The 103,905-nt window shown below is 51.3% G+C and overlaps 5 protein-coding genes and 1 long non-coding RNA gene across 8 annotated transcripts; 4 read left to right on the forward strand and 2 right to left on the reverse strand.

Annotated features, from left to right (window-relative positions):
* The first annotated feature begins 18,022 nt into the window (after positions 1–18,022).
* Positions 18,023–34,419, forward strand: ZNF544 (zinc finger protein 544). The gene is made up of 7 exons (XM_010989229.3): positions 18,023–18,135; positions 22,761–22,863; positions 24,396–24,516; positions 25,627–25,715; positions 27,210–27,366; positions 27,617–27,700; positions 31,242–34,419. Exons 2-7 carry the CDS (start codon positions 22,804–22,806, stop codon positions 33,164–33,166), a joined length of 2,436 nt encoding a protein of 811 aa, XP_010987531.3. The 5' UTR covers positions 18,023–18,135; positions 22,761–22,803; the 3' UTR covers positions 33,167–34,419.
* A 6,396-nt stretch (positions 34,420–40,815) lies between these two features.
* On the forward strand, positions 40,816–55,117 carry ZNF8 (zinc finger protein 8). The gene is made up of 4 exons (XM_010989233.3): positions 40,816–41,011; positions 44,415–44,541; positions 44,785–44,880; positions 48,187–55,117. Exons 1-4 carry the CDS (start codon positions 40,946–40,948, stop codon positions 49,569–49,571), a joined length of 1,674 nt encoding a protein of 557 aa, XP_010987535.2. The 5' UTR covers positions 40,816–40,945; the 3' UTR covers positions 49,572–55,117.
* Positions 55,118–63,515: 8,398 nt separating this feature from the next.
* ZSCAN22 (zinc finger and SCAN domain containing 22) lies at positions 63,516–74,439 on the forward strand. The gene is given in 8 exon segments (XM_064489966.1): positions 63,516–67,344; positions 69,878–69,922; positions 69,925–70,053; positions 70,056–70,097; positions 70,100–70,247; positions 70,249–70,290; positions 70,292–70,548; positions 70,551–74,439. Coding segments are annotated over 8 exon segments (1,233 nt in total). The 5' UTR covers positions 63,516–66,962; the 3' UTR covers positions 70,739–74,439.
* A 1,875-nt stretch (positions 74,440–76,314) lies between these two features.
* On the reverse strand, positions 76,315–80,567 carry A1BG (alpha-1-B glycoprotein). 3 transcript variants are annotated; one of them, XM_010989226.3, is made up of 8 exons: positions 80,517–80,567; positions 80,394–80,432; positions 80,032–80,307; positions 79,338–79,610; positions 78,770–79,066; positions 77,854–78,150; positions 76,929–77,044; positions 76,315–76,477 (listed from the first exon to the last, which is right to left on the reverse strand). In XM_010989226.3, the coding sequence occupies exons 1-8, from the start codon at positions 80,548–80,550 to the stop codon at positions 76,424–76,426; spliced, it is 1,386 nt and encodes a 461-aa protein (XP_010987528.2). In that variant the 5' UTR covers positions 80,551–80,567; the 3' UTR covers positions 76,315–76,423. The 3 variants fall into 3 exon arrangements, with proteins under 3 accessions (XP_010987528.2, XP_010987527.2, XP_010987530.2); XM_010989225.3 differs by having other exon boundaries at positions 76,757–77,044; XM_010989228.3 differs by lacking the exon at positions 76,929–77,044.
* Positions 80,568–83,518: 2,951 nt separating this feature from the next.
* Positions 83,519–90,715, reverse strand: ZNF497 (zinc finger protein 497). The gene is made up of 3 exons (XM_031459277.2): positions 90,702–90,715; positions 89,227–89,294; positions 83,519–85,133 (listed from the first exon to the last, which is right to left on the reverse strand). Exons 1-3 carry the CDS (start codon positions 90,713–90,715, stop codon positions 84,052–84,054), a joined length of 1,164 nt encoding a protein of 387 aa, XP_031315137.2. The 3' UTR covers positions 83,519–84,051.
* A 6,059-nt stretch (positions 90,716–96,774) lies between these two features.
* On the forward strand, positions 96,775–102,075 carry LOC105096805 (uncharacterized). Its single transcript, XR_837872.3, has 3 exons — positions 96,775–97,064; positions 101,018–101,187; positions 101,811–102,075. It is a non-coding gene; the product is annotated as an uncharacterized LOC105096805 (long non-coding RNA).
* Positions 102,076–103,905: the final 1,830 nt, after the last annotated feature.

The raw sequence follows: 103,905 nt of genomic DNA on the forward strand, positions 1-103,905 counted from the left end.
CTTTCCCTGCAGGAGGGAGCAGCCCTTGGAGGCCTGGCAGAGCCAGGAGGACAGGGGCCTGGGAAGGGAGGCCCCCCGCAGCCCTACTGCTTTTCTTGGATCAGGCACAGGGCCCCCAGCTGCTCCACCACGTTCAGTCGCTGCCACAGCCAGTTAGTGACTACACGAGATGAGCACGTCGGGGTGAAGAACTCGCCAGGGCTTCTGTTGCCTCCCACTACGCCAGGTGCAGTTCTTTCCAGAGAGTGAGTGGTTTTCCCAGAGAACAAAAGCAGCTCTTCTCCAAGTCCTGGTGGTGTAGAGATGCTTGCTCCCTTGAGCAGTGGCTTCACTTCCCAGAATCCCACTGGGCTTGTGCTGCCTGGCCGCAGAAGTCATGCCGTGTGACTGTGAGATGAGGTCATAAAGGATGCTGAGGGCTGCCGTTCCCTTGTGACGTGAGAAGCAGGCTGATCAGCTGAAACCATGACCAGGCGACAGCAATGCTGCTGGTAAAGAGAGAAGAGGTGAATCCCCCTCAGGGAGGAAGAGAGAGGGGTGGGCTGGCCCAGCAGCTCACCAGGGCCCTCCTGGAAGATGGACTTGGCCTGGCTGTGTGTCTTACCAGTTCAGGTGCCCACGTGCAGGTGAGCAGAGATTAGGGTTTAACTCAGAGCAGAAATTTTTTAAGCTTAATCTCTCTTTTAAAAAATACAATTCAGGGGTTGGGGAGGGAATAGCTCAGTGGTAGAGCACGTGCTTAGCATGCTCGAGATCCTGAGTTCAATCCCCAGGACCTCCGCTAAAAAAATAAACTTAATGACCTCCCTCTCCTCCAAAAAAGAATACAATTCACAGTGGTGTTTTAGTATGTTCACAAGGTTGTGCCACATCACCACAATATAATTCCAGAACATCTTCATTGCTCCCCGAAAAAACTTGGTCCTGTGAACAGTCCGTTTTCTCTTTCCCCGGCCCCAGTAACCACTAATCTTTCTGCCTCTGTGAGTTTCCTTATTCTAGACATTTCATAAAACAGAATCACGTGGCCTTGTTTGCCTGGCTTCTTGCCCTGAGTGTAACGTCTTTAAGGTCATCCATTCTGTAGCCTGCATCAGAACATCATTCCTTTGTACGGCCCCTTTGTATGGATAAAACAGATTTTGTTTGTCACAGTTGCCACCACTTCCAACATCACTCATGATATCTGGGTATGTCAGCACCTACTAATGTCAAGTTTGAAACAATCCCTCAAGGGACACTTTAAAAATTAGCGGTGTTAGGGGTGGATAGCTCAGTGGTATAGCGTGTGCTTAGTGTGCATGAGGTCCTGGGTTCAATCCTCAGTACTTCCAGTAAAAAAATAAAAGTTAAAAAATTATTTTAAATTTTTAAAAAATTAGGAGTGTATGTTTATGTCTAGAATTAGAATTATAGGAATTAAGGCAAAGAAAGCAAGGAAACAGGGCTCAGAGATGGAAGAAGAAAGGGATTTGTGGGGAGGAAAGGGTTCTGCGCTGACTCAGCAGGGACAGAGGCAGTCTATCAAACGGGCCGGTGGCTCAACTTGGGCATGGAGCTGATGGTTCTCTAGGAAGATGCAGATTCGAGGAGTGGTCCTACACGGGGTAGCAAAATACATTTTGTTCCAGTGGAAATGTGACCACAAGGCAAATGACTGGGTACCACCAATAACGGCGAATCTGGGAGAAAACTTCGTCCCAGACGTAGATCTTGTGGTCAGAGCTGTTTTCATCTGACACTGGCAAGGTTCTCCAATGTCCTTGGGTAAGCCCCAGAAGAGGGTGGCTGCCACCCTGCCTGGGGTGGGATTGCAGGCTTCTGCTAGATGTCCTACTTATAGTTTGAAAGTTGGAGCCTCTCACCAACTTAACACCTAAGAGGCACCTTGGAGTTGTGCAGTGTGAACCCAGCAGAGGGCTTCCTGTTGCTGAGGGCTTGATTTCAGAGAACACCACGATCCTATCGGCCTAGTGGAGGCAAGGATCTTTTGGTTCTTTTGGACCTACTAACCGACACCGTGCAGGACATTAAGGCCTCCTCACACCTTCCAATTCAGTCACCTTGGGTGTCCTTGGTGGAAAAGGACAGAAACCGACAGTGGTTGTCTTGAGCAGAAAAGGGCCCTGTTGGCAGGGTTTCAAGTCAGGAAGAGCTGGAGAAGGAGGCATGGAAAAGGGCCATAATCAAGGGAAGAAAGGGCAGAGACCTCTCTGGGATGCCCCTTGGGCTGCCCCGTCCCAGACATGCCTCCAGACTCCGCACCTAGTGTTTCTGGAGCTTTCCGTGGTAAGCAGAATGATACCTCCCGCCTCCCCCAACAAACCTCACGGGGTGCCCACAAGTCAAGGATGCAGGCAGCCTCTAGAAGCTGGAAGTTAAGAGAACAATCCTCTCCAGAGCCTCCAGGAGGAATACAGTCATGTCCACAGCTTGATTTTATCCCCTGCTCTATTTCAACCTCCAGAGCTTTAAAGTAATAAAAACTGTTTTAAAAATTAATAAAATTGTGTTGTTTTAAGCCACAAAGTTCGTGGTAATTTCTTACAGCAGCAAGTATAAAAATGAATACAGGATTTCTGGGCACAGGCCCCAGGATGGGTATTTTTCAAGCTCTCCAGGTAACTCCAATGAGCAGGCAGGGTGGAGTGTTTCTGGAAAAACCCATGAAGAGAGCTGATAATTCATGCTGGTGAAGCCCCAGCATTCTGTTGGAGACCTGCTGCACCCTGCTAACAGTGTTAGACACAGATTAAGATCCTCTGATCTAGGGTGTCAATGGAAATTCAATTAACTATCAAGTTAAGAAGGGAAAAAGAGGGGAATTTTATTCCAGCCAAACTGAGGATTGTAACCTGGGAAGCAGATTCTCAGAAAGCTCTGAGAACTGTTTTGCCTGTTAGAAGTCAAAGGCACAGTTATGTCCATTTTTGAGACAAAGAATCATACATCAAAATGACATACTGATATTTTACATAAAGTTCACCAAGGACATGTAGTCCAGGTGAGCACCTAAGACCATGACCCCTATGAGCCGGAAAAGAACACTATTAAGAAGTTACATCCCTAGCGTTGTCAGAAGAAAGGGGAAAAAATGATCTTCATGGTCAAGCAGACGTTCCCACGTTTGAGGAGTTCTGTTTAACGAGTGGTGCATGTGCATGCTGCACACTAGGGAGGGAGGGAGGAGACCCAAATACAAAGAATTTTATGCTCAATTTTTTCTTGTCCTGTCTTAAAATACAAATTTTATTTCATCAGGGGAACACGGAAAACATGGACGACAAGGAAGACTCCAGCCACCTCATGGAGTGGATTCCACTCTGGTTTCATATCAGACACGCAAGTGGGCTAGACTCAGGGGATGGGCAGTGGGTTGAAGCTGTTCCCTCACGTTTCTCGGTTCCCTGTATCACTGGTCACTGTCCACAGGTAGGATGTGGAAGGAGGGAGGAAGTTCTGAGTACACGGCGCTAGTGTGCGGCGACGTGAGCACACATCCCTTCTGCACTGCCAGGCACTCTCTTCTGGGATGAGATTCTCCAAAGGATCTCACATCCCCTCCTGAGAAACCACTGGGTCCTCAAGGGTGAAGTCCCCAAGGAATCCAAGAATGAGAGAAAATGTGGCTGTCACACTTTTCTAGAGATATTTCCCAGAAGCCAGGTAGCACTTAGCTTCTTAGTTACTTGTCTCTTATCTTCCTGAAATTCTCAGACAAAGGAGGTAAATAGTCTACAGGACCCCAGCTCTTTTCTGGATTGTTTTCATCTGTTATCTAGTAACATCACAGGAACATTTAGTTTAATATTTTTAAATGGGAAAAGTCAAATCAACTATTTATCCATTCCGCTTTCATCCTCACCCAGGTGCAGACATATTTTGCTATGACAGCACAATTGTGCACAGCATTCATTTTCACATAATTAGGCCTTACAGAAAATTTATGAAACACAGTAGAAACCACACAGATGGCCCCAAATGATCAAATAGCTCAGTGAAAAAAATTTGTATTACATTTCCGTCATCTGTTTCGATCTTCGTATCAATAATGTAATCATTCTAGAAAGAACTTTCCCCACATCAGTGTTTATGTTATTCATTTTGTCTTTGTAATGGTTCCTTCTCAGTAAGCCTTGGTTTTATTAAGAACACTGCCTAGTTGATTAACTTTTGTAGGACTGTGTCATAAATGCAGAGATTGACCATAAATCATTAACACAAAAAAATTTTATTTAACAGTTTTCTTCAAGAATGGGTTCTCTGATGTCTGACCAGGGAAGGGTCTGAAAGCCTTTCTGCACTGATTACATGCATAGAATTTCCTTCACGATGAATTCTTTGGTGTTCCATAAGTCAGATAGTCTGCTGAAGGCTATTTCACATTACCTTCATGTGGGGTTTTTGCCCATATGAATTTTTTGATTTACAGTAAGATAAAAGTCCCATCTAAAGATTTCCCTCATTGACCACATCTATAGAGATTCTCTGTAATATGGGTTCTTTGGTGTTCAATAAGATAAGAAAACTGGTTGAAAGATTTTTTACACTTACGACATTCATGAGATTTCTCTCTAGTGTGAGTTCTCTGACGAGTGACAAAGTGAGAACTCCAACTGAAGCATTTCCCACACTGATTACACTCATAAGGCTTCTTTCTCTTCAACGTAAGTTCTTTGATGTGAAATAATGTCAAAGCTTTGAGGGAAAGATTTCGTATTTTAACTACATTCATAAGGCTTCTCCCCATTCTGCTTTCTTTGATACACATTAAAACCAAGGATGTGACTGTAAGACTTCCCACATCAATCACAACAGAAGAGTTTCTCTTCAGGGTGACTTTTCTGATGCCCGGTTAGTTGAGGCCTCTTGCCGAAAGCTCTGCCGCTTCACGACATCGATGGGGTCTCTCCAGAACAAGTTACATAATGTCTGACAAATTGGGAGCATCAGCTGAAAGACGTCCCATGTTGATTACATCCATGCAGTTTTCCTCAGATGTGAGTTCCTTAATGTGCAACCAGGTGAGAACTCTATGCAAAATACTTACCACATTACGTCCACAAGGCTTCTCTCCAGTATGAGTTCTCCCGGTTTGAGAAAGGAAAGAGTTGTGAAGGAAGGTGTTTTTTTTTTCTTTCCATATTTATTACAATTGTACAGATTCCTTTTCAATAGGGATTCTCTGGTGTTCATTAAGGGATATACTGTGGTTAAATTTTTTTCTATTTAAAAGGTTTTTTTCATACTTTTTTGTTTCTTTTCCTGTATGAATTTTGTTCTAATTATTCAAGGGTAAGCCATAGCAGAAAGAATGGTCACTGTCCATGTAGTTATATGGTTTATCTTTTGTTTCTTTCTTATTAGTTGATTAAAGTGGAAGGTGTAGTAGTGTAGTGTTGCACACTCACTTTTGTATATTTCTCACTTCCATGGTTTTCCCAGTAATTGTTGAAAATTGACTTATTTTTCAAACTTTTACCCTGTGAGTCTGGTTTATGGAAATGCTTTGTCCTATGAAGCATCTGGAATGGGAGAAAGTTGGAACTCAGATTACAATGGCCCCATAAGTCATCATTATCACTGCCTCTCTCCTGGATGAGTGTTTTCTTTGGGGGTACATACCACTTCTCTCAAATTTTTGTCTTGGATACCCCAGCAGTTCCTCATCTGGAAGTTACTATCCCAAAATTCTCCAAATGAAAAGCACTAAGGATCACATTACCAAATTTTTCATTTTAATACCAGGGGACAGTCCCTCCTCAAAAATGCCCTGCTTTGAATTCCAGCTTTTTCTGTCATTTGGGTTTTTCCAACCTGAAAGAAAGAAAAACAACTTTGAATGCTTGGTGGAAAAGTGCTAAAGTGGGAATGGTTGGATAAAGCTGAAACTGAGTATGTATTCTTTCTTTCTTTCTTTCTTTCTTTCTTTCTTTCTTTCTTTCTTTCTTTCTTTCTTTCTTTCTTTCTTTCTTTCTTTCTTTCTTTCTTTCTTTTCTTTCTTTCTTTCTTACTTTCTTCCTTCCTTCCTTCCTTCCTTCCTTCCTTCCTTCCTTCCTTTCTTTGTTTTTGGTTGAGGGGAGGCGACTAGGTTTTTATTTACTCTAAAGGAGGTACTGGATACTGAATCCAGGACCTTATGCAGGCTAAGCACGTGCTCTACCATTGAGCTATACCCTTCCCCCTACATGTTTATTTTGTATCAAAGGCCAATAATGTAGGCAATCAATCTTTAGGAGGGGAATTAAGTGGAAAGTGGGGATGGAAGAACTGTCTTTACTGTCCAAAAAGGGAGATAGTTCTCCCAAGAGTCTTGGCACAAAATAGGGAAGGGTTCTGAATTATTTTTTTCTTCCGGTTTTATAGAGAGATCATTGACATACAGCACTGTGTAAGTTTCAGGTGCACAGCATCATGATTTGACAGACATACATCATGGACTGGTGACCACAGTAAATTTAGTGAGCAATCATCATCTTATACAGATATAAAATTAAAGCAATAGAAAAAATTTCCTTGTGATGAGAACTCTTAGTACTTACTCTCTTGACAAGTTTCATATATAACATACAGCAAAGCAGTGTTAATTTTATTTATCATATTGTACTTTACATTACTAGTACCTACTTATAACTGGAAGTTGGTACCTTTTGACCATCTCCATCCAACACCCCTCTCCCCACCCTTCACCTCTGGTAACCACAAATCTGATCCCTTTTTCTACGAGTTTGTTTCTGAAGTGTAATTGACCTACAGCACTATGCTAGTTCCCATTACAGAAGAATTCTGAGTTATTAATGATTGTGTTCCACGCAGAAGAGCAGAGCGAAGACTCTCCTCAGAACACATTTCAGGTGAGGAAGTCCCACCTCCTGGGCCTTTTCCTTGCTGTTTGACAGTATCATTTTTATCTTCTCAAGACACCAAAAACACATTCCAAATCCGAAATTCTTTAGAATCAAGGTCAGGTGAATTGTTCTACATACTCTTGGGAAATGCAATAGGAGGAGTCCTACAGGACAGAGCTCCAGAAACTGGAATTCTGATCATGACTCATCCATTTAAAAGTTCTGTTCTTTGGAGAATCATCTTAATCTCTCAAGAGTCTCATTTCGCTCATCAATAATTCAGGGAGGTCGTTATGAAGATGAAATTTGCAGTTCATTGTTTATGATAGTATTTTACTATTTGTACTATTATTGTCACTAAATACATTTTTACTAATGAAATGAAATGGCTCTTAAACATATTAAAAGATGCCCATAGTTAGAGAAATTCTCAACTTTAGAGAAATGCAAATTAGAACTACACTGGAATACCATTTCTTACATGTCAGATTGGCAAAGATTTGTAAGTTTGATGCCTTACCCAGCTGATGAGATAGTGGGGAATGGGCCCTCCCATATGTTGTTTGTGGGATGCAAAATGATGTGGGCACAGAGCATCCACTGCAGCACTGTTTGTAACAGTAAAACCTTCCATACAGCTTATGTGTCATCAGCAGGGGGCTGGTGGAAGGAGCCGCGGTCCTCTCACACAGCAGTGCCCTGGGCAGCTGCCGGAGAGTGATCGTCAACCAACGGATGAGGTGGACACAGGGAAGTACGTCGCAGCACTACGTGTGGTGTGGGACCTCTTACCTAAGGAAGCGTGTGGGACACACATGCAGGACATATTTTCTTATATGCTTTTTAATGGAAGGATAATTCAAAGGTTATATAAATGATTAGCAGTGGGAGAGGGCAGGAAGAGAGGGAGGAGCGGGCACAGACTAGGCTTCTCGGAGTCTACTTCTGTTTTCTGGTTTTCACTTTGGAACCATGAAAGTGCTTTACATAATTATAAATTCAGTGATTTCTAAGTGATCTCTAGAAATTGAAAAGTATCCCCTGGAAAGCTTATCACGTGGATAATTATTTCCATTAACTTTGTTTTTTCCCTTTTTTTTCCTGAGGTGTAGTTGATTTATAATGTTACTTTTAGGTTTCATGAACTCTATTTTTTCTTCCTTGTCTTTACCTTGTGTGTTTTTGAGAAGGAAAAGCCGGGCTGGGCTAACAAGATAACTCAGAAATCTAAGTGTAACAAGTGTTGGATTACTGATCTGAGTTCTGCTGGGCTAACTCGGAAATCTAAGTTAATAAGTGTCAGTTTGCTGATTCCCTGCTCATGTTTTTTTGCTAGCCAGCTGAATTTTCAAAGAGACATATCTGGCCTTGAAATGTTGTTTTGCTGCCTCCCTGCCTCTACTTTTGTAATAATGATGCTGCTAGAGCTGTTCCATGCCTATTGGCCAAATACCCCAAGCTTGTAATTAACCCTATAAAACCTCATGCACATGTCTTGGAGGTGCTCAGAGCTTTGGAGCAGAAGCCCCTCAGAGCCCACCGGTGTAATAAATCTGAGTACTCCAACCCTCCAAGTGGTGCTTGTTTCTTGGCTGGCCTGTCATTTCTGTAACATTTTCAGTTATCTTTGACTTCTGTTAGAGAATTTATTTCTTTCCTTTTTTTAATGTTTATTTTTTAAATTATTTTTTTAAATGGAGGAACTGGGAATTGAACCCAGGACCTCCCGCATGGTAAGAACATGCTCTACCACTGAGCTGTACCCCTATACCCTAGGTTTCGTTAACTTTAAAACACATCAGTTTCACTGTGGAGATAGATCCTAAGGACAAAAAGAACTACAGATAAATCTTTAACTGGCAGTAATAAGACTGGCAGTAATGTGAAACATAAAGAAACTAAACTGTTCTGCTGATTTTCAACTTAAAAAATTGAAGTGTAAAATATAAATTAAAGCCCTGTCATTCTAAATTCGATTTAGAAAGATCAGGATGAATCCAAAATGTGTTTCTCTTTATATATATCTATATACCTATGTATATATATAGTCTCAAAGTTTAAATGTCCACTGAAGAAGTTTTTAATAATAACTACCCTAGTAGTAATGGTACTACTAGTGCCCAAGCTGTGGTCTCTGAAACACTTTTTCCATTAAAAAGAACCAGGGCTCTTTGGAGAAATGGGCTGGGTTTGGAAATGTACAAAATGAACCTGCAACATCATCTCAGACAGAAAAGCAAAGAAGCTACCAACAGCCTCTGAGGTCATGTCAAAAGGACACAGGAGTCAGATTGAAGGAGCTGATCTTCACCAACGTTTGGGCAATTGAAGCATCAAGTTATTCACTGCGATAGATTAAAACAGGTAATATGTTTAAAATCCGTGTATATAAAACACACTCACTGGTTACCTTTGAAGAATGCTAGCACTTCTCAGTTTTCTCAAAGTAAAGGAAAAGAATGAAGCTTTTATCCTGCCTCTCCTAAACAAACTGTAACTTCGGGTAACCAAAAAATTGGTAAGGGAAAGTTTTTCCTTATGGGAGAATTTCAGCAAATAGATACAGAATGGATGACATAATTAGAAAACCACCATTTTGTAACTCCTAATGAAATAATGGGTGTAAGGCAAGGATCATCAATGATTGCTAAAACCATGCTGTGAAAAATGTTGGAGAATTTTTTAATAGATGGATGATAACACTTGAATTGTGAAGGAAAAGCCCAGATGGGCTAACGAGCTAAGTCACAAATCTAAGTGTGGTAAGTGTCGGTTTACTGATCTAAGTTCTGCTGGGCTAACTCATAAATCTGAAGTTTAGTGTCAGTTTACTGGGCTAACAAGCTAACTCATAAATCCAAGCTCAACAAGTGTCAGTAACGTGATCTGTTCCAAATTGACAAGTTCCAGTGTACTGATTCCTTGCTTTTTGTTGTTTGAACCTTATTGGCTAATAGCCCCATACTTGTAATTAACCCTATAAAACCTCATGTCCACGTCTTGGAGGTGCTCAGAGTTTCGGAGCAGAAGCCCCTCTGAGCCCGCCGGCGTAATAAATCTGAGTACTCCAACCCTCTGAGTGGTGCTTGTTTCTTGGCTGGCCTGTCATTTCCGTAACATTTCTGGAGGCCCCAGCGAGATACAACCACGCCGGCCCCTTGAGCCGCTGGACTGGTGGCTCCGGCCGACCGGGGGGACGGGACTCCGGCAGCGAACGAGGTGGCACCGCCCGACGGTATTCCGGGTTCTCTTTCGTGACGGCAACTCGGCCCCCGGGTGGCTGGGCTACAACCAGAGCCAGACTCCGTGGAGGGACGGACAGACTCACCAGGTGGCCGTCTGGACAAGGTAGGAACCCCCGGGAGGTATCAGGTCCTGTCCCATTGGACAGAAGAGGAGGCTGATCCCCTCCTACAGGCTCTCTATCTGATGGTATTTCAGATGGGGAAATCAGATCAGGTATCAGGTCCTGTCCCAGTGGACAGAAGAGGAGGTGGATCCCCTCCTACAGGAAACAGGATATTGGTATTGGTGGGAGGAATGTTGTTAACCTCTGTGTGTGTGTGTGTGTGTGTGAGTGAATGAGCGGCCTGTGAAGCATGCGATCAGGCTCGAGTTTGTAGCTCCACGGCATTCTGCTATGGAGTTCGAGTGAGTCCCAACCTGCGGTTCCGTGGTGACCTCATACAGCTCAGGGAGGTATCGGTCCCTCAGGGTCCTGATCGGAGTCAGTGGCTTATACTGACCCGCCAAACCTAAGAGGCACCTTCGTCCCCGCAAGGGGAGCGGCTAGGCGGACGCAACGAAAACCCTCCCTTGTCTTGTCTGCGACACCGGCACAGGGTGGCTACACTGGGAGGGAAAAGGACATAGACAGCCAATGAGTCATCGCCCCTGTGCCCTCGGAGGCTAAGATGCTATTTCTATGAGAAAGTCTCCTACCTGATTCTGTCACAGAACACCTGAGACTTATTGTTCCCCTACTGAACTGACCCAAATAGTGCCCCTTTTGCCTAGCCTCAGACCCCCAGGACTCAAATTTAGAAGACGAATTCCTTCAGGACCAGGCTCACCCAGCCTCGGAGGTCCCTTTTCTAGTCCATTTGTTTTACCATCTGTCGTCAGTCCCACGCCCCTGATACGTTAGTTCAGAATATAGAGAGAATTTAATGAAGAAAGTCCCTGGAACTGCTTGAGGCCTTGAGCTCCAGAGACATCAGCTGTGACTGGAACCCAGAGTCCCTGACCAAGTTAGCCTTAAAACAACTCATAGACCCAGCAAGAGAGCAGTCTCTCTGGGAACTCCGGTGTTTTGAAGAGTAAAGAAAAAAAGATATAAAGGCTACCTTCCTAAACATCTAAAGCAACAGATCTATTATCCTTAAACATCTATAAAGAATGGGAGGCTCTAAGTCAAAACCCACCACTCTAGACTGCATGATTAAGAATTTCAAAAAGGGGTTCTCAGGAGACTATGGAATTCGAATAATCCCCGGCAGGGTCCGCACTTTGTGTGAGCTTGAATGGCCGGCATTTGGAGTTGGGTGGCCCTCAGGAGGAACTCTGGACCTAGCAACAGTGCGAGCAGTCTATCAAATAATCACTGGAACCCCAGGCCACCCAGATCAATTCCCTTACATTGACTCCTGGCTAAATATCGCCCAGACTCTACCCCCACGGATTCGGTTTTGCTCAAATGGACCTGGACAATACAAGATATTAGCAGCTCAGCCGGTCCAGGCCAAAAAGACAGTCAAATACTTGGGATTTATTATCTCAGAGGGACACCGAGCCCTAGGACCAGAACGAAAACAAGTTATTTGTGCCATACCCAGACCGGAAACAAAAAGAAAACTGCGAGAGTTCCTGGGCGCAGCTGGGTTTTGCCGGATCTGGATCCCCGGGTTTTCAAAAATAGCCAAGCCCCTCTACGAAGCAACTGCTGGATCAGGAAAAGAAACCCTCATATGGGAAACTAAACGAGAAAATGCCTTTAGGCAATTAAAGGAACTGCTCACCCAAGCCCCAGCACTAGGCTTACCAGATGTAACACGAGAGATTAACCTGTTTGTACATGAAAGAGACCAAACCGCTCTTGGAGTCCTGACTCAGAATGTGGGGCCATGGCAGCGACCTGTGGCCTATTTGTCTAAAAGACTGGGCCCTGTAACATCAGGATGGCCACCCTGTTTACGGGCCCTCGCTGCCACAGCCCTCCTGGTCAACGAGGCAAACAAACTCACACTGGGACAGACTTTAAATGTAAAAGTGCCCCATTCTGTGGTGGCCCTAATAAATGGCCCAGGTTACAAATGGATAACTAACACAAGGATGACCCACTACCAGGGGCTTCTATGTGAAAATCCAAGAGTCCGTCTAGAGACTGTGCAAACCTTAAACCCAGCCACATATTTGCCTGAGGGGGAAGGGCAGCCTGACCACGACTGCGAAAAAATCATCAAAGAGGTGTATGCAAGCAGGCCTGATCTAACCGACAAGCCCCTGCAAAACCCAGACCTGGAACTTTTCACAGACGGCAGCAGTTACATGCAAGATGGACAACGGTGAGCAGGTTACGCTGTAACAACAACCCGAGAGGTAATAAAGATAGAGTCCCTTCCCCCAGGATGGTCTGCTCAGCGAGCAGAGATCTGGACACTGGTCCAGGCACTAAGGGAAGGGAAAAGAAAACAAGTCAATATATACACCGATTCCAAATATGCATTTGCAACCTTGCATGTACATGGAGCCATCTATAAGGAGAGAGGACTTTTAACTGCTGGGAAAAAAAAATCAAAAACAAAAAAATTTTACAGTTACTGGAGACAGTATGGGATCCAAAGAAAGTGGCCGTTATTCACTGTAAGGGACACCAAAGAGAAAATGACCCTGTGAGCCAGGAGAACAGGCTGGCTGATCAAAAGGCAAGAGAAGCAGCCACCTGGGAACACTCAGTAATTAAAGTTATGGCAGCGCCAGAGCTACCCACTGCCCCAGAATATAGCCACGACGAAAACAAGTGGGCACAGGCTGAACGAGGAAAGAAAGAAAAGGACGGATGGTGGATCATGACGGATGGAAGGGTTTTCATCCCCAAACGACTAGCTTATCGTCTAGTCCAACAACAACACGAAGCCACACATTTGGGAAAAACGGCTTTGGAGGCCCTCTTAAAGCAATATTTCCTAATTTCTCGTCTCCCTATTCTGTGTGCATCAGTTTCCCAACGCTGCTTGCTCTGTGCACAAAACAATCCAAAACAAGGGCTCACTGGGCCAATGGGAATACAACAATGCGGACTGGCTCCCTTTAAAGATTTAAAAGTGGACTTTACTAAACTTGGGCCCAGTAAGGGTTATAAGTACCTGCTGGTTTTCGTCTTCACCTTCACAGAGTGGATAGAGGCCTACCCCACCAGGACTGAGAAAGCAAAGAAAATGACAAAGGCTCTCCTCAGGGATGTTATCCCTCGATTTGGAATGCCTACCTCCATCGGGTCTGACAATGGACCTGCCTTTGTGGCAGAAATTGTACAGCAAGTGGCAAAGGCACTGAGCAACCGCTGGAACCTGCACACAGCATACCAGCCTCAAAGCTCAAGGAAGGGTCAAAAGAGCGACTGCACCTCAGACGGAGGGTCTCTGAAAAATTGAGAGTGTCCCGGGAGACCCGCTCAAGATCAAGATCAAGAGGGACCAGAAAAGGATCGACGAGCCCTGCTCTAGCCACACCCGGAAGCTGGCTAGTCAACGCATGGCCGAAGCTTGAGGAAAGCTCAACGCAGCTGTTAAATGTATTTCTTTTGTGCTCCCTTGCCTCTTTCCTTGTTTGCTATACCAGTCTGCGTACTAGCAGTGGGGCTAGCTAGCGCCGCCCCACCTGACTGGAACATAGGCCATAAAATCCTGATAGCTATTTTATACCTTGTTATAATTAGTGCCATCACTGCAGCATCATGTCTAAGATAATCATAAGGCTGATGCTACTGACGCTAATGACCTCACTCCCCTTGGCTGCACGATGCACCTGCATGGAGCCGGGTGACAAGTGGTCCATGTACCAACCTGTATTTTCAGCTTACAGGTAAATTCAGCCACAATCTCCAACAAATAGCAGAAACCCTGGAAACTCTGCAAAATCAGATTGACTCTCTGGCCGAGGTGGTCTTACAAAACAGAACGGGTCTGGACTTACTCACGGCCAAAGAGGGGGGACTATGCCTCTTCCTAAACAAAGAGTGTTGTTTTTATGCCAATTAATCAGGAATTGTCAGAGAAATGGTTCAAGAGTTACAAGACTGAGTGAAAAAGAAAAAAACATATTTTAGATAAGAGCCCATGGACAGGCCCCTGGGGCTGGATCTCCTGGCTGGCACCATTCACAGGTCCCTTACTCCTGATTTTTGCAGTTCTGCTAATTGGGCCCTGTGTCCTAAACTTCCTGACCCACTTTGTCAGTGAGCAAATAGAGGCTATAAAACTTCAGATGTTAGCCTCCAATTATGAGCCCCTGCAACAGGTAAAAGATGACGCTTACTCCAACAAGGGTTGTGAAAGCATCAAGAGGGGGGAATGTGAAGGAAAAGCCCAGATGGGCTAACGAGCTAAGTCACAAATCTAAGTGTGGTAAGTGTCGGTTTACTGATCTAAGTTCTGCTGGGCTAACTCATAAATCTGAAGTTTAGTGTCAGTTTACTGGGCTAACAAGCTAACTCGTAAATCCAAGCTCAACAAGTGTCAGTAACGTGATCTGTTCCAAATTGACAAGCTCCAGTGTACTGATTCCTTGCTTTTTGTTGTTTGAACCTTACTGGCTAATAGCCCCATACTTGTAATTAACCCTATAAAACCTCCTGTGCACGTCTTGGAGGTGCTCAGAGCTTCGGAGCAGAAGCCCCTCTGAGCCCGCCGGCGTAATAAATCTGAGTACTCCAACCCTCCGAGTGGTGCTTGTTTCTTGGCTGGCCTGTCATTTCCGTAACAGAATGATCAAAATAAACATCACAGAAGTGCACCAGATATAATGTACCTTCTGATATGATGCAAAGGGAACACATGTACCACGTATGAAAGATTCTCAAACATACATACAAATTTGAATCTAATTAAGCCTCTACCAGTTTACAGAAAAAACAAGGAAAAAGAGAAATTAAACTACAGAATATCATTACAAAATCCAAACTGTGGTAAACCCTACAGGAAAAATTTACCTGTCTTTAATAAATGGAAATAAAAGGAAAAAGCATATGTGGAGGAAACCCATAAACTACAAGACTCAAGCATACATTAACCACATGCAAGGTGTGAACCTTGTTCTGATCCTAATTGGAAGAAGCAAAATGTAAAAGAACAAGTCACAATTTGGGATAATTAAAACACTGGATATTTGATATTAAGGAATCATTGCTAATATTTTAGGTGTGTTAATGATTTTGTAGTTGTATATTTAAAAGTCATTTTTCCCCATTATCTTTTTTTTCTAATAGGTGTCGGTAACCTTATGTACTATTAACAGCTTTACTGAGACAACTCACATACAATTCACCCACTTACGTTGCAGAATTCAATGTTTTTTAATATACTCAAGAGTTTTACAGTCATCACTACAATCAACTTTAGAACACTTTTGCTGGGAAACAAGCTGCTGGAAAACAAGCCGCTGGAAAATGAACAGCTGGAAAACAAGCTGCACCTAAATTTCCATGAGCTTAAAATGTTATATTCACACTTGCTTGCTTAAAATGCACATGCTTGCTTTGTTTTAATGTTTTATGCAGTAGATGACCTATAGCACGTATTATGCTAAAGAAAATTTGTGGTGAGCAATCCTGAGATTGACCATAAGGGCACAAAGGAGGGCAGATATTTCCTTAGGGTAAAACAATGGAAAGCCAGATCATCCATTAACAGAACTTTGTTTGGGCATGAAAGTATGCGGTTAAGCCCAGGGGGACTATTTGCTATCTCAAGATGTCCCGGAGGCAATAACAGGATAGATTTAGAAATTTTGCATACCCCGAGGAGGGTGATTGTTCCTGGAAGGGAAGGCCTGAAATTAATCAGTTAACCAGCAAGCAGAACTTAGTGCTGATCACATGGAATATCTAAAGCCCCACCTGTTTGAATGCATTTTTTTCTGAGCTGTATACTCCTAATAAATATGATGCTGACCAGGCTTTCGGGACTCTGGGTCCACGAGATCTTGAGTCACCCAGTTCCATTTTACTCTTTACTCTGCCTCTTTATTTCTTAAGTCTTGCTTTGCTCTGTCAGACACGGTCCCGAGCTGCGCTGGATGCAGCACATTTTCATCACCCCAAAAGAAACATTTAGCAGTTATATTTCCCCCAAAACTCCTCCAGCCATAGGTAACCACTAATTTACTTTCTGTACGGATTTGCCTATTCTGGAAAAAGACCATTATTTTTTAGAGACATATTCTTAGGCATTTACATGTGAAATGATGGATCTGGGATTTGCTTCAAAATAAACCAGTGGTGGCTGAGAGTACGTGGGAATAGATTAAATTTAAAAAGCAGAATGCTGACAGTAAATGCAGCTGAGTAAGGCATAGGGGAAGCTTGGGATTTCAACACACTATTCTCTTGACTCTTGTATGTTTGAAATTTTCAATAATAAAACCAAACAGGGTTGTCTATTTTACAGTAGTGAAAAGTCCCAAGGTGGGCACAGACAATACTACTTGATTCAGTGACTCAGGGAGGATCCCATTACTGATTCCGGTTCTTTCCATCTTTCTGCTCTGCTCTGCCATTCTCAGCATGCTGACTTTGCCCCTTGGGCTGGTTTTCTCATGATGCTGGCAAGGCAGGACTGTTCCACATATTACATGCAGACAACACTGTCCAGAAGCAGTACAAAGAGACACACTAGTGTCTTATATCCATTATAAAAGAGAGGGAAGCTGCCCCAGAAGCCCCCAGCCGACTTGCCACTTCTCCTTGGCCAGAATGCCCTTGCCTGATTCACACTCAAGAGGCATGAGGCTATCCAGACTCTTCATCTGGAAGTTAAGTTCTAGACTTTCTGGAAGAATCTGCAAATTGCACGGTCACCTGCGCAAGTATGAAGTAGGCAAATAAGGTGATGACCATAGAGTAAAGCAACCAGGAAGGTCACACCCAGGAGAATCTGCAAGGAAGACTGGTCACTGGAGTATCCCAGATACCAAAACACAATCCAGGAGCTTATCTATGCCTGACGTTCCGTGGAGCCAGAGTGGTTCCCGCCAGAAGGCCGGCCCAGTAAGTTTTCCTGTGGCCTCTCCCTCCTTGAAGAGCCAGGACAGGCGAGCAGGTATGCGGGTCTCAGCCCCACTAGGCAGTAAGACTGAACACACAAACGGTGGCCAGACCACATGTATCAGAGCTCTCTGACCCACAACCTCAGTAGCAACAGGCCCCAAACAGTCGGGACTTGGTCCGTAACTGCCAGCTGCACAGTTTTTTGGCCGCTTGTCCCACCGAGGACCAACCAGAGGAAGCCAAATAGGCTCCCCTGAGCAATCATATAGAATGACCCACTACTAGTTAGCCGGCCAACTTCCACACTCCGCCAAGAGGCCCCAGGACACGGCCGAGGCCTTCCCCATTTGTCGCTGTCACGCTTTCCCCTCTGCCGGCCTCTGGGCTTCTGCCAAACGCTCGGCTGGCGGCGCACTCCCCTCGCAGGCTGGAGCTCTGCGGAAACAGCTGCTGGGGTCCTCATCAGGTGGTCCGCCTTCCCTTCCTCGGCAGGTCTGAGCATGGCCGAGGCTGCGCACCGTTCAGGGGCCCACGTCCGGCCCCCGACCTGCGTCGCAGACGCCCCTGTGGAGAGTCAGAGTCGTCCGTTAAACCGGGCCGAGGGGCAGAGCGGACGGGAGCAACATTCTCAACCACAACACGAGCCGTTGTCGAAGAAAAATAGCTGGGTCTCCGCCGCCCAGACGCCAAAGGCCTCCAAGACGATGCCGCCGCCGCCGCCGCCGCCGCCGCCGCCGCCGCCGCCGCCGCCGCCGCCGCCGCCGCCGCCGCCGCCGCCGCGCGCACACAGCCGCTGGAGCAGCTGGAAAAACTGCCACCGAAGCGGGAGAGACGGCCGCCGGCGCGCGGCCTTCTGGGACTTGTAGTTGGTCGCTCCGAGCGCGCGCACTTCCGCTGCCCACCGGAAGTGCCGCCATTGCCCGCGCTCTCAGGTGAGCCTGACCCCGGGGACCGAGCGCCGAGGCTCCACCGTACCCTAGAGGCCAGCTGAGCCCCAGAACATGGACACGTGTTTTCCCACCGGTACGTGAGCTTTGCACTCAACTTGAAGAGAACGTGCATGTTGTCTAGGTGAAGGAGAATTAGGGGTGGTCTTAGCAGAGCAAAAGTCATCAGCCATGGGGGCCTGTGATGGTTGTGTTTGGTGATGCCCCAGCTTGAGGGCTCTGTGTGAGAAAGGGCTGGACAGGTGAGCAGGGCCGGGGGTGTGGAGGGCAGGGATACAAAGTTGCCCTGTGCTGAGGGCTGGGGTGTGAATTTCACAGCCTCGCTACGTAGAAGCCTCGCGCGATGGAAGAAACTCAGCGCGAGGGGCAGTGCCGAGGGAGTGGAGAGTGAGGACGCTTGAGTTTCCCTTTCTAGTGAGGAGTCGGGGTGGAGGCTGCAGGGCAAGAGATGAGCAATCCGTGGTCACTCAGCTCTGTTGAGTTGAGGAGTCTGTTGATTAAAAAGTTAATCAGTAGCCGATCTAAGAAATGGAACATTTTATTCAAGCCAACCTGAGGATTATAACCCAGGAAGCAGTCTTTCAGAGACCTCTTAGGACTCTCCCACTCTAGAGGTCAAAGTACAGTTATATACAGTTTTGCGACAAAGGGCCATAGGTTACACAATGAGTTGAGAGTTTATATAATCCAGACTTGCAGTACAAAGCAAGTAGTGGGTCATTTGGACCCCTTACAGAGAAGGAAGGTTATCTCCTAATGAGGTCTGGTTCGTGCAGATGCGCAATACACACTAAAGCGGAGGGAGGAGGCCCAAATGGGCAGAGAAAAAGTTCGAGTTTTTTTTTGTCTTGCCATAAAAATCTGAATTTTACTTAATCAAGTTTTTGAGGGTATGGCTGGATGTGGCAGAGGGAATGGCAATGGCAGGGAGCTTGGGCATGAAGCTTGAGTCAGCACTTGAAACCCCACCCCCCAGAAACAGAGAAAAAGGAAACTGGAAAAGGAAGGAGAAAGCGAGACCTCCTCCCCAGTCCTGCAGCCAGAGGGACCCTTGCCAGACCAGCCCCCTTATGGGTCCAGCAGGAGAAACACAAGGGGAGTTTTATGTCCAAATATAATCTATATAATTAAACCTGCTGTGCTCCTACTGTGTGTCAGCACAGTGTTAAGCTCTGTAAACACAACTCATTTAATCCTCACAGCAGCATCACAAGGTGGGGGCTGCTCTTATCCTAGGTGTCTGCAGATGAGGCCCAGAGAGGGTAAAGAGGCCGGTGCAGGGTCCTGCAGAGGCAAGTGGTGGAGCTGGGACTTTCAAGCAGGCAGTCTGGCTGCAGAGGGGAGGAAAGTGTGTTCCCAGCCCTCGCCAAGGAAAGAGAGGCTCAGAGAGTGGACACAGGTAGGAGATTGCCTGTGGATGGGCAGGAATGTCAGAACAAGACGCATCATGCAGAGTCATGAGCAGCCTTCTGAGGTGTGGTGTATATCTGTGTGTGTGTGAGAGAGAGAGGGCACCGTGAGGAGGGGAGTGGGGAGTTAGCCCTTCCGTCTAGGGCTCTGCTGGGCTGAGCAGGTACATGGGGGTAAGGGCAGGGCACTGGGATGCAGGAGTTACCTTGACCAGAAGGAAAACCTCTCCCCTGAGAAGCTGAGGGGAGCACTGGAGGTGAGGGCTTAAGAGTTTGTGTGCCAGGAAGGTAGTCATTGATTGGCATGGGTTAAGAACAGATTTGTCAGCACAGGGAAGATAGATCTTGGTGAGAGGGGCTGAAAGAGGGAGGGAGAGCGCAGCCTTGCTGCTGCGGGGGGAATGGAGATGGAGTGAATGTAATGGCCCTGCTGTCTCCCACCACCAAGGACTCTGAAGTCCGCAGGGGCAGGCCAAGGGGCAGCTAGTGGTAGCATGCACGAATCACCCAAGGTGAGAGGCTGAGAGGTGCCTGTGATGGCCGATGCTGAGAAAGAGGGCAGAGCAGTGGGCCGGGCAGGCAGGTACCAATGGGGGTGCTGAGAACCAGGATGGCAGGGTGCCAGGGCTACGGGCTACTCAGCCTCTAGCCTTCTACCCCAGCCACTAGGCTGCGGGTAAGTTTTACTCAAGCGTTTTCTGCCTCAGTTTCCTCATCCACAGGATGGGGTCAATTCTGTTCATTTTCCCCGGCAATTCAAACATTTCTGTCTGTAGGGCACAGACAGGAGCATGCGGATAAATAACTATGTATATACTTCAGCTTGACTTTATATTTGAAATAATTTAAACTGTATGTTATATAAGTTATATTTTATATTCTAGTTTGTCTGCTTGGTCAGTCAAATTCTAAGATGTGTACTGAAGTTTTCCAAGTGGTTTTTCTCATATCTCCTTTATGTTACTCAGATTTTGCTTTACATCTGTGTCTGGTGTGAAATGAATAATAGAAATTACTATATCTTCCTCCAGGCTAACCTTTGTTTCTAAAACTGTATTTCTCTTACCGCGTTTCACACTAAAGTTTAGGCTACATCCTTTTTTATTATCAGCATCCTTATCCTTAAAACTTGTTCTGTCTCTTCGATGGTGGGGTTTCTGCACCAGAGACTCGATAACTGGGGCTGTCATTACCTACGGCCAGGCTGCTTTCCATCTGTAAGAGATTCCCATACCAGCCATGCTTATCACCACACCCCAGCCTGCATGTTTCTGGTGAGGTCAGGCAGCTTCCTGGGTGTTTGGGTGTTTATTCCCTTGTTTGTGACTTGGCCATTCAGGGCCCTTCACTTTTATCTATTGGTGACTTTTAAAAAGAAAGTCATGAGTTAGAGAATGCTTTTCTAGGAATTTTTTTAGTCTCAGCTCACCCGTTTCTCAGAACAGATTGCAAAGAAATGAAAGCAATAAATTAAAAAGTCTGTCAGCAGAAAAGCTTCTGGCCTCCAGAACTGTTGGGGAAGACATTTCTTTTGTTTGAAGCTGCCGTGCGGGTGGCATTTCGTTACAGCAGCCAAGGCCAGCAGCTTGGTCCTCCCTGGCAACCCTGGTAGGCATGTTCAGCAAGCTGTGGGAAGCTGGGGTCCTGAGGCTCTGGTCTCAGACTGAGGCCTTGACTCTGGTGCAGCCCAGCCTGGAACGGGCCTCCTCCTCTGAGGCTGTAGGGGCCAGACCCCAGCCTCTGCCAGCTTCCTGAGTGTCCCTGAGGCCCATAGCTGGAGGACCCAACCCCCAGCACCACTTTGCTTCCTGATGACCCCTGAAGGTTTCAGTGCTGCTCATTTTCCTTGCTGTGTTCTCTCTGTGTCTTATCTGTGGCTGGAACAGAGCGGGCACCCTGGTGTGTGGACTTCACCAGAAGCCCCGAGTCTCCTTGGAATGGCCCCTGATTGGTGTGGAATCCGGGGCCTGAGGAGTCAGTGGAGTGGCCAGGGTGCTTGTCAGATGATGGCTGGAGGTGGCCCATGTGGGGTCAGGGAACCGAGAGAGGCTCGTGTGACTGAAATGCTCGGTGAGCATCTGTGAGATAATAGAAAACGTGTTTTGGTCTCTGCCCGGGTTTCTGGCACAGCGCTCCTAAAACCCTTGTAAATTCCCAAGTGACAAGAGCACCAGGAGCCTCTCTTGTTCTAATGAGGCAGCTCTGGCTGGGCTCCTGGGTGGGGGCGAGTCACCAGAAAGACTGGAGAGCACAGAGGGACAGGAAATAGAGCTAATATTTGATCACCCTACATGAGGAAGCTTCCATAAAAATCCCGACAGTGTGGGGTTTGGAGCGCTTCCAGGCTGGTGAACACTTCCAGGTACCCAGAGGATGACAACTCCAACTCTGCCCCGGCTGCTCATCTGTATCCTTTATCACATCCTTTAAGAAACTGGTAGATGTGAGTGTTTCCCTGAGTTCTGTGAGCTGCTCTAGCATGTAATCTAATCCAAGGCTGAGGGAGTCATGAGAACCTCTCATTTATAGCCTAGAAGTTGTGGATCATCTGGGGACCTACTCCTTTCAATCAGAGTTGGGGGTTAGTCTCGTGGGACTGAGCCTTAACCTCCAGGTAGATAGTGTCAGAATTGAACTAAATTATAGTACACCCGCTGATGTCACAGAATTGCTTGGTGTGGGCAAGAAAACCACACATAAGGGTCAGAAGTGCTGTGAGTGTGGTGGTGTGAGGGTGGGAAAGATTGGGTTTTTCCCAGCTCAGTGTCTGAACCAGCTCTCCACGGGGGAATTTTAATCTGCATAGGAACTTCCAGGGTCTGTGGAGGACTCTGGAATTGAACCCGAGGGCAGTGGGACGCTGCCACTTAAAGTGATGTGGGAAAGCTGCATCCGACAGGGTTCCCTGTGCTTCCTGGGAGCAAGTGGGAAGCCAGGAGGCAGGACCCATTTGGATCTGCTGGGTAACCGAGGCAGGAGGCAGTAGCTGGGCTGGGCGTTGGGGCCCAGGGGTGTGGAGAGGCATGTGATGTGTGGAAGGAAGAGACCCTGGTCTTTGTGACCGACTGTGTGTGACTGGTGAGTGTGAAGGAGGGCCCAGATGGACTTTCAGTGTCCCAGCTCGGCCTTAGAATTCTCAGTACACATATAAGGACCAGGGGTTAAAACAAACATTGTGGTGGAGAAGCACGGCTGTGCGTGGTCTGCAGCACCCAGGGTCCCCAACTTCTACTTTTGTCCTCACCTCTCCTTCTCTGTCCCCACCCCTCCCTCCTCCCCTCCCCCCATAAAGATCACTGTGATGACATCGGGCACACCCAGAAAATCCAGGATACATGCCTCATCTCAGGATCCTGAACCAAACCACGTTTCCAGAGGCCCTTTTGCTGTGCAAGGTAATGGACTCACTGGTTCTGCCATTAGCACATCTTCTGGGGGCCGTTATTCAGCCAGCCACAGCCATGGTCAGGAAATCTGCAGAACCACGATCAGTGTGCCCAGGTAGGGGTCGGTCGAGACAGGTGGCCTGCACCGTGGGCGGAAGAAAGGGTGGAAGGGACGTGGACACAGGGGTGGTGACATCCTGGTGGGTGAGGGGCATGGATCCTGAGAGTTTGCTGTCACTTCTGTCCCAGGTGGGCTCTAAGTTCTCTGTTTTATCCAGGAAGGGAAGTTGGTGACAATAAAGAGGGCCATAGATTTTCTGCAGGTCTGCTGATCTGTGAGGTCAGCCCCAGGCTGAAGAGTCCTGGTGCCCCCATGACGAGGCCTTGCCCTTTGGCTCCCTCTCCTTGAGCAGCAGGTTTGAGGCCGGCTCATTCTCCGTGGGGGCTGTCCTTTGCGCCGGGAGGCGTTTGGGACTACCTCACACTTCTGCCCACTAGACGGGAGCTGGCAGCTTCCCCATCCACACGTCCCTCTGCTTGTCATGACAACCACATGTGTCTCCAGACGTCGCCAGCCATCCCCTGAGGGCAAAACTGCCCCCGTGGAAGACCACTGCCCCGTGGAAATGGCCAGCTTTCTCACGCTTCCCAGGGATGGTTCTCTTCATGGCTGCCTCTTTTGACTGAACCTGACACTCACTGTGTTGGGGGGGGTCCTTCCCCAAGGAAACCAAGACATTTTATTCAGTAGGACATCCCCTGTGGCTCAGAGGGGGCCTCCCCGCAGCTGGTCAAGGAACACACCTTGGGGATGTGCGGGGCTTGGACAGCCCAGGCCTAGGGAGTCCACCCTTGTGTTCTCACTGTGCTAGTGCTGTGCTTTGGACCGTATGGCCTTGCTAACGTTGTCGTGGGTGGATGGAGTGTTTACCTCTTTTGGGGTATGGGGTTGTGTGTTCTTTTAAGCTCAATGCTGGGGGTCAGGGAGACTTGTGCTCACACTTGTGAGTTGAACGTCTTGTCTAGGACTTCTGTTCTGCCTTAAGTGGTTTCCAGTGAGATGTGAACAGGTCTTCCCCCAGACTTCTTATCTGACAGCAACTCCAGTCATTCTGGCCTTCAGTTTCCTGTATATTAATTGCTGCCTCATCTGGCCCAGCCTCAGCACCAGCGTCAGACCCAGCCCTGCGTTGTGAAGGAGCATCTTGTGTTCTAGCATTGAATTTGCAGCTCAGTCTCCTCACTCTTTTTCTAGTTCTCGGAGGACTTGAGTGCTTGTCTCACCTGACGCATATTAAATTTGTGTGAAAAGAGAAATTGGGGCCCACCCTGAAGATCATGTGCAGAAGGAGAGTGTCTGCAGAATTAAGCCGGGGGAGGGAGTCCTCAGACCCCAGTTTGTTTGGGCAGCAGTAGAGTTAGCAAAAGAGATCATCTCGGGAGCCAGAGAGCTGGTGGGAGCTGCGCCTGAGGGTTTCGTGGTTCCAGCAGCTGCAGGCGTTGAGGCCTGGTCCTGGCCATGGGCACTGTGTTCCTGACAGGGCAGCCCTGCAACCATGCACTCCAGTGAGCTCAAGACCGGAGAGAAACCCCAGCACCTGGAGAGCCACCAAGAGGAGGTGACACTGCTGGAAGCACTTACCCAGGTGATTAAAGGCAAAGGTGAGACTCGCCAGAAACGCGAGGCACAGAGAGAGCACGAGTCCCTGGTGTGCAACTCGATTCTTGACTCTCCAGGGAAACGGGTTTTATAGTGAAATCAGGGCGAGGAAAATGCCAGCTTCCGAGCCCAAGAGGAGGGTGAGTGTCTGCCTCCCAGAAGGAAGGAGTAAGAGTGAGGGGTTTCTCTGGGTCCCCAGCCCAGAGGGCCCTTGCCAAGGGTTCATGGTTCTCTGCAAACCGGGAATTACCATGAAATGAAAGACACCTTCTGGTGAGTGGAGACGCAGGGTGCATTTCTAGAATGGTGGATCACCTTGGGTGAGCTGTGACTGGAGAGGTCGGGGGTGCGTGCATGCACAGCGTGGATGTGCTTTTGGTACTGGTGGGGTGAGCAGGAGTCAGACATGGGGAAGGGTTTGGGGTGGATCCCAGAGGATTTTTGCCTGGCTGACTTCATGGGATGGTCACATGACTACAGCCAGGCTCTGGGGTGAGCAGAGTTTGGGCGCAGTGACAGCGTGGAATAAAGCAGGGGATAACAGGCTTGGCACCCAGGAAGTGGGGCAGCATCCGGTCGCTCCAGAAGGATGAGACCCCCCTCTCAGACTGCCCTTGGATGTCCTCTTGGGGACTCCATCCCCTCTTTTTTCCCAATCTCCCCCTCTGTTTTTAGAAACCAGCAAATGTTTCATTGGGGTATTTTTTAATTGTACAATTAGTTGTTTTGATGCTGCCTCCCCCTACCCATTTCGTATCTTGAGATGACAAGAAAAATCAGCGCTTCCTTTATTTAAGGGGAGTGTTGAGGGACGGCTTTGTATCTGTGGGCTAATGGTTCAGACACCCCAGCACGTGCCTCAAGGCATTTACCTGGGCCCAGCCCCAGGCAGATGGGCCCTTTCCACCCCTGGACAGCTGACGTGGCTGCCTCAGCTGACCTCAGAACCTTGAGCAGGGAGGCCACGTGTGCAGAGCCCTGCTCCCTGCCCCTCACCTTCAAGGGAATGGTCCTCAGCTGGCACTGGCTACACTCTCTTGGGGATGGAGGTGCACTCGGGAACTGGGGGGGCTGAGGTAGGGCTGAACCCCTAATTGTTCTCCTAACTGCAGGCCTGCCTTCTGAGAACCTCTGCCCTCTTCACAACCACTTCTCCAGGTATGAGGAAATGGAGCTGCGTTCTCAACAGATCCCAACCCATGTGAGTCAGGGGCCTTTGCTCTCTTTGCCTCAGTCTCCTCGACTGTGTAATGGGTCCAGGAGTAACACCCACCTCCTCAGGCCAGCACGCATGAGGGCTCTGTAATGCTGCCCCAGGGCCTTGGGGTGAAGTCTGCAGGCTCCTGCAGATAAAGCGCCTTACCTGCGTGTACGAGCCAGGAGCTCCTAGGAGCAGACCCAGCACATGCCTGCTTCCCCAGATGTTCGGTTTGTGGTGGTTGCTCAGCTGACCTTTGAGTACAGGCAGAGCTGAACCTGCATAAACAAGCAGCCACTCTGGACCCACTGACCTTGGCTGAGGCCACTCAAGAGGGCAGCTGTGTGTGTCCCATAAAGTGCTGGGGTCGCCCTGAGACCACTCAGTGCCGTGCACAGTGGGTGAGGGCAGGTCCCCGACCTAATTCAGGGTTCCAGTGCCACACGTGTTGTCTGTGCTTCCTGGGTGCCCGGGGTCAGGTCCACTCACGTCCTGTGAGACTCCCAGGAGTGGGGCGATAGGCGGGAGGCTGTGTTCACAGTCGGATCAGGGCAGCTCGGGCCAGAGAAGTTCAGGAATACATCCAAGTGTCCAGTTAGCAAGTCGTGACGCTAGATGCCCACTTGGCCTGGCGCCTGAGACTAGGGCATGAGGCCTCACCTGCTGGCCCCCCTTGCGAGCACGCTGACCAGCCCTCTCTGAAAGGGGCCCGGTGGGAACTGTTTAGGCCTGCAGGCCTCATGCGGCTTCTGCCTCCTGTTCTTGTCTCACGTGGCCCTTTAAAAACGTAAAATCCATTCTCAGCTGTGCGTCCGCTTTGGCTGCTGTAGCAGAACAGCACCAGCTGGGGGCTTGGACAGCAGGTGTCTGTTTTCTCGCAGTTCTGGAGGCTGGGAGCCTGAGACCATGGCACCAGCAGGCTCGGCTTCTGGTCGGGACTCCCCTGGCTTCCAGATGGCGCTTTCTCTGTGTCCTCGCACGGAGGGGAGAGGCTCTGGTGCTTCCTCCTCCTCCTGTGTGGGCACCAGTCCCATCACAGGGTGTGACCTGTGACCTCCATGACCTTAGCTACTTCTGCAGAGGCCCTGTCTCCAGACAAGTCACTGGGGGGTGACTTCAACGTGTGGATTGGGGGAAAACAGCTCACAGCAGCAGCCTTGTAGAAACACACCACAGCCCTGCCACAGTGTGCTGATCCCTGATCTAGGGCATCCTCTCTGACTGGCTTCCAATCTGTGATTTTATAGGGAAGCTGGAGTGGGATCTCCAAGAGGGTCCCCATTGGTTCCCAAAACTGAAAGTCAGGAAAACTGGTGTGACCAGCGGTAGATGAGATACTCAAGAGAGAGAGAAATGAGAATGCCATGGGCCTGGGCCTGGGCCTGATCTGAACGCGACCCAAAGGTGGGAACCCTTTGGGTGCCCTGGAGGGTCTTCACACGCCGTCTCCCTCCCCTCTGCCGTCCTGTCCCCTTGCCCTCCCTGTTGGGAAAGCAGGGCCTCACAGTAACACCGGTGATGTTTTGGCCACCTGTGAGCTTCAAGGATGTGGCTGTCACCTTCACATGGGAGGAGTGGGGACAGCTGGACCCAGCCCAGAGGACGCTGTACCGTGACGTGACTCTGGAGACCTGCAGCCACCTTGTTTCCCTGGGTAAGGCGGGTGCTGCCCACTGCAGGACCCAGTGCCGTGGCTCACCTCCAGGGCGTGCCAGGAAGTGGGGCCCTTTGAGACGTGCTCATCCCACCCCGCCCACCCTGGCAGGTTGGTGGCTGGTGGTTCCGGGAGTGGGGAGTTTCCTCAGGAGTGTGTCCTCCTAGTCCATGCACATCTGACCCTGGGGCGAGGGCTCGGCCCATCCCCAAGCAGGACACGAAGCCCTCTGTTTCTTCCCCACTGCCAGGGCTTCTGCTCTCCAAACCAGACGTGATCTGCCGCCTGGAGCAAGGAGAAGACCCATGGAGGGTGCAGCGAGGACCTCCCCGAGGTGAGAGAGGCGGGCAGCCCAGCGGTGAACACAGGCAGAGAGCGGTCCATGGAGGCCCCAGGTTCCAGGGCAGCGAGGCCCTTCTTGGGGAGTTTCCTTGGGTGTTCTCTGTCCAGCAGAGTGGCCCTGTTCTCATCCATGCCAGCCTGTCTCCGGGCCCAGCCCACATGGAATGCTTGTTGTTGTGGTCAGGACACATCTCACACGTGGGTCCCCTTCCATCCCCATCCCTTCTGGTCTCACCCCTCGGGACCTCACCCCCCTCTCTCCCAGCCTGTCATCCTGACTGCCCCTAGGGTGGCAGCTCCCCAGGCCTCCCCTCCAGCCTGGTCTATGCTCTGCAATGTTGGACATTCCCACGATGTCAGGGTGACTCCAGTGTGTGGGAGACCTTGTGCATCCACACCTACCAGAAGGGTCCCCACTGAGTCCCGTTCCTGGGCCTGCTTCCCTGCGTCTCCTTATCCCATAGGCCACCCCTACCCAGGTGTCAGCCTCACTGGAATTCTTTTTTCTTTTTCTTTCTCCTTTTTTCTGCTGATGACTCGAGACACAGTCCACATACCCTGCAGTCCACCCACTAAAAGTATGCAGCCAGTGTGGCCATCACCACAGTCAATTTTAGAACATGCTCATCACCCTGACTAACTGGACTGCTTCTGACTTTTTGATGTCTTGTTTTCATACAGAGCAGTTTCATGTCTACAGAGAGCACAGAATTCCTGCACAGCACACCCCAGTTTCTCCTGTTGTTAATGGCTTACATTCTGTGGTACATGTGTTACAGCTGATGAGCCTGCAAGGATAGATGATTATCATCAGAGACCAACAGCTTACACGAGGCTCATTCTGTGGATTTGGACACATGAATGACATTATGTATCCACCATTTCAGTATCACACAGAATAGTTCCGCTGCCCTAAAGCTCCTCTGTCCTTCCCTGTCCATCTCTCCCTCCATGGTAACTCCTGGCACCACTGGTTATTCTACTGTCTCTGTGGTTTTACCTTTTTCACAGCGTCCTGTAGCTGGAATCATGCAGTTTGTGGCATTTCTGACCGGCTGCCTTCACTTAGCGATAAGCTACACGTCCGTCCTTCACACCAACTTCTGACGTCCCCCCAGCCTGGAGGGGTGAATTTATGCTGTGTGTTCCTGCTCCTTCTTACCCTGTAACTCTTGCCTGCAGTCTCGGTTACTTCTTCCTCTGGTCTCGCCTACTTTTACTCACCCTTGGTCCTCAGATGACATCATTCTGAAGTCAGTTTACTGCTCTGTCCTTCTGCTTATCTGTACAGATGTCACTTTCTGGCCGACCTGCACCATCTGTCTTCCTCACTTCATGATCCTGACACAGATGCTGCTGTAGAATGTTTAACCTCCTTTTTCCCAGTTTCCAACAGCCCAGCACAACTTGGACATGTCTCAGCCACCCAAGGATTTCTTTCCTTTCCTCCCCCTCATCCCCAAATAGCCTTTCTCTCCCCATCATGGGCTGTTGTTTCATTTGAGACGTTCTCGACATTAAGGGTTCTAGGGCAACACCCCAAAGGAGCACAGCAGAGTCTTAGGAGGGAGGCCAGTGTTGGTTGTGGGGGCTGGGCATCAATGAAGACCTTCCCCACGAGGGAAGGAAGGTCTTTGACATGAGGGAAGCGTCCTCCAGGAAGTCAAGGGGCTGCCAGAAGGTTTAGTTCCTACTTTACCAAGTGGAGGATCCTGTCTCCTTGGCAGGCATGGAGAGGGTCACATGGAAACCTGATATTTATCGATGGGGGTGGCCACATGACTGAAAAGGACAGAGTGACAGGTGACTGGAGATCTCAAAGAACCCAGGCGAGGGTCCTGAGCTGGGAACCTGTGGCACTCAGTGGTGGAGGCCCAGTGTCTTCACCAGACACGGGAATCCCCTTTAGGACAATGACAAATGTGGCGATGTCAACAGCACTGTGTACAGACAGTGCACCCTGTGCCAGGCGCTGCTTGAGGCTCACATACCGATTTGTTTACATGTTGAAGCAACCTTTGTAAGCTATGCGTTCTTACTCCTGGCTGACCACGAGGGAAGGGAGCCTCAGAAGTCGCCAATCAGTGGCATCCATTTGTGGTCCTCTCTGGCCAAACACACTGCTTTGGGGACCACCACACTTTTGGGGGAGTCTGGCATCCATTCTGGAGTTAAAGAGACTTTCTCTGTGGGCAGCCTGATCAATGGTAGAAATGGTGCTTTAAGAATATAAGACAAGGACCTACTGTAAAGCACAGGGAACTATGTTCAGTATCTTAACAATAACCTGCAGTGGAAAAGAATCTGAAAAAGAATATATATGCACATGCATAACTGAATCACTTTGCTGTACACCTGAAACTAACACAACATTGTAAATCAACTATACTTCAATAAAAAAAAATTAAGTCAGCATTGGTATTTGGGGTCCCATTTCAAGATCCAGCACGAGGAAGTAGATAGACTGAGACTGTGGATCGCAAGGTTGAGGACCAAGTTAGGACCCTGTTTCCTGTGACTGCCATAACAGATTACCAGCTGATGGCCTAAAACAACGCAGATTGATTCTCCAGCAGTTCTGGAGGCTGGAAACCCAAAATCAGTCCCACTAGGCTGAAATCAAGTTGTCAGCAGGGCCGTGCTCCCTCTGGAGGCTTCAGTAGAAACCTGTCCTTGTCTCCTCCAGCTCCTGGTGGCTGTGGTGTTCTTGGCCTGTGCCATCTCACTTCAGTCTTCAAGGCCAACATCCTCAAATCTCTTTGTGTTCAGATTGCCTTCTCTGTGTATATCAAATCTCTGTTTCTCTCTTATAAGGACATTTGTGATAACATTTGGGGCCCACCCAGATCATCTCCCCATCTCAAATCTGTAACACACCTTTTCCCAAATAAGGTACCATGTTGATGGGTCCCAACAAAGTGGGTGTAGGTATCTGTTGTGATCGAGGGCTGTTCAGACCCAATTTTTTTTTATTGACTAATTATTTTTGTTTGTGTAACAATTAACATACAGTATTTGGTATGTTCTAATTTCTATTCTAAGTACTTTATGAATATTAATTTAACCTTCACAGAGACGTATATAGATAAAGTAGATACCATTATTTACATCTTACAGATGTGGTCAAGGTCACATGGTAAGTTCAAGATTTGAAAGTAAACATATTCTCCCTGAAGTCTTTGCTTTTAATCTCTGTGCCATACTGCTTCCCAACTCAATAGCTGAACAAGACCCCAGTCCCAAGTCTTTTTGTGGATTTCTCCTTTGATCTTTACCCTTCCCTACTTACTTTGCTCTTCTGCTCCCTCTGGGCATAGTCCTGAGTTGTCTCTTCTTTGTCTTTGCTTGTTTTTTGTACTTTACCACTGGTTTCCTATTTGCCGATCCAGCCTGCCTTTCACGTCCTGTGTGAAATTACAGTCCACGGATGAGACACAAACCCAGAGATACCACTCATAGTCGGTGGTCTCCTTCAGCCCACCCATCCCTTCCAGTGTACCTCCAATAACTCAGGCGTTTTGGATTTCTTTCAGACTGGAAGATTACACTTGAAAAGAAAGAGGGTGTTGCTGTGGAAGAATGCTCCCACCACATGGAAGTGAAACACTGTGTGCAGACAGAGGGCCCCTGGCTGGTGTCATTTGGAGCTGTGCAGCAGTGGAGGGACCAGCCAGGGCAGCACCAGGAGGACTCCCTGGATCAAGTGCTCACCTCAGAAAGACTGTTTGCTCAAAGAGGGCGTTGTAAGCATGACCTCAGGGGAAGTTGTCTGAGTTTAAGCCTTCTACCTCCTACATTGCCCACAGGAACACATTTCCATAAGCTCAACTCACATGTGAAACAGAACTCGGTTTTCATGAATCATCAGAAAGACTGGGCTGATCTGAAGTCCTGTGAAGATGATCAGAGGGCTAGAACCTTCTTTCAGAGCATTTACTTAAATAAACTTGCAAATGCTGAAACAGGAAATAAAAAACCTTATGAACATACTGTCAGTAGTGACTTGTTCGACTATGGTACCTCCTTGTGTTTTCTTAATAGAATTTTTTCAGCAGAGAACGTGATTGATGGTAAGGACTGTGGAAACAATGTTAATCATAGCATGTCTCTAAATGGACGCAAGTCAGTGCCATTTGGAGAAAGTCAGAATGAGTGTGACAAGTGTCTTGCACAAGCTAAAATAAGAGATCCTGGAGAGGCGCCATTCAGATGCAAGGAGGACTGTGATGCCTTCCACATGGCCTCGTCTTTCACTGGCTGTGACAGCATCCAGACCGGAAAGAAGCCATATGCATGTAATCAGTGTGGAAAGACTTTCCGCTGTTGCTCTAAGCTTGTTGTACACCAGAGAACACATACTGGTGAAAAGCCCTATGAATGTTCTCAGTGTGGCAAGTCTTTCAGCCAGAGCTATGACCTTATCATACACCAGAGAACTCACACTGGCGAAAAGCCCTATGAGTGTAGCCAGTGTGGGAGATCCTTCACCCAGAGTTCCAAACTTCTTAGGCATCAGCGAACTCACACTGGAGAAAAACCATATAAGTGTCATGACTGTGGAAAGTCTTTCAGGTGGAACTCTAACCTTATTGTACATCAAAGAATTCATACCGGAGAGAAGCCTTATGAGTGTGCTCACTGTGGAAGGTCCTTCAGCCAGAGCTCTGACTTTGTCGCACATAAAAGGACTCACACTGGGGAGAAACCCTATGAATGTAACCAGTGTGGGAAATCCTTCATTCGAAGCACTCAGCTTATTAGGCATTTGCGAATTCACACTGGGGAGAAGCCGTATAAATGCAGTCAGTGTGATAAAGCCTTCACTGGGAGCTCTCACCTAATTGAACATCAGAGAACTCATACTGGAGAAAAACCTTTCGAATGTAATCAGTGTGGGAAAGGCTTCACTGGGAGCTCTCACCTGCTTTCACATCGGAGAATTCATTCTGGAGAGAAACCGTATGAGTGTCACAACTGTGGGAAAGCTTTTCGGCAGCGATCCCAGCTTGTTGTGCATGAGCGAACACACACTGGAGAGAAACCTTATGAATGCAGTCATTGTGGGAAGGCTTTCACCCAGAGGTCTCCCCTCACTGTGCATCAGAGAACGCATGTTGGAGAGAAGCCCTATCGGTGTAACGTGTGTGTTAAAGCCTTCAGCCAGAGGTCACGCCTTATTGAACACCAGAGAACACATACTGGAGAGAAGCCCTATGAATGCATTGACTGTGGGAAAGCCTTCGGTGATCGATCGACTCTTACAAAACACGAGAGGACACACACTGGAGAAAAACCCTATGAATGTGATCATTGTGACAAGGCCTTCAGCCAGCGGTGCCAACTTACTCGGCATCAGAGAATTCATACTGGAGAGAAGCCATATGAATGTAATGAATGTGGGAAGGCTTTCAGTTACAGTACATCCCTTATTCAACATGAGAAGACCCATGGAAGATAAGCCCTGTAGATAATCAGGATGGAAAAGGTCACTGCCAAACTTTCTTTACTAGATATCTGATGACCAAGGTACAACTCAGTGTACTGTAATGACCACATGCATCAGAATTGCTTGGAGTGTGTGTGGAAACTGCACGTTGCCAAGCTTACACTGGCCTTCCTTAATCAGGATCTCAAGCATTAAAACCCAGGAGCCTACAGTTTCCAAAAGCAGCGTGAGTGATTTGTATGCACAGTAAAATTTATTCACTTCTGCATTTAGGTAAGAAGCTATGAACATGACCATTGATGAAACACATCCAGTCAGAGCTCTTAGCAGGAGTTAGAAAATTCAGAATGGAGCTGTACCCACCAGATAATCTTTCTAGTGCAGCTAGTCACCCAAACTCAATCAGATATTGTCCCTGTAACACATTCCTGGGAATGGTGGGGGACTGAAAGGTATTCTTGATACAGAGCCCTAAACACTCAACCTAAGGAGACACCAGTGCAGGAGGAAGTTGGTGTTGAGAGGTGAAATTTGAAGCCAGTCATATTCAATGTGAACCAGCAATTAAAAACACAAATTGAAGGAAGGGTAAGGATGGGAAGTCTTCTAAAATGGTTTTATTGAAATTGAAAGACTGAATTTTTCAGGGACTCTGCTGTGCTCTAACTCAACGTTGTTGCTCAGTTGGGTTGGCTGGAAGCAGAACTGGGTCCATAGCAGTAAGAAAACTTATCAAGTGAAGTGAAAACAGGACCCAGAATAGTATATACACAAAATGTTCCAACACATAAACACGTACACAGGTGGTAGTTGAGGTCCGCTCAGCAGCATGTTCAATAAAAGGCCGAAGTGTAAGTAACAGCTGTGGAGCAGGTGGGGGTGCATCGCGTGGAGACACAGAGCAAGAAGGCTGAAGCCGGGAACTTGCAGAGAGAGGACTGCGGCATGGAGGTCGCGGCCCCCTGGCAGAGCTGCGGACCTACCGGCAGGGCAGGGAAGCAGGGTTAATTGAAGGTCTTTCCATGAAATTCCAAAGTTGCCCCTTCTTTTCTTGCATTAAGTATCTGGCTGTGGGTAAGCAAAAAACAAAGTAGGGAAGAAATTATGTGCTTTAAAAAAAAAAAATCTGAGGGTCTAGGGAATATGGTGTTTTATGCTCCAGGAAAGGGGCTGTCTTATTTGGGCATTTCAAGGACCTTCGTCTAACACCCAGTTCTTGCCCTTTTCATCGTAAAGCAAAGTATGCCATTAAACCTGTCTCCCCATCTGTGGAGCTTCCCGTCTGCTTTCTCATAGGATCTTCGGTATGGATGGGAGCCAAGGAGTGAAAGATGAAGAAAGCCTCCAACATGAAAGAAAAAATGTCTAAGATAAAACAAACAAACAAAAAAACCCCAAAGAGAATGAATGTTCAGAGGAATCAAATATTTTAAATATTTTATTCTAGGAGTCTTTCAAGAAATAATTGCTAATGAAAAATAAACCCAAGATGGTCTTTTAAAAGAAAAATTATGGGAAGAATAGACTTTATGAAATTAAAAGTAAGACTGTTGGGAAAAGGGAGGGAGGGAGGGACGGAAGGATGAAGGAAGGGAGGAAGGAAGGAAGGAAAAAGAAAAAGGGAGACTTCTTCTCCAGAGCTGAAAGATCTTCAGAGCATGCCCAGTATTTTCCAGGATTAATAAGATCCATGCAGCATGAGAAATTGAGAACAGCACACACACACAAAAAAGATCAAAAGACACTTCTGGAAAGAATAATTTTGAAACCAAGAAAGGAATATTTCTTCTAACTAAAAAAAAAAAAAAAAAAAACTTAGAGACTTCAAAGTAAACAAATAGAGGAAATGTACAGCTTGTACAAGACAACTGTAGTCCAAAATGAAGCACACTTTAGAAAGAAGTCCTCCTTTGACCCTGATGCTTATAATTCTCCCTGGAAGAAGCAGAGGACTCATGAAGTTGGAATAAAAGAGGGGGGAATACAATCATCCTGTTTTTATTGACCTTTCACTGAAACTGTGTTTTCATAGCTGTGATATAACATTAAATACTAGGTTGTTTGTTTTTTTTTTAACTTTAGGAAGAACCTCAGAGCAGTGACACGAGGTTTCATAATGGCAGTGTAGTGGAGCAGCATTGTCCCCAGTCTTGTCCCAACAGTGACAGCTCAGTCTGCTGTAAAGTAGAGGAGAGGTGAAGAGTATCCCTGTGTCCTCATCTTAGGAAGTGCACTTTCAAATATAACACGTTAGGTCACTTAGGAGACCAAAATTCAAGCTCAAAACAGTAATATGACAAAAATCGGAAACAAATGGAGGAGCAGCAATGTGAGTCAAATCTAAATGCCTTATCAGAGCAGGAAGTCAGTAAAGTCTATGGACCATGAAAGATCAGACTTACCAGGGTGGCCTCAGGAAGAGCTGGAATAGAATTGGTTAAAAGTGGTTGGCAGGGTCTGTGACTGTGGGTAAGGTGGGGCTCTCTATTGTAAACGTCCTGTAGTACCTCCTCCCCTGGTGGCACACTTCTTACTTGGGTAACAAATTATTTCAAGTGTGTATCTGCAGGTGAGCAATGCTACGGCACACAAGGATGCCTGTGGGTGGCTTGTGGGGTTATGTACAGTCTTCCTCTTGGTTCAGTGTTACTGTAGTCGTCACTTGACAATTGAAGGAGCAAGAGATAAAAGAAAAGATGTCAGACTCTTCTATTGACCAGTCAGAGTTAATTCCAGTAGAGCTGGAAGGCTCCTTGGCGTCTTAGCAGTCCCTGGAATTAAAGGGGGTATTTTTGTCCTTGGAGGCTCTAAGACTCCATTTTCCAGAAAACTTCTCTCCAGGAAGTTGGTAGGTCCCAGAGAGTGGGGACTGGGAGAGGTGCTGGTGTCCTGGGACAACTGGGTGCAGTCCCTTCTGAGCGGGCAAGACAGGCTGTGAATTTGCAGAACAGCCGAGTCCTAAAGGCGCTTCCCCAGGCTTGCTGTGGCCATCACTGGTACTTCCCGTAAAGCCCTTGTGTCTCGTGTGAGAGACGCAGGTTGAGACAGGACGTGTCCTAGAGCGGCCAGGGCAGAGCAGATGGGACTCTGCTTCCTGACTGTATAGCTGATTCTGCTGCTGAGAGCTTTCAGAAGGTGCTGGGGCCTGGCAGGAAGGATGTGCCCAACAGCTTGTCGACCAAACATTTGAGAGACGTTTCCGTCCAGCACATCGTGAAAGTAGCCTCGTTCAGCGAAGTCACCATGTACAGACTCAGACATGGAAGATGTGTGCGATGCCGCAGGGCCCTCACGTTCCTTCTTTCAGAACCGTGACTCCTCCCAGGGGCTGAGACCATGTCCAATGGGCGTCACACACCAGAAGGCAGCGTGTGCAGGGATGGGAGGCCTGCAGTGGCTGTGTGTGCAGTCAGCGCCTTAGGGCCTTTCTGAGAGCTGTTCCACCCTTTATAACTCAGAAACCCATGTTCTTAAGGACCTAAGAAGTGGACTCACTTGAATTCGGAACCTAAGACCTTTCCACCCAAATGATTCTCAAACCCAGAGGCCAGTGGTTCTAAACCAAGACACACATAAGACCCACCTGAAAGCATGTGTTAGAATTACAGGTTACTGAACCCATCTTAACATATTGCAAAGAGTAGTCTCAAAGTTCTATATCCATATATCCTTTTCCTCTTTTTGTTTCACTTAAACATGTGGCTTATTTTTTAAAAGACCCTGAACAGATACCACACCTGTGTTAGCTGTGACCCAGGGGCTCCTTTTAACAGATCCATTTCCCCCATTTTAAAGTAGAGATATCAGGTGGGGAATAGCTGGGGATGGAGACATGTTGAGGGGCAGTTTCTGGAAAGGCTCTTGTCTGGGGCACAAAGAGCTTTGCAAGGTTTCATTTGGACCAGTTCACCCAGTAACCTCTGTCCTGCAGAGGAATGTTTATGTTGATGAAAGTTAAAATCTACGAAGATTTTCAATGGTCACGATCCTTTAGAAATTCTCCAACTGAATTACCAGGAAATTGGGTAAGCCTGCAGTCCTTCAAGGAAACTTGTAACATCTCTCTCTGTCAGAAACATGGCTGATGAAGCAGAAAAGTGGTTCACCACGAGAAGACCTCTAAGAAGCTTGATGTAGTCACAGTCTTCACAATACTTATGTTTGCACACTCATTACACACACGCATTCACACACACACAGAGAGTCCTCATTTATTTCTATGCTTTTTCCTTTTTCCTGTTCCTCTTCCCACTGCTCTGTCTCCCGGCTTGCTAGTCTGTTTCTCTGTATCATTTAATCCACTATCCTCTCCTTTTAGGTTTTTTCATCTCAGTTATTATATTCTGGATTTTGTATTTCCTCTTTGTTAAAAAATACTTCTAATTCCTCACTCTGTTCATCCAGTCTTCCCCTGAGTTCTTTGAACGTCTTTACGATCATTACCTTGAACTGTTTATTGTGCAGACTGCCTGTCTCCACCTCACTTAGCTCTGCTTCTGGGGTTTTATATTGTTCCTTTGTTTGGAGCCTATTCCTTTGTGGCCTCATTTTGCCTAATGTGCTGTTTTTATTTCTACATATCTGGTAGGTTTGGTTATGATTCCCGACCCTAGAGAAGTGGCCTTTTCTAGGAGACGTCCTGTGTGTCCCAGCAGTACACTCCCCTCTGGTCAACAGATCCATTTGTTCTAGGCATGTCCCCCACGTGGGATGTGTGGTTCTTTCTGTGGTGGCGGGCTGACTGCTGTGGGCCATCTGGTAGGCGTGGCTGGCCCACAGCCCAGTGGTTCCAAGCCCTGCCTTGTGCTGAGGCTGCTGGGTGCTAGTGGGCAGGGCCCAGCCATAAGGCAGGAGGCTGTGGAGTCCCAGGGTTCCCAGGGCTAGTGCTGCCTCAGTGGCTGGTGGAGCCAGCTTCTGGGGTGATTGTGGGGCCAGGGGTCCCAGACTTAGTGTCAGTTCCTGATGGCAGGCTGTGGGTTTCAGGGATGGGGCCAGCCCCGCTGGTGGCTGGGCTAGGTCCCGACACGGCAGGATGCAGGGCTGCGGTGGTCCTGGGCTGGTATCTGCTCACTGGAGGCCAGAGATGGGTTACAGGGTCTCTGGCCGCAGGTTGCTGGGGGTCCCTGAGTTGGTTTTCCATACTGTTGGGGCACAGGGTTGGGGCACAGAGGGTCCTGGGGCTGCCTTCTCACCGGTTCATGAGGCTGGTCCCAGGGCTAGTGATGGCACACTGGTGTACAGGGCTGAGACCTGGGTTGGCTGTGGGTTCAGAGGGTCTTAAGGCTGTGGGGCTGTCTTTGCCCAGCCAGCTGCTTTGCCTGAAGTGTCCCACACTGATGCCGACAGGCTGGTGGGCGGGGCTGGGTCCTGGCACTAATAAGCTAGAGGGAGGATTCCAAAATCCTCGCCAGCACCAGTGTCCTCATGGTAGATGGCGCTCCCACCAACGCCTGCTGCCAGTGTCCTTGTCCAGCTGTGCTCCAGTCACCTCTTGCCTCTCCAGAGACTCTCCAAGATCAGCAGGTGGGTCTGACCCAGGCTCCTTTCAAATGACTTCCTCTGCCTTGGGTCCTGGAGCTTGTGAGGTTTTGTGCGTGCCCTTTAAGGATGGAGTCTCGAGGGTTGGGGGCAGATTATAGCTCAGCGGTAGAGCACATGCTTAGCATGCACGAGATCCTGGGAACCCTGGTACCTCCATTAAAAAAAGAAATAAATAAATAAGCCTAAATACCTCCCCACCTCAAAAAAAAAAAAAAAAAAAAGGGTGGAGTCTATTTCCCACAGCCCTTTGGCTCTCCCAAAAGTCAGCCCTACTGACCTTCAAAACCAAGCGTTCTAGGGCCTCTTCTTTCTGGTGCAGGACCCATAGCTGGGGAGCTCCTCAGGCTGGATATTATAAACTATCATCCGAAAGCTATTTGAAAAGTCAAAAAAGAAAATAATAAAATAAGTGAATAAAATGTACAAACAGTAATTTGAACTTGTTTTGATAAAAAATTAAAATACTCTGGTAGGGGGGTAATAGCTCAGTGGTAGAGTGCATGCATGAGGTGCTGGGTGCAATCCCCAATACCTTGTTAAAAAAATTTTAAGTAAAAATTTAAAAATGAATAGACCTAATTACTCCCCTGCAAAAAAAGTTTTAAAAAATACTCCACATTAAAACCTTAAGAATATGTACACAATTATTACCAAAGCTTGCTTCTTAAACAAATTTGTGGTACACACAATTGTGTCTCAAGCTTCAGTAATCTCAAGAGCCCTTCCCAGTCTTAAAGATGTATTGAGGACCCCAAAGAGTTTTTGTTGATGTTGGTTCAATATTTGCCATATTAGGAATCAATATTTGAACAATTAGAACCAGGAGGAAAGTTGAGGGACTGATTCACAAATAAATACATGGGCTGTTTGTAAGGAGAAAATAGTAGACCGCATGCTCCTCCAGCCTCTGGGAGGCTCCTGCTAAGGGGAAAGCAGTAGATCCTCCTGGACCTTCTCTGCCTGTAGAGAGAGGGAGGCCACCAGGAAATTTGGTTGGGCTCCCAGTAGAGGCCAGGTTTGGTCTCCTGGACCAAGGTTCCCACAGCCGCCTGCTCTGGTGAGTGAAGATACCTGACTCATGCTCCTCCTGGTACTGTAGACCCTGTCGGGTTGGGCCCTATGTGGGGTGGTGGGGCAGATGTCCAGAAGAGAGCAGAGCAGTCGGCGGACTGGAGCATAGAAAATCAGAGTCAGAAAAGAGAGGGAATAGGAGAGTATGGACATCACAAGCCCCTTGGAAGCCAGCTGCCCTAACCCAGCAGTGACCACGATTATTCACCCCTTTGTCGTGTTTGTGGTTTTTTGCCTGTCCCTCCCCACTACACCAAGAGCTCCGTGGAGAGTATCTGTCTTCTGCCTTGCTGTGCCTGATTCCTAGCACACAGTAAGTGGTCAAATAAATATTTGTTCTGGTTCGACTGCATCCTGGTGAACACTTGCTTTGCCTTTCTTCTTTTCTAATAAACTTTCTAATGGACCCTAACAGACCCACGGAAATAACCCATGGCAAAGATAACACCCCAAATTGAGAAACAGAACATGATCAGCTCTCAGAAACCGCGCGTGCCCCCTCCCGGCCGCTAGCCTCCCAAAATCTATTCTATTAACAAAACATTTAAATGTTCGTGTAATTCTGAAGTATGGGAAGTATTTTAAGTACAACAGCAGTGTCCAATCCAGAGAGAGAAAAGGAAAGACCCAGGCCTCCTCCTGCGCGTTTTCCAGATGCTGAAATCCGAGCAGGCCCCGATTTCAACGCGAGCTGTCGCATTCCTGGGTGCAGCCTGGCATTTGGAAGCGGGGCTGCGAGGGCCAAGGCTGAGGGACGGCTGAGCTGGGAGAAGGCTTCCCCCCACGATCAAGGTCCGTAACACAACAGTGTCGGGCGGTGGACCCCCGCCCTCCCGGCCCTCTGCGCTACAGCCTGAGCGTCCCATTGGCCGGAGGCCGGCGGGCGGAGTCTCCCATTAGCCCGAAGCCAGAAAGGCCTCATTGGCAGAAGGGCAAGCGGGAGGACCCTCCCATTGGCCTGAAGCCAGAAGGCTCCCATTGGTCGAAGGCTCGACGAACGAAGGCTCTCATTTGCCTGGGGCCGCGCCGCGCCGCACGGCCTTCTGGGAGCTGTAGTTGCAGCGTCGCCGGCGCGGCCGCCATTGTCCGGCGGGCTGAGAGTCCGGCGGTTCGTGTGGCGTGGGTGGCTTTCGGATTCAGAGTCGCCGCGGGCGGCTGTTCTCGACCTGTCGGCCCAGGATGGACCCGGAGGAGGAAGCGGCTGCACTGGCGATGGCTACGGAGCCGCCGGCGGAACGGCTTCAGGTACGGTGGAACAATAATAGTAACAATAACAACGACGGCAGCGGGCCCCGGGCGGGCGTCTCCCTCAGATTTGCCCCTTTAGCCCTCGCAGCACACGGTGAGCCGGGTCAGCGTTGTCCCCCGAGACTTGCTGGGAGACTGCAGCCCGGGTCGGGCTCACTGACTAACCCAGCCGTCAGGGGTGGCATCGGAATTCGAACCCGGGTTCTACAGCCCCCGAGTGCGCGTGCTCCCCGGGTCCTCCGGCCTTGCCGTTTCGGAGTGGGACTTTGGGTCATTCCCGAGGACCAGGCTGGCCCTGTCCCCGCCCCGAAGGCCGACCGCCGTGAGAATGGGTAATAGTAACTGGAGTAGAGATGCTTCAACATATGGAGTCCGCCGACTCACACCCGGGGCCCCGCTTACCGAAGCCCCTGGCCCGCGGCTGGGGCATAGCCTCTGGGGTGAGGACGAGTGGCCACATACCACGTGGGTCCGACCCCTGCGGGGCTGTGGGGGACTGCAGTACAGGGCAGTCTGCTTACAGGGCCATCTGGGAGGCGCCTGATTGAAAGCTACAGCCGTTCTAGACAAAGTGGCCGCTGCCTGTGTTCTCCGTATAGTGCTGACTCCACATGGCAGGAGCCGAAAGGAATTCATAAATCCTGAGGCTCTGCATCTTTGAAATTATGGACTGGGTTATCGGGGCTGCATTTATTTATGATTCGGTAGACAAAGGGAAACTCTTGATAATTTCCTATATGCATGTGTTCAGAGGTGTGTTGTTGCAGATAGGCATGAAATGCAACCCCGCCTTAGTTTAGTTTGCTTTTGCTGAGGATGGGAGAAAGGAGGCAGGAAGGAAGTCAGAGAATAGGAGAGCCGGACAGTAGTTAAAGCAGTAAAAACAGATTTTATTCAGGAGTTGTTGCAATAGAGGGAAGAGACTTCAGTATAGAACTGGACTCAATTCTGAATACAACAAGAGAAGCTGGGGTTTATAACGGGGGTAATGCTGCGCTGACCTAAAACAGGATTCTTGCTGAAGGAGGCTAAGTGCTGGGATATTACCTGGAGGATTGTGGGGGATGAGGACTTTGAAAAGATATCATGAGTGCTCAGATGTGGATGATGGGATCCTGGCTAAACCAATGTGACAGGGTTTTTGGTTAAACTACCTGATGCTAAATGGACACACAAGCCCAAAGGTTAGGGCTTAGTTGGGAAGAGAATTCGGAGAAGGCCAACTAAAGTTTGGTCAAGGAGAAAGTCTTTGTCAGCAGTAAGAGAGGTTTAAGAGGAAGTGTGTTCATTATCTGTTGCTGTGTAAGGAATAACGCAAAACTTAGTAGCCTAAAACAGCAGTAAATATCATCTCAGTTTCTGATGGTAGGAATTCTGAAATGACTTCGCTGGTGGGTCTCCCCTGAGCCCATGAATTGACAGTTAAGATGTCAGCCTGGACTGCTGTCACCTGAGACTTGATTGGGGCTGGAGGATCCATCTCCTGGGTGGCTCATTCACATGACAGTTGGCAGGAGGCCTCTGTTCCTTTTCATGTGGGCCACCCTGTGGAGCTGCGTGGGTGTCCTCACAACATGGCATCTGGCCTGCAAAGTGAGTGACCTAGAAGAGGGTAAGGTGGAGGTCACAATGCCCTTTGTGACCTGGGGTCAGAATTCACACCCTACAATATCAGTTGCAGAAGTCAAACCCGCTCAGTTTAGGAGGGGACTACACAAGGGCTGGGGGGCCACTGGTGGCTGTCTTGGAGGCCAGCCACTGCAGGAGGCCAGGGCCAGAAGTGGAGGGCCTTGAGGTCCAGTGTACTTGTATGCTTTGGCTGCTGTAACAGGTGACTACAGGGGTACTGGCTTAAAACAGTACATGTTTACTCTCAGAGTTCTGGGGGTCAGAGAGCTGAACTCAAGGTGGAACCAGGTTCCCCTTCCTGTCAAGACTCTGAGGGAATCCATCTCCTTGGCTTTTGCATCTGTTAGAGCTGTAAACCTTGCATTTCTTGGCTCATGGCCCTTTATCCCTCTTCAGAGCCTGTGCATAGCATTTTGCTTCCGTGGTCACGTTGTCCTCTGCCTCCTGTAGTTAAATCTCCCTTTGCCTTTCCTTTCCAAGGACATTTGTGATTTCATTTAGGGACCACCTGGATAATCCAGGATAATCCCCCTTTTTAAAAAAAAAAAATCCTTAGTCACATCCACAAAGTCCTTTTTGCCATTTATTATGACATTCACAGGTTCCAGGAACTAGGACCCGGATATCTTTGGGGGCCATTCTTCACCGAACCATAGCCAGGCTAAAAAGGATTTCCTGTATCCAAAGGTGAAAAGGAGCTGTTCAAATATTTGAAGCAGGAATGACATGGGTTTGAGGGAAAAAAAACATTTAGAAACTTGGGGCGTGGGTAGCAGAGACAATGAGAGCTAACTGAGGCACAGGCTTGTAGGGGGTGGGCTCAATGACCAGGTGCCGGTTGATGCCGGGGCAGCCTGGTCAGCTGGGGGGGAGAGTATGGAGGAAAGGGATCTGGCAGAGCCCATCCCTCCAGGCCCCTACAGTGCAGAGCAGGAGGAGGGCTGCAGGGGTCCAAGGGCAGCAGCAGAGAGGGTCACGAGACAGCAAGGAGTGGGCTCCTGCTAGAATTCCAGGAGGAGACATGAAGGACTCATGATGCCACTGAGAGGTCTTGTGGTCTGGACAGACCAGTACTCAAGTGGACCTGACAGCTGGGCCGTTGCTGGCAATGCGTGCAGAGTAGGCAATGGCGGTGGGGGCAGGAGGCACAGACAGCATGAACAGAGCTGGAGGACCTTCCGAGTGTGAGGTGAGGATACGCGGACTGGAGCAGAGACCTCCACTCCCAACCAAAGGGTTCTGCGTATTTGCTACACGATTGTCTTACATGGGCCCATTTCAGTTATTACCTGTGAGGCTGCCCAGTCTCTGAAGGCCGGCAAGTTTCTGACTCCAGCTGCACACCCCTCTTTTCAGGGAGGATAACGAGCCTCGCTTTGAATCTAAGGACTTCTTAGTGTGTCAATTAGCTCTTGCTGCACAAAAATCTATCCCAAAACTTAGTGGCTTAGAACAGCAGCCATTTCTTTAGCCTACAAATCTGCGAGTCAGCAGTTTAGATTGTCTCTGTTGGCACCCTTACCTGTCTGAGGTCAGTTGTAGGTCTGCGGTAGTTGGCTTTGATCTTGACTGAACGCCTTCTCCTGTCCTCGCCGTACAAGGCACACCACACACAGCAGCCCAGTAGGTGCCCAGCAAGACCTGACTTGCATTGCTCAGAACGTGCACCCTCTCAGGACACTGGCCTGCTTGTCTTCACCTTCCCTGTTCCTCTTCCTGAGAGCACCAGTGGGGACAGTTCAGCTGATTGAGTGTATGTGTGATGTTTCAGGAGCCGGTGACCTTCCGGGACGTGGCCGTGGACTTCACCCAGGAGGAGTGGGGGCAGCTGGGGCCTGCTCAGAGGACGCTGTACCGTGATGTGATGCTGGAGACCTTTGGGCACTTGCTTTCTGTGGGTGAGGCCCGCTTCCCGAGCTGACAGTCAGATTCCTGCGGTGACTTATTCTTCTTGGGTTACGGGTCAGCGGGCCTCTGGTGCGAGGACTTGGCTGTGGGCTAGGGATCAGAGACCTTGAATCCTCATTCCCTGTGGGATGTGTGGGTAGGAAGGTGTCTGCCCTTTTCTGCCCCCGTGTCTTGATGGTTAGGAGTCTAGGCTGGAGCAGACCCTCACCTTCTTTGTCTTTCTTTGTTTCCAGGGCCTGAGCTTCCCAAACCTGAAGTCATCTCCCAGCTGGAGCAAGGGGCTGAGCTGTGGGTGGCAGAGAGAGAACTTGCCCAGGGCTGCTGTCCAGGTGAGAACCTGCCGAGTGGGAATCCCGAACAGGAGCAGTTGTGCTGCTTGGATGGTGGAGGGTCAGGGTCTCCGAGACAGGACAGGCTACAGAGGAAGGTGGGCAAAGGGCAAAGGGTAGGGCTGAGTCCAGAGGGAGCCAGGTGCCAGCTTCCAAGTCCTTCTCAGTGAAGTCACCCTGAACGTGCTCTATTGCCCTGGCTGTGAGTCACGACAACACGTGAGAAACATTGGCTTCCAGGGAAGCTCACTATGGGTCTGTGCCAGGGGTTTACTAGGGGCTGGTCACGTGGACACCCCTGCCTGACACAGAACAAGACCCCTAGCTCCAAGGAGAAAGCAGGTGTTCACCGTAAACCGTATCGTTGGCACAGACAGTTGGGCACAGGGACCCTCTCTTAGCAGCTAGGTTTGTGGCAGCCCTTCCGAGTCTAGGTTCCAAGTCCAGCCTTGAAAGCTGGCCCTCCTGGGATGGCAGTGGGCCTGCCTGCCTAGTTCTTTTATGCATAGGCGATCTGGCCCGTCCTCCCATCCCCTGGGTGGAGTGCTTCCCATGCCCTGTGGCCTCCTCACCTGTGCTCCCCACAGATGAGGGACTCAGGCCTGTGAGGCTGCCCCCACTTCAGACACCAGTCACAAGACGAGGCCTCCCGTACTTCTGACGGACTGACTAGACCAGGGCTTCCATGCTCCCTCCTCTCAGGTTCATGAGTTTGCTCACAGATCATAGATCTCAGGGAAACACTACTTACTTTTACTGTGGTTTTTTTTTTTTTAATATAAATGATAACGTAAAGGTTACAAATGAACAGTCAGATGTCGGGGGAGAGAGGCTGAAGCTCCCCATCCTGAAGCTGTCTAGGGGCCCACCAGGGTCACCCCAGTAGCATAAACTTGAATGGTTGAGGAAGATTTATTACGATTAACAAAAGACATTCCTCACCCCTCTCACCACGGAAATTCCAAGGGTTTTAGGAGCCATATGCCAGGAACCAGGGATGAAGACCAAATGTGTATGTTTCATTACATGACAGTATCCCAAGCACTCACTCCCTGTGACCTTGTCCCTCTCAGCCCTGGGCACCACTGATCCACTTTCTGTCTGTGGATTTGCATATTGTGGATGTTCCATTTAAATAGAATCTTGAAGTGTTTGCCCTTGGTGTCGAGCTGATTTTTCTTTTTTCTGTTTTTTTTTTAATTGAAGTGTAGATGATGTACAGTATTATATAAAGTACAGGTGTCCCATATAGTGATTCACAGTTTTGAAAGGCTCTACTCCATTTATATTTTAAAGGCTGTACTCCAGTTATTATAAAGTATCAGCTGTATCTGTATTCCCCATGCTGTGCAGTATATCCTTACGGCTTATTTTGTCCGTAACAGTTTGTATGTGTCTAACTTACCTCTGTGAGTTCACATTTTTGGGTTTCAGTTGCGTCGTATGCTTCATTCCTTTCTGTGGCTGAATAACACCCCATTGTGGCTGGACCATGGTTATTTATCCATGCATGGACATTTGGGTTGTTTCCATTCTTTGGCTCTGGTGACAGTGCCACTGTGAACATTCCTGTCCGAGTCTTCGTATGGCCTGACTGGTGTGTTTACGAGGCCCTCTGGGGGCTGTGCGTGGAGTCAAGTTCAGGGGCTGGGGGTGAGTGGATGGGCGCCCGCTGCCCGCCTGGCCTCAGCCCCTCCTGCCCCTCTCCCTGGGCCAGTGTGCCTCTCTGCCTCATGTCTGAGGACCTGCTCCCATCAGCTCTGGGACTTGGTTGTGGACACCGGTTGGTGAGATGGCCCCTGAGTGAGTGAGCACACATTGCGTGCTCTAGACAGAATTCCAGCCAGGGAGGAGGTTTGAGGGGATTGGGGCCCCCAAAGATGTGCCTGCCATCACCCTCAGAATTGCCTTCTGTGTCGTGGGGCCAGCCCAGTACAGTCACAGCAGCCCTGGTGTCAGGGAGGCAGGACGAGGACAGCTGGTGCCGAGGCTGCAGGTGCTCAGTCACTGCCCTGGAGGTGGAGGCAGGGGTATGGGCACTTGGCAGCCTCTCACAGCCAGAAATGGCCCGGAAACCCATTCCTGCAGCCCCCGGGGTGTGGCCCCACCGGCACTGATTTAGGACTCAGACTTCCCGAGAACAGGTTGTGCCGAGTTCAGGCCTGTTCTCTGGTGAGCTGTTCCACCTTCACTGTCCTGCAGGGAGCTGAGCACCTTGCCTGCCTGAGTGGCGATTCTGACCCTGGGGGGTCCCGGGACCAGGGGCTGCTCCTCCCAAGGTGTCCTAAATGCAAGAGGGCACCTGCACTTGGGGACCTGTCCTGTCACGCTGGGTTTCCTAAAATTGATCTCCTCGTCCCCTGCCACCCCACTGCTCCTCGTGCACCTTTCTCAGTGTCTGTCTCCTCGGCTCTGAGGCCAGGGCTTTATCCCCAGCATCTGGGGCCAGACAGCACATATTTTCGGCTTTGCAAGCCATGTGCAGTCTCCAAGTGTGTTTCCTCTCAGCGCTGGAACGAATCACCACAAACACACAGCTTACACAACACGCATTTATCATCTCACAGTGCTGTCAGACCTGACCCATGTGTCTGCTCTGGGCGTTGTCAGCGGGCTGGGGGTTGGGGTGGACTCACTGGGAGGCTCAGGGAGAGTCCGTCCGCATCTGGGCTTGGTCAGCTTGTTGGCAGAATCCAGTTCCCAGAGGTCATAGGACTCGGGTTCCTTGCAGACTGTCATCCAGGAGCTGTTCTCAGCTTCGAGATGCACCCAAATCCTCTGGCTCATGCCTTCTGCCCAGCCAGCCTCTCCCTTCTGCCTCCTCCTGCTTTTCAAGGTTGAGGCGGTGGCTTTGGGCCCACCCCGCTAATCCTGCATCGTCTCCCTGTTTTGAGGTTGAAGATCAGCTGATGAGTGAGCTTGGTGTCACCTGCAGACTGCCTCGTCAGCAGGACTTCCATGGCTGTCTGACCGAACAGCCAGGGGACAGCTTCTGAATTTTGCCATCTCTGTCATGTATTTTTTTCCTACAGTTATTTAAAAACCTGAAAACACTTAGTAGCTTGGGGGCTGTACTGCGCCAGCTCCTGACCAATATCAATATCTGGCCATGATGGGTGCTGAAGAAGTTGTTGAAAAGAGTGAATGAGTGAATCTGTGTTTGCAGACAGGGCACTGGTGTTGCAGTAACAGCAGAATTGGGATTTGCCTGGAGGTTGCACAGGTCCTCAGGACACAGGACACAGGCTCTGTGTTTTCTCTGTGTTTTCTCCCCCAGCCCCTCACAGCTCTCTGGTTTTCTTTCAGGCTGGGAGCCTGGACCTGAAGGCCGAGCGCCACCCCGGGAGCAGGGCCTTCCTGACGAGAAGGGAGAGGAAGGCCTCCTGATGGAGGCTCCGTGTCCCACCACCCCTGGGGAAGATGCGGGGTGTGAGGGCCAGGTCCCCGAAGTACCAGAGACAGACCAGGGTCATTTGAGGCAATTGGAATTCAGCCTCAAGGAAGGACCAGTTCGAGATGGAAGCCACGAAAGCATCCGACTCGGGGAAGACTGTGTGGTGAGTTCAGACCTGCACCCATTCCCAGAGATCTCTGGGGCAGGATACTTGTGGACCCATGACTCACAGGCTCCCAGCTCGGAACAGAACTCCAGCTCAGCGGGTCAGCAGACGGGCTCAGGACAACAGCTGGGTGATGGCAGTGACTGTGGCAAAGCCCCGGGGCCGACTGTTCCCGGGCCAGAGCCCGTGCGCAGCCAGGCTCAGGATAAACCCTACAAGTGTGCTGACTGCGGGAAGTCCTTCAACCACAACGCGCACCTCACGGTGCACAAGAGGATCCACACGGGAGAGAGGCCGTACATGTGCAAGGAGTGCGGGAAGGCCTTCAGCCAGAACTCCTCCCTGGTCCAGCACGAGCGCATCCACACGGGTGACAAGCCCTACAAGTGCGCCGAGTGCGGCAAGTCTTTCTGCCACAGCACTCACCTCACGGTCCACCGGAGGATCCACACCGGGGAGAAGCCCTACGAGTGTCAGGACTGCGGGCGCGCCTTCAACCAGAACTCCTCCCTGGGCCGCCACCGGCGGACGCACACCGGGGAGAAGCCCTACGCCTGCAGCGTGTGCGGGAAGGCCTTCTCGCGGACCACCTGCCTGTTCCTGCACCTGAGGACTCACACTGAGGAGCGGCCCTATGAGTGCAACCACTGCGGGAAGGGCTTCCGGCACAGCTCTTCCCTGGCCCAGCACCAGCGCAAGCACGTCGGGGAGAGGCTGGTCTTTGAGCAGATGCCGGCTCTCACGAAGCCTGAGTGGCCGGAACCCCTGGCCCCGGGTGAGAGGGCCCCCCGGAGCGACAGGCCCTTCAAGTGTGGCCAGTGTGGCAAGTGTTTCAGTCAGAGCTCGCACCTCATCCGACACCAGATCACGCACAGCCGGGAGGAGCCCCGCGGCCGAGGCCGGCGGCGCCAGCAGCCCCGTGGCCGGAGCCCGCACCTCAGCCGGCACCCGCTGGCACCCTCGGGCGAGAATCCTGGGGGCGGGATGAAGGCCGGACAGCCTGCTGGCCGAGCGCTTGCCCTGTTTGACATCCATGAAATCATGCAAGAGAAAAACCCAGTGCACGTTATTGGGGTGGAAGAGCCTCCTGTGGGCACGTCTGTGCTATTTGACATCCGAGAATCCACGTAGGGGAGAAACTGAGGATGACTTTTGAAGCCCAGGTACAAAGATGTGGTAAGTCCGCATGGTGTGTTTACGGAAAGGGGGCTGGGGGTACAAGTGCCCTCGGGTTTCCTAAGGAAATGATGCTTTCCGAACACCTGGGGTCAGTGCCTCTGCATTCTCTCAAGCCTGGTGCCCCCAACCTCTTGTTACCCTGAAATGAATTCACCGGTAATGTAACCTACATGTGTGTGATGTCAAAAAATCCACGAATGGCCCCGTCTGTAAAGGATAATTAAAACAAAAGTAACTTCTGACAGGGTAATGTGTGCTGAGTTGGTGTGGAGTCTGTCCCTGGGACTGGGCGGCCTCTGTGCCCAGAGGCCGGGGGCACCGCCTGTCATTTGCCGTCATACACGGTGTGGTGTCGGCCAGGAAACCCTAAAAGGGTCATTCATGTATGGGTGTGATTTTCCAGAGTGGTGACTAACTCTTCGAAAAGGTTTTGAGCAAGACAAAATGCCATTGCATTTCTGGAAGATTTTGTATAACATTCTAAACATGCAGGAATCAATTTGTGTTTGTATGTCAATTAATTTGTGTTTGAGGTCGAGCCAGGGTCTCAGTTCATACATTACCACCAGGTGGTTTCACACATACATAAACAGTCCACGGGGCCGGGGCCGCACTTCAGGGTCATTAGAGCCTGTGTGGCAGCCACACTCACGCCCAAATCGGGTGACAGAGAAGCCCCGGGAAATTCCACAGCTTTTCAGGCTGTCACAGCTCCTGTTGAAAACCATCGCCTTAGAACACCCATGTTGCTGTGAGATGGAGGATCTCAGTCATCGTGGTTTTGTTGCCTACGAGGCATTTGGTGACGTCTGGACACATTTTGGTTGTCAGGACTGGTGGAAGGGAGCTATGCCACTGGCATCCAATGGGAGAGGCCAGAGATGCGGCTGAACACCCACAAAGCTCCAGACAGCCCTCAACCAAGAGTCATCGGCCCCGCAGTGGAGAAGCGACACCCAACACAACCGCTGACTTTCCTGACTCGAAATTGATGGATCAGGGCTAGACTAACAGTCCTATGCATTTGACTTGAACAAATGATATCATTAATGAATGTACAGAATGTTTTTCAGTAATTTTTTTTTCAGTATTTGGTGGCCTTTGTAGTTTGGTGTGAAGAAGGAAGAGAATCCACTTATTTTTCTGAGTAATTAAATTTTAGCATTTTATTTTGGACATTCCATGTGAAACGTGGATAATACATTTTCACTGGCACCCCTACCTACCACAGGATTATTTTCACAGCAGCTCCAGAAATCAAGTCATTTCATCCATTTTTCTGAATATCTCTAAAAAGCAAGGACTTTCAAAAATATGTACGTAACTATGCTGGTCCGTGGGGACAAAACCCTTTTGTAATTGTGCTAAGACTTTGCCTTTTTCACCGTGTTGATGTCTGCACTGACAGTGCAGAAGCACCGGCTGGGTAAACCTGCCATGGCCTGAGGGAGTGGGAGTCGAGGATGTGGCCCAGGGTCGGTGTTCGTATTCTTCCTTCCCTGCATTGCAGTAAAGGGGGGACAGTGCTGGTTTCTCATAAGAATGACCATGATGAAGCAGGAAAAATTACTAATTTTATTAAATCTCAAGTAAAACTACATTACCGCTATCACATCTAAACAGAAACAACAATTCCTCAGTTGCAGTTCCTCAAGCTGCATCACCAAGCAGCTTGTGTTCCGGTGTTCCTGGTTGCCTTGTAAGTTTAGTTTTCTGTGTGGTTTCTTCTAATTGTGATCTAAAGAGAAACCACCCAGTGCCTTTGGTTGATACTTTCCTTAGGTCTCTTTTAATTTACAGGTCTCCCCTTTGTAGTTTTTTCTTCTGTGTTGGGGGAAACAGCAGGGTAACCTCACTTTTGTGCCCATCCCAGGCCTGCCCCTCAGACCCTCCCAGCCTGGTGGACTGACTTCTGACTTGGCCTCCAGTCGCTGGGCTGTGCTGTGTGATGCCCCCGTTCTGCTCTCACAAGCTGTCGGCCCCTTCCCAAGCGCAGCTCCCTTCTCCATGGGGTCTCTGCTGGAAGACCTCTCTCTCAGCTGTCAACCCTGAGGAGGGCCAGACTTCTTAGAAAACGGCTGCTTTTTATACAACACGGGACCGTCTCATGTGAGCATTTTCATGTCCACTGTTGGAAACTTCGCCTGGGTCATCTTTTTGCTTTCCTCCGGTTTTCCTCCTGAGGAAAGCAGAGCTTCCTGACCTTCGTCTCTGCTGTTCTTGACATAAAGAAGAACATTGTCTCCGTGGTGTGATCCTTGCTATCTATAGCATAAAGGATGCAAAACCCAAGGATTTTAACCTGCCTGCTCTCTAACCTAAAATTAAAGACCTCAAGGACCGTCCGGAAATGAAATGTCCAGCCCACTGGGACTCTACGTCTGTGCTCCAGTTACTCACAACCGTTGCCTTTTCTTGTTTGTTCGCTGTTCCTGCTGCAGTTGCTGAAACTAGCAAAGTTAAACACAAACCATAAACACCAGAAGTTGGGAGGAAAGAAAATTGAATAGGGCACATCTCAGCTTGTAGAAATTGTTCCTAAAAATACCCTGCAGAAGGAACGTTGCATTGGCCCAGCGTTGAAGGGATTTCCCCCCAGAGAGGCGTGGCAGCACCTCTGGGAGCCAGGCCGGTGACTGAGCATCGGCACTCAGCACTGGGTCACTGTGGCTGAGTGTTGGAACCCCACCTGGACTTGCGTGTCCATTTCTGTTCTTTGGATGCTGTGAGTGCCATGGCCCCAGTGTCTGTTGTAGCAGAGCCGGCCTCTGGGATGCTTGCAGCCTCATGGCGTATGTGCAGAGACTCCATGAGACCCCGTCGAAGCTCCAGTTTCTCTGTGCTCTGTGCTCACCTTTCCTCAAGGCTTGTCCTCATGGCTTTTCGCATCAGCTCTCACTGTCACGGGAGCTCTGTCCTCATAGCTTGGCCCGCACCAGCTCCTATTTCGTGCTTAGCAGATAACCTTCTGCTTACATAGCTGAGAGGAGATGTGTTTTCAGACGGTCCTGTGATGTGTGTCATTTTACACTTAAGGAAAACAAAGCACAGGACCAGTTACTGTCCCAAGGCTGCACGGCCAAGTAGTGGAGGTAGAATCTGAAGTCAACGCCCAGTTAACAGTGGCTTAAACAAATCAGGCTTTGTTCACAAGCTGTCTTCAGTGGCTCAGCTACGTCAGAATCTGGGTTTTCTCGCAGCCTGTCCCTCATGGTCATGGGGAGGCTGCTGCCGCTCAGCTATTGCATCACAATCCAGACTGGAGGAAGAGGGAGGCAGCAGTCATTTCTTTGGCAAGGGTCAAAGAAAGGCCTTTCCCAGAAGCTCCTGGCAGAGGCCCACTTATGTCTCACTGGCCAAGACTGGGTCCCAGGGCCTCCCTTAATGATGAGGGGTCTCAGAAAGCTCATGTTCAGCTTTTCTAACCTCTGAGACAAAGACCTGTACAAAGAGGTCTCGGGAAGCGGGTGGAGAGGCAGATCGCCGAACCTGCTGCCACATTTCTGCTCCAGTCTCTTGGAGGGACCGCCAGTGCTCCCCATTTTCTTCTCAGGGGCTGTGTCTTCATCTCCCGGATTGTCCAGCTGGCCGGGCCCCTTCCTTCCAAAGCTCAGCCCCCTGGCGTCCTGAAATCTGCCCTCATTCAGAGTCCTTCCATCTCTCGAGGGGCTTCTTGCCCTCCCTGCCCCTCTTAAATGTTGGGATCCCTGGGGCGCTGTCCCCACACACCCCTCTGATGTCCCCATCCACACCTGTGGCTTTGTGTCACTCGCTCCCAGATCTTGGTCTCTGAGCTTCAGCTCCCCCAAGATGCCCCACAGACTCCGAACACACCACCAATCCAGACGGAAATGCCACTTTCCAGTCCAGACCTGTCCCTCCTCCCCCAGTCCCTTCCACAGGGTATGTTACCATCTGCCATCCCACTCTTCAAGCCAGGAGTTGGATGTCCTGTTGATTTTACCATCTAACCATCTCAGCTACCTTCATTTCATTCCCTTCCCACTGCCAGCACTGGTGCAGGATGGCCACGAGGGGGAAGTGACGTGACACCAAGTGGCCTGGGCACCAGAGCTCTCCCCGCTTTCCACTTTTCCTCCTCACTGTGCTGTCAGTGGTGAGTGCAGACTCAGAATGTTCCAACTACCAGTGTGCCCTGGGGACGGGAGACCCGGCAGTAACTTTGTGGTTCTGGACAACTCGGGAAGCCAGCCTGCGATTCCTGTCCCCACTCCACCTTGGCCCCCAGAACGGCAGTTGCCTAAGGGTCATGTTCCCACAGTTCTCAGAATGGACGCTGGGTGGCCTGAGGCTGCAGTGGCCTCACTGGGAAAGCTGGGGACAAGCTTGTCACCATCGCCACTTGCCACCCACTCCTGTGCAGCCCAGATCTTTGCACATTTTCATTTCTCATTTCGGATCATGTTTTCTAGGCATAATATTCCTACTGATTTCCTTATAATACTTTGAAACTGAGTCAGATAAGAAACCCCTCAGGGGAAATTACTGTAAACTAGGGAAAATACACGGTTTAATCAGTTGATAAAAGTAATGCAAATTCTTTGTAGCAAAACCTGGAAAATACACAAAAGTATGAAGATTGATTTAAAATTTAATTTCTCCTACTTCCACTATCCAGAGATGGTCATTACCTTAAGATTTTGTTAATTTTTCTTATAATTGTTTTCTTGAAATATACACGTGTATCTTATACATAACACCAAAAGTACTTATAGTTACCTTGTGTTTAGAAAATTGGAATCTCTTCTAGTTCTCTTGAAACGTGCTTCTAACTATATTTTGAACATTTTCCTCTGAAAATGGGTTTCATGTAGCTTTTTAAATTACCTTTCAGGAGGATTGTAGCAACGTGTCTTCCACCCGCCATCTTCCCAGCCTTGGCTTTTATCCAGAAGTGGGAGGAGGGTTCCATACACATTTCTGGGGGAGCATGAATTGATACAGCCTCTGTGAAGGACACTTAGTTCGTTGCTGTCTAAATCACAAACATGGAAACCAGTTGTCTCGGCAAACCAGTTGCCGATAGTGAACCCTACAGATATATTTGTATGCGTGCAGACTATTTGTATATGGTATTTGCTGTGGTATCGATATCAAAAGTAAAAATCTGGAAACAGCCTCAGTGTCCACCACAGGGAACTGGCTCAGTGATTTCTGGTGGAGTGGAAAACTACACAGACTTTAAAATGGGGACTGTCTTTATGAACTCATGTGGAAAAGAGCTCCAAGAAGCATTGTTTAGTGAAAAGGTGTAAAATAGTGTTTCCATTTGTGTAAAGAGGAAACCATCTTTACACACACACACAAGATACCTGAGTGGTACAAACTAACCAGACATCCTAGTTGCTCTTGGGGAAGAGAAATGGGGAAGGGATGAGGAATGATTATCACTCTTTATCTTTTGATATTTTTGGAATTTTGAAACATGTAGAAGTATTATTACCAATTCAAAAAATAAATTTAAATTAAAAACTCAACTCTTTCCAGTTAAGCTAAATTTGATGATTTGTTCCATTCTTTCCTGTTGTCGGACTTAAAGGTTCACATGACTATGTCTTGGCCCCATCTGTTCTGTATATACACACACTGTGTGTATGTGTGTAGCTAATCGGACCAGTTGAGTGTACAATACCCTGGACTCCATGAAGTTTCCTGCAAGCTAGTTGTAGCACATACATTTCCAAGTTATTTTATTAAATTCCCTGTATCAGCCAACCCAAAACGTGAGACCCCACACACAAATTGTGGCCAATAGCCAAGCCCTCCATTTTCAGTGTCTCCTTGCACATTCTCAGAGACTGTCAAGTCATTTGGGCAAAAGGTAGGTGGGAAGAAATCTGCTTCCAGTCTGAAAAGCAGTCTCCCATCAGTCTCTGGTAAGGAGACCCAAGGTGAACAGCTTCCAGAATATGCCGTCCAATGTGGTTTCCACATGTGATAATAAATTAACCAAAGTTAAAATGTCAGTTTCTCAGTCACACTAGCCATGTTTTAACTGCTCACTGGTTACAAATAGAACATTTCCATCATTTCAGAACGGTCTTTTGGATAGTGCTGGTCTAACTGTAGGTGGCTGAGAAGACTTTAAAAATCCCCCCTTGTGATCGCCTTACTGCAGTGGGGAATGGAAAAGGGTTAGGTCTGCTTCTCCACCAGGTCACACAGGCCTTTTGCCTGTGGGTGAGCTTTTAATGTCCCATCTTGTACCCAGGGACATCCCTTCATTAGGGAAGGTAATTTGCATCACCTAGTGCCTATCCATTATTGATTTTTAGGGAGTCCTCATGGATATACAGAAAAACTAAGGTGCAGGGACATTCACTGCATGTGTTTATAGTATCTCAATTTCCAGTTAAAGGTGGGAAAGAAAGGTGTGATACCATGATTTATAACAACATATATTTGGTCTTCATCCCCACTTCTGGCAGAGCTCCTAACCCTTGGAATTTCCTGAGTGATGAGAGTGTAAAGGTGTCTTTTACATGAAGTGACTTTTGGAAAGCCCTTAGGGAACCCAAGGTTGGGGTTCCCACTCACTGGCTTTCTGGGGCTGGGGGTGCCATTCATTGGCAGTGGCCAATGATTCTCATATCTGTATAATGAAGTGTCTCCATAAGAAACCCCAAAGGTGGGTGTTTGACCAGCTTCTAGGTTGGTGAATGTGCGTCCTTCTGGGCAAGTGCGCACCTGAAGAGGCTGTGGGAGCTCCACCCCTTCCCCCACACCTTGCTCTGCGTCTCTCCCAGTTGGCTTTTCCTGAGTCATCTCCTGTTCTGATAAATCGGTAATCTGGTGAGTAAATGGGTTTGCTGAGGTCTGTGTGCCACTCTGGCAAATTAACCAAACTGAAGGAAGGGATGTGGGAGCCTCTGATTTGTAACCAGTTGTCAGAAGTTCAGGTAACGGTCTGGACTGGTGTCTGAAGTGGGGTTTTGAGGGCAGTTTTGTAGGACTGAACCCTCAACCTGTGGAATCTGACACTATCTCCTGGTTGATAGTGTCAGAGAATTAATTGATTATTGGTTTGGAGGAAACTGCCCCCCAACCCCTTTCCCACCTTCCCACTCCTCCCTTGCCACATTGGAATTGGGTGCAGAACCCAAAAGAGAAAGTAAGTTATGGTAAATTCATACAGATGGAAGAAATTTTTACGTATCGAGATATGGGGAAGTCACTCTGGCTTATACATGATTTAACTTGAACTTTATTCTATCCAAAACAGCCTGTCGAAAGGCCTGTCAAACGTGCATTGTACATCTGCTTTAACTACTAAGAATGCATTTTAGAACTAAAATGGAGTAACTATGGTTGAGGCATCCAAAATGGAGCTGGGTGGTCATTGTGGATGTGGTTTCAGACATGTTTCTGTGTCACTGAGAACTGGAATTTTTTTAAATGTATCAGACTCAAGGACACCACCAGCGGCTCTCAAAACTGTATCTGCCAGCGGCTGCCAACTGCAAGCTTATGGTCTCAGGGTCTCCCCCTTGTAACTGTGCAACCATTTTGGACCCCAGCCGATCTTTGCCTAACAAGCACCCTTACTTCTTGCCAGCTCTAATCCTAATTCTTGACAATTTATGTAACTTTGCAGGTTTTGCCTTTATAAGCCTCTACCATTTTGTAGTCAGTGGGAACACAATTCAAGTGCTTCTTGGATCTGTGTCTCCTAGGCTATAGTCCTTAGTTGGGCTCAAATAAAACTGTTTTCCTTTCCTATTTTAGATGGTTTATTGATTACTTCCACCAATAATACAATGGAATACTATGTAGCCACTTAACAAAGAACAGTTTTCAAAAAATAATGAAGTGGAGAAATGGTTAGAGTCAGTGGAAAGAAACAGGAGCGTGTAAAATATGATTATGATTGTTTTAAGTTATATATACAGGAACAATCAGTCAAATCTAAATTGGAAGACAGTTTGAAAAACCAGATTGGAAACATGAAAAATGTGAAGACTATTAAAAAGAAAAAAAAGCTGAGGATTCCTTCCAGATTGAAGATGACTCAAGATGGGGCAGCAGAGTGCAAAGTGTGGTTTTCAATAAAAAATGAAAGAGAAAGTACCTAGGGCATTACTGGGAGAAATTAGCATGTGGGCTATGGAGTAGGTGATGGCATGGTTTCTCCCTTGTGTCTTGGGTGGGTGGACATTTGCTGAAGGATATATAGGTTCGGGGGCAAATTCCCACACTATATACTATCAATGGAAATAATTAACAACCTATAATAGAAATAGAAAAGTTTCACTGGAGCCAAACTGAGGACTATATAGTCCAGGAGACAGCCTCTCAGATAACTCTGAGAAACTGCTCCATTGAAGCATGGTTTTCAGCAGTTCTATATCCTGTCAGAACAAAGAACACCAAACAAGTCAGGGATATAGTCCTTCAAGGTTTTAAAAACTAGACCAGCACATACACAGCAAGTTAGTGTGGCCTTGGCACCTGGGAAGGGAGTCATCATTGAAGGAGGCCTAGCATTGGTGTCCCAGGAAGGGAGGCAACCTTTATTTTTAACATGGACATTCTTTACTTTTGATCAGTGCACCCTTTTCTTTAACAATTAGAGTAAATAATACGGTAATACAATGTATGTTTTAGTTAGCATAAATGTAAAGTTAAATCATGGACTCAACAGAATGACTTTTTCACACCTGAAGATATGAAACTTTCTTCCATTAATACTTACACAGATATATGTGCAAAGAGAAAGATGGGGAAAGTACATAGGCTGCACACCTACAAGGACATACAGAAAACTACGTACAGTGCCAGTATAGATCTAGTCTTCCCACCGCAGGGCTCAGCTGATGACCAATTCCCACGCTTCTTCCTGTGGAGGCGCTCTTGGATTTCATTTCCCAGGAGGCCATTCGCGCCGTGCTGGCCCGTTCCAGGCCCGCGGGCGCGGGGCCCGCTGGGAGGTGAAGTCCTAGCCTCCGGCGCCAGGCGGAAGTGCCCTTGGTGAGCGCGCACCGGGCGGTAGGAGGCGCGGTCCCACCTTGGTGAGTCCGCTGTCCCAGCTGGGTGGCAGGTGTGAGTGAGAGGAAGGGGTTGCTCGCGTGTGCACGCGGTGGGGCTGGAGGGGGCGTACACCTGGGCCCGACAGCCTGTAGGGGAGCGGGGAGAGGAGGGTGTGGTGCGCGTCCTAGGGGTTGGGGACGGGGAACGACCTGCAGGAGCAGGTGAGACCTCAGGTGTGTGTCCGAGTGCGACCCTGCACGTGTACGTGTCAACGGAGGGAGTGTCCTGCATGTGAGACTTAATCTGTGTGTGTAGGTGTGTCCTCGTGTGTCCATGTGCTTAACTGTGTCACTGCGTGTGTGTGAGGAGAGGGGTGTCCTGCATGTGTGACACCACCTGTGTGTGCAGGTGTGACTCAAGTGTGTGCCTATGCCTTATACCTTTAGCCATCACTCCCCATTCACCTCTTCCCCAGCCTCAACACCCATTAATCCACTTTTTGTTTCTATTCTGGACTTTTCCTAAAAATGCAGTCATACAATGTATGTTTTTCTGTGTCTGGCTTTTTTCACTGAGAATAATGTGTTCCAAGTCCATCCATGTTGTGCTGTGTATTGGTACTTCATTCGTTTTTGTAGCTGAATAATACCCCATTGTATAGATACACGAGTTTGTTTACCTAAACATTGCCACTGTGAACATTCACATGTTTTTGTGTGGGTGTACGTTTTCAGTTTGTGGGACTGAGGCAGTTGTTCTGTCCCAAGGGAGCTCATGTGTGTGGCTGTGGCCACACCCACTCCGTGCTACCTGTGCTTACCCAGCAGTACTTCTCTGGCCAGAATCCCAGCCCTGGGCTCCAACGTCCAAGCCAGGAGCTTGGAGCCCCACTGCTGTGTAAGAAGTAGACTCTAGGAACAGGAATCCCTACCTGCAAGCGTCGCCCAAGGCCAGGGGAGGCAGAGGGCGCGGTGGTGTTCACAGGGCTGAACATTTTCAGAAACCGGATCTCCTTCAAAATATACCCTGCACCTGCTGCCTTCACTTCACCGCCCTGCCCTCGTCAACCTAGCCCAGGCCACCACCTCCTCACAGCTCTCTGCCTTCTCTTGCCCCCTCCATCGCTCTCCACATGACACTGGAGGGGTCTTTAAACTGTGTACGGTGAGGCCACCCCTCCCCTTGAGCCTCTGTCACCGGCCAGGTCATAAGAGCAGGGTCAGCAGACCCTCCCTGTAAAGTGCTGCCTTGCAGTCCAAGAGGCAAAACCGAGGACGCATGGAGGTTCTTACTTAGCAAGAGAGAAAACACGGATCCACATTTTTTTTCCTGAGAAAATCCAGAACTTGGTTGATGGACACTGAAATCAGAATTTCAGTTAACGCTGCTCTTCTCTTGACCCTTTCCCCTCAAACCACTTAAAACTAGAAAAATGATTCTTAGTTCACTGGCTGTCCAGAAATGGGCAGTGGGGCAGAATTTGCTGATCCCTGATTTGAAACAAATTCACACTCCGATCCATGCCTTCCAGGCCCTGCATGACCTGATTTCTTCATTTCCCAGGCCTCACCTGCGGCTCCCCTTGCCCACCGTGCTCCTCCTCCACCTCACCAGTCACTCAGGAAGGTATAAGTTTAGCGATTTGGGGGACTTCCCTGGCCACCCACGCCCACATTATGCTTTTTAGCACTTACCACATCTGAGCACTTTATCCTGGTTCCCATTCATCACAGACTGTAAGTTTCATGATGTGGTGCCTGGTCCATGGAGTATTTGTTAATGAACGAACAAACAGCCTTCCACAAGGTGTACTGTTACCCCATTTTACAGGTAGAAAACTGAGGCCTAAGAGGACTTGCGCAGCCCAAGGTCGCCCAGCAGAGAGTGGTTGGCTCCCAGATGTAACAGGCTTTACTCACCACCCATGCTTGCTGTTCCCAGCTTAGGAAGGACACTAGGAGGAAGGGCACTGGGTGGGTCAGGGCCCCAGGGATCTGCTCACTGTGGGGAGGGGCAGAGGGACCAGTCAGCCCTTCCCTCCTGGGAGTCTCTGTCGGGACCTGAATTCAGGACAGCTGGGACTATAATTTTCAGCACCCTTCAGAGTACTCGCCCACTTTGTCCTCAACAGTCCCCATAACGGGGGATCCTGACGGGTGTCTGGTGCCATCATCCACACACCTGACAGTATGGAGCTGAGACCTCAGCCTGTTACACAGCATATCATTCCCTGTGTGTGAAGCTGGAGAACAGACACAACTCGTGGGCTGTCAGGAGTCCCAGCAGTCACCACCCCGAGGCTGGGGAGGGCCTCTCCTGGCAGGGGAGCCAGAAGGGCTCTGTCCGCGGTGCTGAAACATCCTAGGGCTGAACTTCCCACTGGTAGCTATGAGCCACACGCAGATATTGAAATGTGAAGTAATTAAATAAACTTAAATAAAATCATAAATTCAACTTCCCAGTCACACCACCTGCATTCCTCCCGCTCAGCCGCCACCTGGGCTGATGGCTGCCAAATTGGACAGCACAGCTCCAGAATATTCCATCCTCACAGAAAGTTCTAGAGCTTGATCTGGATGGTGGTTACACAGGTGTGTGCACTGGTCAAAACTCACTGAGCTGAGGACACATACTTCTATTTAAAAAATGATCTTTTTAAGGCGCAGACTCAAGGCTGACTGGACAGCTTCAAATCCCCACCTGCCCATCGTTTGCTTCACAATCTCTGACTTAACCCCTCTACGCCCTTGTTTTCCCCCATCCATATAACATAGGGTGGTGACGGTCCCTCCTTGTCCCTGCATTAGGGAAATTGGCCAGCGTGGCCCAGCAAGTCCTTGAGAAGCTCACAGGCTGGGGGTGGCATGGAGCCACAGCTCAGGGACTCTGTGTAGGCTCGGGGACAGTGGTAGAGGGAGGAGTCTGAGGCCAGCCTCAAGCATCAAGTCACAGGGCCACTTTCTGTGGAGCCCTGATCCCCGTGACCTGCCCCTGCCCAGCATGGTGGGGATGTAGAGTGTGAAGGCAGTGTGGCCTTGGGCGGCAAGGGCCCTGAGAGCTGTTTCATGTTGTGCCTCATTTCACAAAGACTTCACGGCATAATGCTGTCCATCCTCTCGGAAGACTGTCCCTGTTGGACCCAAGAGGAAACAGACACAGAGGGAAATGGAGCCGCAGGTCCAGGGTTTCCTGCTCCAAACATGTATTCCCACCCTGGGTCACCCTGGTGGGGTGCCATATCCCCAGACTAATTCCAGGGGGGCACGAATCACCCCATCTGTCCATGTGGACTCAGGTGAGCATCTTCCCTCTTGAGGCCTTAGTTTCCATCCTGTGAAATCGGTCAGGTCGCGTTGCCTCCCTCACAGGGGCCGAGTGAGGATCAAGCAAGCTGATGAAAGTGCCCACAGCATGCCTGGCATGTAGTAAACATTGGGGCTGTTGTTCGGTGAGCCCTGGAGGGTGAGCAGGAGGGAGCAGGCCCAGGGCAGGCAGCGCAGGAGCAATACCCTATAGGGGCTGGACTGGAAGGGCTAGGGTCCCTGGGAGAGGCCATTGGCTGGGGGCTCTGGGTGAGGGGACTTTGGAACTAGGGTCTCTGGTCCCTGAGGGTAGATCTGGCCTCCCTCAAGTCCCCTCTTCTGACCTCCCCCATCTCTTCCTCCTCAGGGGCGGTTCGAGGATGATAAACCTGAGGCCCAGGAATCCACACTTCCCGCAGGTGCCTTCCTTGTGAAGTTTCCAAATGCCAGCATTCTCCCATTTCCATTTGTGCTTCTGTGACACTTCTGCACCTCCGAGCTGAACTGGAGCTGCAGCCCCCAAGGAGCCCAAGTCCTGGGGCGGGGCTCCTGCCTCTTCTCCCTCGTTTTGTCACCCCAGGGTGGGGCTTAGAGACTCAGTCACTGATCTAAGGCCCCTAAGAGGAGACTCTGAACCTGGGGAGATCTGGGATACAGACTCTGTAGCCACACTGTTTATCAGCCCACATCCAGGTTCATAAACTGATCTAAACCAAATCACCCCCCAGCAGCCCCACCTCCAAATACCTTCCCACTGGGGGTTAGGGCTTTTAATATAAGACTCTGGGAGAGACCCAGGTATCTAAGTGGGACAAGGGCATCTAGTATCAAGGTGATAATAGCACCAGTTTTTGGCTTGGGCCGCTCAGAGCATGAACCCTCCACCCCCACCCCCATGACAAGAGGGCAAGTCCCAAAAAAGCCTTTCCTGAGTTTCTCTTCTGGCCTCTTGTCAATTTCTATTGATTACAGAATCCAAGAATCCGGGTGGATAACAACACCCTCACCTCCACACACACCTCTCACACCTCTTACCTCCTCACACATCCCCTCCCCACGCACCATGCACAGTCCCACCTCCGTAACACCCTCCAGGGGACCATCCACTCACCCTCATCACTGCCCCACAAAGTGCCCTCCATCCCTGCGCATTCACCCACTCTTGACTATAACTCCAGTCCTGTCCGGGCTCCTGGAGGCAGACGCGGCGCCTTCTGGAAATTGTATTCAGGTGGGCGGGCGCACTCGATGCATTCTAAGAGCTGTGGTCCTGGTGCTCTACGTCATCGGTGGGTCGCGCGGTGCATTCTGAGGGCTGTGGACGTGAAGGGCCCCAGCGCATTCTGGGAGCTGTGGTCCTGGCACGCTTACGTCAGCGGTGGGTCGCGCAGAAATGACGTCATAGGTGGATTGCGCGATGCATTCTGGGAGCTGTGGTTCCAGCACGCTGACGTCAGCTATGGTTCTCACAGCAGTGACGTCATAGACGGGGGTCACGAGTCGCATTCTGGGAGCTGTGGACGTGAAGGCACCCCAGCGCATTATGGGACCTGTGGTCCCGGCGCGTTGCGTCATCGGTGGTCGCACGGTGCATTCTGGGAGCTGTGGACCCAGCTGGCGCGCGGGCTCCCCACTCCGGCGCCTCCGCGACGGCTCCCAGGACCGTCAGCCCGCCTCGCAGGTGAGGTGGGTCCGGATGGGGTCCTGCCAGGGTCGGGGCCGGAGAGGAGCAGCCTGAGGCCCCGAAGTCACTACTGCCTGCAGTTGGCTGAGGAGATATGGGGTACCTACGCTTGCAGGAGGGCAGTGAGGGGCTGACCACGAGCCGCGCGTGGATGGACGGACGGACGGACAGACGGACGGACAGAGTGTGGAACTCACTGGTCATCTGCGGGACCCGCTGACTGAGCAGAAGGATGTGGGTCTGCCTGACCAGTTGCGTGTGTCTGGTCGTGTATTTGCATCTGAATCGTCTTGGTGGGGGTTTCTGACTGACAGGCTGAGAGTGTGTGACCGGCCGGTAGGACGATGTCTGACCGGCCCTATCAAGTGTGGGGCCGACAGAGATGTTTGAGATTTTTGTCTGAGGTTCTAGTGATTTGCGTGAGAGGGTGTGTCTGTGACTGACTGTGTGTGATTTAAGGTGTGACTGAGAGTCTGTGTGTGTCTGACAGGCCGAGACCGTGACCGGTGATTATGAGTAAATGTTGGAACGGTGCTGTATGGTGGTGACGCTCCGAAGGCCTTTGTTTACTTGACTGGCTGTGGGTGACACTGAGACAGTTCTGATGCCGGGTGTATTTGGCGATATGACTGACAGACCGTGCCTGAGACAGGATGTGTGCCTATAACTGTGACTGACTGAGATTTTGGGTGATTTGCAGAGAGTTTACCAAGTGTGTGACAGGGAGTTTGTGCTTTGCCATGTCTGTAGCTAAAATGATGTAACCAGCAGTCACCCAGCTGGGTTTATGTCCCCCAACACCTTCTGTGGGCTGAAGTCTGGCAGGGGGCCGTGGCGTCATCAGATTGGCATCTCCTGCCTGTTTGCGGTGTGACAAGCCTGTTACCAGGTTGGGTACTAGTAAGAAGTGTTGCCGAAATTTGGCCTCTGTACCCCAATTACCAAATGAAGACTTGAAGACAGTTTTGGGTGAAGCAGAAAAGACAGCTTTATTTCTTTTGCCAGGCAAAGGCAGTCACAGTAGGCTCGTGCCTTTGAAACTGTGAGCCCATTTTAGAGAGGGATAATAGGAGATTTTGTAGCATGGTGCTTCTGTTCAGCATCCCGGATACAGGCTGCGCTGTCTTCCTCTTGTGCAGCTGCGTGGGTGACGGGGCCTCCTGTTCCTGAGGTTTTCAGACTATGTCCTCCCCCTTCATCGGTCCCAGGTCTGGTGTTTGTCCTCTGTCCCGGGGGGTTAATGAGCCATATCTCTTGACATTCCTGTGCCTGGAACAAAGGGTGCTCAGGGAGGGGGTCTGTGGGCTTGTGTTCTAAGGAAAAGAAAAATTTGTGCAGTTTCAAATCAGACTCAAGCGTACTTCAGCGTGACAGAAGCCATTTGAAGTGTGGTTACAGGAGCAAGCTTACCTAAGTTGGTTAAGTAGGCGTGAACAGGGAACTTCAACTTGAAGTGAGGTCAGCACATTGGGGGTGGGTTGAGCATTGTCCCTGTCCATGTGTCTCAGAGACTTTCATCAGAGATCTTCCAGAACAGCAGTTCCAAGAGTACAAAAGGGAGCTTGGAAACTGTTGCTGCATTTGTTGTCAGTCCTGCCACCCCTGCACCCCCTCCTCTGAGCAACAATTCCCTGCATCAAACTCCACCTTTCCTGGTCCCTTTCTCCATTTGCTCAGCACCTGTTTACTGTGCACTTGCTATAGGCACTGTGACTCCAGCATGTCCAGTCTCTCTGGGGAAACTGTATGGTTAGAGCACAGAGCTGGGGGAAAAGAGACCCAGGGCACTCAGAAGGGTACTGAGCCTGCCCCCAGGTGCTGGGGCAGCTCTTGGAGAAGGTGACAGCTAACGTGGGGCCTGGAGGACTAGGAGAAGGTAGACAGGTGCAGAGAGGGATTTAGAGCAAGAGAATAACAGGGACAGAGGAACTGCGGAATTGGGCTAACGGCAAACATGGCTGTTACAGTGGGGTCAGGGCTGGAACACAGCTTTGCTAGAGATCACCGGCTGCGAGTGAAAGGTTTCAGGATTGGGGTCTTGTTTTGCTAATGTGCGCTTCTCCATCTGCCCAAGGCCGTGGCTCAAGTGCCAACGTTCCTCACCTGTCATTTTGAGTGTCACGTCTCAGCAGGTGTGAAGTGGCATCTCTTGGTGGTGTTTGATTTCGCCTTCTCTGCTAGGTGACGACGTCGAGCTTCTTTCCATGTGCTTATAGGCACATTTGTATATCTTTGGAGAAATGTCTAGTCAAACCCTGTGCCCATTCTTTAATTGGATCACTTGTGTTTTTATTATGGAGTTGTTCTAGATTCAGGTTCCTTATCAGATATACGATTTGCAAATATTTTCTCCCTTTCTGTAGATTTCCTTTTCACCTTCTTGATGGTGTCCTTCAGATCACAAATGTTTTTAATTTTGATGAAGTCCAGTTATCTGTTTTACTTTTGTCACTTATCTAAGATGGTTTTTTTTTTAAATGTATGTGGAACATTCAACATATTTTTAAGTGTAAGTATATACACTGGGTCACAAACCACATCTCAGCAAATATCAAATGATTGAAATTGACCAAAGCCCATTTCTGAGCACAACAGACTTAAATCAGTGGTAAAAAGACAATTGGAAAACTCCAAATTGTTTGGAAAAGAGGCAGCAGAGTTCTAAATAGCCCATGGTACAAGAAGAAGCCACGATAGAAATTGGAAAATATTTTTAACTAAATGATAATGAATATGCAAAACCAAACTTGTGTGTGTACAGCTAAAGCTGTGTTTAGAGGGAAATTTAGAGTCTGAAATACATGTCTTAGAAATTAAGAAAGGCTAAACATCAGCTATCTACGAATCCATCTCAGAAGCTGCAAAACAATTAGCAGAGAAAGTAAGGGAAGGAGCATGGGGCTGCCTGGGGAGGGGGCATGTGAGACCAGAGACAGCCCAGGCTCTGTGCAGGGAGTGTGCCTGAAGCAGACTGGCCACGGGGTCCATCTGCCTGGGTCTGTAGCTCAGCCACCGCCCTTCCTTTCACTGTCCAGGAAACTGGGCAAATCTTTTCCTCCTGTCTGACTCCATACCCATAAAATGGAAGGAAAGTTCTCACCTCCTGAGTTTGCTGTGAATTTTAAAAGAGTTACTATATGCGAGCATTTAGGAGGGTGCTCAGCACCACGCGGGTGCTGCCCTGATGGTTTTGCTCATCCGTGTCTCTGTGAGAGTGAGTCACATCTCAGAGGCCCCAAGCCCGCATCTGCCCTGCTCAGCAGGCATGAAGCAGGGCCCCAGGTTCACATGACAACCAAGTTCTAATCTTCCGGCAGACCCTGTTGGAGGCCCTGGCCGTCCTATATCTCATCAGAGGTCTGCCGCCCAATGGCCACCCCCAGCAGCCCCTTGAGCCCAGTGCCCGGGGACCAAGATAGCTTTCTATGGGTGAAGGTGGAGTTCCAGGCCCAGGACTCTGGCTGTGGCCACACTGCCCACCCCGAGGCTGCATGTCTGCGCCTCCTGCATTTCCGCTGTGAGGAGGCATCCAACCCACATGAGGCCCTGGCCCGGCTGCGAGAGCTGTGCTGCCAGTGGCTGTGGCCCGAGGTGCACTCCAAGGAGCAGATGCTGGAGCTGCTGGTGCTGGAGCAGTTCCTGGGCGTGCTGCCGCCTGAGATCCAGGCCTGGGTGCGGGGCCAGCACCCCAAGAGTGGCGAGGAGGCTGCTGTGCTGGTAGAGGATCTGACTCAGGCCCTGGACCAGAGAGGTGAGCGGTGACACTGGGGGCAAAGCTGGATTGGCATGTGGGCATGCAGGCTTGGATTTGGGGTCACTCGCGTACTGGTCTCATGTTAGTGTCTGCCCCAGACCCTCACGCACTGTGGTAAGCAGGTCTGTTTTGATCGCTAATGACCAAAACCCCAGCTCGAACTGGCCATCACCAGGCAGGGAGGTTTCATGTCCAGGGGCTCAGGTGACGGCATCAGGACTCTCTCGTCCTCCTTTGTTTCTCAGTTGGGTTTTCCTGTGTTAGTTGCATTATTTTTTAAAATTGTGTCTTCTATTGATGTGTAGTTGATTTACCGTGTTAGTTTCAGGTGTACAGGAGAAAACTATAATCTGAAGACACGTGTTAGCTTCCTTCTTAAGTAGCTTCTGTCCCCAAGGGAGACTAAGTTGGCCTCCCAGTCTCAGACTTGTGTCTTATCAGTGTAGAAACCCCACGGGGACAACAGCAGAAGATCCCTGAGCTGAAGCTCACTGAGCTGGTCAAGGTCTTGTGCTTGGCTGAACAGAGTCCCAGGGACTGCTGTGAGCAAGGGAACTTCCCCAAAGAGAACCAGGCTGGATTTGCAGGGTGGTGAGCAGGGGCAGAAACGCTGTGTGTCCCCATGTGCCCCCTCAGAGCCCTCCCTATGCTGACCTCCAGGGTTTGGGTGAGACAGACCTGCTCCAGGCCAGGGTGGGTCCCATCGCTTAGAGACACCCACTCAGGTGTCGCAGCCCAGGGAGGTCCTGAGGGATGCCAGCAGGATCCAGCCCTGGGACAGTCCAGAGCAGGAAGCGAAAGCTTCTCCCAGAGGGTCGCAGCCCTGCCTGATGGTAGCATCTGCTGGGGTGGGTGTGCCAGGAACCAGGGAGGAGGCGTGCTGGGGCGGGGAGAGCATGGAGTTTGGACTCAGAAGAATCACAGAGCCTGGGTAGGTCCACCCACCACCCTGCCTCCTCCTGGCTGTGTGACTCTCTTGTGCCTGTTTCTCTGTCAATAAAATGGGGATTGTAGCCCGTAATTCGCACCTCAGTGTTGTGGACAGGTGTAGAAAGGCAGTCTCTGTGGCACGGGGAGCAGTACCCTGACAAGTGAGGAGCTGTTGTGAAACCTTGTTCAGCTCCTGAGAAGCAGACTTTCTGAAAGTGGCGGGTCAGACGCCCTCCCTGGGCCCCATCAGCCATTCCCAGGCAGATGTCACAGCCCCAGGCAGGGATGAGGGCATGGCCCCATCACTTGTAGGGTCAAGAGTCTTCAGAGGAAATGCAGATGGCACTGAGACAACAGGAAAGAACCGTAGTTTGGGCAGAGGCCCCATGGATGCTATGGACTGGTGCATTCTGGGAAGAGCAGGTGGGCCAGTGCTTCTGGAATAGAGGGAGAAGGGTGGTGGGGACCCAGCGTGTGGCTAGGGAGGCTGGGGGAGTCGGTGGGACGTCCCTGGGCTTAGAGGAGGAGGAGGAGTCTAGAGTGGAAATCCCAACCTGCCGACTAGCTAACTGTGATCTTGTGCGAGTTACTCACCCTCTCTGAGTTAATCACGTGGTCTTGTACCAATTACTCAAGACCTCCCCTCAGATGGGCCTCAGTTTCCCCTCCTGAAACACCTTCACCAAAGTACCTCTTTCTGAGAGCAGAATAAAGCTGAAATGAGGTGGTGGAAGTTAGCCACTGCACTTGGAGCCTAGCACGGAACGAGAGCCTGGGGAGGTGAGCAGCATCATGTCCCTCTCTTACAGATGGGGAAAATGAGTCCCAAATGAGGGCAGGATTGCCCAAGGCCTGGGAGCTGGCCAGTGGCAGAGCTGGGGCCCCTCTGCGGACTTACCCAGCAGTTACTCTGGCCACCCTCCCCTTCCTGAAATCTGTTCAGTAAATGATGCCCAACTATGCGTCCCAGTGCCCTGGGCCGGCTCCTACCTGGTACACAGCCCCTCTCCCGCTCGCCTAGCCCCGCCCCGCCTTCATGGCACTTTATTAGGCATGGGCCTCCGCTTCCCGGGGCGCGCAGGCAGGCCAGGGGGTGCATCACCACCCACAGCAGTTGTCTGCCTGGGGTTCACAGTAGAGTCGGCTGCATCTGGACTGATTCCCTCATTGGGCCTGTAGTTACGGAGCATCTGCAGACCCACCGCGGCCCCGCGGGCGGGCAGGGTGGTGGGTTGGGAGCTCTAGCCTGCCCCTGGGGTGGGGAGCAGGTGCCCCACGTGCTCACTCTTGCTCCTGCCCTCTCTCAGGTCAGTGCAGCCTCAGGGTTCTCCTTCTGACGCTGGAGCCTGAGAGACTGGAGAGTTTGGAGGGTTGATGGGGCCGGTGGGTGAGGGGTGGATGGGAGCCTGTGGCACGAGTTTGGGAGGACAGTCCTGTGCCCTTTCATCATCCAAGACACCAGATGAGAAACTCTACCCTGGAAATGGGGCCAAGTGTCCGGAGTGGCGCACATCTCCCCTTTCAGAGTAAGCCGGGCTGGGCGGCACAGGCGAGACCTGGTCTGGAGGAAGCAGTGACCCTGCGGTTCTGGCTATTTCAGGACGGGAGCTGGGGTCTGAGCTCTCAGAGGCAAACTGTAAGCAGAGCAGCTCAAAGAGTCGGAGCCGTGATTCGGGGCCTCCGAAACCCTGGTGGGAGGGCTTTCCCTGGGACCCGCCCTCAGCAAGGCCTGCGAACCCCAGGGCAGCTCAGAGAGGCTGGCCAGGCTCTCAGGGAGAGATGGACAAAGTCTGCCACCCAGGAGATGGGTTTCAGGAGGACGCCCCCATAGACCAGCTGGGCCGTGAAGCCAGGGCCTCGGGGGAAGGTCCTGCTGTGTGGCCAGACTTCACCTCTGGAGAGAAGACTCCTTCCGAAGAGAAACTGGGGCGGTTGGTGGTTACCGGACAGGGCCCGCCTGCACGTCCTCAGGAAGGGGTCCTCCAGGTGCGGCAAATGTGGGAGCACGTTCCAGAGCCGGTGGCCCTGGGGGCGCACAGAGGAGCCACTCGCGGAAGTGCGGGGAGGCCTTGGGCCGCAGCATCCACCTGGCCCAGCACCACGTCGTACACACCTGGGCAAAGCTGCACGCATGTGCGGAGCATAGGAAGGCCTTCAGCCGGGTAACGCATCTGAGTCAGCGCCGGAGGGTCCACACCAGGGAGAAGTCCTACAGGTGCGAGGCCTGTGGCCGCACCCTCAGTGACTGCTCGGCCCTGATCCAACACCTGAGAACTCCGGAGAGAAGCCCTATCGTTGTGAGGTTTGTACAAAGGCCTTTGCGCAGAGCTTCTCCCTCATCAAGCCCCGGAGGGTCCACGCCTGCCAGGAGCCCTACAGATGCAGCGACTGCGGGAAGACCTTCAGCCGCAGCTCCGCACTCACGGTTCACCTGAGGGTCCACGTCACCCCGCTGCCCTGACTGGAGTGAGCCCTCAGGGTGGCCCCACCTCCACCAGAGACCCTGAGTTCCCAAAGGGGTGGGAGGGGCGGGGTGGGGGACTGATGAGATTCCCCAGAGTGACAAGGTGATTCAGGGCAGGCTCTGGGCTGTCTGGTGACAGCTCTTCATTAGGGGACCCAGATGGAGGCCCCTGGTGAACATAAAGGTATTCAGGCCAGCTGGAGAAGCTTCCAGAAGGCTCCTGCCACCCTCCATACCCTGCTCAGGCCCTTCTCAGAGAGAGCACAGCTGAGCTGACAATGTGGATCATTCCTTGGAGCCAGGGCAGCTGGGGTCAAGTTGCTCTCGGGACTCAGTGGTCCCCAGGGGCTTGGTGCCGGGTGTCTCCGGCTTCACATTCACACGTGGTGTCTTTTCTCGCCCATTCCCTCCGGCTTGGCCCAGGAGGGGCACCTGCCCAGCCCACCGCTGTGCCCTCGCACCTGGTGCCTCACTCGGTCCATTGTGTCTCACTCCACGGCCAACTTGAGAGGCTGCCTTTCCCAAGGAGACTCTCTAGACCCTCAGCCTCTCTCCTACCTTCCCTGTTCTAATCCAGGGCACCACATGACACCCACCCGGCATGCACTTCTCCTGCCCTGCCCCCTAGTCTTACTAGGCATGTGCCCTGTTGGTTTTACTTAAAACCATCTCTCATCCATCTGCTGCATCATTGTTACCTGTCATCTGGATTCTGGCAGGGTCTCATTCCTGACCCTTCCTGCCTTCATTTTACACACACAGACACACAACATGCACCCCCCGCCCACACACACACACACACACTATTGTTTCATTCTCCACACTCACCTCCAGCAGGCAACCTGAATACAATTATGTCTCCACGGTGGGAAGCTCCCCAGGGAATGGGTGACAAGCATGCCAAGACATAAGTCGCTTTGGGTGCCAAGCAGTCTCTCCAGGTACCTTCTTGTGTGTATATGAATATTGTCACCTTTCTATGCGTGCAGTGATGTGAAGATGGTTTCAGAGTACTGCCTTGTGGGACAAGGCTCAAACTCCACCTGCCAGTCACAATCATTTGCAACCCAGCCCTTGGCCTCATCCCCCGTGGCCCCACCAGCCACATGAAACAACTTCTGGTTCTGAAGAAACCATACTTTTTTCCTGCCATACGTGCTTTTGTACCTGTGCCTGGAGCCCTCATCTCTTCTTGCCTCCAGGATGTTTCAAATGTCCTCCGCAACCTCAGACAGACTTCAGCTTGCCCTTCCTGCTTCCAGAGTGCCTCATACTTACTTCTCTTAGACCTCCTACCATATTCTAGTTACTCCTTGCAGAGCTGTAGTTTGTGTTTTCCAAGGACATCGAGCTGCTCAGAGCAGGGGCCATGTCTTACTCTCAGTGTCCTCAGCGCATGGGGCAACGGGCCCTGACCAATGTCTGCTGAATGAATGACTGATGCTTTCCCGGGGGCAGTCACCAGGCTCCACCCTGCATTGTCCTTATAGATGGCTAGGTGGCCATCTCCCCACCAGCTGTGGGCCCTATGGGGCAAGAACAGTCTGTAACAATCAGACAAGCCTGGCAGGTGGTGGCCGCTGTACAGTGTTACTGCACTCAGTCTGCCCTTTCCATGGCGCCAGACCTCCTGTACCAGCATCCTGTCAGTGTGCCCTCTGGCCTCTCACTATTCTGTACTGTCCCTCTTTCAGGGTCCGTGTCTGTAACTGGATGTCACAGCCTCTGTCCCCAACTGCCAGGTTGCAGCCTCCTTGCCTCTGTTTCTGATGACCCCACTGTCTGTGCACCATTTGACCCCGTCAGTGTTGTGAACCGTCATTGTCACCATCTTGCCCTGTGTCTCTTCCTCTTGTCTTGGATTTGTCCCTCTGTCTCACGCGTAAACAAAGACTGGTGAGTGAGGTCCAGGATAGGAAGGCTGAGACCCAGAGAGACTGAGAGTTTGTGTCAGTGCCTCTGAGAGAGCCCTAGATACGTCTAGACACAGACTGGCTCCCACACGTGGTGCAGCTGAGGCCGAGACTGAGGGAAAGTTGACGGGCGGAGGGAAAAGCCGGCGGTGAGAGATGCATGTTGCCAGTGACATCAAGCCTCCAACAGGCTGCAGGGCCCCCGCCTCCCTGGGCTGCTTTGGGGACCTGGGATAAGTGACTTCCCTGAGCCTCAGTTACCTGCTCATCTGTAGAGAGGGAATAATGAGACCTGATCCAGGGCCAGGCTCCTGGCTGTGACTTGTGGCCTCCGACTCCACCTCTACGCTCCCACTCACCTGACTTTGCACTGAGGAAACCAGTCTCCTTCCCCCTGGTGCTCTGAGCATCTCTAACACCCACTTGGCCTCGAGAGTGTGTCTGCCATGTTTGTCTAAAGGGGAGGGAGGTCCAGGGAAGAAAGGAATCTTTATTAAGGGCCTACCTGTGTTGGTCAGTCTGCCAAATGATTTATATACAGCACCTCATTTAATCCTCACACAACCACCCCATTCACCATAGGCCGGGACGAGGGGTTTGAGCCTAAGTGACCGGCCAGGCTTACACTGCCAGGGTAGGAGCACTTGGACTCGAGAGCATGTTCACATGTGTCAGCAGTTTCAACAAGCACGACTATGCCTCGCAGACCACACCGAGCAAATATAATAGACTGGATTTCTGTCAGATCCAAGCGTATGTTCTTTAGAAGAAACACACCTAAAACAAGGACACAGGAGAGTTGAGGGCAAAGGAATAGAAAAGGATACCCGAGGCGGGCATGAAGCTGAAGAAAGCTGATGGAGCAGTGTTAATTTCAGACAAAATAGATGTTAATATGGAAAAGCACTGTTTTTTTTCCCCTTAACGGAGGTGCTAGAGAGTGAACCCAAGACATCCTGCACGCCAAGCACCCACTCTGCCAGTCAGCCACCCTACAGAAGAGCATTGTTAAGGTCAAAAGATCACTGTTTTTTGAAAAAAGGAACAGTGCATTAGGATGATGTAATAGTTTGAAACCAGGCAGGTTATAACAGCCTTGTTATGGGACAGAATCACAATGAGAAACTGATGAAACCATAAGTGTAGTTGGGAATGCAATCACATTCTTTGCAATGACAGTGGAAAGAATATTGAAGAAATAATGCTGGAAACTTTCCCAGTCTGGCAGAAAGTATAAACTTAAGGTTCAGAAAGCTCAGTGAACCCAAAATAGCATAATCTCAAAGAAATCCATACCCAGACCCATCATAATCAACGCTGAAAACTAAAAACAAATTTTAAAATTTGGAAAACAGCCTGAGAAAAACTATGTATCACAAAAAGATTGATACAAAAAGATCATAGATTTCTTACCAGAAATTGTGAAGGCCACAGGGCAGAGAAAACATTTTTAAGTGCTGAAAAAAAAGAACTGTCAGTCCAGAATTCTATATGCAATGAAAATACACTTCAAGAATGAAAGCAAAATACAGACATCCTTAAATGAAGCAAAAACTAAGACTGTTGCCAGCAGGCCTATTCTAAAAGAAATGCTAAACGAAGTTATTTTAGAAGGAAGGGAAATGACAGCAGAAGGAAAATGAAAAGTAGTAGGTTGCATATATTTGATCTTTAAGATATGCATGACTGTGGAAAGTGAAATTTGTAACGTTGTCTGGGAGAGTTTCCAGTGTATGTTGATGTGGTATATATGACGACTGTAGCATAAAGAGCAGAGGGCATCAACATGCAGTGATATGTTTGAGATTTGTGCATTTTACTGTATATAAATTGTATCTTAAAGAACCATTAAGTAAAAAAAAAATTTCTTTATTAAAGAGGGAAGGGTAAAGAGACCTATGTAGTGATAAAATTTGTACATTCCACTTTAAGTGGAAAAATGTCAATTCTAAGAAGACTGAGAAGAGTTAAGTATGCATATTGTAATCCGTAGAGAAATCACCAAAGAAGACTATACAAAGAGATGATCAAAAATTCAGTAGATGAATTAAAATGGAATCTGAGGGGAAAAAAAATCCAAAAGAAGGCAGGAAAGGGGAAACAGAGGGATAGCAGAAGGAAAAAACAGAAAAGAAAAACGTAAACCAAAACCCAAGCATTTCAATTATTACATGTAAGTGGTCTAAACATACCATTTAAAAGAATTTTCCAGAATGAATTTTTTAAAAAAGAAAATAAGAAACCCATGTTAAATATGATATAGGTAAGCTTAAAGTAAAAGAGTAAAGAAAGATAGAATACAAAACCATCAAAGAATGCTGCAGTGACTATATTAATATCATACCAAGTAGACTTCAGGACGAGGAAAATTACCAGGGATAGAGAGAAATTACATGTTAAAGGGCAAATTCACCAAGAAGACAACAGTTCCAAATATGTATACATCTAACAACAAAGCCTTAAAATACAGGAAATAAACACTGATAGAGCTGAAAGAAAATCATAGAGAAATTCACAATTAGAGTTGGAGACTTCAACACCTCTCTCTACAGGACCCACAGAACAGAAAGACAGAAAATCAGTAAGGATACAAAAGAACAGAACAACCTCACCAACCAATTGGATGTAATTAACGAAGTTGCCAATAGTTGACCTTTTTTTATCCACAAAGAAGTAATTTCCCATGATTTAAACTAACACAAACCTATTTTCAAGCCTAATATTAAGCTGTTAGTAATGTTTCCGTCCAAAAGTCAACAATCTAAGTTTCCACCTGAAGAAAATGAAGAAGAACAAATTATTTCAGCAGGATGTAGGAGTGGAATGGTAATGATACAAGTAGAGATTCACAAAATACAGAAGAGACAATACAAAATGAGCAGAGCCGAAAGGTAGGTAGTTCTTTGAAAATATTAATATAATTGATAGCCCCCTAGCTACACTGACCAAGAGAGAGGGAGAAGGGTCTTAACCTCAATCATGAAAGAGGTGACATCACTCCAGACCCTGCAGGCAGTAAAAGAATACAGGAATATTGTGAACAACTCTATGCCAATAAATCAGACCTCTCAGGTGAAATAGGCAAATTCCTTGAAAAACCAGTTTATCAAGCATTTGTTGGTAATGCTAACCTAATACACACTGTATGCCAGCACCTCGAGGGCCAAGCTCCAGGCAGGGCTGGGCAGTAGTCCAGCAGGGTGTCAGGCAGCGCCGAGGGGGCTCAGGTTTAAGGGAAGTGGGAAAGAATGGAAAGACTCCCAACTCTTCCCACAGCTCCAAGCTTTGATGTGGGAACTGGCCTTCGGTTGGAGACACAGTTGGGCACCACCAGTTGGTGGCCATTTGGACTGGGAGGACAGAACTAGAAAATGCAGCCTCCAGACTGCCTCCCAGTTCAATCAAGATTAGTCTGGAGCTTCAAGCTACCCTCCTGCCCACACCTGCTGGGGACTGGGCAGAGGCGACTGGGGAGTAGGAGGCAGCTTACTGGATAACAGCAGAAGGGAGTCTTGAAAAATGTGGGCCAATCCTTGGCCTCCCCACCCCCACTCTCAGGATCCGACCCAGAGCCCGTCCACCTTCAGGACACAGGATCTCAGATCTCAGCCCTGGGACTCCAGCCCCCCTGTACCAGGGTGCCATTGCCCAAAGACACAATTTAATGTCTGTCTTCACATTTATTAATTCCTGGGATGAATGAAGGAGAGCCATCCACTTCTCCCACCAGGGAGAGTCCAGCTTCCAGCTGCAGCAAGAGGGATCAGAGTCAGACTGGAGAAAGGACTTCCCAAGGACACAGTCTGCAACTGGGATCAGCTTCCTAGACAAATTTGACACAAGAGAAATGGTAGGGGAAGGAGGCTTCTTGTGCCCGCTTTCCTGGTGAATCAGGGCAGACCTCACTGAGATCCCCTCAGGAAGGAAGTGGCTTGGTCAGCTGCCCGCCAACCCTCCCACACACCCAGGCCCACTAACGAGGTTAGTGCTGGGAAGAGGTGCAGGGAAAGGGGACTCCTGGAGGAGGGCTCAGTCTGGGCAAAGCCTGGGAGCCGCAACCCAGCCCACTGAACTGAGCTCCCCTGGCCACCTGAAGCTTCACCTGCCACTTGGAGCTCCACCGGATCGCTGAGCTCAGACTGGAAAGGGTTGGGCCAGTAGGAGCGGTAGCGGCAGCTGTAGCTGCCGGTGTGTTGGGGGCCCACGTAGGTCAGCACAAGGTCAGCGGAGGGCTGGGCAGCCCACTGCCTTGTGGAAGGCTCCCCTTCACCCACCCGCAGCAGCTCGAAGGTGACGTCGGGCACCTCTCCCTCGCAGCGCAGGACAGCATCGCGGCCCGGAGTCACGGCCCCCCTCCACAGGGGCCGGAGCTGCGGCTTGGGCAACGGTCCTGGGCGAGCAGCCGGATGGGTCTGGTGAGGTCCCTCACCCCAGGCAGCAGCTGCCCAGCCCTGGCCGCCTGCCTGTTCCCCACTCCAGCCCAGGCTGCTGGCCTCACACTGGTCACTGCACTGGAACTGTGTGTCTCCGTCTCACCCCCTCCCCAGGACCTGTTGAGTCCCCAGGCCTGGGTCTGCCCTGTGACTTCCTGGGGTCCCCAGCGTCCCGCACTCAGGGTTAGGGTGAAGGTTAGGGACAGGACAGGACAGGTGAGGGGAAGGAAGACAGGATGCAGAGGGCTCAGCCCAGTCAGTGGTCTGGAGGTAGGACCTGTGCCCAGGGTCCTGACTGGTTTCTGCCCCCAGGACACGTGGGTGAGGAAATCAGGAACACATAGACCCCAGGGACAGCGGGGCTCCTGGAAAATTACACCTCCACTCTCCACCGTGGGGACGTGGGCCCCGGCAGGAGTTGGGGTCACAGTCTGACAGCGACCGACACGGGTGTCGCACAGGAAGACTAAGGCACTAGCCAGTGCAAAGCCATTAGGGATGTGAACCCTAAAATCTGGTCCAGCCTCCACGATCTCCACCAAAGCGCTACCCGCAGCCGACGTGCTCACGTCGATGGGAAATAAGCCGAAATGCAGGGCGCCCCCAGGACCCTGGGCGGCAGACCTCCTACTCCCCTAAGGAGCCGGCTCTGCGGGCAGGGCCGAGGCCCAGAGCGCTTTCCTTTGGCATTCCTCCGGGACGGGCCGGCACCCTCGTTTTGCGCACAGGTGGAAGGAGGTTTCGGGCCGCCGGGCCTACCGCTCACCGTCCACGCGCAGCTCCACGCGGGCGCTGGGCGCGGAGCCCGCGAAGGGCGGCGCCGTGTCTGTGTAGATGCAGCTGTAGTTGGCGGAGTCGACCACAGAGACATCGTGCAGCTCAAAGTGGGCCTTGGTCCCCGCGGGGCTCAAGAGACTGTGCACCAGGCGCCTGCCCGCATTCTCGCGCACCAGGGCGAAGCGCACGCCGGTGCGGGGTGCCCAGCACTGCAGCTGCACCAGCGTGCCGGGCTTGGGGCTCAGAACCGCGGGCTCAGCCGATAGCTCCGGCGCTGGGAGCGTCCCTGCAGGGAGGACGTGGGCTAAGTCGGCTCCAGGGAAGGATCCAGCCTCGCAGCCCTTGGCCAGGCTGAGCCTTCTGCCAAAGAGTCTGCTCCCTCCCGGGCGGCCCGCCGGGACCGCCCGGCATAAGACTGAATCAGCCTCCCGACCTCCCGGTCCCTGTCCTCTGTGGACGCTCACACACACTCCTACACTGTTCCTTATTAATTTCAATGCCCATAAAAACAGACAGGGATGAGGTTATGTCTGTCCAAAGAGCACCCGCACCCCCTATGATGGTCGGCATCCTCTCCTGGAGTTTACATCTCTGGTCTGAGTCCCTGGTGGGTCCTGCAACCCCAGCCTGGCCACCCTCAACAGAGAGCCCTCAGCGTCCACCCGGACCCCGAAGGCAGGAGGGGGCCCTGGGCAGGTAATGCCTGCATGGCCCAGGTCAGATTTGCATATTGACCTGACTATTCATTGTGGGGCCAAGAGGCTAGGCTCATTGTTCCATCCTCAGCTGGGGAAACTGAGGCCTGGCAGATGAGCCGGGATTTAGCTCTGCAGTAACAGACCCTTCCCTGCTCTCTCCTCTGGCTGCCGCCTTCCCAGCCCCGCTACCACATTCCCCAGGCTCACCGTCACTCAGAACCAGCTCAGCCGGCGCGCTGTCCAAGGACCAGGGCATTAGCTCACCATGCAGCCGGTAGCGACAGGTGTAGACATGGCTATCCCCCAGGGCCAGCTTGTCCAGGTGGAAGAAGATACGGTCTGGGCTGGTACTGGACATGAGTACCTGCAGCACCTCCTCACCCCGCCGCAGCTGGAAGTCCACACCGCTCAGGGGCGCCACACAGGTGAGGGTTGCGGGCGAGCCCGGGCGCAGGACCTCAGAGGACTCCCTTTCGAGAGTCAGCGTGGGTGGTGGCAGCCTGGCTGCAAGTCAGGGAGGGTCACTGGAGGGGCCAGAGTCCCAGACACCCCTGCTGTGGGGCCATTCCTTAAAAAAGCTGCAGTCAGCCCAGCCTCCAGACCTTTGCCCCAGGAACACCCTTCCTTCTGGCAAACGCCAGGCAATTGTGTGGCCCCTGTTTCCAAACCCAGTCCTGGGCAGGGGTATTAGGAGTTTGGGGTCAGGGTAAATGCAGCTCTGTCCTCCAGGAGCCTCCTCCCCCAGGAAGCCCTCTGGGATGGCCCCCACACTCACCCAGCTCCTCTATGGTCACAGTGGCACTGGGTTCAGAGAGGGCACCTGCTGCATGGATCCGGTAGCTGCAGCTGTAGTTGCCAGCCCGGTGGACTGAGAAGGTTGCCTGCATAGCCTTTGGGGCCTCAGCCACCTCCAGAAACTGGTCATCGCCTTCCCGCCTCAGCAGGAAGGTTACACCCCGAAGCCCCCCAAGGCAGAGCAGTGTCGTGTTCAGGCCCATTGTGATCCAGGAGACCGTCTCGGTTGAGAGCAAGGGTGGGGGCAGGGGCTCTGCGGGTGGAGCACAGGTCATGTGTGGTTCTGCACGCCTTGGGAGATGTGGGGGTCCAGCCAGACCTGGATCTCCACACTCCTAGAAATGTGAGGGAGCCAGGAGATGGAGGCAGGGACAGGCCGAGACGGGGGACTACAAGAGGAGACATGTTCAGGGCCCTACTGTGCCCCAGGCCTGCCCTAAGCACTTCCTAGGGATTCAGACACTTACTCTTCACGACCTTCTAGGGTCAGTACAAACATCCTCATTTTACTGATGGGGCAGTTGAGGCTCAGAGATGTCACCTGACTTGCCCAAGGCCACCAGCTACTCCGGGAGTGGGGCAGGAGGAGGACAAGGAGACTGATGAGTGGAGGACAGGAGGCCTCTCCAGCAGCCTCTCCCCTGACTGGCCAGGCCAGTTAGCGCTCCACTCACCTGTTCCAGTCAACTCCACCAGGTTGCTGAGCCCCATCCACCCGCCATCTGTGCTGTAGCGGCATCGGTAGAGGCCCCGGGTGTCATTGATTACTGCTCCTAGTAGGAACCGGTGCTCAAAGGCAGGTGAGTCCAGGCGCACTGGCTCCTGGGGCACCCCATCCTTGAACAGCTGGAACTCCTGTGTCCTCAGGACGCTCTGGCATGTCAGTGTCACAATGGCCCCAGGTTTCAGCAGGGACTCAGCCTCTGCCCATAGGTTGGCCCTTGTGTCAACTGCACGAGTGGGGACAGTGGTCAGCTGGGCGCCCAAACAGGGCCTCACCCTGCAGTGTCCACCACACCCGGGCCAGCCCACTTACTTAGGACTGCCTCCTCCGTCACTCTGCCCAGGGCGAGGCCTGCGGAGACCCACCTGTGAGATCCCATGCTGTTCCTTCCTGCCCCCATCCTACCCCCGGGGGGCCCCAGACCTGACGCCTCACCCCAGAGCAGCAGGAAAGCAGCCCGTGTGGACATAGTCAGCCTCACTTCAGCCCCAGGAGTGTCTGTCCGGTTATAAGGCTGAGGTGGGGGGGCGGCGCCGGCCACTGACCTCTCTGTTTGTTTGTCCTTCCCGGAAAGTGGGCCTGCAGGGGGTCAGGACAAAGGGCGAGCCACGGCCTCAGGAGTCTCCATTACAGTAATCAATAACTGCATATGAATAAACTAAGTTAATAATAAAGAATAAAAATAACTGAATGATCTAATGAAGCAAACAATAACAAATGAAGACAATTGACAATAAATAATAAAATGATTTAGGTAAAAAAATAAGTACAATTTCAAAAAATAAAATGAATACTAAAACAGGTAATATAATAAATAATAACAAATAAACTTAAGCAATAGAATGGAATCATAGTTACCCGTAAATAAGATGATTAAAGTGAAAATAATAAATTACTTCATAGTGAAATGATAAAACACTAAATATTAAAAATAAATAATACAATGAATGACAAACTAATAGTAAACTAAAATAATAAATATTAGGAACAGTATAGTAAATAACAAATACATTAAAGTAATAAATATTTAAATTGCTTATAAATAATAATTAATAATTGATGATAAAATAATAATAGGAGGACGGGCATAGCTCAGTGGTAGAGTGTGTGCCTAGCACGCACGAGTTTCGGAGTTCAGTCCCAGTACCGCCAATAAAAATAAATAAAAACCTAATTACCTCCCCCCAAAAAATAATAAAAATAATTAAAAATAACAATAAATAAAATAATAAAATTGAGGCACCCACTGCTGTGGCGTTCACAGTGTCCTGCTCGTGGACATGGACAACAGGTGGTGTGACTGTCACTCCCGTGTTAGGTGGGAAGGAAGGGAGCCTCAACTGCGCATTTACACCGTGGGCAGCAGGAAGGAGGGGGTAATAGGAGTTTTTTAACCCAAGAGGGGCTGCTTCTGCTAGGGAGGGAGGTTGAGGATGACCTTGGGGGTTTGAAGGAGTCTCACCTTCACAGCTACAGATCCATCAAATTCTTTTTTCTACCAATAAGCAAGGACCATGTGAATCCCCTCATTTTTGCTTGATGGGGACAACAGTACACCTTCCCAACTCGCCTCAAAACTGGCAGCTCAACTTCCTTATCCTGTCGCTATCCTGACCTCCCCCAGAACATTACACACACCCCTTGGAAGACAGAGAGCACCGGGTAGCAGAGACACTCAGTGATGAAGTGAGTCCGATGTGTCCTCCTTGGTGGAGGGCCTCGGGATGGCGAGCCTGTCAGGACACCCCTTCGAAGGAGAAGACCAGCTGCTGCAGCCAGCACTGTCCGCCAGCCAGAGAGAGAAGTGGACTCTCTGAAGGAACCACAGAGGCCCGGATTCTGGACACAGCATATCCGCCTCAGTGTGCTGCTCCAATCCACTCACCAGCTGCAGTTAGGGGTGAGGGTGAGCGGCGCAGAACGAGGGGAGTCCATGTGGCAGGTCCTGATGCAAAGCAGGCTGCCCTCCACTTGGGCCCTACTTCCCGGAGGACCCAGCGGTGCCACTGAACAGTCCCCATGTGCCTGGCAGTGAGGCTGCTGTGTTGAGCCTCTGATGAACCCAAACAACATAATGCAGGACCCAAGGTTTTCAGGGCAAAGGTGTCTCTCCTGCACCCTCCTCTCAAGTTCCAGCAACAGCCACGGTGGCCTTCTCAGAGTCCAAGATCCTCGGCTCTGGTAAGCCCCATCCCTTTTGTACACCCAGCCCTGGAGGTGGAGCTGCTCTTCTTGTGAATCTCTGGATTCTTGTGATTCTGCATATTCTTTCAGTCTAATAAAGCCAAGTAGACAATTCTCTTAAAATACCTAGTGAGGGTCACTTATTTGACTGCCCCTTGCCCGAGCCAGCCCCTTCTGTCCCATGTCCCACCCATCACACAGGCCACATGCTCCAGCCCACCTGGTCGGGGCGATGTGCTGGTGTGCAGGTCACTGGAGCTGTCTACATCAGCCTTGTCTCCCGTCACCCGCCGCCAGCCCCAGGCCTCCCAGCTCCGCCGCCGGGGTGCAGGTGGAGGAGCACCTGCAAAGTGCCAGGTGTAGCACCTGGTGCTCAGTGATCCTTGCTACCATCCTACTCCCCTGCCAGGCAGCTACGTGGGACCTCAGGGCTGAGTCCTCAGGCTAATCCTGGTCCTCTGTGGGGCTCCACTCGGGAGGCGGGATGAGAAGTGACTTGCTGAGCTAGGAAGGCAGGGTTGGAGCTCCATGCCTTCCCTCTCCCTGCTGCTCTCTCAAGCTCCTGCTGGAGCTGCTGATCTTGGCCAAGGAGACCTCGAAGAAGGAGGAAGTACAGCACGCCCAGCCGCGCAAGGAAGGTCCCTGATGTGGGGGTGGGGGAGCAAGACTGAGAAACACACAGACCCCAGGGGGTACCCTGGAGCAGGCCCCAACAGTTCCGACCTGGGAAGAGAGAAGGGGTGAGGGGGCGATGCCAGCGACGTGGTCTTGGGCAGAGTGAGCATGCGGGGGCTGGTTCCCCCACCAGACACAGATGCCCCCGCACACCTTCCAGAGCGGGTAGAGCAGGTGGCTGCCCTCAGCGAGGGCAGTGCTGTGGCAGCAGCCCAGGGGCGGGGGGTGGATGCAGAGAAAGTTGTCCAGGGTGGAGAGCGGGGCAGGTTGTCGGCTCCGCCCTCGCCCCCACCCACCACTGCTTCCCAGAGCCCGGAAACTGCTCTGGCCCAGCGCATGGCAATTCCCAGACCCACTCCTTCCTGGGGAGGCGAACGCCAGCCCTGCTCCCGGAGGATCGGCCCCTCCCCCGGCCAGCATCGAATCCCTCAGGCGGTCTTGCCTGGACTGTTTTTCCTGAAGTGAGTCAGTCCTGCTTACTCAACGAGCGCAGGACGCGTGGACTGTGCCAGCCCAAGGTGTGTGGACGCGATGCCGCGTCTATAAGGAACCTGAAGTGTTTCAGGCTGCTGGGATTTATCTTTTAGAAACGGACTCTCAGCCCCAACTGTGGAGGAAGGAATGGGGGTACAGGCAGCAGCTGAGAGCTGAGCATGCTGGGACCCCCCCCCCAACACACACACATCCTCTCCTTTGCCCACCAGAGTCCTCAGAGCAAATCGTCTGACCTTCTGGCTCTTGGCTGAAGACAAAAAGTCCTGTGTAACCTCGAATCCAGAGGTGGAGGGGAGGGGTCTCATCTAGCCCTCGTTCCTGGGGAGCCTGCAATTCTCGCCCGTCTCTGCACAGCTTCCAGGACCGAAATTCACCGCCTTCAGCCTGTGAGCCACCTCCCCGCCACACGTGTCCACAGCCAGGCCCCAGGGGGTCACCACTGGGGCTGCCTTCTTAGGGACCGTTTTTTCAGCCGTGATCTTCTGCACCCGTGGCCGCTGCGCCAACTCTCCCAGCACGTGAAGCCCACCCAAGCTGGCCTGCAGACGGCTCATCCCCATACATTGGTGGCCGGGTCTCGAGCTGCACGGGCCACCAAACTGACCCGCCCTCTCCCTCAGGGCGCAGCGCTGCCCGCGTGCCGCTTCTGATGCTTGTTGAGGTTGGAGCGGTGGTTGAAGGCGCGGCCGCACCGGCTGTAGGCGTAAGGCCGCTCCCTGGTGTGCGTACGCCGGTGGCTCACCAGCTCCGAGTTGTGCACGAAGGCTTTGCTGCAGTGGATGCAGACGAAGGGTTTCTCGCCGGAGTGCGGGCGCTGGTGCTGGCGCAGCTCGGAGCTGCCGCGGTCGGCGCACGCGAGGAGCCGCTCACCAGTGTGAGCACGCCGGTGGTGCGCCAGGCCCGAGGTGCCCCTGAAGGCCTTGCCGCACTGGGCGCACTGGAAGGGCCGCTCACCTGTGTGCGTGCGCTGGTGCTGCAGGAGCTGCGAGCTCTCAAGGAACCTCTTGCCGTAGTCGGTGCAGGCGAAGGGCTTCTGGCCGCTGTGTGTGTGCCGGTGCTGCTGCAGGCCGGCCGCGCGCAGGAAGACCTTGCCACAGTCGGGGCAAGCGTGCACCCGCGCGCCTGCGTGGATCTTCAGGTGCTCGGCCAGCTTGGAACTCTCGCTGAAGGCCTCTTCGCAGTCCGGGCACTCGTAGGGCCTCTCGCCCGTGTGGATACGACGGTGCTGGCTGAGGTTGGAGCTCCAGGCGAAGGCCTTGCCGCACTCTGTGCGCGTGTAGGGCTTCTCTCCCGTGTGCACGCGCCGGCGCTGCTGCGGGTAGGAGCTCTGGCTGAAGGTCTTGCCACACTCGCCACACCAGCAGCCCCGCTCCCCCGGGAGAGGCAAGGGGAAGGGCAACAGGTCATCGGGGATGCGGCTGGGCCTGGCCCCGTCGATCCTGCAGTCTGCGGGCTCCAGCTTCCCTCCCAGGGCCCCTCGGTCTGCTGTCGCCCCTAGCGTGGCATGCTGCGGAGTGTCCTCTGCCTCCCGCAGGGCCTCTGCGGACTCTTCCCAGGCCCCCAGGCCTCCAGAAGCTGCCCCCGCGGAGGGTTTTGTGGTGTCAGTCTTCAGCAAACTCTCGGGGACATCGCCTTCCCCTGGAGCCACCTGCCGGGCGTGTTGACTTGGGGTCCCCACCTCGCCTCTGGGATTTGAAACTGGAGAGAGAAAAAGCTAAGCCTGAGACAACCCAAAGACCCATAGGGAGAGGGGCAGAGGGGCCTGGTGGTCTCAGGAAGGGTGTGACTGCCGCTGCTATGAGGCAGGGGCCACTGGACAGAGGCATGGCCGGCCATCACCCCCACCTTTCTCTGAGCTGGCCTTGGACAGCCCTGTCCTCTCCTCAGCCTAGAACAGAAAACGTGGTAGGTGGGGCCGCAGATGTTCAGACTTCCTGGGTAGAGGCAGTGTCTGAGGCAACTCTGAGTCAGACCCTAATCCTGCTGGGTGTGGGTAGCCTGGGCCTGTGACTGAGGGACCCTGGGAGACCTCGGTGTCTGCCTGGCCTGTGCCATTCACACAGCCCCTCACCAGACTGGGCAGAAGGGTGCTGGGGGTGGGGGTGCCAACACTGTGGAAAGACTCAGAAGCTGCCCACTTCACCTGTGCCAGCCTTGCTTAGGGCCTGGGGCTCCATCTCAGCACAGGGCAGGTCCAGGGCCTTACTCTCATCCCCCGGCTCCACCTTGGGGTCGCCAGGCATCAGGTTGGTTGGGACACCTGTTTGTGAGGATGAAGGTGGACCTGGCCATTTATGGAAACATTGGATATGAACTGCCCTCCCCCAAGAGGCTCGAGGTGATCACTGTGCCCATCTTCCTTGGTCACCTTACCCCAGCCCTGAACCCTCAGCAGCCCCTGCCACCCAACAGGCAGCCTGGCCAGAGATGGAGGAATCTCAGTGGCTGCCAGGCAATGTTAGGCCACTTTGGGCCTCTGTTTGGGTCCAGCCAGGCTGACCCAGCTGCCTGAACCCAGGATGTGGGGCAGCCATGGGGCAGCTGTGTAGCCAGATCCCTTGGGACACAAGCCAAGGGTGGGGGTGGGGAGGCCACACCTCCAGTTCGTCTCGCAGCTGGCAGAGCCCTCCCCACTTGCCCCTGACCTCCCTTTTGTGGAGCCCCAAGCCCAGCCAGCTGGCTCATTCTGCTTACATTGGAGCCATTAAAGATCCCAGAGGTTCCAGTCCATTCACTTCTGGGCCTAGCCTCCAGGGACACCTGACATTCCCAGGCTGGTGGATGCTGTACCTGGAACAGGGGCCCAGAAAGGGTTTGGACACACCTCCTGCTCCTCTCCCTGCTCCGTCTTGGGGACCAGCACCTCCTGTGGCCAGGGGGCTGGGACCTGGGGACAGGAAGACAGGCAAGGCAGGCCGAGTGTTGGGCCCTGTAGCTCCATGGAGGAAAAGAGGGGCAGGTGGTGGTGCCCTCCATCTTTCTGGGTGCCCACCCCCACCTCCCCACGCTCTGAGGACAAACACAGGTTAGCATCTGTCAGACTCTGAGCTGAGACACAAAGCTCTCACCGTCACTCCCCACCAGCACCCCTGCCACACCAGTCCGGGCAGGGCTTTGAGCCAGGCTGGGCAGCCCTCACCTGGAGTCCTGGCCTACCTGACTTCTGTTGCAGCCCCTCAACCAGGGCAGCGGCTTCCTCAGGGCTGTTTGGCTGCTGGCCCTGCACCCAGGCCTGGATCTCATGGATCCCGCTGCCTGGCCAGGGCCTCATGGGGCCCCTTGACTTCCTTGTAACAGAACCCCTAGAAGTGCTGACCAGGGATCTTGGGGCTGGGCTCACCCCCCACCGGAGCTGGTGTGTTCTGGGAGACCCAGGGGGCGAGGGCAGATGCCTTGCTCATCCGGGCAGCCATCACGTGCCCTCCCAGGCAGAGCAGGACAGTCACATGGTCCAGGGCACTTCCTCTGGACCTAGAGACACAAAGGTGAGCCTGTGAGCAGAGGGAAGCCATGAAGACACCTCCCTAGAGCCCTCTGAGAGGAAGTGGGGTCTACAGGCCTGGGTGCTTGTGTCTGTGTATCCACAAGTCAAGGAGTGCTTGTGTCAGCCTGTGTGTCCAGGTGTCTGAGGGATAGACATCTGTGGTCACCCGTGCCGCCCCCTCCCCTCTCCCTGTTCTCCGGGTCCTCTGCCCTGGCTTCTTCAACTGCTTGGTTCCACACGGAACACTCTAGGCACAGCCAGACTTGACCAGCAGATGGATCTGCTGGACTGTCCCACTTCCACTGCATTTTTAAAAAATGTGAATTAGTTGCCAACATTAAAAAGTAATCAGATGCTGGTGGGAATGTAAAATGGTGCAGCCTATGTGGAAAACACTCTGTGGGTCCTCAAGTGGTTAAACATAGTTACCACACAACTCAGCAATTCCACTCTTAGTTGTCAATCCAAGAAAAATAAAAATGTGTCCATGCAAAAGCTTGCACACAAATGAAATAGCAGCATTATTTATAATAGCCAATAGGTGGAAACATGCCAAATGTCCATCAACTGATGGATGGATGGATAAACAAAATGTGGCCTATACATATGATGGAATATTATTCTTCATTAAAAGGAATGAAGAATTGATATATCCCTCAAGATGTGTGAACCTTGCAAATATTATGCTAAGTGGAAGAATCCAGGCACAAAAGACTTCCTGTTGTAAGATTCTGTTTATCTGAAATGTCCAGGATAGGCAAATCTGTAAGAAACAGAAAGTAGATTGGTGGGTGCCTGGAGTGGAGGAGGAGGGACAGGGAATTTGGGTACAGATATGGAGTTTCTTTAGGGGTGATGAAATCACCTAGAATTAGACAGTGGCAATGGTTACACAAGTCTGTGAATATGCTAATGACCACCAACTTGTACACTTTAAAATAGTGAATTTTATGGCATGGAATTTATTTTTAAAAGAAAGTCATCAGCCAAATCCAAAAAGTTACTCATTATATAGTTTCATTTATGTAACATTCTTGAAATGATAAAATTGTAGAAAAAGAAAACAGATTACTAGTTACCAAGGGTTAAGGAGGGGGTGGAGTAAGGAGGGGGAGTGGGTGTGGCTATAAAAGGGCAACTTGAGGAATCCATGTGGTGATGGAAATAGTCAGTATCTTGACTATCAATCTGAATAACTTGTTGTAATTGGTACTATAGTTTTGCAAGATGTGACCATTGGATAAAACTGGGTAAACAGCACATAAGCTCTCTTTATATTATTTCTAACAGCATGTGAATTTATAATGATCTCAAAATTGAAAGTTTCATTTTATTATTTGTTTTTTAAACTTTTTTCTCCCAACGTTTTTATTGGAGGGGAAGGTAATTTAGGTTTATTTATTATTTGTTTTTTTAAACAGAGGTACTGAGGATTGAACCCAGGACCTTGTGCATACTAGGCATGCACTCTACTACTGAGCTTTACCCTCCCCGGGAAAGTGTCATTTTAAAAAAGTCATCAGAATTCAAAAAAAAAAAAAAATTCCGTTTTTGTGTCTGGAAAGACATGTTTCTGAGAATGGATCCTGGAAAAGCTGCCCGACACGCTACCCTTCTAACAGGGCCTCCCTGCCTGGAGTCAGCCCGGTCTTAGGGTAGCATCCAAATCCCTCATGGTCCTTCCCGTCTGCCGTCACCACTCTGCCCTCCCTACCTGTGCGCCTTTCTGCCTGAAAGACTTGTCCTCCAATTTGACACCCTGAATGCCTACTCACTACGCGATGTGCAGGCCACAGGTCAGAGGCCACCTCCCCCGTGGGGCCCTGGCTCCCACGCCCACAAGGGGCTCTCGTCTGAGGGGTCACAGGTGCCTGTCATTCATTCATTCAGGTGAAGGCTGGGCTGGGCTCGGAGCACAGCAGGCAGGTCGGGGTGGGGGCTGGATGCTTGGGGGTAGGGGAAGCAACGCGAGAAGAGGTTTGAGTGAATGAATGAATGAGTGAATGAATGGATGGATGGAAGGGAGGCGATGGCGCAGCCCAGGCACCAAAGGCGGAACCACAAAGCAGAGTCCCAGCAGCAGCCGAGTCGGGGTCGCCGCATGGACCCACCGCACTGGCGCTAGCGCACTTCCGCCCGGACCCCGGGAGCACCGAACCACTCCCGGTCACACTGGGCTGCACGGAGATCCCGCTATGCGTGGTTCCAGGGCGTGCCACGCTCGGTCCTACCCTGAGCGGCGGGGGCGGTGGGAGGCAAAGGCGCGGGTCCGAGCCGGGCTGGACGGCGGCCGCTCGTCCAACTCACCGTCCTTGGCCCGCCTGGTGTCCACCTGCGCGGCTCCGGCGAGGACAGGTACCGGACTAGCGCCCGGGCTCGGGCAGGGGGAGCGGTGGGCGGGTAGGTGGGCGCGGGGTGTTCTGGGAGCCTCGCGGTTTGCCCCAGGGCGCCCTAGCGTCCTGCGTTGCCGTGGACACGCTCCGCCCCTGCCTCAGCCCCGCCCCCGCCTTTCCTTCACTGACCGGGACGGATGGGGACACTCGCGAGCGCACCCAAGGTCGCCAGGGCCTTGGACACAAGAAGAAAACCTGGAGGAAGAAAGGTTCTGCGGTCAGAGGAGTGCACACTCCCCACCCCCGTCCATTCTCCGGCAACCGCGGCCTCCTCAAAACCATGAGGCGCCCGGTAGGGGCTCTGGGGCCGCATCTCCACAGCCTCCTGCTGGTCTAGCCCGCCCTACCTTAGGGAACAGCAGGCTGGAATCAATCTTTTTGGTGTAACAGTTACTCGCACTCAGCCTAGGTGAAACCGGGAAGGTCCCTGCAGGACATTCCCCGTCTACCCAGCTTCTTGTTTGGCCGTCCTCGAGTTCCAAAGAACAGACTCAAGCAGCTCATGGTTAGGACTAGATTCCTGGTTCCTTCTGAGGATGTATAGATAATCTGACAGCTATCTTTGTTGTTCTGCAGAAACTAAGACACCCCCCCCCCACACACACACACCTGGTGGAGGATGGTGGTGACTACCTGCTGCTTTACAAGCATGTAGACCCCAGACTGGTTGAAACACAAAGTTGATGATTGAGATTCCCAAAATATCAGGCTGTTACCACCTTACCACCAACTAATCAGGAAAATGCCCACAAGCTGGTCAGGAACCCTGCAGTCCTCACCCCTCACATTGCCTTCCCTGAAAGCCATGGGGGAGTTGCGGTCTTTTGAGCACTGGGCCCTGCCTTAAGCAACAGGGTTACCCCAGTTGCTCAGCTCCCTCCCCAGGATCTCTCCTCCACTCCTGGGAAGTCTGCCCTCCTGGCTTCCTGCCTTGGCCATCAGCCAGCTCTTCTGGGAGGCATGAGATGCAACTCATCTGGTGGCAGTACTGGCAGCCTAGAGTGCCTCTCTCCTCTCCCCCCTGGCCAGCTGGGTGTTCTCAGGGCTGATGGCCTCATCTACAAGATGGATGTGGTAACTGTAAATGTAAACGGCTGAGCATGGCCCGGCTCATTCCAGCAAGAGCCAACCCCAGGAAGGGCTTCACGCCTGCTGTTAAGATTTCCAGATTCATCTGTGGCTGTTGTTGGATTCCTGCTGCTGCTGCAACAAATTACCACAAATGTCATGGCTTAGAGCAATGTAAATTTATCATCTTGCAGTCCTGGAGCCTCATTCCGGAGGCTCTGAGACGAGATCTGTTTGCTTGTTTTTCCAGCTTCCAAACACCCTCCACTTTCCTGTCTTGGGAAAGTCTCTGTCTTCCACCACACACTCTCCATGTGTTACCCCATCTCCTTCATGTGGACTCTGCCCCGCCTGCCTTTCCTTGTACAATGACACCTTGGGCCCCATGAATAATCCTGGACAGTCTCCCAAATCAAGATCCTGAATCACCTCCTAGTCCTTTATGCCCTGTGAAGTACCCCAGTCACAGGTTCTGGGGACAAGGACATGTATCTCTTTCAGGGAAGGCAGGGCACTGTTCTGCCAGCCACACTGGCTTTCTCTGAGCTTTTCATATGATTTACTGGGCAAACAGTCTGTGCATTGAGATGCCATTTAGAGGAAACAAGACTAGATATTTACCCTGGAATCGTGATGGAGACTCACAACCACCCCATCTAGGGAAGGGCTCTCTTGGTGGTGTGTAGCTGTGACATGCTGACTGGGGGCTGACTCTGATGTGTGGCCGGCACCATGCATGGCGGGGCAGCCAGAGGGCCCACCCAGAGGGGAGGAAAATGGAACGAACTTGTCAACCAGGCTCCTGAATAGTAAGTCACTGAGTCAGAAAACTGACCTATTAAAGAACCCATGGGCAAGAATGAGAATTTTCTCTGGGTTCCTGTGACCCCCAGCATGAAGATGGGCCTGCCCAGTGCGGCCTCTGGGGTTTGAACATGTGACCACCTTGCTGAGCACCAGGGCTCAGGGCTGCCCCTTTCTCTGTGTAGAAGGCAGACATCCCTCTACCAAACAGTCCAGAAATCTGAGTTTGTTTACGGAAACTGCTCACTCCAGCCAGCTTTGGACTCACTGCTGCTTTCCTGTCAGTTCTGCGAATTTCTCACAGGCAGTGTCCAAGGTCTGAAAGTCATCAGGATGCGTGTAACCAGGGCGCTACGCGGTTTCACCCCAGGACACAGCAGAGTGACCGTACGTGGGTGCTGCGACCTGTGTCTCTGGAGGGCTGTTTTCCTCTTGAATGTCACAGCCACGTGACAGAAACGCACCAGTGCTCTGGGGGAAAGTTGTTGAGTGGAAATCAGACGCACTGAATTGGTTAAAGGTAAAAATGCAGAGTTTGGCACATTCCGCAGATCATGAGGGGCCACAGAAGCGGCTGGCGTCACTGCCCTGCTCTTGAGGGGACAGGAAGCTGAGGGCCTGAGTGAGGGGTGTCTGGTCTGGTCTGTGGTTGGCAAGTGACTGGTCTGGGGCCTCCTCCAAAGAAACAAGGATAATGATAGGACAGGACCCTGCGGGACCGGAGGGTTCACGTACAGCCCTCATCACACACCTGATCATTGCACAGCCCTCCTCCCCTGCTGGGCCTGCGTGGGACTGGCCTGCAGCCCAGGGCAGGTGAAGCCACACCCTGCCCTCCCCTCCCCACCAGGGGGCCATCAATCAGGACCGATTCCTTGGAAATCCAACACCTCCGCCCACACTGTGGCAGCTGCCACTTTGTGCCTCGGTTTCTGCACCTGACAAATTACCAGTTGGGGCTCAATTGAGACCAAAGGGTGAGGGTACCTGGAGCCCCTCCTGCAAGCAAGTGTGAGGACAGGTGGGTGACAGTGGACACTAGCATGTCACACCCCAATGCCAGACTGCCCGTGGGGCCCCAAGAGAGTCCCCATCACCCCACGAACCAGTGGGAGGATGTGAAGGGAAGCATCTCTTTCCCGGACACCTGTGGCTTCAGTCCAAGGATTCCCTTCCCAGGTGGGGATGATGTGGCCATCCTGGAAGCAAGACCATCCCACGAATAAACGGGTACAAAGTAACCTGCAGCAGACACCATTTCCACGTGGAGCGGTTCTTGTTGACCTATGGGGGGGGTGTCAAGGCAGGTGCATTCTTTACAATGTGGAGCTTGCTGTGCAAATCAAGTAGACAGGCCGGAGGGCCCAGGCTCCAAGAAGCGTTACTCGTACACCAGGACTGGCCAGGCTTCTGGCTGGAGGCCATGTGGTGCTGCACCCATGGCAGGTAGACTGGCCCAGGGGCTGCTGTGACAAGGACAGCTGGACAGGAAGACTTGGCAGGGAATGGCCAGTGAGAATGCACTCCCTCACAGCCAGGGCACAGCAGCCCCTGGGGAAAACAGCCTGGAAGTTCCCCCGCAGTCAACAGAGCAGCTCCACTCCTAGGGGCCCCGCCCAAGAGAAATGAGTACAGGCCTTCAAGCAAAAACTTGCACACTGACGTTCACTGCAGCATTTCTCCTGACAGCCAGAGGGTGGAATCAACCCAAATGTCCATCCACTGATGAAGGGATAAACAAATTGTGGTCTGTCCGTACAAGGGAATGTCACATCAGTAGTAAAAATGAATGAAGTTCCAATACCTAGTTGGACCTCAGGAAATATGGTCAGTGAAAGAAGCCAGACACCAGAAGACCACGTGTTGTATAGTTCCATTTACCTGAAACAGGCACATCCAGAGACAAAGAGATCAGTGAACGGGAGTAACTGCTTCATGAGTACAGAGTGTCATTTTGCGGTGCTGGAAGTGTTCTAGAATTAGACAGGGATAATGAGTGAACAACTCAGAAAATAGATTACCTAAAAAATATAATAAAAACCAACCTGAAAAAAATTAAAAAAAAACCAACCTGAATTGTGCACTTTAAAATGGTTCAGTTATGTTATGTGAATTGTATCTAAAAAGGGGGTGGGCAGAATGCACTCTTGCCATAAGGGGTGTCTACCTTTGGCAGCTGGGCCAGGCCACTTGGCAACGCGCAGGATGTCACCTGGGCCCAGCCACAGGGACAACATTGTACTGAAAGGGTGTGTGTGGGCATGTGTTTATTTTTTATTTTTATTTTTTAAAGAAATTTTTGTGGGGAGTGATTAGATTTATTTTCTGAGGAGGTACTGGGGATTGAACCCAGAGCCTCGTGCATGGTGCACTTTACCACTTGAGCTATATCCTCCCCGGGGCATGTGTTCAAACAATACTTTTGTAATCAGAAAAACAAGGTCTTTGGAATTCCCAGTTAAAGATAAAATAGCAACTTCTTTCGAGTGGCCAAGCCGACTGCATGCCAAGCAGTTTTCGAATCAAAGCTTGATGTTGGGTTGGCAGCATTCCCCCCGGGGCACAGACTTTCCTTCAACCAGGCATCTTTCAGTCCACTCGTATCAAGAAGAAGTGCTTTGTGGGAGGCTGGACACACCTGCCGGGAACAGTGGGAGCAAGCCGAGGCCCAGGGCAATGCCTCATGGTGTCCCAAGGCCTGGGGAACTGCTGTCACCAGTTTACAAGGAAGCTGTGACTTGGCAGGGGCGAGACTCAGGCAGGTCCTAGGGCACAAGCCCTTACGCCTGCCCAGTCTGTCTGATGGTGGAGACCTGTCTCCACACCCAGGGCCCACTGGCTCCCTCCCTCTGCCACCCACCACAGATGCTCTCACAGCTGTGGGCTCCGCCCTCCCCCATTGTCTGCCTGCCCGCCCCCGCTCCCCAGCTTTCTCTGCAGCCCAGAGCCTCGGCCTCTGGGCGCTGTGGGTTTTGCAGATTTCCTTGGTCTGCCTCCAAGAAGCCAGGCTGACCTTGCACGGGGACCAACTGCAGAGCGGCTGGGGTGGCCCCCAGGACTCTCTGCTAACAGAGATCAGTCCAGGGACAAATCTGAGGTCCCCCCACACACAGAAGGGGGCTCCTCAGCCATGCATCCTGATGTGGGGACCCTGTCACCCCTTCCTCCTTGAATAACTATAACCCCAGGGTGGACTCTGGCCCCTCCCACAGAGGAGGGGATCCCAACATGAGCGCTGAGCAGCAGGAAGGCAGGTACCTGGTTTTCTGTGCATCAGCCCAGGGGACGGACCAAGGCTTCTGCAATGTGCATCCCAGAAGCCCCACAGCTGGGATCCAGGTCCCTGTGACACAAGACCAGGTCTTAGTGTGAAGGACACTGGGACCTGGGCACCTGCCACACTCCTGCCCCAAGGCTTCCAGTGATTGCCACCCCCACGTGGTCATGGCTGCATCCCGGTTTGCATAACAGCTGGCAATCAGCGCAGGGCCTCAAGCCAGCCCTCGGTGTGATCTTTGGGACCTCCAGGCACCCACCAGGGTGGGAGAAGATGCCACGGGCAGCCTGGCCAACCCAGGACGGCTAATCACCATGGAATCAGCGGACCGGCTATAGGACGTGAGGCCACCTAGGACTGGGCAGGTTCCATTGAAGGAAGCTGTAGTGGATTGAATGGCACCCCCACCCCCAGAAGATACGTCCACACCCTAACCCCTGGAACCTGTGAATGGGACTGTCAGCCGAGGGAGGCTGATGTGGGGTTTTAGGAGGTGAGCGGCCCAAACGAAAAAATGCACGAGGAGTTGCCATATTGCTGGACAGACTTCAGCCGGAGACACCATGGGGTTAACAACACTTTATTGTCACAGGGAGGTGCACCCTATGATGCACCTGTCCTGCTTTTATCTGTTTTCTGTCAGCACATGCGCGGTCTGAGTTTCTTTGTTCATTAGGCTTACAGAATATCTCTAGCACATGCGTACTTCTATTTTCTTTGTTCTAAATCTTATATAATTGATGCATGTGTGCAGCAATTATTTACTGCATACTACAAACATACTCTGATCGTGGCCTTGGGTCCCACGGCTATAACTCATCTCAATGCTCCGATCGTGGCCTTGTTTCCCACAGCCTTAACTCATCTCAACACCAGCTCACAGGGACCTTATTTGGGAAAAGGCTATTTGCAGATGTACTTAAGGATCTTGAGATGAGATCATCTTCAATTCCCTGGTGGTGCCCTAAATCCAATGACAGAAACCATAAGAGGGAGAGGGAAGAGGACGAGGCCAAGATGAGTGAGGCAGACACAAGCCAAGAAACACCTGAAACCTGGAGAAGCCAGGACAGGTGCAGGGGATGGTTTCTGCCTCAGAGCCTTCGGAGGGTATAGCCCTGCCGACACCTTGATTTCAGACTTCGGCCCACAGTACTGAGAGAAGAAAACCTTTGTTATTCCAAGCTGCCCAGCTGGTTGTACTCTGTTGTAGCAGCCACAGGAAACCAATGTGGAGACTGGTCCAGCATCCTTGACAGGATGGGTGGGTTGCGGGGGGCTCTCCTGATCCCTGGTGATGTAGTCAGATGATGGCTCAGTGCCTGGACGGAGGGTCAGGGAAGACTGGGTGGTCCCAGGAGGCAGCAGCCCCCGTCTGACAGGAAGGGATCCTGAACTCACAGGAGGCAGGGGCTAAGGGGCATCCATTAGCCATGTGCACAGGCCCCCTGCTCCCACAGGTGGCTTCTCTGGCCATCTGCTATGACAAAAACCTGCCTCCCAGCACCAGACACAGCAGGTGGAATCTGCAGACTTTGGCTGCATCTCTCTGCCTCTCCTACTCCTAGCCTGCACCATCGAGCTCTCTTACCTACTAGGAGCCTGTCCCTGACCCTGAATTGCAACTGCCCAGGTGTCCTCAGAGTGACTTTTTGTCTGTCCTGAGTGGGCATGATCTCTGCCCTGAGCGCTTGCCCGGCCTTCCTAACTACCCCTGGGGCTGATGGTGAATAGGAATAGGACACCTTGGGGAAGGGGGAGTGGGGTGGGCTGAGAGGTTAATGTGACCCCGGCGGAATTCTGCAGAACCGCATGGCAACAGCACATGGGAAAGAGGTTAGTGAGGCTGAATGTCCTCAGAACTTGGACGTGGCCCACTGAGGCTAATAAGAGGGTGTTCAGGGAAGTCAATAGAGGCAGCCTTGAGGTGTGAGTGGCACAGATTCTGCGCCGAGACAGGGGTGGCTCCACCAACCTGAACCACGAGCCAATCTCACTCCCAGTGACAGCGCTAGAGGACGCAGCCCCTAGCCCCTCTCTCCTGTTCTGCACCGTACACCCAAAGGAGAGGCAGCGCATGACATACAGCAGGGCACAAGGAGTGCCCTCTGAGTGCGGGCTAAACTCCCTTCCACGTCTCTCCTTCCGGTGGTGCGTTCCCTCCTGGGCCTCAGCCTCCAGGCCCAGATGGGGGACGCGGGATGCAGAACTAGACCAGACAGGCCCGCCCGGAACTGAAGGACCGACGTGCGGCGGCCAGCCCGGACCCGGAACGTGAGGACCGGAAGTGCACGATCGGGCCTCCACCGGGGATCCCGCGAACGCGAGTGGGAAAGGAGCAGGGGGTGGCGACCGCACCGAGGGCCTGAAGGTCCCCACGCAGGCTGCGCGGAGCCTTGCCCCCTACTCTTCAGGGCCGCCGCACTGAGAAGTAAGTGCCGCTACAAGGGCGTGCTGGAGCCGCCGCGGAGGCTGCTGGGAAGTGTAGTTCCGCCCGCCAGGGACTCCGGTTCTCATGGCAACCGAGGCGGGAGCGGCGCAAACCTGCGTCGTCGTCAAGGAGATGGCGTCCAGGCGGGGCAGTGACTGCGAGATCCGGACTGGTAAATGGGTGGAATGGTCGAGGTGGGGAACACCCGGGCAGCTCTGAAACGTCCTGGTGAGCCGGCCGCGCGCCAGTTCCACGGCGGATTCTAGTATGTGCAGCCGCCCTCGAGAACCGCGCCCCGAGCCCGCCCCAAAGCCTTCTTGCTCTTTTGGGTGGGGGTGAGTTGGCCAGGCCTCCCACCCACCACGGCACCCTCACTGGTGCCCACCTCTCGCGTGGCTGCCGCACCTCAGCCACACAGACACATCCAGTGTTTACCCGATGTGGCCCCCGTATGGCACACAGCAGCCGGCATGTGACGCCCCCAACGGCCTCCTCCCACTGCGTGTCCCCTTCTCCATCTGTGGGTGTCTAGACGTTTAACTCCCTGCCTCTGTGCGGTCTGCCTCCCCGCCCATAGACAGCGTCGTGGCTGGATTTGGAACCGTTGGTGGGGCTTACTACACTTAGGTTGGAGCGGTGGCTGAAGGGCACTCCGAGGGCCGCTTGCCGGCTTGCCTACCCTTGTGGTACACAAAGGCCTTGCCACAGTTGCCACAGAGGAAGGAGTGCAACCTGTGTGGGTGCGCCGGCGCGTGGGCAGGCCCCACCACTGGCTGAAGGCCATGCTACACTACCTGGGGCTTCTCAGTGCTGGGTCACCGGGCGCTCAGGGCTTACCAAAACAGACCTCTCATGCCTATGGGTGCACTGCTGCCAGAGGAACTTCAGGTCTTGCAGAAGGAGCCCCTGCTCTTGCAAGGGACACAGTCCCTGGAGTGAATTATCTGGTGCTGCCGCAGGTCCGGCCTGCCAAAGGCCTTATGCTGGGAACAGCACCAAAAAGCACCTGACTGCATTCATGGTCATGCGCCGGGGCTTTGGAGGAAATGGGGTTCCCACTTGAGGAACCCAACTCCCTTGAAATATCAGGTCTCTGGACTGGGGCTCATGCCAAGGCCACAGCTCGGGAGACCTGTGCTCTGGGGGAAGTCATCCTGCCACCTGCCACCCCTCCACGCATGTCCCCCTCCTGGGGGAGGGAGGGTCTCCCAGCTCTGTCCTCTGTGAGGTCCCACTGCAGCTCATTGGGAATCAGCCTGCTCAGTGTACTGGGCCGGAGCCTCTGTCCCGGGCCAGCCTCCAACTCAAAGTCCTGTTTGCAGAATCTGGAAGAGCTGAGAAATGGAGAGGCTGGCCCTTACCAAGCAAGAGGGGAAAAGGTGCCAGGAGCCATGAAAGCAAACTGCGGAGGCTCAGGCATCTGGGATGGCTTAGCCAAATTTTATAGCTTGAAAGCTATTAAAGGGGTGTAGACACAGAGAAAAGAATTTCATCGGTAGCTGAAAGCCACCAGCTCAGTGGGTGAGGTGGTCAAAGATAACCCTCTGTCTCTCCAGGCTGGGTTCCTCCCCTTGCCGCCCCTTCCCTGACCTCTCTCAGCTGTCTGACTCCTGGCTCCTACCTTCCCCTGCCTCCCTCTGCCTCCCCCTCACCCATAACCTTCACCAGCCACCCTGCACCTACTTCCGTAATGAGTGCCTGACAGGCCACGCCCACTTTTGGCCATTTGGTGGCTGCCAGCCCCGTGATGGAAACTGCTACTGAGCAGAGTTTAAAGCACAGTGTATGTGTATGGTAGACCCCAAGGAGGTCCACGTCCTAATCCCCAGGGCCTGTAAATGTGCCACCTTATATGCCAAAAGGGACTCTGCAGTTGTGATTAAAATTATGCGACAGGGAGAGTACCCTGGAATACCCAAGTTGGCCCTAAATATGATCACGATGGTCCTTATAAGGGGGAGGCTGGAGAGCCAGTTAGGGAGGAGACGCGATGACAGTGTCCGGTCAGGAATGTGGCCACAGGAATGAGGAATTCCAGCAGCATCTGGAAGCTGGAAAAGGGAAGGAACATTCTCCCCTGGAGCCTCCAGGAGGAACACAGCCCTGTCGAAGACACTTTGATTTTAGCCCCTAAGACTCATTTCGGACTTCTGATATCTGGAACCATGAGGTAGTAAAAGTGTACTGAGTCTGTGGTAATTTGCTACAGCAGGGAGCAGGGAAGCAACAGTCTCTGTGAGGTGCTGAGAGGACTTTGACGTTTCACCTCCAGCCCCTCTCCCTTCTGTCCGAGTGAGGGCAGGCCTCAAGCCCGGAGCCTCTGCCTTCAACCTCTTCAAGCACAATGTAACCAAAGTAGTCCTCCCAGGCGTTTACGCCTAGAGTTTCCTTCTTTTTCTGGCTGGTTTTACGTTTTGGTTGCTGCAGTCAAGTTTCCTTATGAGTAAATGGATCTGAGCAAAAACAAGTGAGTTGATGTAAATCAGCAGGTCTCAAGCATGGAGAGTTTTGCCCCCCTGGAGGATACCTTACAACTGTGGGGTGAGGATGCTGTGACGTCCAGCAGGTGGAGGCCGGGGATGCCGCTGGACATCCTCCAAGGCACAGGACATCTCCCCCCACACATAGCCCTGGGACAAAATATCAGTGGTGCTGAGGTGAGAAACCCTGGTATACAGAAAGCTGTGACGCACAGGTACTCGTGAGATGAAAGCGTCGTCTGGGCAAAGTGGAACTGGGCTTGGAGCTAAGTGAAAAAGTCCAGATGTGAAAAAGTCCAGACGTGAAAAGGCCACATATTCTATGATTCTGTTTTTATAAAATGCCTATAACAGGCAGATCCACATAGAAAGTAGGCTGGTGGTGGCCAGGGGACAGAGGGGGCAGAGGGGGACAGGAGTGGCTGCTGTTGGGGACAGGGTTCCTTTCTGGGGTGATGAACATGTTCTGGAATTAAGACAGTGGTAACGGTTGCATGACCTTGTGACTATACTAAAACACCGAATTGTACACTTTGAAATAGTTTTATGGTATATGACTAATGTCTCAATAAAAAAATTACAGTAACTAGAGTGGTCAGTGAAGGCCTCACGGAGAAGGTGGGATTCAAGGCAAGACCTGGGAGGGGAGGGGAGTGAGTCATGAGGCTCTCTGGGGAAGAGCATGTCCAGTGAGGGAACAGCAGATGCAAAGGCCCTGAGGAGGCATGTGTGGCCAGGGTAGAGCCAAGGGTAGAAGAGAGTGCAGGGTGACAGGGGCCTGGCAGGCCACCGTGCAGACAGTCTTCTGGTGACTGACACAGGGAGGGTTGTGAGCAGGGGAGGAAGGAAAGCTGACTTGAGTTTGCACAGGCTCCCTCTGGTTGCCACATGGGGATAGCTGTTTTCCTCTGTGGGGCCTGCCCAGAATTTAAATTTCTGCAGGGTTGAGGAGTGTCTGCAGACCCAGGCCTCTGCCTGACTTCCAGACACAGGGAGCCTCACAGGGCTTGACCCCTGCCCCAGGTCAGAGCCCCTTTCCCCTGCTTCCCTGGAAACCCGGGAAGTGGCTGTGACCCCTGAGCCACCCAAACTGGGTTGGGGGCTAGTCACTTGGCAAGGTCTGCTGTCTGTCCCTCGTCCTAATCCTAATAACACTCATGCCAGGGCCTCTGGCCTTTCTCGCCCCATTCAGCCTCCGTGTAGACCCGAGTGATCTAGACTCCACACTGAAGTTGCCAAGTGGAAACAAAGGATGCACAGGAAGATATTTCTGGCGTTCAGCTCACTGTGGCTGCCTTGGGGTGGGCCACCTCTATACCTCTGTGATCGAACCTCTCCTGTATTTTCTCCAGCAAGTAGACATTACCTTTGGGAAAAAGAAAAGATATAAAATTGAAAGGCATCACAGTTTTGCCATTAAAACATTTCAGTGACCCCTTTTCCTCATCCCTGGGCTGAGTAATCTATTGTTGAGTAACAGATCACTCAATACAGAGATCCTCTGCTTTTCAAAAGTTGACTTGATGCCACTGTGTTCTTATGAAAGGCCTATGTTAGTACCTGTTTTCACTAACTGAAAAGTCTGAAGAAGATTTTCACTTTTATGAAAAGGGTAGAAAACTAAAATACAGTCTTTGTTTTGTAGCAAGCTGAGCCTTATAGAGGAAGATGGCACTTGGATCAGCTGGAGTGGCCCCCCAGGCTGAACTACGCTCACCATCTCAGCATCAAGCTGCCATAGCTCTGAACCGTGTCTGTGAGCCTCTGTGCTTTATTTCTGTTTTTTGTGCATCTGTTAGCAAGATGTGTCCTAAGGTAATTGCTTCTCTGCTGTACACACCATTTTGGCCTAGGAAAGGTTTCATAAAAATGCTACATTTTCCAAGGGCAGGGGCAGGGGGAGGCAGTGTGTGTGTCTGGGAAGTATATCATTTTATTATGCGGTGTGTGGAGATCAGGATTTGGGCAAAGCTCCCTACTAACCAGAGCCTGAGAGAAAGTAGCTCCAATGGCTAGAGATTGCTGGGGCAGCATCTGGAGCCAGCACACAGCAGATCTCCATAAATATCTGCTGGCTTGGTAGTCCATTTTCTAAATTAGCTGAAAGCAGCAACAATTTTCAGAGTGCCAGCTAGCCACCATCTGGCCCTGTGCTAAGAGTGTTACACAGACTGATTAACTTAGTCCTCATGTCAAGTCTAGAAAGGTGGCAGTGGCACCCCCCCCCCTTTTTACAGATAGGGAAATGGGGGCTCAGAGAGAGGAAGCCAGGCGTAGACCAAATTTTTAGCTGTCAGGTCTCCAGGAATCTGCCAACTTTAGTGCCCAGAGTCACTGCAGGCCTTTAAATGCAGCTCACAGCTCTGGGGCCACATGGTAAAGGATGGGCGTTCACACCCCTGCATGAGGTGGTTGCCTGTGTTGTCCCCACTTTCCAGATGAGGAAACTGAGGCCCAACAGGAAAGCCATGCATCCCGAGTGAACCTGTGCAGCCGGACTCGGGACACGACTAGGTCCAGGACCCCACCGATCCAACCCTTCACCTCAGCCCTGCGGCCGCGGGAACACAGGGACCCCCCGCTCCCTCCCCAGAAGGGAGGCCCTCCACCCTAGGGGGCGCCCAGGCGCTCGCGCTTCCCTCCGGGAAAATGAGTGGCCCTTTGGGAGCACATACAGCCCTCCGAGCGGCCTCGGACCTGAAGCTCCGACGTGGCCGGACTCCCAGGCCAGTCACCCATCCAGGCCGCGGCCCTGCCCGGACCTAAAGTTCCGAGAGTCCGGCACTCGTCCCTCGGGGATTCCCGGAGTGGGTTGCTCTGGCGCCCCGAGGACGGCCATCTCTTCAGTTCTCCTGGCCGGCGCGGTGTCAGGGTCCCTTTCCCCAGAAGTGACCAGAGGAGGCCGGGATGGAGAGGCTGGAGAAAATGACGACCCGCCCCAGACTCGGCTCGTCCAGTCGTTTATCGGCGGAGAACCGGGCGGGAGAGCAACGGGCGATCTTGTCGGGGCTTGACTTGGCTTCATGGTTACCATGACGACCACCAAGCCTCCACCGGCCCCCACGGGGTGTGGGTGGGGGTTCCAGCTTCCGGGTGATGCTGCAGCCTTCCTGTGATTCGCCATCGCTTTGGAGACGCCCTACCTGCCAATCACTTGAGTGCTGGTGATTGGCCCTTCCCGGGGGAGGGCGGGATTTCCGGTCCGGGTCCGCGCGGTCAGCCTGTTCCACGCGCACGACTGAGGTATGCCGGAGCGCCGTGTGCTTAGACCACCCTCCAAACCCCAATGGCCGGGTTCTCCTACTCCGTGTCCTGAGCTTTCTAAGTTCCTGTCTCTAGTTCCGCCCGATCCAGTTGCCTGGGCCTTCCCCAGTTCCTGCCTCTGGGTCCACCCAAATCCAGTTTCCTGTTTCTCCTCCAGTTAAGGCCTTGGAGTCCCACTCCTCGAGTCCAGGTCCCCATTTCTCTCCCAATTTGTGCCTCGCACCTCCAAATCGCAGCCACCACGAATCCATATATGTGAGACTTCGGAATTCATATATCTGGTCCCAAAATTTGAGATCCTGTAACCACTCATTCCGAATATTTGGATGGCCAAAATGTGTTTCTGGATTTATCCTTAACCCAAGCCTCTGAGGCCCCCTGTTAAGACCCTGCGCTAAGGTTCCCAAATCCTGGTCATCTCGACCTCCCCTCTATTCTTTACCCCAAGTGCTGCAAGTCTGCATCGGATCCAGCATTGCCACCCCAGCCCTGCACGGTCTGCCCTGTTGCCCTGTTGCCCCAGCCCCGCCTGCCCCCAATTCCAGAGAGCCACCCTGAACACGTGGTTCTGATTTACAGCTAAGCAAATTGGAAGGGGTTCAGGCTAGCTCACCAGTAGGTGAGCTGGCCCAGGCACCTCTCTTGTTTTGAGGTCTTGAACTCCCTCTCCTGTAACAAGCAACAAGCCAGGCCACCTGCCCTGTGAACCCAGCTTTAGACTGACAGTCGGTGGCCAGGGCAGTGACCGGCCAAGGACAGTGGGAAAGATAACCTTGATGTCTGCCTAGGAGCTGTAGGCAGGGGAGAAAAAATGTCATGCAGTACTTACAGGAACAGTAAATATTGCTCTTGGTCCACATTCACTTGTTCCTTTATTCAAGCAGTCTTGGAACCCAGGATCCCACCCTCCTTGGTAATTACATGGTTAAGGTTAGCTCAGCAGCCCTTTCTTTAAAAATGAAGGAGCCGAAGGGGCAGGGAGACCCCTCTCTGGACCATACCAGAGCCAGTGGAAAGACCTAGAGTTGACTGAACTCATTTGTTCATTTGGCAAATATTTATTGGGCACTTGATATGTGCAGGAATCCCTGGAACTGGTGGAGACATGATGCAGAGAGGGAGGGGAGGCCAACCAAGGCAGGAGAAGTCAGGCTCTGGAAATAACCACCTTAGAGTCTCAGCTCTGCCCTCTTCTGCTGTGTGACCCTGGGCAAGTGACTGCACCTCTCTGGGCCTTCATAACTACTTCATCAAATTGTTCTGAAGAGC

This window comes from Camelus dromedarius, chromosome 9, assembly GCF_036321535.1.
Source record: "Camelus dromedarius isolate mCamDro1 chromosome 9, mCamDro1.pat, whole genome shotgun sequence".
NCBI lineage: Eukaryota > Metazoa > Chordata > Mammalia > Artiodactyla > Camelidae > Camelus > Camelus dromedarius.

Excerpts from the sequence above, each read along its gene's own strand:
- ZNF544 (XM_010989229.3), top strand. The coding sequence starts at position 22,804 with ATGCCTCATCTCAGGATCCTGAACCAAACCACGTTTCCAGAGGCCCTT. Across the intron at positions 24,517-25,626 it reads CCAGGTGATTAAAGGCAAAG|GCCTGCCTTCTGAGAACCTC; the intron begins GTGAGACTCGCC and ends TCCTAACTGCAG. Across the intron at positions 27,701-31,241 it reads GCAGCGAGGACCTCCCCGAG|ACTGGAAGATTACACTTGAA; the intron begins GTGAGAGAGGCG and ends GATTTCTTTCAG.
- ZNF8 (XM_010989233.3), top strand. The coding sequence starts at position 40,946 with ATGGACCCGGAGGAGGAAGCGGCTGCACTGGCGATGGCTACGGAGCCG. Across the intron at positions 41,012-44,414 it reads CGCCGGCGGAACGGCTTCAG|GAGCCGGTGACCTTCCGGGA; the intron begins GTACGGTGGAAC and ends GTGATGTTTCAG. Across the intron at positions 44,881-48,186 it reads TGCCCAGGGCTGCTGTCCAG|GCTGGGAGCCTGGACCTGAA; the intron begins GTGAGAACCTGC and ends GTTTTCTTTCAG.
- A1BG (XM_010989225.3), bottom strand. The coding sequence starts at position 80,550 with ATGTCCACACGGGCTGCTTTCCTGCTGCTCTGGG. Across the intron at positions 80,433-80,516 it reads TGCTTTCCTGCTGCTCTGGG|GCCTCGCCCTGGGCAGAGTG; the intron begins GTGAGGCGTCAG and ends GGGTCTCCGCAG. Across the intron at positions 77,045-77,853 it reads CGTGGAGCTGCGCGTGGACG|GACCGTTGCCCAAGCCGCAG; the intron begins GTGAGCGGTAGG and ends CTGCTCGCCCAG.
- ZNF497 (XM_031459277.2), bottom strand. Across the intron at positions 85,134-89,226 it reads CACCAGGCGGGCCAAGGACG|TTTCAAATCCCAGAGGCGAG; the intron begins GTGAGTTGGACG and ends TTCTCTCTCCAG.